A 144,179-nucleotide genomic window follows, 5' to 3' on the forward strand; every position below is an offset into this window, starting at 1 on the left:
CAAAAATGAGGGAAATACCAATTGATAGTCCAAGTTCTTCTTTTTCTTTTATTTTTTCTGTTTTTCATTCTCTTTTTCTTTTTAATGAACTACTTTTACCCTATCTAATTGGTATCCCCTTCTTACAACTTTGAAATTTGTTGACAAATCATAAACAATCATGCTAATCCGAATAATCTAGACTTAATCAATAATTATGACGACATCAATCTACCCCCAATAGAGAATACACCAACCCAACACAATCAAGACAACCCAAACCATCCAACTAGCATAGGCAACTAATGATCAACAAAGGATTTCGACTATCGGTATGGCGAGAATAGGTTACATATTTAAGTGGATTTAAGACAAACGAAAGGTTAAGCTCAACATGTTTTCTAAGTGTATCTTGCACTAAAAATGAATGCAAACAAAGGTTTAACAAGGGAAATTCACTAACCAATGTGATTAGCTACTAAAACACATGCATACAAACATGATTTAACAATGATAAACATAAACAAAGGGTGAATAAACAAAGAACAAGGGTTTAATCCTAAATTTACCTCTTTATCATCTAGCAAACTACGGGACGATCAACTAAGACAAGTTCTAGAATCAATGCAATCACCGGCACACTCATATCAAAGAAAGAAAAGCGAAAATGGAATAAATTATCCTCAAACTTGCACATCATAATTCAAAGCTCTAAAAGAGACTTTTACTTCCGGATAAATCCAAAAGCCTATGAGAGGGACAAATTTACAAGGCAACTTAAACCAAAACCGTAACACCTATCAAATCTCTAAGTGAATCAAGATCTCACATATTTGGTGTTTTGTGGTAGAGTGTGCTAGTTATGTAATCAATCCCGAATGGATTTGCCTCAACGATCATTCAAAACACATTTCACAATTTAAACAGTTTTACCAAAGGGAAATATAGTTTAATTACTAATATTATTAAATCCTATGTGAAAAAATCTATTCAATCTCATCAAAAGAGTCTCAATTTCACCCAGCTTTTTCCTATTTACCTACCCCCCATACTTAAGTTGTACCATGTCCTCATTGTACAATGAACTAAAGACATTCTATGGGAAATAGGTAAAAGCAAAAATAAAAACAAAAGAAAAGAATTACGAAAACTTGCCGGATGTTGGTAAATGTTGGTATGCTTGGTAGAATCGTCACAATGAATGGGCGCTGAACTTACTGCCAGCATATGCATATGAATTACTCCGCTCCAAAAGCATAAAACACAACCAAAACAAACTCAAACATAATAAGCATTAGAAAATTAGTTAAAGGAAATAACCAACCAACCCCCCCCCCCCCCCCCATACTTAGTGTTTACCCAACATACTAAATAAACTAACCTAAATACGGAAAAGTAAAATGTATGAGTGCCAACAAAGGGCATTACAACCAAATTGAAAAATAAAATGTGCAATGTTTCAAATAACCATCAACCAAAGTGAACCAAATATAATCATGATGACTAAATGCCCATGGAATCCGGCACCGCCATCTCATCACCATCTCATCATCAAAATCAAGGATCGGGGAATACAGAGGGAACATTGTCAGCACCATCAGGATTACGCTCAGCAGCAAACCAATCATCACCCGGAGCAACACGAGGAGTACCCATACCTGTATGTCCTCTAGTCTCACCTCCACCCGGTGTGGAATAACTAAAGAAATCTCCTCCATATCGAGGAGCACCGGTGTACATCCCAAAACCTGAAGACTGAGATGTAAGGTCAAATGGAGGAGGTTGAAAACGATACTGCTCCTGCTGATATCCCTGCTGAGGAAAGAAGAAATCAAAATCTCACTCGCTAGGAGGCGTGATCGCTAGAGGAGTATAGCCAACATACTCAGTACGCTCAGACTCGGGAAGAGACTCATTCTGCTGCCGATGATAGTCCTCCATCTGTCTCTCCCATAGTGGACGATAATGCTCTTGCTGGTCCACTACTTGATGTAACATACCCGACATCGAGCGAGTCTGATCAAGTATCAAGTCCATAGATCCCTGCATACCAAAGAGATGGCCCTGCAAAGAAGAGAAGTCAAAAGCAGATGATGAAGAAGATGCACCACCCGTGAACCTAGGCTCACTAGTACCATCCTCCCTACGCCTCCTCCGATCCGGTCTTTGTTCCCCCTGAATACTACCAATGAAAGTATCACGGTTATTAACCGTGACAACCAAACCAGCCCTCCTCAAATCATCCAAGCCAAAGGACAAACAAGGTATCCTATTAAGCCCCTTACTAGGCCTCATCCCATCCACATTCAACTGTCTAAAAATCAAAGCAATATAATTCCCGCAAAAAAGCTTGGGATCTCGATGGGTCGCCATATATCTAGCCAAAAAATATGAAGCACAAGCATACCTAGAATATCCTCCCTCCTTAAACAATCTCATCAACCAAACATCTTGAGGTGTGACCTTATCAGCATGGTCACCCCTCTGCAGAAAATAATGCGTAATCAACTTATGCACAACACGCATCAATGGATCCTCAATCTCTACATGCCGGCTAGAAGATGACTTAACACCTCCCGACCCCCCAATCTCTCTCCAATAACCATTCACATCTTGATCATCATCAAAACCAGAATTTCCTTTATCAAAAACTCCATTAAGCAAAAAATCATAACCATCAATATCACCCAAAGATCTATCTCCTAACATCCCTGTCAAATAAACAAACACGGGCACAGAACAATGCCTCTGTATCCCACTAGCCCTAAAATGGATCACCTTCTTGGTATAAAACTCATCTCCATTCAATCTAGTATCAACTCGAATCGTGCTCAAAAACTCCAAGCACCACTCCCTAACCGGCGAGTAATCACAATCAAAAGCTTCTTCCCACATCCGATATGTTTTGACTTGACCATTCGAGTTCCTAAACTTGGTTTGCATCATCCCCCTCAGCTCAGTAGCAATCCCCAAAGTTTCAAAGTCCCTCCAATTAAGAATCTTGGGTTGCATCACCCCATGATAACGAATTTCTTGGAACTTATTCAGAAAATGGATTCTTTCTCGCCCCTCCGAACTTGGAAATGTCAACCAAATATGAGTATCGGCAGGAAGATTTTCTGCCCTAGAATCCAAAGGCATGTCTCTATAGGTGAACGGGTCGCTAGGTTCCGGGTTAGTGTAATCATTTCCTTCAACAATACCCGGAACAAATGCCGAAGCACTTGATGAAGAAGCTACTGCTTTTCCTCTCTGCAAAACACACAAAACATTCATATAATCACAGTAGAACTTCAAACATACCATAAGCAAACCAAATCAATCACGAAAAATCAAAAATTTCAGCAACAGACAATCTGTGCGGCGCACAGAACCAATTTTAAGCAAGTTCTGGAAGATTTGAACCCCGGTATGCGGCGCACAAGCAGACTATGCGTCGCACAAATCCATCTTCCAGAAAATTTTTGCATTTTTATCCACTTAAATCACTTCCCACCTAAATTCAAACACTATTCAATCATCTTCAAGAACATGACAGGTCAACAAAAGTCAACTCATCCTTTTCAAACCAATTTTTACTTCAAAACAATGATGTTTTTCACAAATTATTGACAAATTAATCATACCCAAACCTTAAACATCATAACACATCAATTTCCCCCAAACTTAATTCCTACTCAAGAACCCTAATTCCAAGTTCGAATCTAAATCATGCAATTAAATCAAATTGAAACTAGATACAATCAATTAAAGCCTATTCAAACCATTCCCAATCAACAACAATCAAAAGCCCCAAACGTTTTCGAATTTCATATGAACCCTCGATCCGAAAATTTCAAATTAAAGACGAATTACTTGTTAAAACCAGTGACATTCATCATTTAAAACATAACCCATAACAAAGAATCAAGCAACTTTGTTTCAATTGAAATTAATTTGAAAAATCTTTGAAAATTTCGGACCTAACTTCTCCCACAATGCAAGAAATAATTAGTTATAGGTAGAGGGAGAGATACATACCCTGGATGTGTGAACCATGATGAATAAACAAGAGAAACAAGAAGAAAATTCGAATTAAAAGGTTGGTGGTCGGTTTTGTTTTTGAGAGAAAACAAAGAACTTAGAAACTAATATTGTGTTTGTTTTTGTGTGTGTTTACTCGTTCCAGGACCCAAACAAAAGCAAGACTAAAGATTTTCGTGGCCCCCATTTATCCAAACACAATCTATCTTCAAACTTTTAAACAAAACAACCGAGTCAATGCTGGTCAACGCCATCTGTGCGGCGCACAGAATGGCTTATGCGGCGCACAAATGAGTTTTCCAGAAATCCTTTGTAAAATTGGCCTGATATGTGGCGCACATCCCATACGTGCGGTGCATAGATACTTTCTCAAAATTTTCTGTGAGTTTTGGGAATAATCTGTGCGGCGCACAACCAAACCATGCGGCACACAAAGTGATTTTTCAGAACTAAAAACTTACCTTGGCTCGTTTTGACTTACCGTAACACTTGTGGACACTTTGGTACCTGCACATCTCAACAAAAAGCTATAAAAATGAAAAACAAACATAACTAAACTAACAAAACAAAAAATCGTTTTTTGGTTTTTTCGATTTTTCAAATGTTTTTGGGTTTTTCAAAAGGAACGAAAAAATGAAATAAACTAAAAATTAAAAATACACGGGTTGCCTCCCGAGAAGCGCTCAATTTATTAAGTAGTCATTAGCTAGACTCACATCCCAAACTACTTATCAATTTCATAAAACGAGAGTTGATCCACCTCAACTCTCTCAACACAAGTTTCTTCATTAAAAATCTTCAACCTATGACCATTGACAATAAATGTTTCCCCATTCTCCTTATACAATTCCACATACCCCGAAGGATAAATATGTTTAATGACATAGGGTCCCATCCATCTTGAAGTCAATTTAGGTTGTTTCAATTTAAACTTTGAAATGAACAATAAGACCTTATCTCCTACCTTAAAATCTTTTTTCCTTAACCTACGATCATGCCAAACCTTTGTCCTTTCTTTATAGAGCTTTGAATTTTCATAAGCATGCAATCTCAACTCATCTAACTCATACAATTGTAACATTCTTAATTCACCACTTTCAATTAAATCCATATTACAATTCCTAAGAGCCCAATAAGCCTTATGCTCTATTTCTAAAGGTAAATGACATGTTTTCCCATACAACAACCTATAAGGTGTAGTCCCAAGTGGAGTCTTGAATGCGGTCCTAAAAGCCCATAATGCATCATCTAGTTTCTTTGACCAATTTTTAGGATTATCACCTATGGTTTTCTCTAAAATTCGTTTTAATGCCCTATTTGTATTTTCTACTTGGCCACTTGTTTGCGGGTGATAAGAAGTAGAGAAACGATGATGAACACCATATCTCTCCAACACCTTAGCAAGTTGGTAATTCGCAAAATGAGTTCCACGATCACTTATTAAGGCTTTAGGACAACCAAAACGACAAAACAATTGTTTCAAGAAATCTATCACTACCCTTGCATCATTTGTTAGCAAGGCCTTAGCCTCGGCCCATTTAGACACATAATCAACCGCCACTAAAATGTAAAGACACTTATTTGAAGACGGAAAGGGTCCCATAAAATCAATACCCCAAACATCAAAAACTTCGCAAACCTAGATAAAGTTTTGAGGCATCTCATCTCTCCTTGTGATGTTCCCTTGACGTTGACACGCATCACAAGCATCCACCAAAGTTTGAGCTTCCTTGAAAATTGTTGGCCAATAAAAACCTGCATCAAACACTTTCTTACTAGCAACGGTTGGTCCATAATGACCACCGGTTGGCCCTCGGTGACATCCATCCAAAATCAAACGAGTTTCTCCACCCACAACACATCTTCTAATCATTCCATCTGCACAAACACAAAACAAATAGGGTTCTTCCCAATAATAATGCTTAACATCGGAAAAGAACTTTTTCCTTTGTTGATTTGTCCATCCTTTTGGAAGTACCCCTGCAACAAGATAGTTAGCAAAATCTGCATACCATGGAACATTAGATTCAATACTCATTAAAGACTCATCCGGGAATGCATCATCAATATCATCCCCCTTAGGTTCCTCACGGTAAGGATCTTCTAAGCTACTCAAATGATCGGTCGCCAAATTTTCAACCCCTTTCTTATCCTTTATCTCAATATCGAACTCTTGCAAAAGCAAGACCCAACGTATGAGACGAGGTTTAGCATCTTGTTTAGCAAACAAGTACTTAAGGGCCGAATGATCGGTAAAAACAATGGTCTTACTAAGCACCAAATACGATTAAGAGTCTTGCTAGCAAAGTAAATAGGACGAAAATGGTTACCTTCTTGTTGCCCTAAAACTGCTCCAACTGCAAAATCACTCGCATCACACATTAGTTCAAAAGGTTGAGACCAATCGGGAGAAACCATAATGGGTGAGTGAGTCAAACAATCTTTCAACAAAACAAATGCCTTTAAACAATCCGAATTAAACTCAAAAGGCACATCTTTCTCAAGCAAACGAGTCATAGGTCGGGTTATCTTAGAAAAATCTTTAATAAACCTACGGTAGAAACCGGCATGACCTAAGAAACTTCTAACGCCCTCTACATTAGTTGGTGGAGATAATTTAGCAATAACATCAATTTTAGCCTTATCTACCTCAATCCCCACACTAGACACCTTATGACCCAACACTATGCCTTCTTTAACCATAAAATGACATTTTTCCCAATTAAGAACAAGGTGTGCCCGCTCACATCGCTCAAGCATCTTATCCAAGTTGGAAAGACACTTGTCAAAAGAGTCACCAAAGACCGAGAAGTCATCCATGAAAACCTCCATAGATGTTTCTAACATGTCTTGGAATATCGCGATCATACACCTTTGGAAGGTGGCGGGAGCATTACACAATCCAAATGGCATCCTATGATAAGCATACGTGCCAAAAGGACATGTAAAGGTCGTCTTTTCTTGATCGTTGGTGTCAATGGGTATTTGAAAGTACCCGGAGAAACCATCAAGAAAGCAAAAATACTCATTTTCGGCTAACCGTTCGTGCATTTGGTCAATGAAGAGTAAAGGAAAATGGTCTTTACGGGTTGCATCATTTAACTTCCTATAATCAATACACACCCGCCACCCGGTAACCGTTCTAGTAGGTACAAGTTCATTATTTTCATTAGTGACAACGGTCACTCCCCCCTTCTTTGGTACACAATGGACCGGACTTACCCATGGACTGTCAAAGATAGGATAAATAATACCAGCATCTAAAAGCTTAATTATCTCTTTCTTAACAACATCTTTCATATTCGGATTTAGCCTCCTTTGTCTTTGAACACTTGGTTTGAAATTTTCATGCAAATTAATTTTAGGTTTACAAAATTCGGGGCTAATTCCGGGTATGTCAGTTGTACGCCAAGCAAAGGCTCTTTTATGAGCCTTCAACACAGTCATTAACTTACCTTTTTCATCATCTGAAAGTGATGATGATATGACAACGGGAAGAAGTATCTTACCTTCAAGGAATGCATATTCCAAGTGCTCGGGAAGTGGCTTGAGCTCCAAATCGGTGGTGGATTGTCCACCGAAGTTACAATCTTCAAACCATTCCTCTCAATTTCCTCAAAAGTCTCATCTTCCGGTGTTGATTCATCCGTGCTTACCTCAATAATCTATCTTACCATGTCCGCAACCATCACTTTCTCCTCTTCACTACAAGAAAGCAAAGCTTCCCCTTCATCCGTGTCCAAGAAACTCATCAATTCCATTTCCAAAGCTTCGTCTTCTTCAATTACATCAATCCTGAAACAAGAATCATCGGTAGAATAAGGATGTTGCAAAGCTTTATCAATTGAAAACGAAATTCTATCATTTCCTATGCCTAATGAAATAATCTTATCCTTAACACGAATGATGGCATCGGCCGTATACAAGAAGGGTCGGCCTAAAATACGAGGAAACTTGGCATCCTCTTCCATCTCAAGAATAAAAAAATCGGCCAAAAAACCAATATGGCCTACTTTAACACACAAATTCTCCGCAATCCCCATGGGATATTGAAATGAATGATCGGCGAGCCTAATGCTCATCCGAGTTGGCTTAAGAGCCGCTAAAGACAATCGCCTATAAACCGAAAAAGGCATCAAATTAATGCTTGCACCAATGTCGGCTAAAGCATCACAATTAAGCTTATCATCTAGAGAACAAGTAATAAGAAAACTCCCTGGATCTTCAAGCTTAGGAGGGATTTGGTTTTGCACAATTGCCGAACACTCCGCATTGAGGACAGTAGCCTTAGCTTCCTCTTATCCGTTACAAGATCCTTGATGAACTTAGCATAATTCGGCATCCCTGAAAGCAAATCAACCAAAGACACATTAATATAAACCGATTTAATCATGTCTACAAACTTACGATATTGTTCCTTGAGCTTCTCCTTCTTCAATCTTTGAGGGAAAGGAATCTTAGGCTTATATGGCTTGACTTGAGGCTCATCAATCGTTGGTTTAGATACCGGTGTAGCTACCGGAGTAGTAGATGTAGATGGAACGGCCGGTGGTTTCACGGCTTGGTTCGGCTCCATTACAATCTCTTCATCAACTTGTTCATCTTCTTCGTCCTCACTATCAAACTGCGTAGGAACATTAGTAGCACTAGAAATAGGAGAAGTAACTACCTTACCCGACCGAGTAGTAATGGCATTTACATGCTCATTCCTAACATTAGGGTGTTGATACTTATTACCTCCATCATTCGAACTGGAAGGCTTAGGATTTTGTTGGGTATTACTTGGCAAAGATCCTTGTTGACGATTAGAATTACCCATTCTATCAAGCCATACTCCTAAATCTTTGATCGCTGCTTGTTGACTTTCGATATTTTGATTCATCTTATCATTCAAAGCGGTAATATCGGTTCGGTAATTCTCATTCTTCTTGTCTTGATCAACCATGAACTTCTTCACAAGGTCCCTAAGCTCGGCATTAGGATCAACAACTTCAACCGGTTGAACCGAAGGACCTCCTTGATTTCTTCCTTGCCATGAAGCTCCCAATGTAGACCTATAATTCCCTGCACCATTAGAATTAAAATTAGGATTAGAATTACCTTGGTACCCGTTTTGATAAGCTCCATTCCTTTGAAATAGTCCTCGATTTGCAAACGGTGGTTGATATTGATTTTGAACATAATCAACTTCCTCATTCCGTGGCGCTTTATCACAATCTTCCGTGTAATGCCTATCACCACAAATATCACAACCCGCAACCGCCGTCTTCAAATCCTTTTCAATCAACCCGAACCTACCATCCATGCTTGCAAATTGCTTATCCATGTGACTTTCCAATGCCTTAATTTCAGCCACAATATCATTACTTCCACCACTATCAACTCGAGCCACACTTCTTCTTCCCGTTTTCACAAGATCCGGTTTAGTCCTACCCGCTTCTCGAATCACACTAGTACGAACCATATCTTCCATAATCTTATAGGCTTCATTATAAGTGACATTATTAATGTTACCTCCACAAGCCCAATCCAATTCCCTTTGAGTGCGGCTATCTAAACCCCAGAAGAAAATAAGAATGTGCTCATTCAATCAAATACCATGCCCCGGACAATTTCTCATCAACTCCTTCAATCTCTTCCAAGCATCAACCAAATCCTCACCACTAAGTTGCTTAAACGCCCGAATCTCCAACTTCATTGTTTCAACCAATTGACCCGGAAAGAACCGCTCAATGATGCCTTCCCTCAACTGTTCCCATGTTTCAAATATGTTGTCATCAAGATTCTTATATCAATTCGCCGCCTCTCCCATGAGAGACAACGGAAACAATTCAAGCTTAACATGTGGCATTTGAGTCTCCCCATACTTGAACAATCGACAAACTTTTTCAAATTTCTCCACATGATCATACGGATCCCACTTAACAACCCCATCAAATTGATTCTCTTCAACCCGAGACAAGTGATTACCTTTGACATTGAAATTTGGAGCAGTAGTTGGAGGACGAAGAGTCGAGCCCCTATTAGGTGCAATGACTCGAGTACTCTCCCTAATAGTCCTATCAAAAGGATGAACCATGTCTTCGGCCATGTTTCTAGGTGTGGAGTTTGGTGTTGAGTTTGGTGAATTTTTAGGTGAAGTCTTTGGTGGAGTTTGTGGTTTATTTTCCGGTGGAGTGAAACTTTCGGCTTCAACGTTTAAGTTTAAGGTATCTATTTTGCTAGATGAAAGGTTAACGGTTATAGAAGGTTTCCTTCCTCGCCTCTTCGTCTTTCCCGGATTAGATTGAGGGCTTACTAGTGGAATACCGGCAGCCCTTGTGTTCATTAACTAAGAAACAATCTTGAAAACACAAACAAAGAAAACCGTAAAACAGAAAATTTAAACCTAAAATCGAAAATTAACCTAAGAAAGCAAGTAACTTTCTTGCACTTGAGTACAAGAGAGGATCAACTACGAAATCTCAAACTAAAACTCTTAAATTAGTCCCCGGCAGCGGCGCCAAAAACTTGATGTGTGAAAATCTAGTTAAATTAAAATCCTTATAAATACTTTGAATCGAATACCACACATAATCGGGCAGTGGACCCGTTCGTATGCAATATAGGTTAAAGTAAGTAAAGGTTAGTTCCACGGAGACTAATAAAAGCTAGCGAGTTTTAAGTAATTAAGAAATAGTTTGGTTTTTAAAGACACCACGTCATCTTGATTTTAAATTGAAAGTTAGTTGATTGAAAGAGTTAGAAATTCCATAGAATTTATCGAAAAGAAAATTGTTTTAAATCAAATAGGATGAGAAGATCATCCACTTCGACTCCATGATACACATTATTTAGGTTGCATATATTTAAAGAACCAATTCAAATATGTTGATTTTATAACCGAGAATTAAACAAAGACTCACCCCGTACCCGTCAAGTTCGTTACTTTATTCAATTCCTTTAATTAACTAGTTCCATTACTAAGACCGGTACCCCAAGACGCCTTTCATAACTTTCCTAGCCAACTAATTGTTCTGGTTATTTAGATAACAATTGTGCCTATTGATTGTACTCAACCATTAACCCGTTAACCCTTATTAACTATTAATTACTTTCTACCGTACCTGTCATAGAAACAATTGCTTCTAACCAAAAAATCAAAATAACTTCTACACAACCTAGTTACCACTGAGATCATGCAAAAACTATCCGCAATTAAGAGTTAAATAACAAAGAATTAATAAGCTAAGATTACGACACAACGTTAAATCAAATCAACTTAAATTCAAAATATTATGCAACCATTATTCAATGTATCACTTCATCTCAGTGGATGACGAATTATTTAGCTACTCATAATCATAAACAAAGCACAAAGAGTAAAAATATAGAAGAACATATTGTACCAATGTGTAGAAAACAAGTAAACGCTAAGAAAATCGACAACCGAATGCCTTGAAGCTCACGAACAACCCATAGACCTTGATGGACGAAAAAGCTGCTGAGAAAGCCCCAAAGAACCCTAAAATCGACTAGAAGTGACTTTGTATTGAATGGGAGGGTTATGGTCTTGTATTTATAGTGAAAAATCAAAAACCCTTCAGCCGACCTCTTTTATGCGCTGCACATATCACCCATGCGCCGCACAAAACCAAGAGTTTCCAAGTTTCAGACTTTCCTTAGCCCGTTATGCACCGCATAGCCCTTTTGTGCGCCGCACAGGCACAATCGCCAAATTCCCTGTCCAATTTCTCACTTTTCTGTGCGTTGCATGCTTCATCTTATGTGCCGCACAAGCCTCCAACTTTCGTAAAACTTGTATTTTCCAACTCGTACTCGTCCAAGAATCATCCTAATGCATCTTTTATCCTTCTAAAAGCTATTTCCAGTCCATGTACCTGTTCTAAGCCTGAAATCACTAACAATACCATCAAAGCATCGAATATACATATAATTTGCACATATTTAAGCTTAAAACGACTTAAAAACAATATGGGAATATACATATAAATGGACATATCAATGTATAAAAAACAAGGAAATTCATAATCATTACCTTGGTCATAACACACAAAATGAATTAATTAGCTTACTAGCAAGTGAAGTTAAAAATAAAATTGTTCAAAAAGTAAAGGAAGCTAGATTTTTTTTATTATACTTGATTGCACTCCAAACGTAAGTCATAAAGAACAAATGTCAATCATTATTCGATTTTTAGATATTTCCTCAACTCCAATTGAAGTAAGAGAATATTTTTTAGGATTTTTAGCAGTAAATGATATAACTGGTAAAGGTCTTTTTGACACTATTATTGCTGAAACTAATATATTAGGACTTGATATAAGTAATATTAGAGGTCAAGGTTATGATAATGGATCTAATATGAAAGGGAAACATCAAGGAGTCCAAAAGTGTTTGTTAGATATTAATCCTAGAGCCTTTTATACTCCTTGTGGATGTCATAGTTTAAATCTAGTTATTTGTGATATGGTTAAGTCGTGTAGAAAAGCAAGTGAATTTTTTGGACATATACAACGTATATATACTATATTGGCTTCTTCAACTCAAAGGTGGGATGTACTACTTGAACATATACCAAAATTGACTCTTAAATCCTTATCACAAACACGTTGGGAAAGTCAGGTAGAAAGTGTTAAGGCAATTATATCTCAAGCACCACAAATAAGAGAAGCAGTGTTGAAAATATGTGATGATTGTGACTCGGAAACTCTAAGTAATGCTAAAGGCTTAGTAGAGAATGAATTTGAAAACTTTGAATTTCTTTAGGATTGGTTATTTGGTATAATGTTTTGTTTGCTATTAATTCAGTTAGCAAATTTTTACAAGCAAAAAACGTGTGTATTGATGATGCTATAGAGAAATTGGTTATGCTTTTACGTTATTTTGAAGATTATACAAAAAATGGATTTGAAAAGGCTATGGTTGAGGCAAAATAATTAGCTTTAGATTTGCATGTAGAACCTAAGTTTTGTGAGAAACGTACCTCTCGTAGAAATAAACGCTTTGATGACAATGTTGCTAACGATACAATAAAAAGTCCTATTGAATTATTCAAAACTGATTATTTTTTGTACATTGTAGATCAAGCTCTTTATTCAATTAGAAGTAGATTTGTTCAATTTAAAGAGTATGCAAATACTTATGGTTTTTTATTTACTATTAAAAAGTTAAATTCTCTTGACGATATAAGTTTAAAAGAGCATTGTATTAATCTTGAAAAAGTTTTAAAATCTGGTGATAGTTTAGATATTGATGGTCTTGATTTATTTCAAGAACTAAATATTTTAAAACATATTATTGATTTAGAAAGTGACACACCTATTAACATTTTAAATTATATTCAAAAGTTAAATACCTTTCCAAATGCGTGTATTGCTTATAGAATTATGTTAACTATTCATGTCACCGTTGCCACTGCCGAAAGAAGATTTTCTAAACTAAAAATTATAAAAAATTACTTAAGGTCTACAATGTCTCAAGAAAGATTAAATTGGTTAGCTATGTTGTCAATTGAAAAGGAACTAACTTATGAACTTGAACTAGAAGATTTGATTAAAGAGTTTGCTTCTAAAAAAGCTAGAAAAGTGAACTTTATATGATTATTTGTTATATTTATTACACTTAAAAGAATAGATAAAAAAAGGTTTTTAACTCCGCCATTTGTAAGCTTTTTAGTTTATATTTGCCAGTTCCAAGCCCGGATAAACGAGGAGGGTTTTTAATTGTCCAAAATGACAGCAGCTTTAACAAAATAGCAGCTTCATCATAACTGAAAGATTGTAGCCTGTAGGATAGCAGCATCAACAGAACAGCAGCCCAGCCCAACAGCTTTCCCAGCCCAGCAGCCCAGCAACCCAGCAGCCTAGCAACTCAACAGAGCAGCAACCCAACAACAACTTAACAGCAGGTACATTTTTTTTTCCATTTACTTCACTTTGTATGCTAAGAAACTAGGCCCCCAAAATTGATCTCGTTTAAGGCCACCAAAATGCTTGAGCCGGCACTGATGGTTAGTAATAAGCATGGATACTAGTTTTATGAAAAGGTCTCATGTCGAAATTTCTAATTTTTATGCGTTGTCTTTTAAAACGAATTTTGGTAAATGTATTAATGAAATTTCTAACTGAGCATATTTTATAAAAAAAAAAAAGAAAAAAATCTTATAAAATGGTATAGTCGAGTTTGGTCCTTCACAAACATTGTTATTAAGTCAAATTTTTGACTTTACAAGTCTAACAATGATATGCAGATAAAGTTACAACACGTTTAATTGAGAATCTTAAAACGTCACTTATATAATAAACAAAAAAAAAAAAATTAGGATTATTAGTTTCGAAAATCGACATGTAGTAGTTAAACTCAACTAGTTTATATTAAATTATATTAGAAGGAACTGTGCAATGCGACGGTGGTGATGATGAGTGATGATGGTGGCGGTGTTGACGGGTGTTGAAAGCAGCGATAGTTATTTGGTTATTAATGTAAAACTAACTGATGTAAAAGAAAGTTGTATAGTTATTTTAAATGTTGAGAGATGTATATTGTAAATAATTTCATTAATATTATAAATATACTATGCGGAAATATTTAAATTAGTAAATGAAAGAATAGAAATATTTTGGGCTCATTGGCTCATTATTTGAGAAGCAAAAAGAATGGTTTATGTTAGGGTTTAGTGCGCCGATATGTAATAAACTATGCCAAAAAAGTTTAGTGAGCACGAGCTAAGTCCGACCTTTATTTTATACACGAACTTGTAAAAAAATGTTTATATAAAACAAAATGCATACGTGGCAAATAATATCAGCTACGTGGCACCCTATATCAGCTGTCACGTGCAAGTTTTTGATTATTGGTTATAAACATTTTTTACTAAGTTCGTGCTTAAGATAAATGTCGGACTTAGTTTATGCATATTATAACTTTTGGTGCATAATTGGTTACACTTCGACGCACTAAATTCAAAAAAGTAAAGATTATTGTTTACATTTTTATATTCGAATGCTCTTTTGTGCTTGGCAATACTCACATTTAAGCCTTATGTTTATTGTCATCGCTAACATCCTTACTTTAATCTAAAAGTTAATAAATATAAACCATGTAAACTAGTATTGATGACCAACTATTCTTTTTATTTTCAACAGTAGATTTAAACTCAATAACACATTTCTTCTTAAACTAGCTTCAATTATAGTGGAAACCTCATTTCAAAAAAATATTATCTCCATTCTTATAAACATTTTACTCACACCAAAATTTAAACTTAAAAATAATATGTTCTCAAATTTCCTCAAATACAAATCATACTATTGATGATTGGTTTTGATCTAATCTAAAATATAAAATAGTTTACAAAGTCAAATGGGTAGACGATGGTAAGGGAGTTTTCTACTTGTGGTTTAGCTACTTTATATCAACTAAAGTGGGGAACAAACCCTTTAAAGTATAACCAGTGTTCGAACATGAGGTGGACGTATAAAAGATAGGGGTATTAGAGGACTAAGAGTGGTTTGGTTGATTTTACCAATCCTCCTAAAATCTTCCAATAACATTTATCCAACTCAATACAACCTTTCAACCTTCTCGACTAGCCTTTTTAATCATTTTCATTGACACTCCATAAATTTTCAAACGTCCTAGTTTTTATATAATCATAAACATTCTCTTTCTTATTCTCAACCTCTTTCTCTTCTTACCCTTCTCTTTCTTGATTTTATGGTGAGCGGGTTCCCAGCTTTTTGCTCATACCGTCAACCCATAAATTCTATGTCGGCGGCGTCACTCAATAATTTCACTAACCCGCCAGCCACTTTGTTCCCCATTATTGAGTTATCTTTCTTTCTTTAAAAAAATAAATAAATTGGGTAAGACGGTGTTTCAATTCTTGGGAGTTGGGACACGTGAGTATTAATCTCGGTATTTAAATTTTGACTATTGGCTTAATTCCAATCCATTAGGGGAGGGAGTGGTTACCATTCTTCCCCCACCACTAACCACTAATATTTTGCCACCTCATTTTACTCCATTCTTCCTCCATCTTCCCCAAATCATTGGCGACACTTTCCCCATCTTCTCCCCATCTCTACCTCATCATTTATTTTTCATTTATTTTAATACTATTTCATTTCTTTTTCATTTATTTTTAATACTATATAAATTTAAAAACTATATAAAATAACAACATTAAACTTTCATTAAAAAGTAAAACAAATAACATTAAAATACTTAAAAAGAAAAACACACATTTCCTACAAATTAAAAAAAAAACCAAAAAAAAAGCTACCGAAAAAAAAAAACCTAAAAGTTACCGAAAAAAACAGCTAAAAGTTACATTTCCATCCGTACTTTTCGGCGATTTCACGTTTCTCTTGAAGAATGAGTTCGAGTTGATACGGATCGGTGATGTGAGCATAAGAGTCAGTAAAAAACTTCAAATTCCTTTGTCGAGAACTTCGACTTCGAGGCATCGATTTGTGTAGCCCAAAAATCATGAGAGGAGGAAGTCGCGGTTTGCTTTTTTCTTGACTTGGAGGAAGAAACAAAGGGAGGAGATGGGTCTTCGTTCATGTCGGGAAGGATGTTCTCATTGCTAGCCGAATCATACTCCGTCGACTTTCTTTTTGAAGAAGAACTAGCCGCCTTATTTGTGATTCCCACGGCCGCCAAAATATCGGCAAAACACTCTTGATCTTTCCATTTGTCGTGAGTATTCACGACCTTCCATGCTTCCATATGACCAAAATCTTTTTTGGTTCGCTTCTTGTACAATCTCATCGCCTCATTTTGAACGTCCAAATCGTTGCACCCACTACCCTTGGCTCGTTTCTACAAAAAGACATATAAAGAGTATTACGTAAGTATATATATATTTTTAAGTATTACGTAAGTATATATAAAAAGTATATACTAAAAACTATTACGTAAGTATATGTGTGTATATATATATATGTATATATATTTTTAAGTATTACGTCAGTATATATAAAAAGTAGTTACCACTTGGATGTGAATACCGTTGTAGAGACCCATAGCAGCATTCATCGTTTTCCACTTTGGCAAAATACCATGGACGGTTCGTGTAGTGCCGCCCATTTGACTAGCATAATGCTCGAGAACCCGCTTCCAAAAACCTTCCGCTTTTTGCTCATTCCTAAATTTTTTACATTCCGAAATTTGGATCCAAGCTTGAGCCAACGCAACCTCTTGTTCGTTATTCCAACTCTCACGTTTTTTCGGGCCTTCCTTTTTCTTTCCACGCGCGTCAACTTCTTGAACCTCCTCATCTTTGGTGGAAAAGTATAAATAAAATGTAAAATATATATATATATATAAGTAAACATATAAATAAAATGTATATTTATATATATAAAAGTTAACATATAAATAAAATGTGTATATATAAATAGAATGTATATATATAAGTAAACATATAAATTTGTGCAAAAAGTATATAAAAAAATGAGGAAAAGTATATGTTTACCATTTGGTTCTTGAGTTTCGGGTATAATGTCCTCGAGAGTGTCGTCTTGGTCGAGCCCCCATGGTGTGAAGTTTCTAGCATCCTTTGGTGGAGGTGGAGCCATATTAAACGCGTAATTAGAAGAAGCGGGTTGTGGGATGTAAGAAGAAGAAAAAGATTGAGAAAATTGTTGAACAATATTGTGAGATTGAGAGTATGGTTGATTTTGAATAGGTTGAGAGTATTGTTGATTTTGAATAGGTTGAGAGTATTGTTGATTTTGTATAGGTTGAGAGTATGGTTGATTTGATGGAGGTTGAGAATATTGTTGATTAAGAATAGGTTGAGAAAAGTGTAGATTTGGAAGGGGTTGATTTTGAATAGGTTGATTTGGGAGAGGTTGAGGGAAATTAAACAAACAATTTCGATTGTTTTTAGGAAAGGGGCTTTTTCTAGTTTTATTTGGATCCATTTTTTATAAAAGTGGTGAAGAAATAAGAAGAAGAAGAGAAATGGTAAAGTGTTGTGTATTTTGTGTTAAAAAAGGTTGTATATATATAATGAAAAAGATAAAGGTTAACAAAAAAAATAATTTTTTTATAAATAAAACTGTCGTTAGACCCGTTAGTGGGGAGTCCCACGTGTTTGACCAGCCAATCACGCGCCTTCTATTTCCTCCCTCTCTCCTCTTTCTTCTTTTCCCCGCTGCGGCTTCTTTCCCTCATTTCCCTTCTCTCCTACGGTTAAACGCCGGCCTGCGGTGTGCCCTCCCGGCCCCGCGACCCCGCATGCCTTTCCACGCTTCCACTCCCTCCCCTCTTAATCTCGTATTGTTTAACCAAAAAGATTGAGCCACGTGTTGTGCAAATTGATGTAGGGACCATATGCATAAAATATCCTTATATATAGTTACAACTCATTGTTTATACTCAAAACATTGAAACTCTAAAGTGGTGCTCTTCATAATGCTTTCCCTTGTGAGCATCTTTGTACTTTTCATAGGTTTGGGCAACTCAAAATCAACCATAAAGAGACTTCCCGGCTATCCAGATGATCTTCCTTTCACTTTAGAAACCGGGTACTTATCTAAACATGCATCTTATTAATCTTTGTTTTAGTTAATTTATTTAAGAAAACATATTAATCTTTGTTTATGTGTTAAACTTCATGCTTAATTAAGATACATTGGAGTAAGAGAACACGAAAATGTTCAATTATTCTACTATTTCATTGAGTCCGAAAATAATCCTTCAGAAGACCCTCTTCTCCTTTATCTCACCGGTGGCCCTGCAGTTTCAGGATTATCCTCCATCCTCTATCAAATCGGTAATTATGTTTCTATTACTAGATACACTTGATTTAATAGTAACACTCAAGTATTGAGTGTATTTTTGTCTAAGTTTTTAAAACGGAGCTTTGCATAACTAATATGATTGCATCATTATAATTAATATGATTGCATCATTATTTTGTTACGTAAATTTACCAGGTAAGAGTAAAATGTTTTGGAGTACAAAGAGGAGAAGTTGTCTTAGTGACATAATTTCAATAGTTATTAAAAAACTATAACATAATAATTAAAGTGTATTAAAAAATAACATGTTATCCAAAATGTTTCCATAGGAAAATCATAGCGAGTATTCAAAAGATGAAATATTACTTTCTCTTATTTCTATATAATACATTTAAAGAAGCCCTAAGCTATAGTAGAATTTGAGTTATTTGGTTTTGGTCATATATATATATATATATATATATATATAAAAGGTTTTTTACCCGTACGATGTGCGGATATTAAATTTATTTTTTTAAATTTTTAATATTGACATTGAAATCAATAATATATATAATGTTCAACATTTAAATACCAAAAAAAAAAATAAACTTAGTTGAACATATTTAGAAACCTAATGGTGTTGTGCTACTTGGATAGTGAAAATTAGTTTAAATGAGATTGACAGTATCTTGTAGCTGCATATTTGCTGTAAATATCGTATTTGATCAGGAATAATTGTAATTACAACCCATGTTTTTATTAAAACAATTGCTACCCATGAAAGAAATGAACCCGCATAACCCGTAACTTCAATGAATCAAATTGTGATATCATTATCTAGTTAAAAATATTTAAATTCCTATAATGAAACGATTTTGATAATATACGATTTGATTAAATGAATCCAAGATCAAAAAAGTTAGATAAAGAATATTGTCTTTACAGGGAAAAAAAGATATATAGAAAATTTAAACTCATATTTAAGTTTATACGGTTTTAGTTTTCTTTTTTGCATATGGGATTTGTTTCTTAAATATAAGGGATTTGGTTTCTTAAGTTTGTGTATAAATATCTTTTTTATTTAATATTTAATGGATAAATATTGTCAAAAAAAATGTGATAATGACACATAGGATAAAAACCTATATGGCAAATTTTAAAAATAGCTTTATATTGAGGAGGGCTTTAAAAAGTTAGGATTCCTATTGTTTTAATAAATAAATAAATATATATATATATACACTTTTAACGGCAAAAATATGATTTTATTAAACAAAAGAGTAAACTAGCAAGGTACTAGTTTCCAAGGATACAAATATACAGTCAAACCTCTATATATTAATACTCGATAAATTAATACCTCGATAAAATTATTAATTTGTGCAGACCCAACTTAAAAAACTAGTGGAAATCAAAACTCGATAAATTAATAACTCGCTAAATTAATAAAAATTTTCAGTCCCAACACTATTAATTTATAGAGGTTTCACTGTAGTTACATTTACAAACCAGAAATAAAACCAACCAACTATCTATAGACTCGTCCCGAAACATTAACTGCGATGATTCCAAAAGGAGTGGAAAAAACTCGTGTCAATTAAGACCCGAGAAAAACTCTCAACCAATGAGGGCCGAGCCACCGGTTTTCACCTCATGGTTTTGGTCATATAGTTTTTGTATTTTGATTTTGGCCCCATATTTCAAGTACCTCTTATATATTTGCCATAAACTTTTTTTTTATTTACATATTGCTCCCTATTCTTTTGGTTTTTTTTTTCGTCTCACATATTTTTTTTAAGTAACACATATCTTGGTCTTTTGTTTTTGTTTTACTATTCAACGGCCTTACGAAATATTAATGCAACAAAATAATTTATACTGACAGCCTTAGGGGCTGTCATTAACAAAACCCGATTTGTTATCCCTGATCAACGTTCAGGTAATTCCCGGCTTACGGCCATAGCTACTTATAAGAAGAATGTCTCTTTAATTTTTAATTTTTACTTTTTTTTTCTTTTTGTGTAATACTTTTCCTCAACGTATACCTTTCATTTGTTCTTTATTCATTTATTAATATATCATTTTATACAGACGTTTTAATGTTTTTATTATATAAGAAAACAGTTATCTTTGCATGGCTAATGACTAGGTAATCACATAACATTATAATGTAGATTTTTTAAAAGTTGTCTTTTGTACCACCTTTTAACACGTTCCAAGTTTTACGTTTTGTTATGTTTCCGGGGCAAAGCCCGAGTTAAAGTAGTAGTTAACCTACATAACACTATAATGTAGATTTTTTAAAAATTATCTTTTGTACCACATTTTAATACGTTCCAAGCTTTACATTTTGTTATGTTTCCGGGACAAAGCCCAAGTTAAAGTAGTAGTTAACCTATATAAATTAAATATGTTTCTATTTTTTTCTCTAAAAATATTTTACATTTTTGTTATTAAATTTTTGTAAATGAACATAGGGTTTGTCAATAATGATAGCCTGTATATATTATTTGGGTAAATTAAATTTTAATTTTATTATGTAAAAACTAAGGGTTGGTTTTTATGTATAAAATATCTATACTTCTATACCATTTTATAAAAATTATCACACTTTCTCTCTAACATTTTTCAACACTCTCTCTCATAAAAATGTCCTCATGCGAAATAACTATTTTACTCTTAATGAATTAAACAATATTTATGTTTTATTTATTAATTTAAACATCTCCATTTAAAATACTTATAATACTGTTAATGAAATAATTTACAACATAAAAACATCAACTCTTAAAATAACTACACTACCCCTTTTACATTAATTATTTCTACAATAATAACTACACTGCCGCCACCTGTCACACCACCACCACTACCAACCGTCGCCGCCATCACCATACCGCCGCTACCACCGCTGCCGCCACATTGCGCGGGATAAAATGTTAGTTAGTTCTTATGCATATAATAAGTTATTAATGACGACTCGGGTTATCATGTCAATTATATATATATATATATATTATTTTATGAACATTAATGAATATATTCTTTATTTATTATTTCAAGTTTTTCAAATCCTATTATTATTTGGGAAAGAATTCTTAGCCAATGGTCCGCCTAGTTTCAGTCATTCATTCCTTTTCAAATTAATGATGCATTTATTATGCCACTTGTATGTTATGTGTATCTGATGTCTTTAATAAATATCTTATGCATTTATTTACCACATAAAGTATATCACTATTTTGAAAAATAAAAATATAATTGAACTTAATTGATTACACTGTCGGCTGTCCTGTCTAGAGTCCAGACCAAAAGCATTAGCCAAATAACAGTAATATTTAGCTCAAATGTATTACGAGTAGTATTATTAAACTACAAATAATAAATAAGTTAAAAGAATAAAATCTCTTATATTAATAAAAAAAAAAAAATTGTGATGATATCATTTTCTTTTAAAAGAATTTTTCATAATATGTTAATATATTATCTTAATATTTTTATGGCATCATCCAAAAAATTAGACAAAACAAAACCATTTCAAACTTACTTCAAGATATAATAACTTTAACATAATTTTAGCATATGAAAATTTTTTATTTTACTTAATTATTTAGGAGGTATAGAAACTAAAAAACCAAAACTTGTATAATTAATTAAATTTTTCATAGTGTCTTTTTAAAATTATATATAACTATTTTTTTTTCTTTCAATGTCATTGTAACTTAAGTGAAATGTTAAGTATTATCAAAAGGGTTGATATTGAAATAGAAAACAAATTTGTAGATTAAAATTTATTATTGTTATACTATTTCGGAGTTAGAAGTATGAGAATTGAATAATCAATTTATCATTAGATTTTTTATATAACAATGTGATTTATATATTATGACTTTTAAACAAAATGAAATTTTAGCACCAAATTCTATTCAGCTACCCGCATAATATGCGGGTTGATTAGCTAGTTTAGAAGAAAACAAAACAGTAAATTTAGTGGGTCCTAAGTTATTGTTGGGTTTTGATTAACGAAGCCCAAAGGGCTTTCGTCAAGATACATCAAATAGTTGTACATTTACCATAAAATTCAGAAATTGAGCTTTTGATATAGAAAAATACAATTTTTTATGCACATTAAATTCAGAAATAAGCTCCAAGGCTTATTTAGCATTTTCCTTATTGTTATTAAGGACGACCTCAGTTGTTATATTAATAAAGCATTTTTTTTAAACGACAAGTTAGTAGTTAGCAGTCAGCATTCGAGACACCACAGTGACATCCAATTGGGCCGTATGCGGTGTCTGAAACACGCATGTCTGGGATGAAACCTAGGACTCTCGAACCCCACCCCCTAATTATCCACTCCTACAAATGTAGAAAGTGAGATTCGAACCCTGGTGGATTTCCCCAAGATCAAAGGCCTCACCAATAAGCCATCAAACCATTTACAATAAAATATTTTTTACTTAAACTTTTACAAAAAATTTGAATATTGACTTAAATTTTAAAATTCTTAAACATTATCATGTTAACTTATTATTTAATGTTTATATTATATATATATATATATATATAGGGGAAAGATAATTTGAGACCAACTAAAAAAAGTTCAAAAAAGGACCATTGATTTTCGTAACTTACACACCACCATCATCATCTACTACAATATACAAGACTTTTTTGTAAAAACACTAAGACTTTCCGGCGACGGGCCCACCAGACTATCATATGTAAGTTAACTTACACATGTGTAAGTTTTACTTACACATGTGTAAGTTAACTTACACATGATTTTCTGGTGGGCCCGTTGCCGAAAAGTCTTAGTGTTTTTACAAAAAAGTCTTGTATATCGTAGTAGATGATGATGGTGTATAAAAATCAATGGTTCTAGTTGGTCCTAAAATAAGAGGTGGTCTCAAAATATCTCACCCCTATATATATATATAGGGTAACATTCCAATGAGAACAGTCTTAAAATAAGAACGGTGAGAACACTTAAAAAACATCATTTTGATGCATTAAAAGTCCATAAAACTAACATAGTGCTTAACTAATTATCATTATTTAAGTGTTTAACAACACATTGATCTGTCAAAATCGAGAAAATCACGTTTTTTGTTTTATGCATCCATCTTGGATGCATATTCATCAAAATGATGCATCCAACAAAAAACGTGATTTTTTCACTTTTGACGGATCAATGTGTTGTTAAACACTTAAATAATGATAATTAATTAAGCACTATGCTAGTTTTATGGATTTTTAATGCATCAAAATGATGTTTTTTAAGTGTTCTCACCGTTCTTATTTTAAAAATGTTCTTATTTGATTGCTCCCATATATATATATATATATATATTGGTTTAAATAATTTTAGTTATAAATATATATTATGTTAACAAACAAATATAATTTTTATGTACATCTCGACAGTTGACGAAGCCGACTGTAGGAAATCATCACTTTTGACTTTGACCATTAACCGTTGAGTAATGTACGGATATTATTTTTGGTACTAACATTAATAAACAAATTGTAAATACTTAGGGTATATTTGACATAAAAACTTTAAGTTAGGGGTGTTATTAGGGGCTTGGAGCTGAAGTTTGGAAATAAGGCTAGGGGTTAGGGCTTCTATTTCAACCCTTCTTACATGAATTTTTATATATTTTAAAAACTTTTTGGAACATTTAAGAGCTTTTTCGAGTTGATGCTTTTAATCTCAAAAACGTATCTAAATAGAGTTATCATTTTAAAATGAACTTATTTTAAAAGTTTGGGCTTTTAAGCTCTTAAAAGTCCCCCAAAACACTTGCCGATCAGACCTAATAGACCATCTTTATTCACAACCCAACCCAATCATATTATTCATTATAAAACTAATTTCTCTCACTTATATTTTCCCAACCCAACTAAACTCAACTTTGACACTCTCATTCACAACCCAACTAAAGTATATTCTTAACAAAGAATAATATTTGATAATTAATGCTTATTTTATTTAAAATTCCTAATAAAAACTGAAAATACTTTTGTTGTTTAAAAAAATATAAGTTATTATTTACCATCATAAATAAAATAACTGTAAATAGATTATAATTTATTCGGGTTTGTTAAATACAGCCCTAAGGGCTGTGTTTAAGGTGCATAAATTGTTTGTACATTTACCATGAAAATCAGATGGTAGGCTTTTAATATGGAAATTACAAGTTTTTTTATGGTAGGCTTTTAATATGGAAATTACAAGTTTTTTTATGCACGTTAAATACAGCCCTTAGGGTTGTATTTAACATTTTCAAATTTATTTCATGTTCACAAAACATACGCGGGTATTTTAAAAACTTGTTATAACAAAATCGTATAGTTGACATAAATGTAAAATATCACGTATGAATTATTAAAGTTTTAAAAAGAAAAAATATTTTTCCCAAACACTATGACATTATATAACGAAATATAAATGAAAGAAGTTTTATAAATATCTAAAAATAATTAAAAAATCAAATGATGGATTTAACTAAATTGACATTATATATGGCCAGTAAAATTATGACATCGTAAATTAATTAAATGAAAAGGAAACAATTTCTAAGAAAAAAATTTAAGTTGTCAAATAAGCAATTTTTATGAAATGATGATTTTATCACGATTCTTTTTTATTTATTACTAGTCCTAGTAACCGTACGACATACGGTGCTATATAGATTATATCATAAAGAAATTCGAATATGTCTTATACATGATTTGTGAGTAAGAAATAAATTGTGGCTAAAGTAAATCGATGAGCGAAGCTAAACTATAATAAAAAACAATGATAAATATAATATATGTTTAGTTAGAGTTTTAGATTTACCTTAAAATTTTAGAACTACATCAAAATCAGAACTTGTAAGTATAGTGGAGGATGACAAATAACCTTGTGATTTTTTGGATCGTAAACTCAAAACTTTGAAGTCTTCATGTTAATAACTTATTATATTTACTATAACTAATAAGAGTTGAAGAAATGAGAAACAAAAAAAAAAAGATACAATTTATTAATGAAAAAACGATTAATCAAATAATGTTATAATATCTTTTGTATTAATAAAACAAAAGTTAGAGTTTAGTTATAAGTCTAATAAGGAAATTGAATTTATATACAACATAAAAGCTAATTTAATAAATTAAAATAACACGTGTCGATGAATGATTATGACACTTGTCGTTTCAAAAACATGTCAATCATGTTTTTGTTTATTGGTAGATAAAGATAAAAATTAATGTATATAAAAACATAATGAAACAAATACTACATTTAATTAGTTTATGATTACAAATTAATAATAACTGCAAAAGAAAATAAAGAAAATAAAGTTCCCTGTTTCAAAAAAAGAAAACAGAGTCCAGCTAATGTGAAAGTGTGTGTTATTCTACGTTCTAGCATAATGCCATAGTGGTATCCTACAAAGTTAAATAGTTTTTTAATCGACAACTGATAGTTGGTGCAGCCAACAAGTCGGTTGCATCAAACTTTTTTTAATATTATTTTTTTTATTTTGAGGCCAACCGACTTAAATTTTTTTACTGAATGAGGATAGTCTTAATGCAGCAAGCCAAATGTCATGGTCCGATATGTGAGGGGGCCGGATCCATTAATTAAAGCGAAAAATAATGAATAAAGTACGTGCTCATAAATAAATGAATATCAGTGGTGGTGGATGGACCAAGTGAGGATGGTGATAAATGTACAGACAAAAAGTTATAATAGCAAAAAAAAAAATAACTATAAAAGGAAGTAATGTTTAACAAGCGGGTTCGGCCCCGGGGCTTTAATTATCGTGTATAAAAAGTTTACAAAGAGTTGTACCAAAATGTTTTACTTATTGTTAATGGACCAAAAAAAAAAAAAAAAAAAAAAAAACCACAAACGTATATAAACTATAAAGACTACAACGAATGCTAACTAAGAAAGAAGAATGCCGATAGGTTTTCTTACGGGAAGTGATATTTGTACCATTATATTTGATGTATCTATTACAATGTATAAGTTGTATAGTTAACTGTACAATTTAGTACTGCACAGTTGTGATTTATCAATCAAAATAAGTGGTACGAATATCACTTTTCTTTTCTTATGTTAGTGTAATTTATTGAACCTACAACTACTTTAATATAATAATTATTGGATTTATATATGTTCGATTTTCTCTCACATTTGTGTGAATGAATTAATTATAGAATTCGAAAGTCTTGGTTCTAGACATTCGTGTAATATAGGAGTGACAGTAAAATAGTTTGTCAGTAAAAAAAAATTATGTGATTGATAGGTTTATTCAAAAGTTTTTCATAACAAATGATTTATTAATTATATGTATATTTATTCACGCAATATCACTATCAAAGTTTATGTATCAAATACATATATTTATTTGTGTAAAAACCCCAAAAATCAAATATGAAAGACGAAAAAAAAGTTGAATAAAAGTTTTCATATATTAGTTAAACGTAAAAAAAGAGAAAACAATGTAAGAAAAAACACATACGTATGCTAGTTGCAAAATCCGAAATGGTATGGTGTGATTTGGACGAATGGCCACATAGGAAAAAAGTTTTGCAATAAACCAAGAAAACCTTGAAAAAAAAAAATCTTAAGCCGAATACAACGTGGTAAAATTCGAACAATGTTACGATGTATAACGCGACTAATAAAACAATGTCGCCTAAGGTGACACTATTCATTACCATGACTCTTAATGTATAACGTGACTAATAAAACAAGGGCTTAGCATACGTACAACGGCAGTACCTATGCTTGAGTACAACATAGCTTAAAATCAGGGAGCATTTTTGAATATGTAAAAAAGTTAAGGTGCCAAAATGTAATTATTTTAATTTTTTTTGCTTTTGTTGTACATATGTTTGGGTACAATTGAAAGTACCCATCATTTTCCTATAAAACAATGCCGCGTAAGGTGGTACTATTTGTTACCATTACTTTTAATGTATAGAATAATAATTATCATGAATCAAAAAAAAGAAACATAAAAAATAAAAATAAAAAAAAATACCCGTCTCTAACCCTCTATACTCTATAGCTCTATTTTTCTAGCACCGGTAGTTGCCAATTTTTCATTTTTTATACATGTGTTTTTTTTACTTTAGTGTTCGTTAATTAATGAATTTTTAATTTGTATCAACGTTTTTCCTAAAGAGTTTTTGGATTATGAATTACGTTATAAAGTGATTATTTGATTATTATATTTGTATGAAAAAAGTATATTTGTCATGAAAACGCAATTTTAAAGAAAGCATGTATATGCATGCATTTTCAAAACACAATTTTAAAAATACATAATCTATTATGAAAACACAAAGTTTGTTTTGTAATCGCACCACCAAACACCCTAAATAACCAAAATATCTATTTTATTCTTCGTATTAATTTTAAAAATGTTACTGTATTAGTTTCATATGTATAAAATAAATTAAAAAGAAATAATAACTATAAAACAGGAATGGTTATTATCAACTTTCATCTTTTATTAACACATTTTCATTTATCCGTAACCTCCCCGACTTTCATTTATCACTCTTCTTCCAGTTCAACCAGTTTTAAATTTGTGTATAAACACTGTTGAGTCGCCGATGATTCTAAGCATTGTCGAATATGCTACTTTATGTATAATGATATATAAAATCGTTATCCATTTGAGCTTGAGGGTATTAGGGCAAAGAGAGGGAGATGTGGATGGAAGGAGGGGGAAGGGGAGGAGATAAAAATGGTTTATAGCGAATTATAGATATAAATAAATTTATCGATATTCGGCTATAGCTAAATGTTATTATCTTTTTTTCTTTTATTATTAGAAGCTGTGTTCTAGTCAATACAAAAGTAACAAATTTAAATTTGATCTTTACTTCCTTTTAAAAATTCTAAGTCATTCTCAATTTATACATAGTTACAAGAAAGTTATACGGAAAATAACTCAATTGCTTTTAATGAGCCACTTTTAATAGAATGAGTTACTAAAAATTACTCAATTTATCTTTAATAAATTAATTTACATTATTAATTTATCGTTTAATCATCCAAACAATGTCGTCTTCAATTGTAGTACTTTAACGAGGATAGAAGTTTTTAAAGATATTGTTTCCTCTTCCTTTTTTTGGATTTATTGTCAAAGTAGCAATGATAGATTAGTTTGGCCCTTATGGAAGATATTTCCTAATTATTTGACGTGATATATTGATGTAACTGTTTGATGTAATAGTTTGGTGTCCTTCGGTCTTTCTCCGAAAGTCACCCTGTAATATAATTAACTTGTTGTTAAAAAATAATAATAGCCGTAATCAACACCCGACGTCCTCACCACCAAAGCGTCGGCATCGTATCACCGCCGTCGATTACGCAAATATCGTGCAATATATACCATATTTTTTTTTGAACATTAATATATACCATATTACTAAATACTAAGTAGTGTAATCTATAATGTCCACGATATTCATGGGGTGTCATAAAGAGTCTGCATTGATGAAAACCAATTCGATCGATACGAGGCTTACAACATTACACGTCCACCTCATTTCATGTACAAGTTTTGTCTTATGAACTGTATTTATAATTCAGAGTGATAATTAGACTATCTTCTTAAACTTCATTAAATTAGACATTATATCTCATTTCATATTCTTATAATTATTGGATTAAAATTAAAAATCGAGATTCAAATTCCAATCCTTTGATTAAAGTTAATATGCGAAAATCATCTTTGAATTTTGATCATTGAGTTTTATACGGCTGAGACTTTCCTATGAAAATTCTTATGTCATCTCTAGGACAAAAGATCATGTAAGTTTATTTAGGTTGACTAGTCAAGTTGGAGCAATTTAAACCTTGAATTAAATTCAGAGATGAAGATTTAAAGATCAAGTTTAAACCTTGATCTTTGATTTTATTCAAAGATTAAAGATTATCCAACTTGACCATAGAAATCAAATCAACGTTTAAAGATTTTTATCCAATTGTCTCCAACCATACACGTATCATTACCCTTGTTAAGTATGTTGCACCTCTTCACCACTAAACACAATACTAAAATAAAAAAAAACTTTTTTGTATTTCGGTTCATAAGAGCACTATCAATGGGTTGTTCTAATACACCTCAATACACTGCTAACTCAACACCACATCAGTGAAACCTCTTACCAATATAATCCCCTCAATTTATACCCAATACATGTAACACCCCGCTAAAGGGGAATACACGGGATGCACAGATAAGCACAATCGCACACAGTACAAGTTCCAACACAGCCATTACATTAAAAGAGAACAGAAGTACGAAAGTTATTACAGAACATATAATGTACTCAGAATAGTCAATAAACAAAAGACTGAACAATTGTCTTTTAGAATCAAGTCTTGAACAGAACTAGCAAGGAAAGTCTTCACAGCTCCTGATCTTGTACGCTCGAACAATCGCCTAATGAGATGAGCTTAAAGAGGAAGACTCCTATGCTAAAGATCTATAAGCCTAGCCTGAAAAGCATGTAAGTTCAAAAGTTCAACTACAAAAGTAGTTTGTGAGATTCACATAAAGTACGTTTAGTTTATATATAAGTATATATGTATAATAAGAACAGGATCATAAGAACAAGATCACAAGTTTTGTACGTTGAACCAATGTACTTTGTAATAGTAAGAACTAGGTCGTAAGATCTGCACGTTGCACATAAGTACTATATAAGAACAGAACAAGAACATGTAATGAACTTTAGATATAAGTTGTCACTGCTAACCCGATTGGCCAGAACTGAACTGTAATGTAAATATATGCTCATAAAGTTCAAGTACGTCATATAAGATCTAGATCAGAACAAGAACAAGTAATATGCATCCTCCAGAACTACGGAGAATGAGGGTGGGCCTATCCTAAACAGCGTTGTCCATAATTACCTACGGTTCATTCCCTGAACTGTGGGATATGAATTGATAGCAGTGAACAAGAACTGAACAAGTACATGTACGAACTAGAACATATTAAAGATCAAGTACAATAGTATAAATGTATTTAAGATCCTGCCCATTCAAGACTTAAATACTCTTTCAAACAGTTTAAGAATCATTTCATAAGTAGTTCAAGATCATAATATAGTACGTAGAATAGTTCAAGAACATATGTACAAGTACAAAATAGTTTTTCATGCTTTTCAATCCCCGATAAAAGAACTTGAACAAAATGTACGAAAGGGGGATTAGTGAACTCACAGTGATCTGGTACAAGCACAGTAGTATAAGCACAGAGAACAAGCACATAGATAGATAAGTTATATCTATCACAATCCAAGCACGTCTTGATGGAAGCCTAAGTACATGTCATTGATCATAAATAAGCACATATATTAGTTCATGTGATTATTTAAGCACTGAAATGTCCTTGATGAACTGATGATTTGGTCCTTTGAAGATCTTTGAACGTTTTGACTCAAAAGAGTTTAAATGAACCTTAAGTACGTGAACTGGACTCGAACGGAACGTCTTTGAACTCACACATAAGTACTTATAATGTTAATGAGTTGAACGTGTCTTTAATAATGAACTTTAGCTTCAAGAACTTAATTTAGTTGTTTATAGAACTCGTACTTTAGTAATTAAGATCGAACATGCCTTTAATGTACACAATTAGGGTTTGCACAATGTACGTTGTTCTGGATTGATTTATAAACTAGCTCTGGTGTCTATAAGTGGTCTTGATTGTACTTAATCGAAGAATATTGAAGCTAAGGACTTGTCTAGGAGTCATGTACAAGATTTGGTTGATTAGTGATCAAGTGTGGTATGTTATAGAACATGTTCATGTTGTTTTCCGATTGCACAAAGTCGTCCTAGGGTTTGGTGTTCAAGACCGTCCCTCTGGACAAGGCTCAAAGTCGTTCTAGGTTTTCAATGTACAAGATCGTTTTAAGGCTGGCTCAGGATCGTCCCAATGTTGTCTCAAGATCGTCCTATTTGATAAGCACAAGATCGTCCTATTTGACAAGCACAAGATCGTCCTAGGTATCATCAAGTCAAGATCATCCTAGGTACACCAAGTCAAGATCGTCCTAGGTACACCAAGTCAAGATTGTCCTAGGTATCATCAAGTCAAGATCGTCCTAGGTACACCAAGTCAAGATCATCTCCTTTTACATAGTTCAAGATCGTCTCATGGTTTTGAGAACACGAACAAGTTCAAGAGTACAAGGTCATTACTAGTTCAAGAACAAGTGTTTGAGCGAAACCGATCCAAAGGATTAGTTACCCAATAAGTGTACTAACACAACATCACAACGCACACGAAATCAAACGAATAAGCACGAGGGAGTACAAGATAGCAGCCGTAGGACGGTCGTGAGATCAAGATCGTCCCATTGCTCCTAGAACAATATTGTCCAAGTCTCAAGAACAGGTACAAACACGACATCAAGATCTAGATCAATTTCCGGACTTGTTTGGACATAGCTCTAGCACATATATGCACCATAACATTAACCAATAACACTTTTAATGATTTCAAGACCATTTATAACATGAACAAGTCATGGCACTCAAGAACAAGTTGTACTTTCATATTCAAAAATGGGTTTTGTAAATTAAAGCACGTTATGACCCAAATTTGTTCACACAAATGTTATTAAACACATTTAGACACAAACCCATTAATTATTAACACGATTTTCATTCAAAATTGGACCAAATCATCAAGAACATGAACTTGAAAAAGTACACTTTTAATTTGATCAAAAACTCATCAAATGTTGTTGTTACCTGCGATTTGATTCAAGAAGTATGTTTTGATTATCACAAGGATGCTAAAAGTACAAACGATTTTGATTTATCAATCCAAAATCAAGAGATGCTTTTGTGTGTGTTTTTAGGTGTTTGGAGTGTGTGTTTTAGTGAGAGAAGTGAAAGATGGAAGAAGATGAATAGTAATTCTTTCTCTTTCTAAGGTTTCCATCTCCTTCTATTTATACATTCCCATAATAAATGAACTCAATAAATGCAAGGACTATTTGCGAACATTTTGAACTAGAACTTTTATGAACACGAACGTTTACGAACCGAACTTTAATATTTTATCGTACTTAATCATGAACTCGTCATATAAATCAGGATTTAAGATCGAATTGACCTTCGTATAAGCACATAATTTAGGTCTAAAGCACGTCAAAAACTTAAATAAATTGAACTGTCTAGCCGTTCTAGTGGCGAAAGTACGTTTCAAAGAACTTATTTAGAACATTTCTAAGACGGTTGTTACAATACATCCAATATACTTCAATACCCACCATTTTTTTTGAACAGTAATTATATCATTAAGAGCAATGACTTTCGGCGAAAAACCGAAAAAACACCAAAATTACATCATATAGTTAGGACAAATTTGCCAAAGTGGTCAAACTAAACTATCTTTTTTACTACGATAATTAATCCAAAAATCTGAGAAAGAAACTATAACATGAAAAATGTCTATGCTAGAGGAGTTGTTTCCTTTAAAGACCACGCTATTCCTTTGCCTCCAGAGAACCCACCACCAAGTCAAACATATTTCTTGGACAATGTTCTTATATTTCTTCGTCACGAGTAATCCGAAATCCAGTCTAAAATGTTGGCAGGTTGCGTGTCCGGAATGTCGAGTTGGAACCATGTTGCTAGCAGTTTTCTCACTTGCGTTGTTATCTTACAATCCTTGAAAAGATGACTTACAGTTTCTGCACCTATATTACAAATAGGGCAAGTTATAGAGTCGATGTCCATACCTCTAGCACTCAAGTTGAATCTTGTGGGTATCCTATTTCTCAACATTCTCCAAATAAATACATTGACTTTTTCAGGCACAAGAGAGTTCCAAATGGTCGGATTATCTTCAATAGGCAAAATAGAGAGATCAAGATCAAGTCTGATGTCACGCACCGAAAAGTAAGTATTACCATTAAGGTTCCATTTTCAAGAATCTGGGTTATCACCCAAGTTCACTGCTTGCAATTCGGCTAATAAATCTGATAAGGCTGTCTCTTCACGCCCTCCCCTCAAATTTCTACGCCATTCCCATTTCCATGTATTTTCAAAGTAACAATCAACAACTAGACAATTAGGACGAGTGTCTAAAACAACTAATCTTGGGTACCTGCTGGCTAAAGTCGATTCACCAATCCAAACATCTTTCAAGAATCTAGTGTTAGTCCCATCACCTACCTTACGAAGAATAACTGATTGAGGTAAGGATAACTGATCATGAGAAGCTGCCATAGCTGTACATATTCTTGACCACACGCCTTTTTGTTTAGCCCGAAATGTAAAAACATTTTCAAGGCCATGAATTGACAAAATAACCTTTGCCCACAGAGCATTAGGACTGTTTAGAATACGCCATCACCACTTGTATAAAAGAGCCAAATTGAGTGCTTTGAGGCTTCCCACACCCAGGCCGCCAACTGATTTCGATGCTAAGACCAATGGCCATTTAATCCAAGCCATTTTTCTAGCCTCTTCATTATCCCCCCCCCCCCAAAAGAAATTTGACCTCATACCTTCCAATCTAGACAAAATTGTTGATGGAACTCGAAATAGTGAGAAGAAGTAATTACCAAGTGCCCTTAAGACCGAAGAAATAAGAGTCAGCCTACCTCCGATTGATAGCAGACCAGCTTTCTACCTTGACATGCGCTTAGAAAACTTGTCAGTGAAACTTTTCCAATCATTCAAGCGTGTCATTGTAGTGCCCACTGGGATCCCCAAGTATTTGAATGGAAAAAATTTCAGTTGACAACCCACCTTGGAGGCCATAAGAGCAACTTCATCTCTACTTGCACCAACTCCAATAATAGAAGACTTATTGATATTTATTTTTAATCCGGATGCTAAAAAGAAGAATTTAAGGGCGATTCTCATAACTTCCAGGTTAGATTCTGACCACTCTCCAATAATGATAACGTCATCTACAAAAAATAAGTGAGATATGGAAATATTGTTAACTTTGGCTGGTATAAAACTTCCAGACGCCACCATGTTATTGATAGCTACTTGGAGGCTTTCCATAGCAATGATAAACAAAAATGGGGCCATTGGGTCCCCTTGCCTTAGTCCCTGACGAATATCAAATTCATTAGATGGCGAGCCATTAATCAGAACCGAAGATCGAGCAGAATTCAAGCAAGCCCGTGTCCATCTCAACCATAAATGGCCGAATCCCATATTCTACATGATATGCAATAAGAAGTCCAATGATACCAAATCATAAGCTTTTGCAAAATCAACCTTGAAGAGTAACAACTTCTTCTTTCTCTTGTTGTACCATTCACTAATCTCATTAATTAATAATGGGCTATCCAAAATGTGTCGATATTTGAGGAATGCTGACTGCTCAGTACTAATCACCTCATCTAGATGATTGGAAAGGCGATTAGCCAATAGCTTAGCAATAATTTTATACTGCAGCCCAATTAAACTAATAGGACGATAATCTGATATTACAAGTGGATTTTCAATCTTAGGGATGAGAGTAATGAAAGATGCATTACAACCTTTAAGAAAGGTTGATGACTGTTGGAATTCTTCAAGAAAAGCTAAGACATATACTTTAAAAATATCCCAGAAGCGTTTAAAAAACGCAAAGGTAAACCCATCTGGACCCGGGGACTTATCTCCTCCACAATTCCATATCTCCCCTCTAACTTCCTCTTCAGAGAACGACGCTTCAAGGGAACTTTTAGCTTCGAGTGATAACTGGTTAAAAAAATGACTTGGGAAAGTAAAATTAGCATATTGAAAGCATTGGAACTTATTCTTGAAAAATCGATGGAAGGAACTTTTAACTTCCTTTACGTCCTCCACCCACTGACCGTCCACCTTTATGCCTTTAATGGACATGTTTCTTCTCTTTTTATTAACGATGGCATGAAAATATTTTGAGTTCTCGTCACCCTCGATACCCCATTTGACCTTGGCTTTTTGAGCCAAATCTTGATTAAAAGAACCGTCCATTTTCTGGATGTTATGAGGAATAGAAGCCCGAGATGCAATTAACTCGTCACGTGAGTTAAGATTCTGGTCAGCAAGTAGCCGGTCAAGGTCGCCTAATTGAGTCACAAGAGTAGACCTAATTGAGTCACAAGAGTAGACCTGCTTGGACATTTGGCTAGTAAATCTGACCTCCACTTTTTTATATCATCTTTCAATCGTTTCAACTTTAGTTTGAAAGCAATCATCAGGTTAAACACTTCAACAGGTAACGCCTTGCACCAACTTGATTTAACACAAGAATCAAGACCCTCCAGTTCCAACCAGGAATTGTAGAATTTGAAAGGGATAGGCCCAAAGTCCCTGCGGTTTAGAGAAAGGAGAATAGGGCGATGGTCCGACACGAGGTCATTGAGAATCGTCCCATTGTAGTCTTCAAGTCGGTCACACAAGTCAAATGACACTAGAAATCCATTTTAATTAGATACTACTACTTGTGAGAGAAATGATTAAAAAAAATACCAATACGGAGTTAAACAAATTATGATCACCACCACATTTCTTCCAATACCAAGTATAATACATACACCCCTAATGGTGTAGTGTTGAATACTATGTTATACAAACCCAATACTCCCCAATGGGAGTGCTCTAAAAGTCATGCTCTTTTGCAAAGACATCATATTAAAATGGGATACAAATAATTGATATTTGGGCAACGCTTTTTCAATCAATCTCCGGCCGCTCCGCTATTGGTGTGATGTAACGCCCCAACATTTAAAACCTTTATATTATATATAGATAAAAAGACACATTATTATACTAAAGAGAGTCTCCATATAAATAGTAATATAAATTAAGCAATTTTAATTATTTATATGTACTACTAATCGTTAGAGCAATTTGAAAGCAATTCCAAATGCTAGTATTTACGGCTAACTACAATTAGTATATAAATATTAGTGTAGGAACTACTGGGACTTAAGTTGCCAGGCATACTTTACGTATTTGTTGACCCATGGAAGCAAGTTAAGAAAAATAACAATTTATGTAGGTTGTGTACTCAAAATTTGACATACTGAATATTCTTGTTGTGTATAGTTGAACACTTATTTTAGTACCAACTCCAACTGTAGCATACATTTTTAACAAATATGACTTACAAAGGCATATGACAACTTTTAAGACTTTACAGGTTTTATGCTTCCATGACATTAACCAACATGGACTCAGTGTCATGGTAGGTTGACCCATTAAAACTTCTAACATACTAGTACCTTAATAATTCACATGCTACCAATTTATACAATGTAACTAGCTATTTAACCATACTAGTCAGATATTCACATACAAAAGACTTTTCTCTTTTTCTTTAACATGAATTTCACTCCATACGAAATTACTAGCAGCAAGACTTAACATAAATTCTACTATAGATATTTATATATGTATATATACTAATGACCCATTCGATAGCAAAAAGGGGCGTACATAACGTATCATGAGCACATGATACAAGAGATAACTAACCCAAGTGACAAAATGCATTCTAAGGTTAGTTGGGTTATATAACTAATTATCACAACAAATCACAAAACACGCAACGGAAGACAAGATCTATGTAGTTTAATTAATTAATCGAAGTATAGAATTTGTACCTTATAATGGAGAGATTGAAGATAAGAACAAGGTTTAAATTAACCTCTCTACGATTGCACACTCAACGTCGGAACGTATGTATGCTAGTACTTGATCACGAACCGAACAACCCTTTGTTTCTTGCTATAATTTTCGACCCAAACAAAAACCAAAAACCCCTTTTTTCTTGTTGTAGTCGAACGAACCAAGAGGGAGAGAGAGAGAAGATATTTTTAGGGTTTTAGAAAACCTAATTAATTGTGTGTGTAAAACAATTAACCAAGCCCTCTATTTATAGGCTTAGGAAACTTATTGGCCAAGTTTTAAGGGTTTTAGAACCCTTAGTTCGACCGTCCCCCCCCCCCCCCTAGAACATTCTAAAGAGGTTTCCTAATTGTTTCCTAATTCCAACTCTTCTCCGATAAGTCCGTTAGTTAAGTACCGTTAACTTTTAACTCTTTTAACGAACCTCCGTTAGTTTTTCGTGATCAAATTAATTAATAAATTACATTTAATATATTAATCAATTTATAGTTACATTCACGTTGAGGTGTGACCCTGTAGGCTTAAATACTTTTCGAACATATGTTCATTTTACGTGATCATATTCCAACAGCTCCCACTTGAGCTCGTAACGAATGAAGGTAATAACATTGGTAAGCGTCTAGCAACACGCCAATGCTCCCAAAAACATTTAAGTATTGTTTAAATGGTTAAGGCATTTATTATCCCTTTGTTCAGATACCTTTGTTAAATATGAATATGGATCGAGATCATTTCATAATTTAACGATTATGTTTCTCATTCTATAACTAATTAATGATTACCAAATATAATCTAGAACGATCTGGATTTATTTGGGCACAGCCATGCAAACATCTTTAATTAGTCCTAATGAGGGCGCCAAACGGTATCATACTTCAATTTCAAATTGAAGGAACAAATCCTATATTGACTACACGTGTCAGTCATCATATTTCACGACGCTTTCTGAAAATAGCCCTTTATGTACCCCCTTATTCAGGTGATTAGAACTATATCAAGTAAGTGCGATTCATATATGCTGACCTACTTGTATCTCAAGTTAAAGGATCAATAAAAGTAACCATTTGCGAATTTCACTTAATGACGATGATCCATAAAGCGATAATTCGTTAGTGGGGTAGTCCGATATGCATCCGCTATGGATATCATGTGAGTTTGGTGGGAACCATCCATTACATATTCCAAGAATATAACCAATCACTCACATTTGTCTTCGTTTAATTATATTTCCACATAATTAATCGACAATGGACAATTTAAAAATATTTAATAATATATAAAATATTAAATGAAATATTCATGGATTAAACATGCAAATATAGGACACAATTTAATATTGAATGAAATCAAACATATCAAGTACTTTATTTCGTTATAGAAAATATAAAATTGTTTAACATCCCTTATCCAAATACCGAAACAACAGATTTACATGAAATAATTAGCTAATTTAAGTCCTATGCCATCAGCATGCCTTTCAAGCTTGGGCCTAGACAAAGCTTTTGTGAAAGAATCAGCTAAGTTAAAATCTGTGTGAACTTTGAGTAAATTGATCTCTCCTAGTTCGATCTGCTCTCGAACATAGTGATATCGTCTAGCATAATGTCTGGCACCTTTCTGAACTCCGGTTTCGTTGGCAATGATTAATGCACCGGTATTATCACAGTACAAATCAGTGGGTAATTCATTTGAGGGTATCACGTCGAGCCCGCTAATGAACTTCCTTATCCAGACTGCTTCCATTGCGGCTTCTGAGGTGGCAATGTACTCAGACTCTGTTGCAGACATGGCAACTGTGATTTATAGCTCAAAGCATTCCACCGTGCCTTCATTTAAACAATGAAGACGTATCCTGACTGATATTTTGAATCACATTTATCAGTCTAAAATCCAACATCACAGTATCTATTCACTTTGAATTCTGGATCAGGATTTCTTCCATACACTAAGAATAATTCTTTAGTAGCACACATGTACTTAAGAATATTCTTTACAGCAATTCAATGATCCTTTACAGGATTTTGCTGATAGTGGCTAACTATATTTTGCGCGAACGCAATATCAGGTCTAATGCATCTTACCGCATACATAACAGATCCCATAGCCAAAGCATAAGGGATCTTTCGCATATGCTCCACCTCATTAGGTGTAGAAGCACTGTTCTTGCTAGATAAGTTAAGTCTTTCTTGCATGGGGAACGAAACCATGCTTAGAATCCTACATCTTGAATCGCTTCAAGACCTTATCAATATAAGCATTTTGACTTAGTCTAAACAACCGCTTTGATCTATCTCGATAGATTTTGATATGCCGCTTCTCCTAAATCTTTCATGGCAAAACACTTTCCAAGATGGGATTTAACATCTTGCAACATTGGAATGTGTTTTCCTATGATTAATATGTCATCGACATACAAGACAAGGAAAGTAACATTACTCCCACTAGCTTTGCGATATACACATGGCTCATCGGGATTTTGAACGAAACCAAACTTTTGATTTCTTCATCAAACCGTTTATTCCAACTTCTTGATGCTTGCTTTAGTCCATAAATGGATCTTTGAAGCTTGCATACTTTGTTGGTATGTTTCGGATCAATAAAACCTTCCGGTTGATCCATATAGACTTCTTCATCCAAGTAACCATTTAAGAAGGCAGTCTTAACATCCATTTGCTATATCTCAAAGTCATAGTACGCGGCTATGGCTAAGAGAATCCTAATAGCTCTAATGTCCGCAACTGGAGAAAAGGTTTCTTCATAATCAACACCGAAACGTTACGTATAACCTTTCACCACGAGACGAGCTTTAGAGGTGTGTACATTTCCATCCATGTCAGTCTTCTTCTTGAAGATCTACTTACACCCAACAGTTTGAGCATTTTGTGGAAGATCAACCAAGCTCCAGACTTGATTGTCTTTCATGGATTTCATTTCCACCTTCGTAGCTTCAAGCCATTTGTCAGATTCAGGATCTGATAATGCAACTTCGAAATTCGGAGGCTCATCGAGATCTCCAACAACATCTTCTTCTACCATCAAACATAGTCTTTCGGTAGGACGTCTTGTCCTTTCGGACCTACGAAGTGGAATCGCTTCATTATCATCGACTTGAGGTTCATCACTTTGAACATTTTCACCCCCAAGTTGATGATTGCTAGTATCTTCAGAAGGTGACACATCTTTCTCTTGAATCTCATCAAGTTCTACAATCCTCCCACTGTTCTCTTGAACTAACTTCTTTTCAAAGAACTCAGCATATCGAGCAACACGAACAGTGTTTTTGGCGGGATCATAGAAGTCGTAACCCATCGTTTCCTTAGGGTATCCGACAAAGATGCACTTAGAAGTCTTGGTTTCAAGTTTGTCAGGCGTATCGCGCTTCACAAGTGCCTCACATCCCAGACTCTTAAGTAAGACAAATTAGAGACATCAATATGCCATAATTCGTACGGTGTCTTGTCAACCTTCTTGGTTGGAACCATATTGAGAATGCGTACAACAGTCTCTAGAGCATAATCCCAAAACAAAAATGGGAGAGTTGTACGGGTCATCATTGATCTCACCATGTCTTGTAAGGTTCGATTTCTCCTTTCAGACACTCCATTATGCTGAGGAGTGTATGGAGGAGTAAGCTGTTGGACAATTCCACATGCTTTAAGATCCTTAAATTCTTGGCTTAAGTATTCACCACCTCGATCCGAACGAAGAATGGTTTTACCGAGTTGATTTTCTACTTCATTTTTAAACTCTTTGAATGTTTCAAAGAATTCATGTTTATGTTTAAGCAAGTAAACATAACCATAACGACTGAAATCATCCGTAGAATAATGAAGTAGCTAGCATTTTTCCTTGACATGTGTCTAAAAGGGCTACATACATCGATATGTATTAGTCCAAGTAATTCCTTAGCCCTTTCCGGTTTTATGCGGAAAGGGTATTCTTGTTATATTGCCAAGAATACAAGATATGCATTTGTCAAATGATTCATCATTTGATTGTAAGATCCCTTCACGTTGAAGTTTTCAATGCTTTTCTTGCTAACGGTAATTCAAAAGACACACATTTATCAAACGATTCATCATTTGATTTGTAAGATCTCTTCACATTGAAGACTTTTAATGCGTTTCTTGCTAATGATAATGTCGAAGACACGCATTTATCAAATGATTCATCATTTGATTTGTAAGATATCTTCACATTGAAGTCTTTAAATGCGTTTCTTGACAAAAATTAAACAAGATGACCATGTCAAAGATAGAGTCCAATTTAATTTGACTCTTTTGCTATTGAATTATCATTTGAATCTCATCAACACTTATAATTCAGTTAAGAAGATACTTGAAGAACTGGTTAAACCAACTTGCTTCTTCTTCTTGTTCAACTCAGCTAGATACTTTAGGACAATTCCTCTTCCAGTGTCTCACTATAGCATAGTGATGACAAGACTGGTCTTTAGCCGTATGCTCCTTTTTCTAAAGGGTCTTTTAAGGTTTTGAGACTAAACACTTTGTTTTCTCTTACCTAAGTTCTTGCCTTTAGCTCTACGGTTGTTTTGCTTTCTAAACCATTCCCCCCTTGATCATAAGAACTTTGGGTATCTCAGATTTCTTGGAAGGTTTTCTTCATACTCAATCAACTTGATATGAAGTCCAACTATGCAAATCTGCAATTCTCTCTTATACCAATAAGAATTGACAGAAGATACGCGTAGTTTAATCCTTTCCATAATGCTCAAAGTGACTCTTCATCTTGAGTACATGAGCATTTACCGGTTTCCCATACTCGTGTTCAAGTTATGGAGTGACTCAATTAGCTAAAGTAATTCAACTCCAACTTGTTTTCCGTACATAGACTTGAGTTATTTGATCATATCACACGGATTTTGCAATCCGAATTGCCTTTTGAAGCTTAGGAGACATGCTTCCAGCATCAATTAAGCAACCTCAATATGTCTATTGTACCGAGTAGTTTATGCTTCCAATTGCAAAGCAGTGGCATTCTCATTAGGAATAGCGGTATCTGAGTTTCAATGACATCGGTTTTCTTTTCAACTCTTAGAACAATTCTCCATTGACAAAACAGTCATTGAAATTGGTTTCAGAAAGTTTTCTCTTTCTAGCATCGACCTGAAAGCCGATTGGTGTATCTTTTGTGAAGGATTTGTTGCCATTTACAAAATAGATTTAAGTTCAATTATTGGTATTTTAGATAATAAATCCTTAAGAAATTAATTACCCAATGTTTATGGAATAAACAATTAATTTCATCAAGGCTAGGATCCAATTGACATGCAACCATTTCATCAGTTGATCTGCTAGAAATAATTGCACTCAAAAGGTAAGTGACGATTAGTAATTGCATTTACAAGTGCAATTCTTAGAAAGTATGGGACCTACGTAAGACACTCGATTCATCAAGCGATCTTTTGTAGTCATGTTTTGTCTCATCTTTTGCCACGGGTCAAGGTCTCACCGCTTAACTCGCTTTAAGTTGTCCAACTAAGAACGTGCAAAATTGACCACCACTGTGTACCAGTGAATGGGTTTTGCCATGCAATCGTCATTTCATCACTGTGTACCAGTGAGTAAAACAACGACCCCATGTGTCCTTGACAAATTGGATGGCAATAACTTAAGTTTATTGGGTCATACAATTTGATATGTGATCAAAAAGTTATGTTTAGAAGATTCATGCATATCTTCTAAACATAATATTTAATAAAATCATTTGTATAGTCTTAACAACACAACAGAGCTCGGTAGCTAATCATTTGTATAGTCTTAACAACACAAGAGAGCTCGGTAGCTCCATTTGAACGCACAAAGAAGCGCAAGGGCAAAGGTATGCGATGAACGCGATTTAAAAACCCGCCCTTTTAGAAGGCTAGCGCACTCCGGCTTATACCTCTCTTAGAGCTTGTTCAAATGGGTGAGCTGGTGTATCTCAAGGTTGTAGGACTCTAATTTTATTAAAAAATCTCTTATTTCGATATTGCTTAGTCAAGTTTATATTTTCTCAAAACAATTTTACATCACAATTTATATCTCAATAAATATGCAAAATTATAAACTATAACTATTAAGCATGCAACGAGTTATGGTAGGCCACCTAAACATGTCACTATGGTTTATTTATATCTCATCCGGCTCCCCCTTCAAAGAAGAGGACCACATACATCAAGTTGTCTTGATTGCGTAAGCCTTAAACATGTACATCACAAACAATTATCATATAATCACATAGTTAGCTTTCTGGAAATTTCAGTAGCTTCACGACCTGTTTAGACCTGTTTCTGGTCTGATTCAGATTTCGACCAGAAGTTTTAGCCCTATGTGTTGAGAATCTACAGTTCAAAGCACGACCTCTAACTCATTACGGATTAAAAGATATGAATTTTTTAGTAAACTGTCGCAAAACAGAAAGTTTATACGAAAAATTCACATTGTCATACAATTAATTATACAATTATCTAGCATAATTAACCCTAATGATCAAGATTTCATATCAATATATTTAAGTAAGAATCATGAATGATTTGCATGAAAAATTCATGATTTTCACTTCTTTTTAACAATTAAAATTAAAGGTACAACACATAATTACATACAATTTATCACATAAACATGTAATTAAATCAAAACTTGGATTAGGAACCCTAAAAAAACTTTTTTTTTTATTTTCTGGAAAATGATGATCCATATATTATATATATATATATTTAAAACTTTTTTCATATTTAAATAATGTAATTAAATTACAAAATCAATTTAACAATATATATATATATATAATCGAAAATTTTATAAATCAAGAACCCTAACCCCCCTTCAAGTTTTGATCTTTTGGTAATCAAAAAACATACATAGTAGGCTCGTGATACCACTGTTGGGTTATATAACTAATTATCACAACAAATCACAAAGCACGCAATGGAAGACAAGATCTATGTAGTTTAATTAATTAACCAAGGTATAGAATTTGTACCTTATAATGGAGAGATTGAAGATAAGAACAAGGTTTAAATTAACCTCTCTACGATTGCACACTCAACGTTGGAACGTATGTATGCTAGTACTTGATCACGAACCGAACAACCCTTTGTTTCTTGCTATAATTTTCGACCCAAACAAAAACCAAAAACCCTTTTTTTCTTGTTTTAGTCGAACGAACCAAGAGAGAGAGAGAGAGAAGAGATTTTAGGGTTTTAGAAAACCTAATTAATTGTGTGTGTAAAACAATTAACCAAGCCCTCTATTTATAGGCTTAGGAAACTTAATGGCCAAGTTTTAAGGGTTTTAGAACCCTTAGTTCGACCGTCCCCCCCCCCTAGAACATTCTAGAGGGGTTTCCTAATTGTTTCCTAATTCCAACTCTTCTCCGTTAAGTCCGTTAGTTAAGTACCGTTAACTTTTAACTCTTTTAACGAACCTCCGTTAGTTTTTCGTGATCAAATTAATTAATAAATTACATTTAATATATTAATCAATTTATAGTTACATTCACGTTGAGGTGTGACCCCGTAGGCTTAAATACTTTTCGGACATACGTTCATTTTACGTGATCATATTCCAACAAAGGTTACTACTACCATAAAAGGGGTCTTCTACGCAAGTCTTCTAATCTTGATTTCTTCTTTTCCCGATCTTGCTAGTGTCGCCTATCAAATAGAAAACAAACTAAAAGGTAAGTGAAATGCTTAGTGAGTACATCCACATATATACACATACATGTCATGGCCCAACATAATTAATAAAGTTAGAGACGTTAAAGCTGACCAGGTCTTACATAACGCTCCAACAACTTAAAATGTAAAATATGGATCCATATCTACCACAAACTCATGAGTCGTCACCCAAAGACTATGGCCTTAAATTTAAAATAAAATGAATATAAGAGTTTAACATGACTTGTTACCAAATCATGTCAACCCGTCAATAAAGAGTTTAAACATGATTTGTCTTTGTCTCCAAATCATGTCAACCCACAATAAAGAGCTAACATGATTTGTTTCCAAATCGTGCTAACTCGACCATAGTATAATATATATGTGAATATACTCACTTTCGGAATATACTCACTTTCGCCATGATAAAGAAAATTACAAAATATCAAATCTACTCACAAGCACCTATCACATACATTTATAATTCTGTTAGACTACTAATCTATTTTCCGCCTTTTTCTAATATTCTTTTACAATTTAACCCAAGAATGAAGGTATTGGCTGGATTTATATCATTCTCAGTTAAGTAAAATGAAGTAAAATATAAATGTAAGTAGCGAAAACCATAACATGATAATAAATGACTGATTGGTAAAAATATTTATCCCCATGACATCGTTATTATACTTTTATATAGGGTTTCTTTTCTATGTTTATCACCATCAAAATTCTCAATTCAATAATAATATGAACCTTAATTTATAAGTAATTCATTAAAATATTACCTCAAATTAAACATAGAGTTTCTAAGTCTTTACCTCCTCTTTTCTTGTTGTCAATCGATACTCACACACATAACATCTTCTTGTAGCTATTTTTTTTTATATATAGTTTTGTTCTTATTGTTTAAGTGTTGGATTTATGCTTTAATAGTTTAATTAAAAGGATTAAAATATTGACAGAAGAGGATTTGGATGAAATTAAAGGAATGAGTTGATGATGATCTGAAAATGGTTGGTGTGTCCATCTAATTGACACGTATGAAGTTAAGTTAGCAATATTTATCCTTTAATTATTACTAGATTTTAGATCCATAGTACAATACTGTACACGGGGTTTACGATATTTTTAATATTAGATCTTCATACATTTAAGTCATTAAAGCTTATTGAAGATATACATTCTAATTGTTATATTTTACAAGTTGTAGTACAATAATATAGGTTCGTCACGGTCATTATTAGCTGAGACATATTGATGGAATTGTTTGCCGTAGTCATTCCACAAGACACATGCTATAATAATTTCTCTATTATAAAATATTTTGAAACAGTTGTCCTCATAATTTGATATTATTATGAAAGATAATTAAGAATTAAAATATAAATATACATGTGATCATATACTTGACATTCAAGTATATGTATTTGATCATGATACAGACCCAAAACACGTATAGGTTTATTATCAATCACTTATCCTATGATAATTAGATAACAATTAAGATTGTTTTTATATTCTTTGATAACAATAATTAGGACTGTGTTAATTTGAGTGACAACTGTAACTTTAAATATTAATACACAAACTAATATATATAAAAAAGGAAAAAATTATGTACCTTTTTTTCTTGAGAGATAGAATGAATCTTGAAAGAAGTTCATATTGATTTGGATTTAGTATTTAAGTAACCCCTTTTTGTAAATCGTGTTTTGTTCTATGATCGTCCCATGTTTTGTGATTGTTTAGGATAATTTTGTTGTATATCATCATCAATTATTATGTTTGGGATATGTATCTAGAGTTTAAATTGTGTTTATACTAAATATGAAACTAAATATTAATATTTATAATTTATAAAAATCTAATCTAACATTTGTTAATAAGTCATTAGATTATCAAATAAATTTTTGTAGACAATATTTCGTCTGTTGAAATTTTTTTAATTAGTTAAATTATTGTAAATTTTAAAAAGTTCTCTTAAGTAGATGGCTAAAATAAATATAAATTAAGTATTCAGGGCTAAAAAGTGTAAATCATTGATGAAAAACAAAAAAATGTAAATTAATAAAACTTTTTCTACAAATTAATATAAATACTAATATAATAATATATTTGGATAATGATTATTAGTATTTTTAATTTGTAATTAATCTAAATGATGACCTAATTAAGCGAGAATCAATTTGATGAAATTGAGCGATTTGATTGCTTAATAAGTAATTAATTCAACTGGCTATACTATATATTAAGATAAGATACTAACGATGCATAATAGTTAATAATTATAACTTTTATTATTAAACTTGTAACTTAATATATTTTTTTATACATATATAAAATGGTATTTTAAATTATATTTATGAAAACGGGTGTTACATGCGAGCTCCGGCCGTTTTGGCTTACAACTCTTGAAAAGTGTTACAAATAATTGATCTTTTGATAGTAACTAGCAAGGGCAGGTAAGAACGTCTAAATGCTGCTCTCCTATTACACATTGTAGATAATCATACTTCTTTCTCCGATACATCTTTGCTATCAGACATACGTATGTGATTATAATAATAACTGGGAATTTAAACCTCTCGATATTACGGGTATTTGTAGGGCTATAAATGAACCGAACGAACACGAACGAGACCTTGTTTATGTTTGTTCTTACGAACAGATAAACAGACATAATGTTGTGTTCACGAACGGATAAACGGACATAATGACTTGTTCATGTTCATTCACGAACACAAACTAACGAAGATCAATGAACGAACACAAATGAACGATATATTTATGAAAAGAAGTATTTATATTTAATTTTTTCCAAAAAATATAGATCACTAGGTAGGGTTAAAGGAAGGGACCCTGCCCTGGTGTCCTATATCTTGGATACCCACATATACCACCCCCTAAAGCTTTGGGTGCCAGTGAAACACCTCCACTTAATTTCTAAAGGATATGGGCATCCCCAAGGATCGAACCCTCGTCACTTAAGACTTATCCACGGGCCCTAAGCATCATGGGTAACGGGTACCACTAGACTATTACCACATTGATATTAATAATATATACATATATTATATATACCATTCTCAACAAAAGTTGTGTTCAAAGTTGAGATAAAGTACAAAATCTTCATGGTCTTAGATCTTTCAAATGATATAAAAATCCTTTAAATACACATATCTAAATCTTATTATGTAAATGTTGTAAATAGCCCGTTTGATATGAGTTAAAAATCTAGTTATATATGATAAAAAAAACTATTTATATTTAAATTATTTTTTAAAGTATAGTTGATTCGGTTTTAATATATGTAAACGAACATAAACGAACAAATGTTTATGAACATAAACGAACAAATGTTCACGAATATAAACAAACTATTGTTCACGAATAGATTATCGAACTTTCATGAACTTAAATGAACGAACGAGAGCTTTGTTCATTTTCGTTCATTTAATTAAATGAACAGATTTTTGTGTCCATGTTCGTTCATTTAACTACATGAAACGAACATCTCGCCGAATGGTTCATAAACTGTTCATGAACTGCTCAGTTCGTTTACAACCCTATGTATTTGTTGTTCCTAACCATACGAAATGCTTAACCAGTAGTATATTATTATTATATTAATAGGTATTTATCAATATAAATAAGAAGCAAAAACAAAAGTTATGGTAGTTTTTTTCAAATGTCAAAATTAATTAGTTGACCAATAACAGAATGGTTATATTGTACAAAAAGAAAAATCAGAAGCAAAACTAAACTATTTAGTAATATAAATACATTTACATAAAATGTTTTAAACCAATTAATAATAAAAAAAAAGAAATAACATAATATGAAGTAATAATAAAAACAACTTATAAGAATAATAAGAACAGATAAAAATATCAAATAAAACATTAACTATCGTAATGCAAATGACACACTGTGTTTATGCTAAAAACTTAATCAAAGATACAACCAACGTAGCAATAATAAAAATAACATATATATTAAAACAGGGAAAATAATAGAAACCAATGGGCCAGAAATGTAAATTTGTAATTCTGTTTGAAAACGAAAAACAAAAAATTTAAAGAAAAATACTAAGAAGGTAAGGTGTAAAAGTAGTGTGGCGGAAACATAAAAATCCTAAAATTTGGTGTCACATATAAGAAGAAAAAAAAAAACTTTGTTAAAATACCATTAAATTCCAAAGATATAACAAATTATATCTACACTAACATAATTTATTTATAGAGGAAGTGGGAAGAGAGGAGGGGTGGGGAATGAATACAACTTAATAAAGTTTTTAATTCAAAATATTTTTAGCAATAAACAAAAGACTTCAACATTGATAAATAATTTATCTAAGTAACTCTTTATTAAAAAAGAGTACAAAGCATTATAGGATAATTGTGGAACAAGAAATGACTATTAGGATGGAAACCCGAGATTACACCTAGACCTGATCGAACCCGACTTGACCCGACCATCATACGGGTTTGTTTTTTATTCACATTAATTATAAATTTGGGTTTCGGTCCAGGTCAGAATAAAACCGAACAAAAACTGCTTAGAACCAAAACCTTAATTGTGTACTTTGTTTTGGGATTTTTAAACTAGCAGGTATTAGGGGAATGTATGTAATGTGTCAAAAAAATAAAAGAATAAAAGATTGATGAGATGTGTAAAAAAAATAAAATTGATAGAGAATGTGAAATTGAAACAAAAACCAAACAGAGAGAAAGGGGTAGTGGTTTAAGTTTGCGTGTATATCTACAATAAGCCAAGTATAAAGCCAAGTATAAGAAATTAGTTATATATGTTGAGAGAGTTATCATACATAAACCTAAAAATTTATTTTTATAATGAGATATTATATTCCAAAGATAATAAAGATAAATGTGATATTTCTTTTGAAAGTTTTATAATAAAAGTTACACGAGCCTATTCTTTAAAATATGGAAAACATAATTTATTTATTTTTAATTTTAAATCTTTGCCATTTATTTTACTAGCAAAACCTTTAGGCTTATGTTTTAGGCATAGTAAAGATTTTCCATGTTGAAACTCTAAAAATATTTCATCGAAAGTATCATATATATGATCCAAAAAGGATCGCACGCGAAGAAAATTGATCAAGCACTAAAGCACCATGGTCCAATATATTTGACCATGAGCCAAACGAGGTTAACCCAAACGGAAGCTTAGGGTGGCATACGAACAAGGAAAGGGAGAGAGAAACAATTTTTGAAAGTTTCTTTCCATTCCACATTGGAAAAGAGATAAAACCTAAAAGTTCTCATCCTTATAAATAGCGGTCTCAATCTCTTTTCCTAACATCCATCTTTTCTTTCCTTCCTAGAATGTCGAAATCCACCTTTATTGGTAGAGGACTCCGACTTTAGCCATCTAGTTATACTTTCACTTGTGAATATTCGTATTCAATATAAGTTGTCGCTAGCACCTTGCTAGCATTGGTAGTTTGCTCGTGTTTTGAGTCTCTTGATGCATCCAAAGTTTGGATTCTTGTTCGAGGAAAGAAGATATTGGATTAGGGTTTTCTTTGCGAGAATAATTTAAATTGGTATTCTACTAAGGTTGTTAGTATTCTTTCTCTTATTTTATTTAATTTAGTTTATATATTTGCATGTATGTGATATTGGTGTTAGGAATTAAAGTTAGTTTAATTATTTTTTTAATCATATTTTGTGCTAATAATTAATTAGATTAGTCATTAATAATTAATTAGATTAATTATCACTTTAACAAATTATGTAGATTAACTTGCTTAGACCAGTAAAAATCAATTAAAATGTTCATAAATTTAATTAATAGTAAGTTGAATTAAAAGTTTTTATATAATTAAATTTTTTAGTTATTTACACTTCAAAACCTTTGTGTTTTAGGAAACGTTTTTGATATTTTTATAAACAATAATGAACATTCAGTTTTATCTACGAAGTTAATAAAATATCTACAGTATATTATATTGGTAGATTCAATATTCTTCACATAATATCTTTATATATAATAAAATTATATATAAAGATAACCACTTATTGACCAATCACAGTTCTTTAATTTTTAAAAGTGAACATCTTTATCTTTATATCTTTATCTTTATATATAATAAAGAAAAATTGTTTTCTAAAACTATTTTTAGAAAAAGTATTATGTGACAAGTCTATATTTTTCTTCAAAAAGATTTTATTTTATTTATGATGTCATATTTAATATTGTAATATATTTAAAGATAAATAGCTAGCTTACTAAATGTTTATTTTAAATTCTTACTTTGTGATTGTGAATTTCTTTTTTATGTTTTGTTAATACAATAAATACTCATACATATATATTATGTTAGTCACTTAATATCTCCGAACCAAGTTATGATATATCAATTACAAAAACTACATATATTCTTTTAACTTTTTTCATTTTATAATTTTAGTTAGTGTCCGGGTTAAACCCGGAATTATTAGCTAGTTAATGATATAATCATTAATCTAATTATAATAAAATTCATAATAATCGTTGTCTAAATATATTGGTCTATTAGTATTTAGAGAAAAATCTCACTAATTTTCACTTTTTTTTTGTTTCCAACAATAATTTACATTTATTATCCATATTATATATATTTAACTTATAATTATTACATTTGTAGTCATTAACTTGAGAATTGTTCTTAACGAGGGTTTAAAACCGTGCATTACACGACATGATTAAATTTTAGTTGATTGCATGTATAAATATTTCACTTTAAAATTCGTTTGGAAAACTCAACGCATTATACATACATATAATAAATGTAAGAAAGAGCACAGGTTCTTACCACGACATATACAAAATGACTTAAGTGAGATTGTGAATGACGAAAAAAAGATAAAAACTTGTTTTACCAACCTTTACGAAATGTTCAATGATCATGGCAGATCCGTGTGAATTTAGCGTGTTGATTGGAGCAGCTCGCATTTTTTCATATATGTACTGTAAACTTGTAGTATAGAATTAAAGAAAAGTTCCAACAACCATCTCTAATAATATCATCACAATTAGAATACTTAAAACTTGTAAGAATAGAAAATGAAATTAGATTATACCTTTCCTTGCCTTGATGAAGGAACTGCGAAAACTAAAGCATACAACAAATAATAAAAATGCTGAAAGTAAACCGAAATTGAAATCAACATTTGTTAGTAAAAAAATTGTATGCTACTTCTAATTCCATACAACTTTACAAATTTCAAATCATTTATTTGTTTCAATTGAAACTACGAATTGAAAGTGGTGATTCAATATTACCATTCATTATCATTTATTTGTTTCAATGAAGAAAAAGGAATATGAAAGAACTTTATTAATGGATGTTCATAATAATCAAAGTTTAACATTTATCAAACCATCTCTATAAACAAGTTTTAACATTTATCATGATCATTAAGAAGAGAGAGGTTGAAGATTTAGAGTTGATTTAAAAACTTAACTTTTATATTGTATATAGATATATATAGATATATAGATTTTTTCATCATTACTATCTAATTATATTATATTATATGGAGTACTATATTAAGGTAAATGGTTGTTAATAGTAACTCGCTTCATCCATGTCGACCCGTATTGTTATTTGGATTTTGTCAAATCGCAACCCGTTCGGGTTTTCTACTACGGGTTATTTCTTAATTTTTTGCATTTTTTTTCCTTTCGGGTTTCCAAATATATATATATATATAATATACTATATTAAGGGAAATGGTTGTGAATAGTAACTCGCTTGCGTGACGAGTTCCTATTCGTTCATGCCATACCCGTATTGTTTGCTTAATAGTATACTTTTTAACTTTTTCATATTCTTTCACTAAATTCTTCATTTTCTTAATTTATCACTAAAGTTTTGTATCTTTATTTTGGCTTTTTCATTTTTTATATTATCACTTTGGGATGAGAAAAATACCCGGAAACTCGCGTCTGACTCGGAACCGACCCGAACTGATCCGCCCGAAGCCCTAACGGGCCAATTCACGAGTCACGTTTTTAGTGCATTTGCGGGTCACGGTTGGCCGGGTTGGGCATGTTGGAATAAACATGATTCGATTCGAGTGATAAAACATCCCCAATCATCCTGTGGAACCTGTAAGAACATTAAAGCATAATTGCTATTGATTTCGGGTTCCCATAACAAGGTGATTGAGTAAGGATGAGATGGGTAATTCGGCTGTGATGTTATGCACGAATTTGAGAGGAGTAAACACACGAATTTGTGTGGGATTATGTGTGTGTGATTAACCTTAACTTAGGGTTAATTACCCTCTATTTATAATGAGAGTAATTACACTTACCACCCTTTAGTAATTACACATTCAACCCCTGTGGTGTTTAATGTGTATACCATTAGTCCTCTTATTTACAATCACCTAATGGGAAACCCTATTCTACGTCTCTAAGAGTAGATACGCTCATCATATATTTACCTAGACATAGGGATTTCATTATCGTCAATTATCATATCAGGAATGATACATGATCAGTGACGGTCACACTAACGTGGTTCCAACATTCTCCCACTTGACCAAGCAATCATTTATCTATGAGTATTCAAATAAGTTCCGGAATAATACTCATTTTGTTTTAAACCGAAATCATAGCCAATAAATACAGTCGTAGAGAAGAACATCAACTCAGAACCCCCACTAGTCAAACTATGACTCAAATTTAAAACTAATAAGCAATGATCAATTGACTAAGACAAATTTTGTTACATAATGTCTTTACACTGTTATGAGCTCGATCTGTAACTAATAGACAAACAAAATCTGAATAAGGAGGAAAATTTTAATTAACATAATAATAATGACCAATAAGTACAATATGCTATCATAATATGTCTTTAAGTAAGCCTCATCTTCGATACGTATCCTACGAAGATTTTAGGAGGAAGACCTTCGGTCATTGGATCCATTAGCATATTTATGTGTAGTTATGTACTCAATACAAAGAACATTTTCCTCAATCCGTTCACATAAAACAAATACTTTGTATCAAGATACATCTCAGCACCAGTTGAACTGTTACTGTTCAAGCAAGTTACGGTAGCTGAGTTATCACAGTAAAACTTCAATGGCCTAATAATAAAGTTGACGACTTTCGATTCCACTGACCAGGTTCTTTAACAACATCTCATGACATGAAATTATGAACGTTCAGACATCATGGTAGACGTTGCAGTCAGTTTCTACTTATGACTCCGTCAAAAGATAGGTTTGCCAGCTAATCACAAATATACATTCAGAATTAGATTTCTTATTGGAATTAGAACATCCCACTACTTCTAAGTTGTCACCACTCCTATAAGTTAATATGTAGTCTTTAGTCCTTTGCAGATATCGTAGAACCTTTTTAGCCATTTTCCAATATGCTAATCCGGGATTATATACTTAACTCCCAAGCATACCGACAATATGAGAGATATCTAGACGAGTACAGACCTGAGCGTACATAATGCTCTCAACTACTTATGAGTAAGGTATCATCCTCATTTGCCCTTTCTTTAATCTCAATTTTCAGACTTTGGAAACAATCACATACATTTCCTTTTTACTAATAGATCTATAGTGGGTGTGTAGTGTGGCATGTTATGGCGTTCTAAGATATGTTCAATATAAGCCTTTTGAGAAAGAACTAGAACATCATTACGCCTATCCCGATATATTTCGATACCTGTGACATTAAAGGCATCACCGAGATCTTTTACGTCGACATTCTGCGAAAAGTAAACGCTTCAACTCATGCAACATATCCAAGTTGTTATTTGCAAGTATATCATCCACGTGCAAAACAAGGATTGTAAATTTACTCCCACTGATCTGGAGATAGGTGCATTAATCCACTTGATTTTTCTTAGGAAGTCTTGTCCTCTTATGACTTCATTAAACTTAACGTACCATTTTAGTGATGCTTGCTTCAACCTGTATATGGACTTATTCAACTTGCAGATCATGTACTATTTACTTTATGGAACTTCAGGTTCACATGTATCCTTCTTAATGCAAGTTTGCATTTAGGAAAGTGGTCTTGACATCCATCTAATGTAACTCTAAATCATAATGAGATACGAATGCCATGATGATCCTTAAGGAATCTTTATGAGACAGGAGATAAGGTCTCTTGATAATCGATTCCTTCCTTTTAAGTAAAGTCCTTTGCAAATGGTTATGGCCTTATAGCGTTTGACGTTTCCATTTGGGTCTAATTTGGTTTTGAAGATCCATTTACAACTTATAAATTTGGATTCTTCAAGAAATTCAACAAAGTCCCAAACGACATTATGCTATATGGAATTAAGCTCTCAAATTTTGGATTCATTCCACTAAGCAGCAAGATCGCTATTAATGGCTTCTTAATAAGAGGTAGGATCAATAAGCTTTCAAATGTCCTCAACTTCAGTTAAATAATGAAATCATCAAAGTTATGGTCTTCCGTGACCTAGATGATCTCCTGAGTTGATTTTCAGGTTTAGTACAGAAGATGCTTTAGCATTAGTAGTAAGATGCTTTGCTTTAGCATTATTAATAAGATGCTTTATCATTAGTAGTATTCTAATTAGGAGGTTTAGAATTCTGATAAAGAAGGTGGATCAGTGACATTTTAGGAGCAGCGTTGGGTACAAGAGGAGTTATCGGAGGAGTAATAATAACCGACGAGTGGTTCCCCCCGCTTCTTGTACTTCTTGCAAATCTTAAGTTATGATTTGTCGTGCTCCCACTGATCTCTTAGTTTTCATGAAATGTGACATACTGCGTGTCAATAATGCTAGTAGAGTAGGAAAGACAGTAAGATTAATAACCGATAAAGAAACAGGTAAGGGATTTAGGATCCAGTTTCTTTAAGTTAGGGTTATAGAGTTATGCTTTGGCAGTACAACCTCATACGTTCATATAACTCAGACTCAGTTTCCTTTCTGTCCATGAGTCTTAAGGACAGATTCTAATGGAACACTTATTGAGTATATGAACAGCTGTGCGTAAGGCCTCAGTCCAAAGGAAAGTAGGTAAGTTAGTGTTGACAAACATACTTTTCACCATGTCCATTAAGGTTCTATTTCTCCTTTTAGCAACATAAAATTTTGTTGAGGAGAACCAAACATGGTATATTGGTTACTTATGTTTTGTTCCTTTCAAAAGTTATGGAAAGGATTAAGAGCTTAACCAATATCAATATGTCAACCATAATACTCACCTCCTCTATCTGATCTCACAAATTTTATTTTATGATCAAGTTGATTTAAAACCAAAATTACAAGATCAATAAAAGTCTCTAAGGGTTCATATCAAATATAGGTGCATATAATGTGAATAATCGTTAATGATTCTAATAAATGATGCATGGATGGGGGATAGGGGCCACTAACATCAGAGTGAATTATTTCCAACAAGTTGGAACTTCTAGTGGCTCCTTTCTTAATCCCTTAAGCCATTGAATACGTGTTTCAAAATCACAAAAGTCAAGAGAATGTAATATTCCATCCTTTATGAGTCGTATCATGCAAACTCGTGAGATGTGACTAAGGTATTTATGCCACTACATGGAGTAATTCTCTTACTAGTAAAACCTCTATAAATTAATAATGTCGGGACCGAGGTTTTTATAAATTTATCGAGATATTACTATATCAATAAATTAATAAATTATTAATTTAAAGATGTCCATGTATGACCTTCAAAAATTCCCTTTTAAATTTTCATTTTCAATTTATGTTCACACATTAAATTAAATGAACTTGTCAAGTGCATTGTTTTAAGTTAAAGATAGATAGTTCAATGTACATGATTCTAGAATTTTCATTATAATATGCCAAACGATAAATTTTAAAATCACATAAACTATGGCTTCTAAACTAAAAGGTGTAAAGAAATCAACCATGACCAATCAACAAAGAAAATTGTTATGCAAGCATAAGAGAAATCATCAAGGGTGTACTTAACAAGATTTGGTGTAGTGGGGTGACAAAACTTTCGATCAGAAAGTTAGTCAAACTACAATATCAAAAACTCTCAAGAGATTATCGGCTACAATACTTCACAACTTTTTGTTACAATACAAGAAGATAATGTCTCAAGTCTTAAATGCAATGAGAAAATTTAAAGATGAACTCAATCTAGATTCCAAGTTCAAAAAAAAAAAAAAACAATCTATAGATTCATTTTTGCGAGAAAATTTAAAGATGAACTCAATATAGATTCCAAGTTCAAAAAAAAAAAAACAATCTATAGATTCATTTTTGCTAGACAATGTTAGAATTTTAAAATATTTAAGTAATTATTAATTTATAGTTTTATTGGGACTAATATATATACATTGGGGTTTCAAAAAAATCATTATCTTATTATTTTATTGATTGAGGTCCAATTTTGTACTGGTCCCAAGTTGGGACCGGACAAATTATTAGTTTTATCGAGTATTAAATTATAGAGGTTCTACTGTAATTAGTTAGGTGATTTTGTCTTTGTTTTAGTTATGTCATCAATATTAGGAGACAACAAAGACTATAAGAAATTATGATCTAGTTCTAAGTTACACAACAATTCATCAAAGAAACTATGACCAAGAAATTCATTATTATGAGTAATGGCAATCTCGTCGTAACCATGAATAATTACACAACTTTCAAGGTCTTAAACTAGAGAAATAGATACAAGGTTCCGAGAAATTCTCGGTACGCATAAGGTATCCACTAGTCTAATACACTTTCAAGTGTTTATATGTAAATCATAAGTCTCCATGGTTTCGACATATAAGAGATCAACCCTTCCAACTCTAAGCTTTCTTTGGTCATTTGATAGCTTCTGAATTGTATGGAATCCTTATGTTGAGTTAATCAAATGAACCATAGAACTATAATCACTCACACATGTATTAGAAGATACATTAAACATAAATAAATAAAATATTACATGAAATAAGTTACCTTTATTAGCTAGCAGTTCCTTGAAATTAAGGCAATCTGGGCACAATGAGAATTTGCAGTTAGGATTGCTAGTCAAGGACTTAAAGCTAAAGGCAATAGCACCATGATTATCCTTTTGAACTTTATTTGCAGTCTTATTATTGTCATATCTTTCCTGTTAATGGAATTAGCAGTGGTAGTAAGGTGAACAAATTTAGGTTGGCCCAACTTAAGGCGACCATTTTTCTTGCACACACATTGCTATTCGTTCACTCATCAACCATTTATCCTTCATAGCATTATATCTAATTTTGAAGGTGTCGGAATGAGCAAGCAATGAGGTCATCATAAAATGCATAAGAAAATTGTCAGAGACTTCCATTTTAGGACTCTTAAACTTATGAGTCATGTCAGTCATATTCATTATGTGTTCACAAATACTGCTATTTCCTTTGTATTTAAGCTACTTGCATACGCCTTATACATTCCCTCAGATACTATGATTGATGAAGTTCCTGACCATCATTAGTAACAAGTGATTTGCCCTTTCCCTCTTTCTTAAAAATTTGCTTTATGAGCTGCGGAAAAGTTAGCAGTAATAGCAGTGGGTTCATTATGGCGAATGACATAGTCAAGGTCTAGCATCTCCAGAGTTAGAGGTAATTAATCTTTTCATGAAGCAAAGTTTGCATCAATAAGTGGCTTAATGCCTAAGTTAGGTACTATAGTGGAAATAAGGAGGATACAGATTTAGGATACAAGTAATAGAAGATTAATAAAGTAATGCCTAAAACTAAGGGCAATTAGATTATAGTGACATAATTAGCTATCTAAGGCAGACTAAGCAATATCTATAAAACTAATGGAACTAAAGTAATGTCTAAACTTAACTAAGGGCTAATAATAATGTTCCTTATAATAACATAATTAGATATTCAAGGCTTATTAAGTAATGTCTCTAAAAGTAATGGAACTAACGTAATGCCTAAATACGTAAGAGGCTAAAGTAATGTTCCTAAAAGTAATGAGACTAAGACCATTATACTAATGAAGCCAATGATAGGTAACCTATTGTAAACACCAAAACAATAAGTTGACATAAGGCTCTACTTAGATTTACATCACCTTTAGGCAGAAGTAACTAATATCTAAGTACACATGAGCATTAGGGTCATGCGGCACAACGCTTATCTTTTGACCATTGGGCACAAAATTAAGAATCGTGTATCTTATGCATGAAAAATATTCCTTTTAGCACACAAAGTGTATTAAATCACCTTTGGGCAGAATCAATATACTTAGTGTTCATTATCCAAAAGGAAAAAAAAACACACCATGAGAATCATATTTGACCTTTGGGCACAAATGATGAAACCATGTACATTAGTGCGAAGCCCCCACACATTACGGGGGTCCGGGGGCAGCGCCCCTGGGAGCAGGGTCCAAAGGGCAGAGCCCCTGGCGGGGATCGAAGTCATCATAAGCTATATTTTTGAAAAATTAGAGACAAATTCAGCCACAAAATTATAGGGTAAAATAGTAAGCACGAACACATTCATCAGCTAAGATCATCTTCAGTATACATAAACTTAAGTAATAACTTGCGATCAAGTAAGCACAAAGTTAGGTAATAGTTCGTGATAACATAAGCACGAAGTCATCATAAGTCGTGTTGACATTGGAACGAAAATATCACTAAGTCGTGAGGACATAAGCACGAAGATATCATAAAGTCGTGACGATGTCAGCACGAAGATGTCATACACTCGTGATGACGTAAGCACGAGCTTGTAGTTAATTCGTGTATAGAGATAAGCTAAAGTTCGTGTGATCACATAAGCGTGAAGGTGACGTAAGCACGAAGATTACGTAAGCGCGAAGATCAGCAGAAACCACGATGACGTCAGCGCGAAGATGACATCAGCGCGCGAAGATGACGTCAGCGTGAAGTGGTCTTTAGTCCATGATGACGTCAGCGCGAGGATGACGTCAGCACGAAGTAGGCTTTAGTTCTTGATGACGTCAGCACGAACTCGTGATGACATCAGCACAAAGTTCTTATTCTGCAGATTTTTAGTTAGCGAAATTCATCAAATTTGAACCGAATCACGACTTATTGTTCGTAACGAGGCTCTGATACCACATGTTAGAATAAACATGATTCGATTCGAGTGATAAAACATCCCCAATCATCCTGTGGAACCTGTAAGAACATTAAAGCATAATTGCTATTGATTTCGGGTTCCCATAACAAGGTGATTGAGTAAGGATGAGATGGGTAATTCGGCTGTGATGTTATGCACGAATTTGAGAGGAGTAAACACACGAATTTGTGTGGGATTATGTGTGTGTGATTAACCTTAACTTAGGGTTAATTACCCTCTATTTATAATGAGGGTAGTTACACTTACCACCCTTTAGTAATTACACATTCAACCCCTGTGGTGTTTAATGTGTATACCATTAGTCCTCTTATTTAGAATCACCTAATGGGAAACCCTATTCTACGTCTCTAAGAGTAAATACGCTCATCATATATTTACCTAGACATAGGGATTTCATTATCGTCAATTATCATATCAGGAATGATAGATGATCAGTGACGGTCACACTAACGTGGTTCCAAGAGGGCCGGGCCGGGTGAAGCCATAAACTGAAAAATTGTGAAGGAAACCCGCGACCCGCCTGAACCGACCCGACCCGACCTGAGCCTTCACGGGTCGGGACCTGTGCACATTCCTATTATCACTAAACCTATTTTCATTTTATATTTTATCCCCTAAGTTTTAGTATTTTTCGTAGCTTTTCCATTTTTATCACTGAACCTTTAAAAAAAATAATTTCTCTAACGTTTTGGTTTTTTATAATTTGCCACTAAAGTTTTGGTTTCTTATAATTTAGCTATCAACCTATTTTTCATTTATATTTTAACCACTAAACTTTTATAATGCTTTTATCTCTAACCTCATTTTTAGTCTTTTATACATTGGTTACCAACTTTTTACCATTTTATATTTTTATTTTGAGCTTTTTATTTCCCTTTTGGTTAGAATTATTGTCCTTTTTCTATCACATTCAGACTCACAATTGTACAACGAAACGTTTGATTTAGTTTTCTTTCTAACCTATTATTCTTAAAAAAAGGTTAATAGAGGTGGGGTGGGGGATTCTAGCTCGGGTACCACGATTAGATAGCCATTGACTCACCCCGTATGAGCAATATGATGTCGGTACAATACCTTCATCACAATCCCCACATGATCTGGGCACTCCGAAGGATCTAGGCAGCGTCTTTTGAACTTTACATGTGAGTTTAGGCTTCATTGGTAACGGGTACCTTCGAAGAATTGACATGTGCTCATGCCTAGTGCCTATTAAATCTAAACTAACTAGTTAAATAATAAATAACAAGCCAATGATGGCCAGCTCAGCTGGTCAGAGACACTCCCGGTTTAACTTAACGTCTTGAGTTCGATCATCATGGATGGTAAACCTTGGGGTTTTTAATCTCTGAATACTTGTAACGACCCATAGTCAACATATCGTTGTCTAGGGTACGTGCAAAGCTTCACCATTATTCGGTGTGGTTTTCCATGATATATCGCATTCCGACTTAATGTTCGAAAAAAAATAATAAATTACAATTTATATTCTAATCCTTTACAATATGACTGCATCCTCATGGATGGCAAACCTTGGGGCTTTTAATCTCTAAATACTTATAATAGTCCATAATCAACATATCGTTGTCTAGGGTACGTGCAAGACTTGATCATTATTCGGTGAGGTTTTTTTGATATCACATCTCGACTGAATGTTTGAAAAAAATAATAAATTACAATTTATATTCTAATCCTTTACAATATAACTGCCTAAGCCGGTATAATGAAAAAAAGAACAAGTCTAATAGCAAGTTAGCAACGTGTGAAGTTATTATCTCTAAGTTGTCCACATTTTTTTTAAGGTGAATTTCGCTTGAGAACTTCGTGTCGCGATTCGACAGCGGAAGGTCTAGCATACGTTGTTTTAATCGGGTCCGCGCTAGAGAGTTCTCTCGAAGTAGAAATGCCTATTTTTCAAATACCCGATGGGGGAAAAACCCCCTACTAATCCGCCCGAAGGCATGACGATCAATAGGGGCAAACCCTGCCCCCTCAGACTTGAATCTGGGTATATCCAAGCCAAGCCTTCATAGAAGGACTTCCTATGTACTTCCCAAGACTTGAACCCAAGACCTCCTGCTTGTAAGACAAATACTCAACCACTTGATCTAATTAGATATGCTCTATACTAAGTGTACTGAGTGTGGTATATAAAGGCAGATACCATGGCAGTTAACACAGTTTATAATCTAGCTAGCTAGTATATAATTTAATGAACTATTTTCGTAGGTCCATTGAGTTTTAATTTGGAAAATTCATGGAAGAAGAACATTACATTCGACTTGAATCCAAATTCATGGACAAAGGTTTATATCGTGTCTCTTTAATTTCTTCGATTTGCTGAAACATTAGTTATAACTTGTTGATCATATAAATTAATATGGTTATATTTGACATATAATTTCAAACATCCACAGATGGCTAATATGATATTCTTAGATGCACCTGCTGGAACTGGATTTTCATATGCTAAAACATGGGAAGCATTGAAGAGTAGCGATTCCATTTTAGCTTTAGACATTTACGAGTTTTTGAAGAAGGTTAGATGCTCGTATATAGATGTTATGGGTTGGTATCAAGTATAAAAAAATGAAAAAAGTTATTTAATCAGTCGCATGCAATAATAATATGAATAAAGTTATCTATACTCCTATATAAAGATTATGCACCCCTCTCAAAATAAAAATAGTTACTTATATGCAACATACCAAAATTACTAAATTGCCCCTTAATAAAAATCCACTATGGAAAGAGTTTTATAAATTACCAATTTTACCTTTAATGAATTAATTTACACTATAAACCCTTATTTTAATATTTAACACTTTAAACCCTTATCTTCTAAAACTTTTCACTATCACAATTACATCAACCTACACCACTTGACACCGCCACCACTACCAACAGTACCATCACCGCCACCACTAGACCGTCTTCTACACCACCGCCGCCGCATTGCGCGGGTACCATGCTCGTATCTATATAATCTTATAGTCAATTACAATAAATGTACATATTATACTACACAATATAATTAACCTAACTGGTATGCCTCTAAATCAATCTAATCATAGGATGATGACATGTGAAAAAATTAGGGGGCAAGATTAAGAAAGAGAATTAGTGGAATACTCATGTCAAATTCTTAAAGTTTTAGATTGATTTTTAGGCATATGAATTTGATTGATTAATTATTTTCCTATACAGTGGCTGTTGGAACATCCTAAGTTTCAAAGAAATCCGCTATACGTGTCTGGAATTTCTTACATGGGCCTTCTCATACCGATTGTCGTTTCAGAGATATACAATGGTAAGTTCTTTTAAGGGTAGAAATGTTGTTCATTATGCTCTCTCTAAACACCGAACAATCAATTGATCACTACCATACTACTAATTAATGGATTTCAAATATAGAGCACATATATACATGTAAGTTTTAATTAATTCAGTTAGTTTAGTGAGTAAGTTTGATTTAATTATCGAAAATGAATAATAATCATAAATTATATACCTAAAAATCAGATGCATATATAACACGAAAACATGTTAAATGATGAAGTGTTTAACGTGTATTTAGGTTTAGGGCAATGATATATGTTAGTTTTGATTTTTTTTTTTTACCAACACTATATATGCATATGTACCAATTAGGGTATATTTTTATAGATTTATCATAAATAATAGTATGAATATCGTTACTTTTTAGCTTTAAGTTTATAGGTCTTTTCATCATTACTCATTAGTTAATACAATAAAAATTAAACAAAAAAATGAAGAAAATCAGAAATTTATGAAAGAAATGAGAATGATCAAAAGCTAGAGAGTTAAAGAGGTAAAAAACCAAACCCAAGTGGTCACGCCATAATCATATAGGTCTACAGACGAAAGTTATAGGTCACGGACTCAAACCTAATGGAGATTCTATATCTTGTGATCCATTTATAAAAATGGTGCTTTAACAAGCGTAAATTCTTTGCTTGTGTTATGGATATCAAGAAAATACAGAAGGCATAAAATAATTGACTTTATGTCTACATGACTCCTCTAAACCCTCAAAGTGAGTTGTGACTCATGGTATGCCTCCTATAGAAAGTAAGTAAACGCTTGTTGTCGTCTTTACGGGTTTTGAGTCCTGATACCTCAACGATGTATAAATAAAGTTAAGATGTAGACAACCTTATCCCTATCACGATGGTGTAGATAGGTTGTTTTCAGGTTCTATATAAGATTGAAAAGGACATCCAGCATTGCAAGATATGAGGATAGTGTTGGAGTGTGATCATGTTAATTATAAAACGTATGTCTGGAAATAATTTAAGCCTACGAGGTCACACGAAATGACAGTGTAACTCTATATTATTAATTAGTATATTAAAGTAACATATTAATTAAAATATAATCACAAATTATTAATTAAACTAATTAAAGGGTTAATTATATTTAATTAATTAAAGAGGAGTTGTTGGATTGAAATTAGGAATTAGAGTTGTTTCCTAATTCCATCCATAGGGGGCCAAAATTTTAAGGGTTCTAGAACCCTTAGGATTGCTTGTTCACCAAGGTAAAAACCCTTACATATTAGCCTATATATAGAGAGCTAATTCCAAGGGTTTTTCACACATAATTTGCAAAGCAAATTTCTCTCCCCTCTCTTGCGACTGAAACCCACTCCCAAAGGGTTTTGGTTTTTCGGTTTTTAGCTAGGAAAAAAAGTTTTCGGTTTTAGCTAGGGTTTTGATTTAGAGGGTTTAAACAAAAGGTTGTTTGGTTTGTGATTTGGGTACTAGCATACAATATACGGGGTGCCTAGTGTGCGATCGTAGAGGGATTTTACTTTAAACCCTAATTCATCATAATAATAATACTTATTATTTATTGGAACTTTGCATAAGGTACACATCTCAATATTCTTTGTTAATTAATTTGATTGCATATATGTTTCAATTCTTCTGTTGCGTATACTTGTGATTATATGTGTTTATATATGTCATATTCTAACAGATAGAACCTTTGACCTCTGTCAGGGAAAGGGTCTTAAGCACTTATCATTTTAAAAAGTAAGAACCTAATGTTGTCTTCCATGGGTTTTGGCACCCAATACCTCTACGGTGTATGAGAGAGATTAAGAAGTAGACAGCCTTAAACCTATCACAATGGTGTAAATAGGCTGTTTTCAGGTTATATCTAAGATTAATAGAGGACCTTCAATTTTACAAAGTATGATGATAGATACCTAAACCTCTGTTTTCGAAGGTAGAGGTATTTATCCAACCATCCTATGATTTTTTTAAAACTGATACTATTTGTGAATGTTGATTAACTCTTTATTAGTGTACCGCCCATATTTTTTTCTAATTTTAACTTTTAAACATTATTTTGACATCTAACATAGATAAATAGTTTAATATTCGATTGATGACCGGGAATGCTTATTTGTTTACGAAATATGTATTACTCGTGAAAAATTTATAAATAACCAACTCATAAAGTCATATGACCAGCTAACCCGTCAACACTTTTGACCCCAAAAAGTAACTCAATTGATTCAAAACTAACTCATTTGGAAGATTTGAAATTAAACTCACTTGACCCAAAACCAATGTATATGACTTGTTAATCTGCCGACCCATGTATTAATCAGGCCGACAACCCGGGTTGACCCAGATTGTGTACGGATTGAAATTTATAACCTAAAACTTCTATTGGATCAAATAAGAATATTTCCAACTTGTCAACACGATCCAGGTGAGGTATAAACATTTGGGGTTCAAAGGTCTACGCCTCACATAGGCATAATTTTTTTTTCCATTTTTATATTTTTAAACATTTATTTTGACATCATAACATAGATAGTATGACTTGGTGACATCATAACTTAACTTCTTGAGAACAGTTCACACATTCCATTGAATACCATAACTGGTCGGTTGGAATAAAACCGATTGTTGCAACAACAACCACTTTATCAAACTGTCAAAATAAAAATGTTTATACATTAGAATGTTAAAAAGCTAGTTATAAATTCGAAAGAAAGTTATGTTAAAAAGTAATCTAATCAAAAAAAAAAATCACAAACAATGAATACTTACATGTTCGTCCATCAGGATCATCTTAATACTACCTATGTTATTAACATCTCCATATAGAGGTTGCTTCCATAGCCGCAAAATTCTTACCGTTATCGTACATGGCTTATTATTTGGACGCAAAAATCTAATTGAAACATGGTTTAGTGAAGCCATGCTAAAATTGATATGTTATGTGTTTACGTTTTGAAATACCTTAAAACTAAATAGAAGTGGCCTTATATAAGCACAGACATGCAAGGAAGTAACCGCCACACGCAATACACAAACAGTTACACATTCAAATTTTCAAAAATTTGAACTTCTTGAAAGCATAACTAATCCATTTTTGAAAATTTGAACTTCTTATAAAAGTAACTAATCCATAGACCTTCCAAGAAGCAATATTGTAATGATTTTTGGACTTTCTTGCAATTTTAAGAATGCCACATAGGCAATAACTAACAAATTTTGAAGTGAGATTTATATAATGTAGGGATTTGATGCAACATATAGAAATAGATTAAATCTTAAATGTATATATTTTTATCAGTATACTTTTCATTAAATATTATTAGATGTATATTTGCACGTTATGGTGACAATGGTGGTAGTGTCAGCGATGTAGTTGTGTCGACGACGGGTAGTGGGAGTTGCGGCCACGGCGCCGGGTGATCAAGGTGGCAACAATAGTGGTGTAGTTATTAGTGGTAAAAGTAATTGGTGTAAAATGTGGAATTGATGGTAGTGGCGCCGACGTGGTAGTGGGTGTGATGGTGGAGACGACAAGTGGTATCACTGACAATGGTGGTGGCGACAACAGTGACGACGGTGGTGGCGCCAACAACGACGACGGCAGTAGCCCCTTCCAACCGTCTATGCTTTCCATTGCAAGACTCATACCGATTAGTATAAAGGTCTTTTTGAACCGAGTCACCCCCAAACTATAAATATTTAATTTCTAGCTCTGACAATGCAAGTAAAACCTTTACATTTGGTGTATAAAAGTAAACCATCATCATAAAATTCTATTTAACTAACATATATTTTTATATCATTTCACATGTGAATGAACAAAAAAAATAGGTGAACAAATATATAATTTAAGAGTTCTCATGGTTCTTACAAAAAAAATGGTTCTCAAAATAAGGAAAAGTTATTTTAAGAACCTTTTTTTTTTGCGAGAACCTTTGAGAACTTTTCAAATCAAGCTCAACCGATGATTATTCTTTACATGAAAACTGTTTTTTGATCGTTTACTGAATAACTTATGTGTAATTATGAAGTTTATATTTGTGTGAAGGCATGGATTATCATCCGTTATACAATTATGTGGAGATTTGGATTATTGATCATATGTGCATGAATATTGCTATGATCTCGATCACATGTAATCATAGCAATATTCGTGCACATGTGATCAAAAATACAAATCTCCACATAATTGTATAACGGATGATAATCCATGCTCCACATAATTATAAACTTCAAAATTACACATAAGTTATTCAGTAAACAATCAAAAAACAATTTTCTAGTAAAGAACAATCATCGGTTGGACTTGATTTGAAAAGTTCTCAGAGGTTCTTGCAAAAAAAAAAAAGTTCTCAAAATAACTTTACCCTATATATATATATATATATATATATATTGATACACGACGATTTTCATGAGAATGGTGATTTTCAATAAAAAAACCTATTGTCTTATTTGTTTTATTTTAATAATTATTTTATTTTAACTGAAACTTATATATTTATTTACTTTATATTTTTTTTTCATTTGCAGGTAATGAATGTGGTCATGAGCCAATTATGAATTTTAAAGTGAGTCCTTAATTTGAATAACCTATATAACATATATACGTTGTTAACAGATCCATCTGCTTAGGATTGTAAAGAGGATTCATCGTTTTAATTACTTTGATGGGTTCGATTCTTACACTGCATTCTTTAGTTATTTTTACAATAGAAAGGGAAGGTTTTAAAGTGTTTAAAGATTAAGGGTATATTTGGCAAAATTAGTTGCAACCTCAAGGTTTTAAAGATTAAGGGTATATTTGGCAAAATTAGTTGCAATTTCAAGGTTTTAAAGATTAAGGGTATGTTTGGCAAAATTAGTTGTAGCTTGTAGCTATAAGTTGTAGCTTTTTGTTGGAGTTGTAAGTTGTAGCTTTTTTTTAATGTGTTTGGTTTGGTAGTTGTAGCTGCTAACTTCAAGAGATATTTGTGTAGCTTTTAAAGATTAAAAACTTCATTGAAAAGCTAAAGCTCCTGAAATGCTACTTTCAAGTAGCGTTTCATTTTGGAGCTTTTTCTTTCAAATAAGAGCTAAAGCTAGTTGCATCCAAACTATGTTTGGCACAAGCTTTTCGTGAGCTTTTCAGGAGATTTAGATTTTTATTTTAAACTAAAAGCTCCTAAAATATTAAAAGCTTTATCGAAAAAGCTAAAGCTCATGAAACGCTACTTCAAGTAGCGTTTCATTTTCGAGCTGTTTCTTTCAAATAAAAGTTAAAACTAGTTGTATCCAAACAAAACTTTTAACATTTTAAAAACTTTTAGTTTAAAATTAAAAGCTAAAGCTCTTGAAAAGCTTGTACCAAACATAGTCGTAGTCATTCATACACACACAATTTTATGTCAATATCTCTCTATTTCTTTCATTTGCATTAGGTATCCCCGCTGCAACATGCGGGTACCATGCTAGTATTTACTAAAATGACATTCAAATGAATTTTTTAGCATGTTACCAATCAAAACTCTAGTTCACATAAGTAACGTATTCATCTTGTTACTAGGTGTTCTCTTTAACAGCAAATGTTATTATATTCGTAGTTTTGCTTTACAAAACTTGATGTGATATTATTAAGGGCAAGGGTGTAGAGCTAAACCATTTGTCAATGGCAAGTTTTCATCCAATAAGAGATTGCCACGTGAACTTGCCAATATGTTGCCAATTCTTGCCAATTGCTTGCGAAAATGAATGGTGTAGTGTCATTTCTTACCAATACTTGCCACACAAAAAAACAAATCAGATAAAAACAAAAATTTGGGAATCCTCTACACTTGCCAATGCTTACCACAATCGGCCAATACTAGCCGATCCAACTTGCCAAAAGAGCCAATATAATTTGCCAATGCATATGCTATAGTGTTTTCAAATTGCGAAAACTTGCCCAAACAACTTGCCGATGAAAATTGCCGACTACACCCTTGCCCCTACCATCTTGATATTTTCTCTAAAAGTCCAAACTTCAAAGTATCTATGATCTATCAAACTAGTAAAATTAATCACTTGATAATTTCAAATTTTGTGATGACCAAATTACTGAATTAGTATAGACGTACCGGCCATTCGTATGAAACTAATATTCGATACGTGAATCAATATTATAGGGATACATAATGGTGAGCCCTTTCACCGATAAGGTTGCTGATTATAATTCGAGAATCGAATACGCTCATCGGCTTGCACTTATATCAGACGATATATACAAAGTAAGTATGTTTCTAATATGTATCAAACTGTTACTCTACATGTTTTTAGACTTGGAGTTCCAAGTTTTTTCATACAATTTGCATATATGACAGTCAACAGTGATAAACTGTAAAGGTGATTATGAAAACACAAACCAAGAGAACCAATTATGTGCACAAAACCTTCAACGTGTGGATGAGGTATTTTTTTTATTTTTTAGAACAACAAATATACAATTATATATATACCTCAAATAATCCTAAACTACACCATTACCAAAGATTGAACTTTGGTCTTTTGCAGCAAGAGGCAAGGCCTCTAGTGAATACAGAATCGATCATTTACGTTGTTAAAGATTTTGTATAATCTTTTCAATTTTTGACTGCAGTGCACAACTGGAATTAACTTAGAGAATATTTTGATGCCTAAATGTTCGTTGGTGAATCCAGAGCCATATTGTCCAGTAATCTATATCTCTCAACTTTTGTATACATATAAATTAAGCGTTTTGCACGCTAATAAACAAGAATTAATTGGCGCATCGATAAATAATCATTAACCTCTCTTTTAAAAGTTAGCACACATTTTACATATAATGACCTCAAGCGATGAGGCATCCACGTATTAACTAGTAAGACATTTAGATTTTACCCAAAAGGTAAGAGTTCGATCCTCACTAACCTCATACAATAAAGGGTATGTGGGGTTTTCCTTGGACATAACTTAATGTTGGATGCGAATTTCGGTTAATACAATCGATTATCCAGGTCGGAATTTAATGACCCTGCCTCACCTCTAATGGGGAGGTCTTGATGACAATTGCCGTTTAAAGAAACGTGTTAAAGGCAATGTACGTTACATCAAGAAAAGGAACTTTGAGAAAAATTAATTCACCAATTTCTTTATATTGCTAAATTACATAACATCGAATATTCAAAGTAACATATTTCCATAAAAGTTGTTATCCCCATCTTTTGTGTTGTTTAGGATGCTACACATGTATTTTTGGTTGAATGGGCCAATAATAAAGATGTCCAAAACGCTCTCGGTATTCGCGAGGTACTATTTACAACTTAACTTTTTACTGTATTATTATATACGGCTCTTGTGGGGCTAGTACATTTGGACATGTGTTTGAGGTTTAGACAAGGTTAAATTTTTGGCATTGGGTATGATAATAATCTTTTAAATGCTTTTTAGTTTTTAGCATTAAAAAACTTTTCATCAACTTCACATTGTATTTCTTAATTCTTATTATTTTCGAGCTCAACTCACTGTATACAGAGAACTACCAATTGATTGTATTTCTTAATTCTTATTATTTTCTTTAGCAAGGCATAATTAATTGCATTTCATTTTGTATGGATATAGGGAACAATAGAAACTTGGGAGTACTCGAACATAGCCAATCGTTACGATCATGGAAAAAATGACACAATCATGTACTCATATGATGTCTTGAGTAGTTTTGAATACCAACAACAACTCACTACCAAGAACTGTCAAGTTTTGATCATAAGGTAACCAACATTTCTCATTGAGCGTCTCCTAATGATATAAACTTTCACAATTTAATTTTTAATTTTTTTTAATGTATTTCAAAGTGCATTATCTCCTTTTTGATGAAGACTAACTTGTTTTTTCCTTGTAAAATCTCCATTAATTGTTAGCGGAGATCATGACATGGTGGTTCCATATGTGGGTGTTGAGAAATGGATAGAAGCTCTCAATATTCCAACTGAAATCCCATGGAAACCATGGCTCCTTCTTAAACAAATTGCCGGGTAATTTCTCGTGATTTTAACTTGATTAAGTTGTGGTACTTTTTCTCATGTATTTCGCTGTCTATATATATAGTATGTAAAAAAAAAAAATCATTTTGATCGAGTTAGCAATTTGTTTTTGTAGATATCAAATGACATATGTACACAAAGGATATTCACTGAAATACGCAACTATAAAGGTATTATTTCCAATATTTTATTCTATCAACATTCTCACAACATATTAAACTTGTGAAAGAGATTTATTAAAAGATGTAAGGTGTATAAAAGATGGCAATAGGTGAAAAAGTGATTTTTACTCTTTTGTGACAACGTTTGCTTCTAGTTAACTTAGCGTCATAACTAGTCCAACTGGTCAGATGTATCTCAGTTTTTACTCAAGGTATTGAGTTCGATCCTTAGGAATGGTAAGTTTTGGGGTTTTTTCCTTCGAATACTTGTAACGGCCTATGGTCAACATCTCGTTATCTTGGGTACGTGCAAGGCTTTAACATTATACGGTAAAGTTTCCCTGATGTCGCATACGGACTGAATGTTAAAAAAAAAACTTAGCGTCACTAAAGGTAAGAATTACTTTATTTATTTATTTTGTTTAAAAAATGTCATTAAAAATTCAGAGTTAACGTACATGGTACATCACTAAAACCGTTATGACTTATCCCTAACTGATATTTTTCATGAAGCGAGCCCAAAATTGATAGTATGTATCCAATTTTTAATGGGCCTATATTTAGCTTTCAGATATTGCCGTTGTGTGTATGAGACCAACTATAAACTTTTAAACTTGTATGTATGGCGTTAACAAGATTGACACCCAAAATTCCTATATCTTTCTTGGTTGGACCGGCGAAATCTAAAATAAAAACAATAGCATAAACTAAATGTTAGATACATAACACTTATTTAATATCTGATAAAATATACTCGTACTTTTTACAATTTTAAATAATTTTAAAAACTTAAATCGTCACAGTATCCTTTAGAATTTTGATCCTAACTTTCAAAATCCCTTTTAATTTCACGAGTCTAGAGAAAAACCCATACATAAATACTCGTACTTAATAAACTTGAACATTTGTAATTTACAATTATTCTACCTTGCATTCAAATAAATTGATAACCATGACCGTGGTACAAAATATTTATATTTTCATCCATAGTGTCTATAGATACTTTGCTAATATATAGGTTCTTTGGAATATCAAAGATTTATGATGCTTATGATTATTTCCACTCAAACAAGAATTGTAAAAGACTTAGGATAGACCTAATTAATACATATGTGAATTAATGATATGGAAGCAAACAATTTTTTGTTTTGTAGGGTTCGGGTCATGTGGTGGCATTGGCAAAGCCCAAAGAACTTCTTAGCATGGTGAGTGGATGGCTTGCTTCTCAAACTTATTCAAGTATCTCTTTCTAATAATTTATTATCTTATTAAGTTATTGTAAAGTTATATTCTTTATGCATATTCAAATTTATTATTCATATTCATAATTCTATTATATGGTGAATAATATGATGTTCGATCATTTGTGTGAAACAATAGTACTGTAACTAAATGATTGAATATAGTTAAATGAATGGTACGTGTTATCACATTCCATAGTAATTAATTAATCCTTATTTGTGTAAATTACACGAAAATTAACGAATTATTACCTTATTTAGTTGGGTTTTTTTTTATTTATATTTTTATTCCATACTCATATTCATATATCTATGGAAAAAATTGGTGAATGATATGATGTTCTATACTTTGTGTGGAAAAATGGTAAATAATGATTGGATATATATATATATATATCATATCTAAATGAATGGTACGTGTTATCACATTTGAGAGAAATTATTTAACTCGTATTGTCTAGGTTAAGTTACACGAACATTCAATAATGTTCTACATTTAGGCACAAATCAACACCATGGTTGTTAGAGTTTTGTGCCATCTCATGACTCGAATTATATTTGTTCGATCTATTGATAAAAGCACCTAAAAATTTATGACGGAGGATATTGAATTACGAACCCAATAATGTGTTCCATAACTTAAGCAGTGGCGACTAGACTTAAGACATGAGCCATTAAACAAGGTATGCAATCATGGGTCATAATGGTGTAAATGAGTCAATCCTGCTCACGAATTATTCGAATTCGATTCGAAAAAAACTCATTTCGAGCCGAGCCTAAACGAGCTTGAGTCGAACTCGAGCTTAACTATTTACTCGTTTACTAATCAAGCTCGAGCTCAAACTTTGAATACATAACTCGAATAAGCTCGCAAGCTTAAACGAGCTTTCATAAATAATATAATAATATAATAATGTAATAATATATACGCATATTAATTAATATATTATAGATTAACGAGCTTTTTTCACGAACTTTTGATAAACGAGCTTAGTTAAATTACCGAGCTCGAACTTATAGAGTTTTTTTGACAAACGAGTAGAGCTCGAGTCGAGCTCGAGCTTTTTTTAAATATCGCGAGCCGAGCTCGAGCATAAACATAAGGTTCAATCGAGCTCGGGCCCAAGCTTTCAAAACGAATTCGAGCTCGAGATCGAGCTTGACAGTATTCGAGCCCGGCTCGGCTCGTTTACACCCCTTCACATTAGCACGCTCGGTTAGATTGCGCCTTTTCCATACTCGAGCCACAATCGATTAAAATGCCCTTTTTTTTTAATTTGCCTTGCTATTACTGCCCCTAATAGAAATGAAGTCGTTTCAATTGCATATGAGTCGTCCTAATTGCATCCCGGAGTCGTCTCAATTGATGGATGTCTCACCTGGTGTCGCTCCAATTGATGGGGGATCAATAAGAGCCCCTTTCAATAACATAATTTTAGATGATGTTCTAATGCTCATATGCATTCATTATACATGGTTGCACTTACTTAGAGATTGATATGGAATCTTACTTTTATAAATGGGACTAAGGGAGTTATTTTGTTAAAGACTGGTCAAGAGATAGGATTTTAGTAAACATGATGCTTTATATGTTTCATCACTATATGTATAGTGATTGGAATATTCTCCCATTTAAGTTAATTATTATACTTATGTTTACTACAATAGCGCTATTGAGCACATTTTTGAGCCCATTATTATGATCCTAAGGCAAACATATAGTTATGATGAATGTAACTGTGTAAGCTTAATTCATGGTTATCCCGAACAAGTAATCTTGAATTTAAGTTAATTTATACTTTTCTCAACGTTTGATGAAAGATAATAAGATGAAAGATATCAGATACTCTAGGTGATCATATACAAATGAACCAAGCTACTCGCGAGCTACCCGAGCTAAAGCAATTGATATATAACTAGGACTACAAACGAACCAAGCTACTCATTTGAAGTTGGCTCGAAATGAATTCAAGCCAATTAAGTTCAAGCCAATTAAGTTCAAGCCTAATTTGGAAATCAGTTTAACAAATGAGCTTTCAGACACTAAACTCAAAAGCCTAATGAGCTTAAATGATTATTTTCATGTACATGCATACAAAATAATATAAGTGGATATATTTATGACTGATATAACTCAAAATCTGATATTTCTACATACTTTTATAACTGAACTTATCTAAAAACATAACACATACTTTTATGACTGAACTTATTTACAACCCTGTTTTAAAACTACTCATCTATATGAAAGCCTAGTTTATTTAAGTTTCAAAAGAGAGAAAAAAATATAGAAAAGTATGGACCTTCATTCTCTTCCCCCAATATTCTCACATATCATTTGGAAGGACATCACATATTCACCCTTGACTCAGTTATCATCTTTCTATTTTCATTTCATCATGGCCCTAACGTCCCTGCCTATTCTCTATGCATACATTTTTCTCATCCAATTTTATCCATCAAATCCAATCTTCCCATGTTATTCTCAAACCTTGTTCATTTTGTTTCAAGAATCTATTGACTAAATTTATGAAAATTTCTCTACATGTTGTGAGATCAGTTAGATGGATTCAAGAAAAAGGTTATCATATAACATAATTTGAGCCTGAACAAATCAAAAGATTAGGGAGATATGGATAGAGACAATAATACAGAAAAAGACCCGCGATGCACACAATTCACAGTGATGAAGGTCGCGAATATCGCGGTGAATATGTTGGTTTTCATCATCATATTAGCGTTGTGCAATGTTTTGCACATGATATTACGCCCTTACTCCCAACCTCGCATCATTTCTGAAGCCATTGTAACGTCTATGTCCCTCTTTTCGTGCATTAATCATTTTTGCATCTTAACATTCTCAACTTTTGGTCATTAGGAGCCATATGGTTTTCTTATATGCATGCTAAATTTTGTTTTTCTTATGTTCTCTGCACACTTGATGGATGCAGGTAGGATTCGTTTTGAGCAACCTACCATTTCTACGTAACAATTTCGACGAAGATGCCAATATGGCGCTTGGCTATGTAGCCGAGTTTGGGATAATCTTACACATGTTTGTTATGGGTCTTGAAATAGATCCTAAGATATTTACTCGGTTACCAATTCGTGAACTGAAAGTGGCATGTAGCGGGTTAGTATTGACTTTTCTGCTAGCGGTTTTTGTGACCCCAATGTTAAATCTAAGTTATGAGTCAAATATTGAGTCTGATGTCTTCATCTCACTCATGGTAGCGGGTACAGCCTCCCCTCTCCTCACACGTATCGTTAACGACTTCAAGATTGCGAAATCTGACATTGGTCGCTTCTTGATTTCTACTGCTGTCCTATCTGATCTCATTTGCATTCTTGTATTGACTATAGCATATATAGTTTTTGATCCTGTCGAAGGTTTTGCACTCCGGTCAACAAAAGAGATCCTTCTTATGGTTGGAGTTCTAGTAGTTCAGCAGATTTTGGCGGCTAAATTCATCCCGTTACTTATGAGGTGGGTGGATAGTCAAAATCCGCCTGGCAAGTTAATGAAAGGTTCACACTTGATCGTCTCAATAGCAAGCCTAGTTCTCGTTTGTAGTCTTTCACCACTGATTGCACGTTTCAACATGATGTTAAGTTCTTTTTTGGCTGGAATTGTCATGCCTCGAGATGGGAGGTTATCAAAGTTGTTAAGCGGCAAAGTCAAGTACTTCTTCGGACTTCTCTTCTTTCCGGCGTTCATGTTTTGGGTTGGTTTTGAAGTTGACTTCTCTGAATTCGATGCTGGCGACCCACTCACATGGGCTAGCATATTTTTCCTCTTTGCAGTAATACTTGTGGGAAAAATTTTAGGGAGTGTTATCTGTGGGGTTATTTTAGGGTTTCATTGGCAGGATTCGGTTGCTACAGGTTTGCTTCTTGGCATCAAGGGCCACTTCCATATCTTCGTCGCCATCTTGGCCAAGCAAGTAAGCTTCTACCTTTTCTTTGCTTAAAAAGGATCTACATATGCAGCATATGTTGATTGTAAGAATTTCTCTTTTTGGCCTAACATGAATCATGTCCTCCCATGTTACTACAGAGAAGCATAATTAGTCCTTCCAGCAGCATTATTATGATATTGGTTTGCTTCCTCACATTCATCTATGCCCCGATGGTCGTTAAGAACATCATAGAGCGTGCAAGAAAACGATCACCAACACAATTAATGGCACTACAATGGCTTAATCCATCAAATGAGTTGCGAATAGTACTATGCATCCATGGTCCTGAAAACGTCCAATCAGCCATTAACTTCATGGAAATCTCACATGGACAAATGGAACCCAGAATGATGGTCTATGTGAACGATATGATTGAGTTGACAGAAACCACAGCCTCCACAGTGGCACGTGGAGAAGGGGTGGATGCAATGACCATAACGGATCAAGGTGTTGTAGAAATGAGAGAAAACATCACCAACACGATTGATACTTATGTTAAGGACCAATGTGAAGGGATTGATGTACGAAGGATGCTTACACTTTGTCCTCTCGCAACTATGCATCATGACATTTGTACACTCGCAGAGGATTTGTTGGTTTCGTTGATCATCCTCCCGTTTCACAAGAATCAGCAACCAGATGGGAAGTTAAACACCAACTATTTAGGGTTCCGAAGTGTCAACAGAAAGGTAATTATATCTTTACACTTTAGTCAAATATGTATAAATTAAAAAGGAAATTAATGCTGAAGTATAAGTATAAAATGTATATCATATATAAAAATGGTTGAGCAAACTGAATGGAATGAACTTCAAAAGTATAATCAAAATGCATAAATTCAACACAGGTCCTAAGGCACGCACCGTGTTCAGTTGGGATTTTGGTGGACAGGGGTCTCGGATCTACCCAATTATCGAGAGCAACAAAATGCATCACTGCAGCCATCATTTTCATAGCAGGCAAAGATGACCGTGAAGCACTTGCCTATGCTGGTCGAGTGGCCCGACACCCTGGGGTGAAACTCACAGTCATAAGATTCCTACTAGACACTAATGGAAACAACGTATCATCAAGGATTACACGGGCCCGGGCCAACACAACAGAATTTGAGGAAGAAATGAAGCAAGATGACGAGTACTTTGCAGATTTTTATGATAGACATGTAGCCACAGGACATGTTGCATACATGGAAAAGTACCTTTCACATTCAGGTGAAACATATTCAACAATCAAGTCATTGGAAGGAGAATATAGTTTATTTATCGTGGGACGAGGGTCAAGAGTTAACACAACTTTAACAGCTGGTATGAATGACTGGGAAGCCTGCCCTGAGTTAGGTCCGATTGGAGATATTCTAACGTCTTCCGATTTCTCAACTACAGCTTCTGTGTTAATTATCCAGCAGCATAAACTCAGGGGAAAACTTCAGGGCCTACATGAAGAGTTCTCTATAATGTAATTTGTTAGGAAAAGAACTTTTGGGCATTTCAATTGGTATAAATGTAAAATGGCAAGAATGAAACACACTAATGGAGATGTTCCACTACAATAGTTGTTTCTAGGACAATACAGTTGAGTAGGCAATTCTCACCCATTTACTGAACAGTGAGCTGATTCGGATTATGTCCTCATCTCTGGCCAGTCAAATAACAAGAAACATGTTACAAGTCACCTAAAGCATATGCTTAATCCATAAAACCACCTAACCCATCCTATTCTACAATAGATCATCGTTGAGAATATAGCTTTTTGTAATCAAAGTAACTTCCAACACAACAAAAAGTGTTTCTAGTCGGCGCTTTTTTATTATTCTTAGCTTAGAGTAGGCAATTCTCACCCATTTACCAAAATGGATAAGGCAGAAGGAAATTACCATATAAAGCTACAATACAAGTCCTTAAAAAAAACTAGAAGATCACAAGATGCTTAAAATTCCTAGCTTATAGCACATGTAACTGTCGATAGATCACAATTACACCAGACATGTTACCGGATTTAATCTTGGAGCATATGATAATGAAAAAGAGTTGCGAGTATCCAACTTAGAGAAAATATAAGCATTGAATAATCAAAACAATAAAAATTCACCAAAATCCTAAAGCACATATAGCATTCACTGTTCAAACCATGAAGGCTACTAGTTTCTAGACTTACAACCCACATATGTTCACAACTTCAAAGCAACATGCTAAGCTAAGTTTATTTGCAAGTGAAGCTTTTACGATAACACCTGTGACCTCTCTATGATCATTATCAGTACTCCCCCGAAACCCTTGCGACCTCAGCCTGCAATACAGAAATGCATCGGATATAAGAGATGGAAAAGAAATGTGATAAGAAATATAATTGATAGAGAATCAGCATTTCTGATATTGGTTTTGCTTCTGATGGAAGAAAGAAGCAGAAAGTTGTCTATGATGGGTAGATGAAGACAGCCATCACAACCAATGCCTAGCCCCAAATTCACCCAGATGCAAATGGTAGATGAAAAAAGACATGTGTTTCTATCAATTCAGATGATAAAAAATATATAGAGGGGAAACCACACCTCAAATGCAGCCTTAAGATGATCAAGTTCTTTGTCAAGATCATTGATAGCCAGATTATAGGCTTGCATTGGAGAAGATTGGCTAGTTGTATGAACCTGTCAAATGCCAATCAGATACAATTATTTTCCAAACACCGGTAACGAAAACAGTCCATTTGATATCATGTGTATCTTAACTTCCCTATAACTAGGAGAACAATATAAAAAAAATTAGGAAAACATTAATCAGATACCATTATACTCCAAACATAGATAACTATAAGAGCATATGATTTCATACTACGTACTGATTTCCCATTTTCCCACCAAAAATTAATGAAAAACAATAAGAAAAGTGTTAATCAATCAGTGGTGCATACATGCTGCATCCCATGGATCTAATTCAGGTTTAAAAAATGGTTATCCAAGTCAACCACCTGAGGCCAAGGTGACTTTCTTTAAAGCTAAAAATAGAAGAGGATGGAGAAAGATTTCACTTGATTCCAACCAAGAAAAACTAGATTAAACATATAATCAATGATAGAAACTTGTTTAGTCAATTTCCTAATTCCTATAGATTATATCCTTTAAAATGAACTTTGAACCAATTTTTTGCCTGAAATTTTCTCATTATCCTTTAAAACGAACTTTGAACCAATTTCCTGTAGTTGATAATAATCATCTCATCTTCCCAAAGGTAATCCAATCGACTTAAAGGCTCTTCGACCCAAGAAAACATCTCACGTACTCTTCTTCAATACAGAATCAATTATCCACACTTCCGTCTGAATCCCTTCGATTCATTTAATTCACAACTTAACATGAGTTCTTTGGAAGAATATATATCATATACGTCTGGGTTCATATGTTCAGCATGAAACTTTAGGTAAGTTTCTCGATAATTATTTGCTCATTAAAGGTCCACCCATGGACCTGGTCAAAGGAGATACTTGTCCTTATGACCTATTATTAGCATAAAACATAGACTAAAGAATCTTAGCTGGATCTAGTGGTTAGGCGTCCCAATGTACTCACAAGAAGTCTCAGGTCTGAAGCTCCCAAGTAAACATAATGGGGCTGATCAGGAAAAGAATTCAGAAACGGTCAAGGGGAAACCCGGTTAGAATGCATATATTTAAGTTAAAACTAGTCATCCTGTGTAACCTCAGGGAAGACCTCCTCCATTGACATGTTTAGTGAAGGGTCTTACACGCTTAATTCTAACATAATGGTCCCCATTTTTGTTTGATAAAAAAACATCTACAAACAATGCAGCAGGTGAAGTTTGTGACAAGAACCAACATTGAATTAAAGTATTAAACTCGACTTGTGTATCAATTACCAAGGATCATAAACTTCCTTTTTCTTGTGTCTAGATAGAATAAACCTTTAGATGCTTGATATTTTGGAAGCCTATTTCTCACTGAAACTAAATTGTGTTATAAACCACATGCTCTAGGATATAGTGCAACTTTGAGCATCTAAACCAGTATTACAAGTGATTCTGGAATATCAGGTAATTGACAGTAACACGTCATATAATTATCAAACAGATGTACTGCTTCAGATGGTATAGGTTTCAATAACTATTTGCAAAACGGCCTCAATTTTACCCAAAACCGGAGAGGGAAAGGTGTGAAGATGTAATGTTCCAAATAGTATAACTTTCTCCGACCAAGAAAAAATGTAGCCCATGGATTTCATACATCTTATAACAACTTTCAATAGCTTTAATAAAAGAAACTCTGATAATCAGCAGATATGTCAGTGTGACCAAATCGTGCCTCACTTCTAGAACAAATGCATGGTCGTAATGAAACTGCGTAACAAATTGGTAAACTACAATTTCTTTAAACAATACTGGATATCAGTAGAAAACAAATATGAAGTTTGGCAATCTAACAACGGGTTAGAGACTGCGCTTCACACCGTCTTAACCACGATACGATTTCAAAATTTCTGAAAAGTACTAACCCGGACTATAATCTTGTACTGAAGAGGATGAGGAAGCTTGTAACCGGCAAACAGAACATTCCCATCCCTATGCAACTGCCTGTACAAAATAATTGTATTTATATATCAGAAACGTTGAATTGCTGTTCACATACATCAACCGACTGACATATATGAAACCTTATATTCGAATGATATTTCCAATGGTGTGGTCTTCTCTTTCAATAGTAAACGAAGCCGCATTTATAATCTTTGTGTCCCTTTCATACGCAACCCTAAAAATTCGCTCATTTTTAACAAAAACACAGTAAGCATAACCATCATGGCATTACATTTATATATATATATATGCACCAATATAATGGCAGCAAAAAGTGATAAAGTTTACTTCTTTATGCCCTCGGGAACCACGAATCGCTCATAACGATCAGGGGCATTCATAGCTCAATCCTATGTAAAGAAACAACATTTAGACAATAATCAAAATATCAAAATTATAACTTTTTATGTATATGTAAGAATGGGCAAATCTACAACAAAATCCAACACTTAAATCATGCAAACTAGGGCTATAGAATATTCGAGCAAATAGCTTTAAGCTGTTTGAGCTCAATCCAACACCATACGGGTTCATTAAGCCCTATCGAGCTCGAGTACGGCGATTTTATGAGCCCTAACTTAAACCAGAACTTGTATTCGAAATTTTAATTAGTTTCTGATATAAAGTGCCGAAATAGGCATGAATAGATTTCTAAAAAATCTAACACCAGCATTATTTATTATTGTATTGTATGTATCGCCTATACGTATATATTTGTTTCCAATAGTTTAGCTTCAAACTGTCAATTAAAATAAAATAAAAAAATTTTGAAAGAGAGAGAGATAACTCACACTGGTTTAGAAGAGCGACAGAAAAAGAGAGGTGCTTGGGGGGGGGGAGTGAAAATTGTGAGCAAACGACTTAACGGGTGTTTTTAAACGGAGCCTCAAGTTGTAAATAACTTTCTTCTTTTTTGAAGTTGAATTCGCTTCATAAAATTCGTGTCACCATTCAATAACGAAAGGTCAAATATATTATATCTTATCTTAACCCGGATCTATTTAAAAGAGAAACAAAAATAGAAATGTCTATTTTCCAATGATGAACGTTTAATAGAGTAAACTCTGACGCCTCAGACTTGAACATAGATATTCTCAAGTCAAGCCCTAATAAATGACTTCCTAGCTCTTCTTGAATAAGGGATAACCCTTTCAACCAATCTCTTATATTAATATAACAAGATTGTGATTATGTCATTTTATATTAAAGAAGACTTCTAAATATATAATCTTGATTTTTTTTATGACATCATCCAATAATAATTAAAAGTAGACAAAAAATAAAATAATGGAAATTTCTTCTAAGGTATAATGATTTTAAAATATTTTTAGTAGATAATCATGGAAAGTTTCTATTGAAATGAGAAACAAATATGTAAATCGAAATTGATTACTCGTATTATAATATCAACTTACTTAAAATATACAATATAATAGTGTTCAACGTAATAAAAAGTTAAACACGTTCATTGTGATGTATCATTATCAAATCAAATTCTATTCAAATGCCCGCATAATATGCGGATTGATTCGATAGTAAGCTAAATGTTTAAGGATTGTAAATAACTAAGAGACAGATTAAACACTTTCTAAAATTTAGATTGAAATCAAAGTTAAAATTAAAAAAAAAAAACATATTTATTTTTGATTTTTTAATCTAAATTCAAGATTTTTTTTATCTTAATTTAAGGGTTAAGAAAAATGATATTATAGTATTCTATTGAATTACAATTTTCAATTTTTTTTAATTAATTTATTAAATATGTGACTAAATTGTGTTATTTCAAAAAAATTTAATAACTAATCATATTAACAATTATATTTTTTTATTTTTTTATCAATAATTTATAATTTTTAACATTCTTTTTTTGAAAAAACCTTACTAAATACCTAACTTAAATATATTAGCACTTTTAGCTTTTAATGATTATTAATCATTAAATTACTAAACATATATATGTCCACCAAGAATATCTAAAACTTATAAATATTTCAACTAATGTTAATCCAATACATATAATAATTTATATCTACATCTCAAGAAAAAAAATTTATAATAGTTGGTATATCAATAATATATCAAAAAGAAAATCGTAATCATCTATATAAATACAAACTCTCATATATATATAGATATATATACATTAGTTAATATTAATAATCAACCAACTGCATAAAAGTTTAAATTGTCATATAAAGGACTTAAAGTACCATACATGAGATTTATATTATTCGAACATATTTGTTTTTTGGTAAATATCAAAAATCTTAACATATAATATATTAGTTTTTCCTTAAGCATTTTGGTTCACTCGCATCTTTGTCTTACAAGGTAAAATACAGTTGGAAAAATCACCGTGTGACATTTGTCATATAATTCAGCAACATTCGTCATATCATTCAGCAACCCTTTGAATCGGGTATAAGTGCTGTCAAGACGTTGATCCAGAAGAGAAAAGAATTTTTCATAAGCACTTTTGAGGTCAATCTTTTTGGTAACGATTGTATCAACAGATCTTTCATACATGTTGCACAATATATCCCAAACTTGTTTAGAGGTGGGATATTTGATGACGAGTTTCCTGATGTCAGTAGGGAGAATGGTGACAATCATGTTTTTGAGCCTGGAATCAAAATTTACCAGGCTCCGTTCATCATCAGTGCATTGTACATCGGGTTTGACTAATTTAGTCACAATCTCATGAGCATCAGCAGTTGCTCCTAGTGTTCTTTGTACCAGAGTGGGTACATATGGACAAATAACCAAAGTCACGTGTATTAACAAGTGTGGGTACTGCAGTCATTTTTTTGTTTTAAAAAAAAATAAAAAGATTTTGTTAAAGAAGAAAATAGAAAAGAATTAAGAAAAATATAAGTAAGCAAACAGACCTTGTTTCAACGATTTAGAAACAGTGTATCTTATATCACTTGACAGTTCACGATTTGCAATACTTATTTAATTAACAAGAAAAGAGAGTAAATAAGAAAAAATAAAGAACAAGAAAAAAAAGTAATATTCAAGTACACAAGTATATACAAGTCTAATCATATGTATCATTGAATAGAAATGAATAGATTTCTAAAAGATCTAACAACGGCAATACTTATACATATATATTTATATATTTGTCAACATAGTTTAGCTTCAAACTGTCCACTAAAATAAAATAAATAAATTTTGAAAGAGAGAACTCATTGTGGTTTAGAAGAGCGAGAGAAAGAGAGAGGTGCTTGGGACTTTGGGAGGGTTTTGCTGGAGTGAAATGGGGAGCAAACGACTTAAACGTATTTTTAAATGGGAGCCTCAAGTTGTAAATAACTTGTTAAACGCATTTTAATATTTCGATTAAAATCACATCGGGTTTTGTTAAACGAAGCCTTAAGGGCTTTAGTTAAGGTGTATTAATTAGTTGCACATTTACCATAAACTTTAGGGGATAAACTTTTAAATGTATAAATTTTTTATGTACGTTAAGTGAAGCCCTAAAGGCTTTGTTTAACAATTTCCAAAACAAAATTAAAGATTTAAAACATATTTAATTTTGTTCTTTGATCAGGTCAAGATTTTTCAACTTGACTAGTTGAAAACCTTGATAGAAAATCTTCGTCGTGTTTTTAAAAGGACTATAAGCCTATAACTTGTATTTGTTTTTAGGTTTTAGAATATTTATATATGACAAATTGAGGATTTAATTTTTTTTTTTAACAACCATCTCTAAATATATATAAAAGAAAACTTTAACTTCAATATGAAAAGGTTTAAATCTTTAGAGAAACTCAATTTTTAATTAGAGTCATTAGATCAAAATGTTGATGTTGCATGAGTTTTTTTAAAAAAAATTTAGATTTAAATATGGTTATTGATTATAGAAAATGATTCCTATATTTTATAATTAAAATCTGTTAATAATTGTTAATTTTTTTTAGAACGACGTATTAGTTTGTTATTGGTTCGAACACTAAAAGTGATATCCAAGTGGGCATGATGGGGGTTGGAACCCGGAAGCACCTCTGGAGACTAAAAGTGCGATAACACGGTCCGCATGCGTTCGAAGAGGCAAATATCTGAGTCCATGGAGAATTGAAATTCGATCCATGATCTCCCAGCTAACATCCTCTGTCCCAGGACCCCCAAAGAGGGTTCAGATAGCTACTTGATCTAGGATTTATTTTTTGTTTTATTGAAACTCTTAAATACAAACAAAGCAATTAATACACAAATAAATATGATTATGAGTTTTAAAAACTTTTGATCGCTTAGTACATTCCCCATCTTCATAAAATGCATCAAATTTGAAGCCTGTATGTATGTTACATATGAATATTAGATATGTAAATAATTCATTACTAAAATCTCTCTTTTATTTTTTAAATTTATATTTACATAATATCAATTCTTTTTTTACATATATTTAAACTCATTTAACTATACGTAAACAAATATATCATTATTATTTTTCAACACCTTTTATTACATTTGTCATGAAACATTAGTATTTTATTAGTTATATATGTCTATCCACGTATTATGCGGATATAATCTAGTTTATTAAAACTAAAAGATGTTAAACAGTAAAAAAAAAGATTAAATTAGCTACAAGGGTAAATTTGTTAACAATTGATATAGAAAAATATGAGATTAACATAAGAATGTAAAGTTCATACACCTTTTGGTAGCAGCAGGGAATCAAAAGACTACATTGTGAATGTTTGTTATTTTATTACAGTTTTTCTTATCCTCTATTTATACATGATTTGAATTAGCTAATTAAAGAAGGAAATAATATAAAAGCCTTGATTCTCGGCTTTCACTCCAAGACGTAATCTTCTATTCTGGGAAGGGATGATAATTTCAGATCCCGCAAATCTTTTCTTTCCATCACTCCCCTCAAGTTGAATTGTGGGATTATCAATATTCAACTTGAATTTGTTTTATTTTTGATTTTGGTTTTGAGTTTGACTTGAGGATTTTGGTTTGAGCTACCGTCTTCTTCAGACACTGTAGTTTTGGTTTGATCTACCGCTTTCTTCAGACATGGAAGATTTTGGTTTGGACTACCGCCTTTTTCAGACATGGTAGTTTTGGTTTGAACTACCGCCTTCTTCAGACATGGTAGATTTTGGCTTGGACTACCGCCTTTTTCAGACATAGTAGTTTTGGTTTGATCTACCGCCTTCTTCAGACATGGTAGATTTTGGTTTGGACTACCGCCTTTTTTAGACATGGTAGATTTTATTATTTATTTCAGCTTTTCTTATCTTCTATTTATACATGATTTGAATTTGAATTAGCTAAAGAAGTAAATAATATAAATGCCTTGATTCTCGCCTTGCTCTTTAAGACGTAATCTTCTATTTTGGGAAGTGATGATAATTTCTAATCCGCAAATCTTTTCTTTCCAACAAAATTTACATCACGATTAGTGGATTCTTAAACCAATCAATCCAAGAAATATTAATCTTTTTACGTTTATTAGAAAACCATAAATACGAGTATGAAACAATAGATTCAAAGAGTATGTCTTGTTTGAACTTTCTAAAGGGAAAAACTTCTTTATTTTTAAACTTCCAGATCGTCCACCAACCACGACATACTATGAGCTGAATGACTTTCTTCTTTAGTAGAGTAGTTTTCAAGTCTTCAATCCATTGAAGTACAAACAGAGAAAGAAAGTTGAGGATGAGGATGAGGATGAGGATGACAAAAGTTGAGGGGTTTATGAAAGAAGTTCTAATATTTCATTATATAACTCCAAATAGAGAAAGAAAACGAACATAAGGCAAAGACGTAAGTAGATTACTCTGACTTCTCCATTACATAAAGGACAAAGAATTGACTTGTGATGTCTATTTCTTTATTCGACATACTCTTACTAGCTAGTATGGATTACATCAATCAATACTTACCAAGCATGTATGTTACTTTTCGGGGTGTAAAATTATTAAGTTGTACTTGTGTTTTTTAGAGAATATATTTATCAACAAACCTCCTAATACTCGATTACCCCTTTCAAATTTCATACCCACTAGTCATTATTTTCACAAAAAGGAACACTATTTATTACTTTAACATAGACGCATACTCTACGAATTCAGTCTTTTCAGCACCACTCCCAACTACTACACTCTAATTTGCTTTGAATCAATAGACTGATAGAAGTTAATAAGTTTTGTGTCTTTGTGAGTATAAATATCAATATGCTAGATGTGTTCCCGCGAGATGTAGCGGCGTAACCACGTGTGTAAGAAAATGATGCTATAGTACTTCAACTGACTAATCATTGTTTTCAATTTTCTTATTTAGTTATTTAACATGTGACTAAATTATATTTTTTTTTTATCAATAATTTACACTTTTTAACATTTTTTAAAAATAAATTTTTTCTCAATACTTAATTTAAATATAATAACACGTTTTTGCTTTTAATGATTTTTAATAATTAAATTACTAAACACATATATCTACCAACAATATTCCAATACTTTTAAATATTTCAACTAATAATGCTAATCCAAGCCATATAATAATTTATATCCACATCTTAAAAAATTATAATAGTTGGTATATCAATAATAATATATCAAAAAGAAAATCTCTATCGTTTATGTAAGTCCCAACTATTATTAGATAGGTGCTGAAGACACCTTTATGTCAATGGTGAGTGTACTTTGCAACACTATCACTTAATCTGGATGTGACCAGTTTAGAGTGAGTAGTGTACCAGGTTAACTGGAATGTTACTTAATAAGGTGACAAGTTTGAATAAGTAAATACAATGCAATAAGGTAAATGACAAGTAAGTAAATATGGTGAGACAATATGTATTTTTCAAGTGTATTTTATTTATTAGTGTATTTTATTTATTGATTGTTAAATAAAATACAAGGTTGTTGCGGAACCAAGATATACAAAGATGTAAATATCCTAACAACCTATGAAATACAATTGATCTATACTTGGAAATTCTCCTAACAATCGAAACACTTAAAGTTGTGAAATGTTCCTTTTTACGATTGAGAGAATATTGCACAAGTTCACCAATATGGCAGAATGTATGTATTTGCAAAGTTGCTGAAATGCTTGGGCAAGGACCTCTATTTATAGTCGAAGTATGAGCATTGGGATCTCAACTTCGATGTACAAATATGGTTGACAGCACACAAAAGTATTAGTAAATAATCCTTTGTGTGTGCTAAATTAAGTAAGACAAAATGTTACTTTATTCAACCACTCTACATCTTTGCACTTTTATCCACAGACAAGATTATTGTCCGGGTAAAAGGATGTAGTGTAAAAGGTCCTCCTCGTAATCAGTGTAAAGCTTTGTAAAGGCATTTACACTGGAGGATTCTCTAGTTGATTGATCTGGTAGAATGTCAACTGGGCTTCGCTACCATTGCAATTCTCTTACTTCCACTTGTTGTCTTCGAGTTCAATTGGAATGTCTTCAGGTATATGTCTTTAGATCTCAACTGGAGGAAGTCATCAGTTGCATAAACTGTACATTGCAACTGGACTTCAAATATTTCGGACAATTCTTCATGCTCTCCAGATGTAACTGGAGAGATCCAGTTTTCAGCAAAACTGGACCTAACAAATTCCCCATAATTGTCCTGAAATATTACCAAGTATTTTCAAACTTGTTTCTATACAGGTGTAAGTTTGAAATACTTGAGTTTGATAAAACCTATTAATTTTCCAAGGCATTTTTATAGATCATCAAATGCCTTGGGTTTAGTTTTACTTATTTGTAGATCTTATCAGTTATCTAACTTGTGAATTACAATCTGACAACTTGTATATACACAATTTTACAATGAAGTTACAAGTAAGTAAATAAAATTACAAGCAGATAGATAGAAGGAAAACTTAAACAGATGGCCCTTCGCCAGTTTTTCTTCTCTTGGCAACAGATGAAATTGGCTATTTGTCTTCAAGATCAAGGCCCAATCTTTCTTCAGTATTATCCTTGAACTTGATCAGGTTTTGCAATACATACTCCCAGCCTTTTTCAACCTTGTTCTTATGCTGCCTATTCTCCAACAAGTTCGGCATCTCCACATGCTCTGAATGACCATACTGATAGACATCAAGGTTCTCAGTTGTTCTTTTGGGTCCACCAAAGTATTGAACCTCAACCACAAAATGTTTGGCACCAGGTTTGATCGACACCTTCACATTGGTGATCTTACCTTTATTGTGCCTTCGACGCTGTACATCAGATAAGTATGTGCGAGCCTCTGATTCATTTGTCAGTTTTATCTTGCTCGTGCTCAGTTTGTGAGTAGCAGCTCGAATATCATCAGTTGTGGGTTCAAATGGTTCTACCCAAGTCCTCAGGTTTGCATCTCTTGATAATGCTTTTTGTTTTCTTCCCTTGGACTTAGGTGGAGTTAATACTTTGTTGACCACCTTCTTTACTTGTTCAATTCGTTTGAGAATCCCTTCTGACCTTATCTCTTTAGCCTTTTCCACTGATACATTCAAACACTTGGCATCAAGACCAGCTTCATCGTCTTGGTAGTGTTTGTCCAGTTCTACTTCAAGCATTTCCTTCAGGGCATTGACAATCCTTGGATCTTCTTTTATTTTCTTATATTCCAACAGTTGCAAGCCAAGGAGTTGTGCGTCAGTTACATCAACAAGAGGGGTTGGAAGATTTTTTCTTGATTCAAACTGATTGGCCTTCATTTGTTTCTTCCTTTCCTTGACTAGATACCCAACCCTTGCTAATTTCTGACTTTCGCTTTCAGTAACTGGGGGCAATTGGTCAACATTGCCAGTTTCCAACCTAGGTGCATCAGTGGCAGGTTTCTCAGAGTCACCAGTTGCAATGGCCTTTCCTTTATTCACATTCCCCCTATCAACCACTTCATTAAATGTTTCAATAACCTGCTCACCAGCATCAATACTGGCAGCAACAACCATGTCCTTTCCTGAACCTGAAGCTTCAACAAGAGTGCGAGGGATACGAACAGACCTTTCCCCCTTGGCAGCATCTAGTCCTTGCCTTATTGCTTCAAAATCGGCATGACTGGTGGGCAAGCGATCTAGAGGCTGCCATGATTGCATGTTCTTGCACTCATTGAAGACTCCACATAACATGCGAACTGTCCTCCATAGATGGTTAATTTCTTGAGATTGAGTCATGACATTTCCACAAGTGGTGTCTTGACTCTTTTGAATTGCTTGAAGTACATTTAAATCATCTGGAGAGAGACCAGTTGCCGACACTTCCTTTACAACTTCTCTTTCCTTTTCTTTGCCAGCTTCAGTGGTCAGTTTTTCAATAGCGGTTGTGTGATCAGATACCTTGCTGGCCAATGTTTCCAGACTACACCTCAACTGATTGATCTCAGATGTAATGGGGGTGAGATCAACCTGGGGCGCTTCAGTCTTGGTGATCTCAGATATCACCCTTTCTATCAGATTATTTTCCCTTTCAACCAAGGTATTTTCAATTTTCTGACCAACTGAAGTGGCCAACTGGTTGCCAAGCTCAACAACATCCAGACCAGGTTTATCAACAAGCAATTTGACCTGTCTTTCCAACTCTTTCAACTCGACCTCTGATGATCTGATAGTGTTATTCAACAGGTTGGTGATAGATGTGTGTACCTTTGATTGAGTTAAGTCAAAAGCTTCCTTTAAAGAAGTAGCCAGTGAATTGCAGCTGATGACTAACTCGTTGAGCTTCCTGAATACCAAGTCCTCATTGCCAGAGAACTTGTTAATCCCCAAATCAACCACCGTTACATTTGTTATATGATCCTTGTGGTATTTGGAGAGGGACTTGGTATTCTTGTCTAGTGTCTTCTGAATATCCTCCACCCTTGTTAAAAGGTTTGAGATATCGATCTGGAAAGATACGAACTGGCTGTCCAGTGACGGAGGGGAAGGTGCCACTGGACCTGCTCGGAATGCAACAGACACAACTGGAGGAGGTACATTAAGTGAAGGTTCTTCAGTTATTGTTGCACCAGCTGAAGAAATAGGAGTTGTTGAAGAAGGAAGGGGAAGAGATTCAATGTGACGTTCATGCTGAAAATGCTCAGGTGTGAACGTCGACGATGGTGGTGTAAGAATGTGTCTATTTCTAGGCACATTCGTGGATGAAAGTAATTGTAGAGAGGCGAATAGTGGAATTTCTTGTAAGGTGGAGAAGTCAAGAGGTGAAATTGAAACTAGTGGTTCTTGGGGCTGACCAAGGAGAGAAGGGAGCTGATCAAGTACAGCTGCATCAGCCATCTCCTGGTTAGATTCAGTCTCAGATGAATCCGAAGATTCAAGCTGAAACTTACCCTCATTTATGCCAAGATCCATAAATGTTGGGGGTGGCTGAACAAGTTGTTCAGACTCCTGATGACCAGTTTGAGTTTCCTCAATGGTTTCATCAGTTATAGGATTCGTTGGCAAAGCATCTTCTCCCTGGATAGAGGTAACTGGAGCCTCAACTACAACTGCTCTTTCCTCAGTTGCAATATCATGGGCTTGTGATTCTGAAACCAAGATCACAGGCTGTGACTAGCCAGATGTAGCAAGTTCTGATCTAGATCTTCTTCGACTTTTGGTAGATCTTCTTGCCTTTGGAACAGCCTGGATACCTGTGGGGAGATCTCCAGGTTCTGCAACAGTCACAACACCTGCAGACGAACTGGTAGGTCCCTCATTATTTTGAGGCCCGCCCAGTTGTCTTTCTGACTCACCTGGTGGTGGTGCATCATTTTTAGAGAATGCCAGCAACATTCTCGGAGAAATCTGGACCTCATCAGTTGTGACACAAGGTTGTCCAGATTTCTTAATAATTCTGGCACAGAGTATAAGGATTGTGTGTTGTTGTATTTTTCTCTGCCCAGAATTAATTTGAAACAAAGAGATAGAAATCGCTAAAATGGGATACAGGGACCCCTGTTACCTTTTAATTTAAACACGAAGCTTCTGAACAAGATGTTTGCGAAGTCTACCCTTAGTCCATTCCACAGGCAGTATGCCATTTCTACCTGGAAGGAGTTTATCTGGTCCAAACCACCAGAACTCCCACCTAAACTTTCTACCAAATGGACCATGAAGTACTTCCAGGATGGTGAAAGCCCTCTCATTGTAATTGATCCCTTGGTCTTCAGTACACTACCGTCCAGGACTTCTTTATTGCCCATGTCAAGGAAGACCTAACGAAAGTTGATATTAGGGGAAATCACCACTGGACGCTCATCTTGTCTCCAGTAATTGAAGTTAAGGGCATCCCTCAATGTCTCAGTGGTGATGGTGCACGCGATTGACCCATCCTTTAAAGTGAAGGAGATGGATGAGCAGTCATCAGAATTTGATGTCGTGTACCAGAACTCGTACAAGTAGTCATGAAATAACTTGTTTGGGTTCAAAGAAAAGGTATTGTTGAGGGGAGAATCCCGAAAGAAAGATTGGATTTTCTCAATGAGAGAATCAGCGGCCTGATGCCCTTGAAGAGATGCCATTGGATTGTTTGGATTTAATTTTATTAATTTGGAATTTATTGGGGCACCAACGGCATTAGAAAAATTCTCGGATGGAACATACTCGACAGTGAGTAGATTCACATCACGAGAACGAGATGAAGAAGATGAAGATTTAGGAGCCATTTGAGATTTTGGATTTAAAGAAGAAAGAGAGAAAGAGATCTCGAATTGTGAATGATTGGAAGAGCAAATGAAAGGAATTTTGTGCGAAATAAATGAGAAAATGATTTAGTAGGGGTATATATAGGTAATAAAATATTACCAATATATATACGAAAAAATATTTTAATCCCCAAATTTTTGAAACCGTTTATAAATTTGATTTTTAGAAACTTTGAGAATTCAAAAACATTTAATACCCCTCATCAAGCATTTAATGCTATGGCGACTGGTATTCCCACTCGCCCATTAACTTCAACAATTCTCATAAAAAGTGCATTATTTTTCAGCAAAAAGTCTTGATACGTAAGACATGTCATGTGACGGTTGTGAGTGCGTTACAAATACTCGAGTACCATCACGTGTCACAAGTATTGACCAAGTAAAACATAATGTTATGAAATCTGGTTGACCACCAGTTTAAGACAAGACCAAACTAGCGTACTGGAGAGATATTCCAGATGCTAGTTTCAACTGAGAAGTCCTCCAGTTGCATTTTTCAAACTAAAACGAATTTTAATTGGAAAAATATTTTGAGTCTTTCCCCTTAAAAGTGTGATCCATTTGATCAAGGACTGGTCTTTGAGATCATCAAGACGTTCAATCTCCAACCAATCAAGGATCACCTGGACCATCTTCAACTGGAGGGCCTCTCCAGTTTAATAAGGATTTAACATACCCAGTTCACTAATGAGATGTTTAAAAGTTTTCTCATCAAGAGGCTTTGTAAAAACATCAGCTAACTGTTTATCAGTGGGGATGAAATGTATTTCAATGTCTCCTTTCATAACATGATCACGAATGAAGTGATACCTGATGTCGACATGCTTTGTCTTTGAGTGCATCACTGGGTTGTGAGATATAGCAATTGCACTGGTGTTGTCACAAAAGATTGGGGTTCTTGAGTTTTTCATACCATAATCAAGTAACTGGTTTTTGATCCAAAGAATCTAGGCACAACAACTGGCCGCAGAAATGTATTCTGCCTCAGCAGTGGACATTGAGACCGAAGTCTGCTTCTTACTAGTCCAACTCACCAGTTTTCCCCCAGGAAGTGACAACCACCAGTTGTGGATTTCCTATCAATCTTACAACCTGCATGATCTGAATCTGAATAACCCACTAGATCTAACCCTGAGCCTTTGGGATACCAAAGACCAAGGCTAGGGCACCCTTTCAGGTACCTGAAAATGCGCTTAACAGCATGCAAATGTGATTCTTTAGGGTTAGCCTGAAATCTGGCACATAGACATGTTGCAAACATTATATCTGGACGACTGGCAGTTAAATACATCAGTGAACCAACCATTCCAAGATACTCCTTTTGGTCCACTGGTTTTCCATTTGGGTCAGAATCCAAATTTAAAGGAGCTGCAATGGGTGTGGTTTTTGATGGGACTGAATCAAACTTATATTTTCTTAACAAATCTCTGACATATTTTTCTTGATTAATAAAAATACCATCCATGGTTTGTTTAATCTGTAAACCTATGAAAAATGTTAATTCACCCATTAAACTCATTTCATACTCAGTTGACATGATTTTAGAAAACTTTTCACACATTGCATCATCAGTTGATCCAAATATAATATCATCAACATAAATTTGTACCAGCAAGATATTACCTTTTTCCTTCAAGATAAACAAGGTATTATCTATTGCACCTCTTTGAAAACCATTGTTAAGAAGATGTTTAGTTAGAGTTTCATACCAGGCTCTTGGGGCTTGACGAAGACCATACAAAGCTTTGTTCAATCTATATACCCAGTGAGGATGCTTCTCGTTCAAGAAACCTGGAGTCTGCTTAACATACACTTCTTCTTCTAATGTTCCATTTAGGGGTGTTGATGGGTCGGATTAATTGGGTTTCGGGTTATTCGGGTTTCAAAGAATTATAAGTTAACCCGTAACCCAAACCAAATAATATTTGGATTATTTGGGTTTGGGTTGTTTGGGTTCGGGTTTTTTGGATCGGGTTTTGGTTAACCCAGATAAAATGTCATTGAATTTACGTGCATTAGTTACGCAATATTGCAACAATATAATTTCAATTTCAAAAACTTGAATAATAGTGATACTTATATAGACTAAGTTCTTTATTTTCAAATGTGTTGAAACACTTTTGATTATGCGTTTTTTGAATTCTTGAATGAAAAAATGATAATATTATTAGAATAAAAGTCATAGACAAAACAAATAAATTACAAACTATATAAAAATATAGAAACTACTGATATTAAATAAACAAATTTTGACAATATATAACTCTTTTTATATTCATATTTTTATCATCTTTTATTAGTGTATTTTTTAGCATCCATTATTATTTAACTTTGCACATTTCTGATTTTGTTTATAAATGAAAATTTAATATTCAAATAATATATACTTTAAACAAATTTAATGTGTTATATTAGTGTATATATATATAAACGCATCTTATTTGGGTTGACCCAAACTATAACATTTTCACCCACAACCCAAACCGATTAAGCTTTGGGTTATTTGGGTTAACCCAAATGACGACCCACAAACCAAATAACCCAACCCGTATCACCCAAACCGATTAGAATTTTCTTGGCTTATGTTGCTCATTTGCAATTCAAAGTCTTCCAGATGGATGTCAAAAGTGCGTTCCAGATGGATTTCTCTTTTTCTTGTTTGATTTTCTTTGAAAAAGGTTTTGGGTTTTGTTAAGAAAATTCTAATGGCTTCAAGTCTTGCAACTGGAGCAAAAGTTTCATCGAAATCAACACCTTCTGCTTGACAATAACCCTTGGCAACCAATCTAGCTTTGTTCCTGACAACATTGCCATCTTTATCCATCTTGTTTCGGTAGACCCACCTTGTACCAATGGGTTCTTTCTTTAACCCTGGAGGACAAGGAACAAGTTCCCAAACGTTGTTCCTTTCGAACTGGTTCAACTCTTCTTGCATAGCCTCAACCCAGCTTGGATCTGCCATAGCCTCTTCAATCTTCTTCGGTTCAATCAGTGATCAGAAGGTGACGTTCAAGCATTGTTCACTTGTGGCTCTTCTAGTCTGAACCCCACTATCTGGATTTCCAATAATTTGCTCAATGGGATGAGCAGTTGTCCATTTAGTGTATTGACTAGGTTGATATAGCACAACATCAGTGCAAGACACCTGACGATCTTCAACGGTTATGGAAACTGGAAAAGGATCAGCCCAAGCTACTTCAACTTCATCATCAATGTCAACTGGCGTGTTGACATGATTATCTTCAAATAAAGTCATATTTTAAAGAACTGGAGAAGTCTGAACTAGTTCTGATGTTGTCGTGACACGAACATCTGATCCAATCACGAGTTTCTGTGGTAAATTGAAACTGATGGAGGGATAAAATGGAAAGTCACTGGAGATTTTCTTCTGTGCAACTGGCTCCAAGTCTTGATGACTAGAAACATTTTCTGGTGTAGAAACTGATTGATGAACTTGATCAGATACACCAAAATCAACTGGGACAATTGGAGATAAATCAAGGCTTGGTCTTTTATTGATTGCCTCATTTGATTCATCGAATGTGACATGAATTGTCTCATGTACCTTTTGGAGTCTATAATTATAAACTCTATAGGCCTTTCTTATGTCTGAATACCCCACGAAAACACCTTCGTCAGCTTTTGCATCAAATTTTCCCAACTGACTAGAATCGTTTAAAATATAAACTGGACAACCAAATACATGAAAATATCCAATATTTGGTTTACGATTTCTGAGGACTTTGTAGGAAGTCTTCCTATGTCTCTTGACATAAACTGACCGATTTTGGGTATGACAAGCTGTAGACACTGCTTCTACCCAAAAACAGGTGGGAAGGCCTAATTCAGATAACATACTTCTTGCAGCTTCAATTAATGTGCGATTTTTCCTTTCAACCACACCATTTTGCTCTGGAGAACGAGCTGAAGAGAAGTCTGAGAAATGCCAGTGTCAGTGCAAAATGACTCTAATTCTTTATTGATGAATTCAGTGCCATTATCACTTCGCAACTGACACACTTTCTTGGTATACTTGAGTTCAATTCTTTTGATGAGTGAGATGATTTCACCAGGTGCATCACTTTTTGATCTGATGAATACCACCCAACAATATCTTGTGTATTCATCAACAACAACCAAACTGTATCGTTTATCAGCTTTAGTTTGAACATTCACTAGACCAAAGAGATCCATATGAAGCATGTGAAGAGGTTCAGTGATACTGAAGTTTTGCCTGGTCTTGAAACTTGCCCTTTTTTTTGCCCATCTCACACCCCGGACATGGCTTTTCCTTTTAAAAGGAAATTAAAGGAATCCCTTCCACCAGTTGTTTTCTTGACAACTTATTAATATTCTTGAAATTAAGATGGGATAACCTTTTATGCCACAACCAGTTGGTGTCCTCATCATCCTTGGCATAGAAACAATGCTCTTTTGGAGCAGGTTCCATGTCCATTATGTACACATTCCCTTTCCTTAGTGCAATCATCACCACCTTCCAATCCTTGTTAAATATGGTACCTTGAGCAATATCGAACAACACCTTATATCCATCATCACAAAGTTGACTGACACTTATCAGGTTATATTTCAAACCATTAACAAATGCAACTTTTGTGAACTGGACCTGTCCATTGTCAATGACACCATATCCTTCAGTTTTCCCACTTCCATCATTACCAAATGTCACTGCCGGTCCATCTTGGACAGTGAACTCTTCCAACAGGGGCTTACATGCGGTCATTGTCCGTCCAGCAGCGCTGTCCAGATACCAGATATTCTTCTTTCGATCGCCCTGCACCTAAGTAGATGATTAGTTATTTTTGTGAACCCATCTTTTCTTGATGGGTCCACCAGACTTCTCTTGAGAAGTCTCAGCAGATTTACTTAGGTTGGAACTGGATGCTGAAACTGGAGGATTATTTCCAGCTTCAGGAGCAAAAACAATTGGTTTGATGGGAACAACAACATCCTCCTTTTTCATTCCAGATTTCGCTCCTTTTTGAGCAAATTGATTTTGTTTTTGCTTTTGTTTCAAAGGAGGAGTTTTAACAATTTGTTTTTCAACTGAAGAAGACGAAGCTCCTTCCAGATTTTTTATTCTGGCAGTACAACTTTGTACCTGCCTTGACAAATTTTGGAGTTGACTCTCCAGTTTCAACAAAAAATTGTTTTCTTCAGGCTGCTGAACAGACTTGGGTTCAGCGTAATTCTTAGTCTTAGGAGTCTTAGGCTCTTTGGACTTTTGAGGTAAAGGATTATCACCAGCTTCCTTTTTAACTGGAGCTTTAGCCTTTTTGGCTCCAGTTTTAACCTCAATAGGGGTGGTCTCAACAGATTCTAATTTAACAGGGGTAGAAGAGTCATATGAAGTCTTAATTCTAACCGAGTCAGGCATCTGGGGGATAGAGGGTAAAACAGCTGCCATCTGGAGATCACCAAATTTCCAGGAAGTTTTTTGAGCATCAATTATTTTTGAAAAAACGTCATAATTTTTACCAGATGCTTGTACCCAAGATTTGATAACCATGTGTTCTTTTTCAAGATCAAATTTCAATTTTTGGTTATCTCTTTCCAGTGCCTCATTTTTCAAATCAGATTCTTTGAGAGCCAACTGGACACTTTGCAAATCATTAAATTGACTTTTCATGTTATTAAACTCGATTAAAACCGTTTCCAAGTATCTTTCACAGTCAGTTCTCATAGTTTCAACAAATAACAAGTCATCATTTAATGATTCAGCAATGTCCAGTTTCAGTTCTGTATCCAACTCAACATCATAATCTCTTGCCTTCTTTAAAATGATGTCCACCCATCTTCCATAAAAAATATCATCTTTTAACACTGGTTGTTGATTTTCTAATGCCATGAAACACACATCTCTAATCTCTTCATCATCATCAGATGAGTCATCAGAGAGTTCCCATTTCCCTTCAGTTTGAGCCATCATGCACTTGTTCTTTTCTTTCTCTTTATCTTGTTCAAGAGACATGAGAGCAATTTGGGCCTTAAGTTTCTTGTATTTGGCCTTATAATCATCAGTTTTGACAAAATTTGGGACAACGGGACCAGTTTGGTTGTTCATCTGACTAGATCTGTATTCCTTCATGAAATGACCTTTCTTACCATACTTATAGCAGATAAGATTGGCCTTATCCAGAGAATTTGAACTGGAAGCATTATTGGACCCATTAAATCGATTAGATTTATGCTTAAACCTGTTAAAGGTTTTAGCAATCATGGCTACCAGATCATCATCGTCAGTTTCCTCACAACCATTACTTAGATTAGTGGTAAGGCCAGAGTTCAGTAAGTTGTTTAACATCTCCTTCATAGAATGTAACTGGACATTCTCAGCAGACATTAAAGCAGCACAAGGTTGCCCAGTTAGGCTGGCGACCTTGGAACTCTGAGCATGGTTTAAGGCATCTTGCTCAGCCAATAACCTTGCAGCATCATTATCTTCAGTGAATCTGAAGGCTCCATATAGGGAAGCAAGAGTATGGCTGTGCAAGGTCTTACCTTGTCTTAAGACAAGAACCATGTGTGCCCATTTGGATGGCAATATATCACAAAATTTCTCAAGAAGAATATCCTTATCCTTCTCCACTCCCAAGCCTCTAAGTTGATTAATTAGGCCAGTAAATCTGGTGTAAGTACCAGTTAAACTTTCATTGGGAAGAGCAAAGAAGGATTCATACTTCTTGTTTAATGCAATCTTTCTGGTGACAATGGTGTCATTTCCTCCTTCAAACCGGAGAACTAATTCATCGCACATGGATTTAGCACTGGGAAACAACACAAGTGTTGGAATTAGTTCCTCAGGAACAGCAGCCAGGATTATGTTTTTCAGTCTGGTATCAAGATCAACCAGCCTGCGATCCTCGTCTGACCAATGTTCCTCAGACTTTTCCCAGGTACCTCTTCTCCCAGTTGGGTCTAGAAGAGGACTAACACCACTGGACATGGGTATATATGGTCCATCCTTGAGGATTTTCAACATATACCTCTTTATCCCACCAAAACGCAAGAGCATTCTAGCTTTCCATGTACCAAAGGTCTCACCATTCCCATCGAATTTGGGAACTGGAGTATTGGAATAATGTACATGAACGTGGCTGGCTCCAGGTGTAGGAGGAGGATGAGGATTGGTATTCAAAGGAGTGGTAACATTAACATTAGGATTAGTTTCATTTTGGGGACCAGAACCATTCTCACCTTCAGCAACCATCAAGCCGACCTAGGTTATAGAATTGAAACAATTCAACCTGCCTGCTCTGATACCACTTGTAAGTCCCAACTATTACTAGATGGGTGCTGAAGACACCTCTATGTCAATGGTGAGTGTACTTTGCAACACTATCACTTAATCTGGATGTGACCAGTTTAGAGTGAGTAGTGTACCAGGTTAACTGGAATGTTACTTAATAAGGTAACAAGTTTGAATAAGTAAATACAATGCAATAAGGTAAATGACAAGTAAGTAAATATGGTGAGACAATATGTATTTTTCAATTGTATTTTATTTATTGATTGTTAAATAAAATACAATGTTGTTGCGGAACCAAGATAATACAAAGATGTAAATATCCTAACAACCTATGAAATACAATTGATCTATACTTGGAAATTCTCCTAACAATCGAAACACTTAAAGTTGTGAAATGTTCCTTTTTACGATTGAGAGAGTATTGCACAAGTTCACCAATATTGCAGAATGTATGTATTTGCAAAGTTGTTGAAATGCTTGGGCAAGGACCTCTATTTATAGTTGAAGTATGAGCATTGGGATCTCAACTTTGATGTACAAATATGGTTGACAGCACACAAAAGTATTAGTAAATAATCTTTTGTGTGTGCTAAATAAAGTAAGACAAAAGGTTACTTTATTCAACCACTCTACATCTTTGCACTTTTATCCACAGACAAGATTATTGTCCGGGTAAAAGGATGTAGTGTAAAAGGTCCTCCTCGTAATCAGTGTAAAGCTTTGTAAAGGCATTTACACTGGAGGATTCTCTAGTTGATTGATCTGGTAGAATGTCAACTGGGCTTCGCTACCATTGTCATTCTCTTACTTCCACTTGTTGTCTTCGACTTTAATTGGAATGTGTTCAGGTATATGTCTTCAGATCTCAACTGGAGGAAGTCATCAGTTGCATAAACTGTATATTGCAGCTGGACTTCAAATATTTCGGACAATTCTTCATGCTCTCCAGATATAACTGGAGAGATCCAGTTTTCAGCAAAACTGGACCTAACAAATTCCCCATAATTGTCCTGAAATATTACCAAGTATTTTCAAACTTGTTTCTATACAGGTGTAAGTTTGAAATACTTGAGTTTGATAAAACCTATTAATTTTCCAAGGCATTTTTATAGATCATCAAATGCCTTGGGTTTATTTTTAATTGTTTGTAGATCTTATCAGTTATCTAACTTGTGAATTACAATCTGGTAACTTGTATATACACAATTTTACAATGAAGTTACAAGAAAGTAAATAAAATTACAAGCAGATAGATAGAAGGAAAACTTAAACAGATGGCCCTTCGCCAGTTTTCCTTCTCTTGGCAACAGATAAAATTGGCTGTTTGTCTTCAAGATCAAGACCCAATCTTTTTCCAAAAACAAACACAAAATTACTAAAACAAACATCATGTACAACAAAAGATGAAATAAAATATATTTTGTTTCAAAATTACATTATTTTATTTTGATTTTGTTTTTTATATATTTTAATATAAATTCATATGTGTTTTTTTATTTTTATTTTTATATAAGAATTCATTTTATTTTAAAAATATTGTTGACTTCTTATGATTTGATTTGAGACTAAATCAATATCTATAATACAACTTAGAAAAGGAGGTTAAGGGTACACTTGACATTCCTTAAAAGCTTTTTTTTATATTTAAAACTCTCTTCTAATTACTCTAGAGACCTTTTTTTTCTAGATTTTTTTTATAATTTTTATTTGATTATTAAATAAATTATTATATTTAAAACTCTATCATAATTTTTTAAAAATAATTTTAAAGATATATAATATCCTTAAAACTCTCCCAATAAACTATTATATAAACAACCTAAATTTTTATTAATCATTTCCATTCATATTATCCTCTATTTCCTATCTTTAATAAATAAATCAAGATAAGTAAATTTCTCAACAAAAAAAAACATATGTTTTTTTTATATCACTTTAATTTTATCTTTAGTATTTTGTTTGTGTTTTTTATTACTTTGATATTGAATTGTTGTGATATTGTTATTTTTTATCTCTTTTATTTTAGTTTGCTGTCAATTATAGTTTAATTATGACTTCTTTTTCTACTACAAAAATGTTTTTTCTTTTAAATTTGTTTTGTTATTTTTCACTTGTTTGTTATATATTATCTTGAATTGATATTTAACTCTGATATATATATATATATATATATTTTGAAACTATCCGTTTATTGGCTTGAAAACTAGATAATTTTATATTTCTCCAATCAGTTGTTTTTTAAAAGCATTAATAAATAAAACTACGTTTATTTTTCCATAAAGTCCATAAAACCCATAATAAAATCAAGAAGATACTATAGAGGGGTGAGGTAAGCCGAGCCATTATTAAGGTGCGAATTTGTTTGTATCCAAAATAAAAACCTTAATAAAAAAATAAAAATAAAAATAATAAAGAGCCCCAAAAATTAGATTTGCTTATGAGATGGCCTTTCACGTCGCCTGCCCAATTACATGGTAAAAATTTTCTCTTATAATTATAAAAAATCTATACATACACAACATCTATATCTATATATCTACATACTCTATACAAATTTCGCGCTCTCTAACGGTTTTTCTCTCTTTCTCAGTCGGCGAATTTGCTATTGCTCATTAGGGTTTCTGCACAATGAAAAGGGGGAAACTGATTTTTTGAATGAAATCACGAATTTGAAATCTTTTTTGGATGATCCATGGCGGATTAAAGATGATAAGAGAACCGTTCAGGTTCTTGTTCCTAAAGTAGTTGTTGCCCCACCGCCGCCGGTGCCGGTTCAGGCGGCGCCGGCGGTTCCGAATTCGGTGGCTGTTGTAGATGGAGATGATGCGGCGGAGATGTTGTCGGCGCAGAATAAACGCGCTGCTATGCAGAAACAGGCTGCTGCTGCTTCTTTGGTTGCTGAGGATTTTGCTCGCCGGTTTGAATCTGGCGAGACTGAGGTATATAATAATTATATATATATATATATATTGTATTTGAATTTTGTTATTTGAGATTGAGATGTGTAGTGTATGTGGATATTGACAAAATGTAATTATCTTATATTAATCATATATAGTTAATGAACCCGAAAGGCGTTTACTGATAGAAAATGAACCTGAAAGGCATTCACTGATTTGTAATTGTTTAGATTTTAAAAGAAGAAGTTTGTGTCTAGCTAATTGATTTGGGTTTGTACTAATTGGGTTGCTGGGTGGGAATTATAGCTTTTTATGCAAAAATGGTTCAGTCAATCTTTTACCATAATGCTCCACGGACTTATATCATTGACCAATGTGTGTCTAAACTCTAAAGTAAGCGATCTGTAATTGTAGGTACTGTTTTAGTCTTTTCTCTGTCTTTTTTAGTATTGAAATGCTTCCAAGTCGGATGCCTATAGTATATAAAGGAGTAAACTTTGAAACTTATGAAGATCTATCAGTAAAGATAATAGATTCTTAACTTCATCTGGATCCAAAAAGGTGAAAACTTTATGTTTTGAGTTTCACCACTTCGTTCATATGCTTTTTGCAGGGTATCACTAAAGATGTTGCCGGAGGAGAGCAAGTTGTCTCTAATGGGAAGGTAATGTGCCGCCTTTGCTTTTCTGGAGAGAATGAAAGAAGTGAGAGAGCAAGAAAGATGCTATCTTGCAAAAGTTGCAACAAGAAGTATCACAGGAGCTGTGTAAAATCTTGGTCTCATGATAGAGGTACAATTTGTTCTCGCTGATGCATGTCATATTACTTAGAATCTTAGATCTTGTTTTTGATATTTGAAATCTTGTTGCAGATTTATTTCACTGGAGTTCTTGGTCCTGTCCTTCATGTCGTGTATGTGAGGTAAGTTGATGCGTTAGTGTATTTAGTTTTACATTAAACGATCGTCATCATGTATTAAGGAGTTTTTTTTTTATAATCAGAAATTCTGATAGTCAAATATCTATTTGATAACAAATTTGTGTATATGAAGTAATTATGGTAATTATGTGAAATTTTAATCTGGAATCAGTGTTATCCCAGTTAATTAGTATCGTTAACGGCTCTCATCAGTTTACCTGAAATTCAAATACATGGACACGTTAATCCAAAAACAGTCTTAACTATGTATATCCATCATCCATCGATTTTGTAATTTGACTTGAGTTGAAGGCCCAGGAGTTTTAAAATGTAGAAGTTAACAATTATGAGTATGTTGTGACTCTGAGAAGGTAGTTTTATGAGCTAGTGAAAAATGGTAACCTTTTAGTTATGTGATGTATTCTCTTTATTTTTCATATATATTGCAACCTAGGTCTGCCGAAGAACCGGTGATCCAAACAAGCTCATGTTTTGCAAAAGGTGTGATGGTGCATATCACTGTTATTGTCAGCACCCTCCACACAAGGTAAAGTGTGGACCTTTCTGTTCCGTACTTCTAGTATTTCATTCTTGATTTAGGTACTATGATGTTTCTGATCTTTTTGAAATTTTGCAGAATGTCAGCAGAGGACCTTATTTGTGTCCCAAGCATACAAAGTGTCACAGCTGTGCATCTACAGTTCCAGGGAATGGTTCAAGTCTCAGGTATTGCTCATTTACTTATAATTAGAGGTGAAAATTTTGACCTGTTTACATATGAAATGGCTGATTTGGGGCAGGTTTATCTCAGTCCGGTCAAATCAAAGATTTGTTAAAAGGAGAATGGGATGAATTGATCAAATGGGTTTAAAACTGTCTGTTTTGAATGAATACAACCTTCTAATCCATTTTTATTCAAAGATTAAGGAAAATCCTGTAATGACATTGTTTTGTATGATTTTTAGCATTCATTTTTTAAATTTTATTTCCTAAAAATTGTTTCGTTTTGACCCATCAGGAATGTCATGTTTCAGTCAAAACCTGTATGACCCATTACATAACTTGTTCGTTAACCAATCTTGCCACCTCTACTCATAACAAAGCTAATTGTTTATTAAACGTGTTTACTAAAATTGACCTTCCGATTGTTTTTTTTTTTACACCTATTGTTGTGACTTGTGTCTAAATTCTAGTGACTTTTCATTCCATGGAAACAAAAAATTTAACAAATTTTTTACTCAGCACTTGATAGTTGATATACCTATATGGAAATAGTCTTTCTCATACTTTTTTAATCTAACTGACAGCTATGATCTTGTTAGTTTTGTTTATTTTGTACACTGAATATGGATTTTTTTGTGTTGATCATGATTCTTGCTGATTTCCATTACAACATTTTGTAGGTGGTTTCTAGGGTATACTTGTTGTGATGCTTGTGGAAGATTGTTTGTCAAGGGAAATTATTGCCCTGTTTGTTTAAAGGTAACTTTTATTTCACCAGATTCTGGACATGTCCAATTTCGTGTTTATCTTGTCAGCGTTCACAATGTGGTTTCATCTTCTACTATAATCAGAGCAAGGGTGATTATTGGGTTATTTTTACTTACAAATTTAGTGGAAGTTTTAACGTGGTTGTTATCTATTCTAACTGCAGGTGTATAGAGATTCTGAAGCAACACCGATGGTTTGTTGTGATATCTGTCAGCGCTGGGTGCATTGTCATTGTGATGGAATTAGGTTTGCTTTCAACATTATTGTGATCTTCTAGACTTGTTGCATATTCAGTAGGACAACTTCTTATAATGTCAAACATCTTGCAGTGACGATAAGTACTTACAGTATCAAGTAAATAATCACCTGGAATACAGATGTGCTACATGCCGTGGAGAATGCTACCAGGTAAAACAAACGATATTGGTGTGGAAATTGAGTAAATCTAGAGATTCAAGTTTTGAATTGTTAACGTATGAATGGGTCAATATGGGTTTCTTTTATCATAGAAGTGCTAATTGGGCCAAATAGAAGATATAGCTAAAAAGGGAATGCTTCAGACGGGTTGAAAGTAGCGTAAAGCTTTTTTAACTCACCCAACCTCCTAAATTGTTTAAATTATTGTACCAGGGGAGGCCCTCTGAGAACCACTTAAAATATGAGAACTAGAAACCCACTTTTAGCCATTCAATAAAAATAATGAAGGTTCAAAAATTTTTATTGCCGAACGGCTTATAGTAAGTTCTTTGTGGTTTCAAATGACCCACCCTATTGTACTAATATTGTTTTCATAATCATATTTAAGACATACTTATAACCTATACTTTTTGTTCAAGAAATGAACAAAACGTGTATGGTGTATGCTGGTGAACCAAAGTTAATCCTTTTTAACTGGTATGAAAAGTAACCTGTTTCAAGCTGAATGTTACCCAACGCCTGACCCACCTGTTCTGGCTCCACTGGGCTTTTATTTATTGTTGTTTTGTCCCATATTTTTTGGACTTCTCAGGTTAGGGATCATGAGGACGCTGTTCAGGAGCTTTGGAGGAGGAGAGACATAGCCGAGCAGGATCTAATTGCTAGTCTAAGGGCTGCTGCTGGACTGCCAACCCAAGAAGAAATATTCGCTATTTCTCCGTATTCTGATGATGAGGATGATGGACCTCCCTTAAAGAAAGAATATGGCCATTCGTTGAAGTTTTCTTTAAAAGGGGTAGTTGATAAATCTCCCAAAAAGAATAAGGATTCTCCAAAGAAAGCTGCAAGCAAGAAATATGGGAAAGAAAGAGGATTTCCTGCACCTCTATTTGGCAGGATGGCACAAAGCGATGCCCAATCTGTTGGATCATTTACTGGTGATTATAAAGACGAAGATGGGCAGTTTGATAGATTTGGGGAACCTAATACTGCAAGTTTGACTGAGGGAGTGTGGCCAGTCAATCGAGAGGGCCTAAAACGAAAGCTTGTAGAGGTTCCAGTGAAAGCAGACGGTAGATTGTTGAGAGACAAAACAAAAAGTCACAAGCCACATCAAGTGGGGGCGATGGATGATGCTGGAAAAGAGGCTGTCATATCCAAGAACACTAAGGGACCCAAGTTAGTTATACACTTGGGTGGTAGAAATAAAAATGTAGCAAATTCTACAAGGTCTGACGCATCAAACTCTCCGCAGGAGCAAATTATAACCACCGCCATTGGTACGTCTTAATTATAGTTAACTTTAAATTATTGTTGACTGGGTACAGAATGATTCTGTGCTGGCTTTATTATCTTGAGTAGTGGTGGGAATCGACCCATTTACTATTGAATGGGTCGATTTTGGTTATGGTTATTGGTCAAACGGGTGAATGAAAAAGGAACCGGCTAAAGAAGGATGGGTCAAAAGGGGGTGTATATTTAATTCTTAAAACCTCCTAGATCATTTGTTCACATTTTTAATTTGACTACTAATTATTTCTGGGATAATACTTAATCTTTTGGACACATCTTCAGGCGGAGCCAATTCGATCTCCCATGTGATACAAAATACCCGCTTTAACTAGCCCATTTTGCCACCTATTAAATTTTAGCACTTTCTAAGCACCCTTTAGATCTAATCATTTACATCTCTTGAGCTATGAATACTGTTAAGAAAGCTGGACCGGCCGGTTGAACAGGTCGGACTGCGAACCGGTACGGCATCCGGTTTATTTTGACCGGTTCGTTCGTAAGTTGGTAAAATATATTAAAAACTTATGTTGAGGACGAGATTCAAACAGCCGACGTGGGGCTTGAAGGACATGGAGTTTACCAACTTACCTGGTGGCAACTTCTTGTGTTTATTTCATATTTATCAAATATATACCATGTGAACGTGTTATTCATTTGAACAATTCATAAATCAAAACGGAAAAACTAGATTCGTACTCTTGTCTAGCGTGAATAAGACTTATGCGCCTGCCATCTCTTCCAACATGGCTTTTGTTAAATATATATGTTTACAAATCCGGTATACAGACAAATATATAATAATAGTGACTGGATTTTTTGGCCGGTTGGACCGGTTTAACTATGAGCCGCCCACTTCACCGGTTTGATGTCCGGTCCGGTTTTGAAAACATTGGCTATAATTGATATTTGCACATCCTTCTTTCTCTTTATTGGATTCAAAATCCATAATTTTGGATTGTTCATTCCAGTATATCATCATTTTACTTTAAACCTAACATGACAGATCAAAAGACATCCTTTGGTGATCTAAATGATGATGATGTTGGTCCACCTTTGGTTTCACATTCTTCACAAAAGGAACGCAAGTCTGTATTGAGACTCAAATTTAAGAATCCGTATTCTGATGATCAGAGTTCTTGGGCTTCTCCTTTGGAGGAAGATAAGAGTTCTGTTAAGGGTCAGAGATCTAAGAGAAAGAGATCATTTTCTTCTATGGACAGATCTTTTGTGAAGGAAGATAAAGGGGCCGGACACTCGTATGAAGAGAATGATATGATGAGTGAGATCATTGATGCAAAGTGGATAATTCAAAAGTTGGGAAAACATGCAATTGGAAAGATGGTGGAAGTTCATCAGCCATCCAACAATTTCTGGTGAGTCTTTTTTATAACTTTCAGACTTTCAGTATATCACCGAAAGTTAAAAAGTGATACAGTTGTAATGAAGGTGGCAAGATGGGCAGGGGGTGGATCAAGTGAGCTTGGGTCAAAATGTGTCATTTTAGTCTGGATTTTTTTTTGTTGGGGTGTAGAGATAAAATACAACCACCGAATTGAAATAATTTGTGGAAGTTAACGAGTCTTGGATAGTTCGGGCAATTTGTTTACTAATTTTATTTTAGTTGGAAAGTATACATGTCTTAATTTGTCATAAGTGGTGATAAACCTTAAAAACGCACTATTCGAGTTCAAAAAAGTGCCACTTGCTATCTATTGCTAGTGATCTGATTCATCAGGTTGTATATTTGCAGGTATAAGGGAACAGTAATCCAAGTCTCTGAAGATACATCGACTGTATCGGTTACTTTAGATGATGGAAAGGCCATGAATGTTGATCTCGGCAAACAGAGAATTCGTTTCGTTTCACAAAAGCAGAGACAGTGACTAGCCTACATGATAGGCATTAGCCCCTGTCAATTAGCTATTGTTGGTAACAAGTCAACATATATGTATTTGGAACCCAAAAGAAGAAAGAATTCAATAGACTGCACAGCTTGCTAGCTTCTTTGTACTGTATGATTGTGTTCAGTTTCCTAGTGTAGTTGAGAGTTATGATAGAATAATTTATTATCTATATTTGGTTGTTTTTGACTATTGTCAGATTGGTTACAAGTATGCTTAGTATGAGATTGGTATTGTTAATTTCGCTATTTAAGATCATAAACAGCTAGCATCCATCATGGGTAATTTTGCCGTAAGTGATTTGATTACAGGGGATACAAGCTTGATATTTTTTGTATTCCACCACCATCCGTCATTACTAGATGCTGCAAGGTTGATTATTTCAAAAGACACCAAGTCAGATAAAGCATGACATCGAGGCTCTCACAACGCAATGTCCAATCACCACTCCAATGTCAGATACAGGGGGTTCACTAACCTTCATCAGTTGCTGGCTAAGCATTCTTTCTCAGTTTAAAGAGCATATAGCCTTGGAAAGCAGTTCATCAGCCATTCTCCATGTTTCTACATAATTCTGTTCAAAAATGTGTGGTTTCCACTTGAGTTCGTACATGCCATAACAGAGATTTTACAAGGAATTCACACATCTTCTACTGCATCATGGTCGCTCAAAATACCATTCGAAACTCCTCGGCATAACCCGTTTGAAATAATAAGAGTTGAATCCCTAATATTCACCAGAGTTTCTTGATTAATTTACACCAAAAGTGCCTCTTTCTTGTTATGACACCGCCATTTATATAACTCATCTGTGCTAAGTTACTTGAGATGTCTCACTAAAGTCATATAATCAATTTATGTACTAACTTAATGGGCATAAAAAAACTAATTGTGTACTATATCAAATATGATATTATGTCCATCTTTATCTTGGCATGATGATATTCGAGTGTAACCAACTATACGAAAATAGTTATGTAATGTAATGATATATCCTTTCAATCAATGTAAGTCCCCGTGAATTTTATGCAAGCAATCTAAGGACTTTTTTATTTGGGTCAATCAATGTAGATCTATCCATTTATTTTGTTCAAACAATGTAAGGTCCTTACGTCATGGATTGAACATAATTCATAGGTACTTATATTGATTCAACGTTCGAATAGGTTACTACAGTACATAATCATTTTGACATAGGTGATTACACTCTGAAGTCCGGTGCCAACCCTTATCTTTCATGCTAACTGTGTTTAAACATTGTTGAAGAATCAACAAACTCGGAGCTAGTACAAGAAGCAACTAAATAACTTATGCGACCACAAAGATAAAATCTCAACACAGTAAACACACGCAAAAAGATACCTTCAAAGTTCAAACGATTACATCTATTATTAACCAAATACAGAAAGAGTACAAACAATAATGCAACAATTAGCGTCCCCTCTCGCCTACTTTTACTGAGATGACGGAGTCAAATCACTATGAAATGCATTACATATAACATTTGTTGAGTGTTTTGCTTGGCTTGGGTTAAAATGTAATGTTAATATGTCAATCTTGTATAGTTGTATGTTAGTTACATGTTAACAAGGTCAAAGACCTTTGGCCATGTATATATAATATTGTTTTAATAATGTAACACCCATCATTTATAAATAAGGATTTTTAAAAATTTTCACCTAACGATGTCAAAGAAAGCGGAACAAACATTTAAAAGTTCAAACCAATAAATTCAGTTTGGGTTATTCATTAAATGATGTTACTTGCCATATCATTGAAACAAGTCTAAATGGAAATCCATCGGTTGCCTAACATAAAACAACCGATCACAAGTCTTAACAAACCATAAAAATCTTAACATAAATCAAAGGTCTAAAGGAGCGGCCACTATGGGTAAACTATGATCATCTTCAAGCAATCTACCCATGCCTCGCCCTTTATTCATCATCGCTCAAAGCTGGCTAAACCTGAGGAACAACACATTTAAAGAAACAAGTGTTAGCTAACAAATTAGCTAAATAAGATAACACGTCTTTTATAAAACATTTGTCCAATTAAAACATTATATGAAAACCGTATTACATCATTAAAGCACATATTGTTGGAGTGTGATCATGTTAAATAATAAACGCATGTCCGGAAATAATTTAAGCCTACGGGGTTACACGAAATGACACGGTAACTCTATACTATTAGTTATTATATTAATGTAATATAATAATTAATTGATCACGAAACAATTAATTTAAATAAATTAAAGAGTTAATTGTATTTAATTAATTAAAAAGAGTTAAATGTGAAATAAAGAAATATATTAGAGTTGGGCTCTAATTCCTAAATGGAGGGGCCGAATTTTAAAGGCTTGGAAAGCCTTGAAATTGCTTGCCTATCAAGTTTAAAACCCTAAGAATTAACCCTATAAATAGAAGGCTTAATCAAAGGATTCCAGACATCTATTCACACAAAAAAACCTTCTTCTTTTTTTTTTCTCTCCTCTAGTCGACCGAAACCCTCTAAGGTATTCGGTTTTGTATCTTTCGAATATACATGAACTTGCATATAATTAATGCTCCTTGCATTAGTTATGGATGATTTGTTTTTAGGCAACAAGTTTGTTATGGTTTATGGGTTTCGAAGTTCATGGGGTTTCGAATGAAGGGAGATATACAAAGGGGTTTGTTATTCGTGATCGGAATACTAGCATACGGTATAGGGGTGTCTAGTGTGCGATCGTAGAGGGGTTTTCCTTTAAACCCTAATTCATCATCATAATAATATTATCTTATATTATTGGAGCTTTGCATAAGGTACGCGTTTCGATTCTCTCTTTGTTAATTAATAGTATTGCATATAGTTTTCCATTGTGCTGCGTACTCGTGAATTGTTATATGTTTATGTGCTTATATTCTAACAGTGGTATCACGAGCCACGTATGTGATCTATTAATTACAAAGATCAAAACTTGAAGGGGGTTTAAGAGTTGGTTTATATTTAATTAATTGTTAAATAATTAAAAAAGTTTTCTTATTTTTTTAATTAAATCGATTTTAATTAAATAAAATCTAGGGTTTTGTTTAATTAATTTAACCTAATTCAATGGAATATTGAAACCCTCATTGCAAGTTTTGAGTTTGTGAATTGACATGATTTATGTGTTATAAATTGCATGTTATGTGTTTCTTAATTATTTAAAGTTGTTAAATAATAGTAAAATCACAAAAAATTCATGCAAAATTAATTGTGATTTTACTAAATATATAGAGATATGTATATATTGCAAAGCATGATGATCAAATAATTAAGGTTAATTATTAGATAATTGTATGACTATGTGAATTTTTCGTGTGATTTTCCTGATTTGTGATAGTTCACTAAAAAATTCATATCTTTTAATTGGTAATGAGTTAGAAGTTGTACTTTTGACAGTAGATTCTCAACACATAGGGCTACAACTTTGTAGTTCTGGTCGAAATCTGGATCGGACCAGAAACAGTTCTAAACTGGTCGTCAAGCTGCTGGAAATTTCCAGTCAGCATGTTTATGTGTTTATGTGTTATTACTTGTTAATTAAAATTGTTTAAAGGCTTACGCAATCAAGGTAACTTGATGTATGTGGTCCTTTTCTTCTGAAGGAGGATCCGGAATGTAAACATATGCATGAACCATAGTGACCATGTTTAAATGGCCTACCTTAACTTGTTACATGATTAAGTAGTTCGGAATTAGTAAGCTTATTAATTTTTGCTTGTTTATAAGTTGTATAAAGGTGATACAAAATTTATTTTCTTGGAAAAATATAAACTTGACTAAGAACTATCGAAATAGAGATTTCATTAATAAAATTGGAGTCTTACAACCTTGAGATACACTGCTCCCCAATTTGAACAAACTCTAAGAGAGGTATAAGCCGGAGTGCGTTAGCCTTCTAAAATGGCGGTTTTTAATTGCGTCCATCGCAAACCTTTTCCCTTGCGCTTCTTTGTGCGTTCAAATGGAGCTACCGAGCTCTTTTGTGTTGTTATGACTATACAAATGATTTTATTAAATATTATGTTATGAAGATTATGCATGAGTCATCAAACATAAACTTTTGATTCACATCAAATGCTTTACCCATTTAAAGTTAAGTCATTGCCACCCACTTTGATTAGAACACTTGCCACTGCTTTTCGCTCTGCGTGAGACCATAGGCGATTTGTATCTCTTCAAGGTAGATTACCACTCGTTGTGAGACAGCGCTGGACTATCTACATGTTCTTAATTGGGCGACTTAAAACGAGTTAAGAGGTGAGATCCTTAACCCGTGGCATAAGATGGGACAAAACATGTTTACAAAGCACTTAATACCCCTTTAAAGTGTTGTTGTAAGTCCCATAATTCTAGGAGTTGCATGAATGCAATTATCGATTACCTTTTGAATACCGTCGTTTCTAGCTGATCAACAGATGAAATGATTGTATGTCAAGTTGGATCCTAGCCTTAGTGAAAGTAATTTGTTGGATGAATTTAACAAGGGTTTAAGGATTAATTATCGAAAATACCGATAATTGAACTTTTGTTTGTTTTGAAGATGGCAACAACAAATCCTTCTCAAAACATACACCAATCGGCTTTCAGGTCGATGCTAGAAAGGGAAAGACTTTCTGGAACCAAACTTCAATGACTTGTTTCAAGTCATTGATGAGCAGACATCGTTGTTCCGGGAGAGAATGCAACAACTGAAGAGTTGGATGCATACAATGCTCGGTACTATAAGACACAATGAGGTTGCTTGTTTGATGTTGGGAAGCATGAATGCTAACCTTTAAAAGCAATTTGAGCTTTCATTTCCATGTGATATGCTCAAGGAACTCGAGTCTTTGTACATAAGCAATCCGGAGTGGAGTTGTTTGACCTAGGTTATCAACTTCATGACTTGCGACACGAGCAAGGAACGTCGGTTAGTCCTCGTGTACTCAAGTAAAGGAGGTACTTTGGGCATTTGGAAAGATTGCACTATGCTTATCATCTGCCTATTACTATTGGCATGAACCTAAAAAGGGGATTTTTTAGGAGTTTGTGCGCAATTAGAATATGCATAGCATGAATGAAACTATAGCTAAACTTCATGCCATATTAATTGAGTATGAAAAGGAGCTTCCAAAAGGAATCTGCTACACCCCGAGTTCTTATGATCAAGGGGGGAAGGGTTCATAAAGCAAAACAACCATAAGCTAAGGGAAAGATTTTTGGTAAGAGAAAACAAGTTGTGTTAGTCTCAAAAACCTTAAAAGACCCTTTCGGTAAAAAGGGCATACGACTAAAGTATCTAGCTGAATTGAATGCAAAGAAGAAGCAAACTGGTTTGGCCAGTGCTTCAAGTATCTTCAAAATTGAATTATGTGTGTTGTTAGACAAATAATAATTCAATAGCAAAAGAGTCAAGTTTGATTTGGACTCAACTATCTTTGACATAGTCATCTTGTTTAATTTTGTCAAGAATGGCATTTAAAGACTTCAAAGGGACGGTATCTTACAATAAAATGATGAATCTTTTGATGAATGCATGTTTTTGACATTATCATTAGTAAGAAACGCATTGGAAATCTTCGGTATGAATGATAAGAATACCTTTTCTGCATAAAACCGGAGATGGCTAAAGAACTACTTGGACTAATACATACGGATGTATGTGGCCCATTTAGACATGTGTCAAGGAGAGGTGCTAGCTACTTCGTCACTTTTACGGATGATTTCAATCATTATGGTTATGTTTATTTGATTAAGCATAAACATGAAGTCTTTTAAACATTCAAGGAATTTAAAAGTGAAGTATCAACTCAGTAAAACCATCAAGATTCTTTGTTCAGATTAAGATGGGAAATACTTAAGCAAAAGTTTAAGGATCATCTAAAAGCTAGTGGATTTATCCAAGAGTTTACTCCTATATAAGGGTATATGTGAAAGGAGAAATTGAACCTTGTTCAACATAATGATGAATCTTAAGACTCTCCCATTTCGTTTTGGGATTATGCTCTAGAGATTGCTGCATGCATTCTCAATATGATTCCAACCAAGAAGGTTGATAAGACACCGCATGAATTGTGGTGTTAAGTGCATCTTAGTAGGACACCTAACGGAAACAATGGGTTACTACTTCTACTTTCCTACCGGAAACATTGTCTAAGTATTTTTTTTGATTTGCTGAGTTTTTTGAACAGAAACTCGTATTTCAAGAAGACAGTGGGAGGATTGTTGAACTTGATGAGGCTCAAGAAGATGTGTCACCTTCTGAAAGCACTAGGAATCTTCAACATGGGGGGGAAAATGTTTAAAGAGACGAATCTCTAGATGAATATCAAGTTGAAGATGAAGCAATTCTACTTTGTAGGTCCTCAAGGACAATACGTGCTCGTGAATAATTAAATCTTATTGTTGAATATGAAGAACACGTATTAGAGGATTTGAATGAACCTCCTGATTTCAAAGCTGCATTATCGGATCCGAAATCTGACAAATGGCTTGAAGCTAGGAATGTGGAAATGAAATCCATGAAAGATAATCAAGTCTGGAGCTTGGTTGATCTTCCACCAAATGGTAGAACCGTTGGGTGTAAATGGATCTTCAAGAAGAAGACCGACATGGATGGAAATGTACACACCTATAAAGCTCGTCTTTTGGCGAAAGGTTATACTTAACTTTTTGGAGTTGATTATGAGGAAACCTTTTCTCCTGTTGTGGACATTAGAGCTATTAGGATCATCTTAGCCATAGCAGTGTACTATGACTTTAAGATATGGCAAATGGATGTTAAAACCGCTTTCTTGAATGGTTTTCTAGATGAGGAAGTCTATATGGTACAACCAGAAGGTTTTGTCGATCTAAAACATCCCAACAAAGTGTGAAAACTTCAAAGGTCCATTTATGGATTGAAGCAAGCATCAAGGAGTTGGAATAAAAGGTTTGATGAGGAAATCAAGATGTTTGGTTTTGCTCAAAATCCTGATGAGCCATGTGTATATCGCGAAGCTAGTGGGAGTAATGTTACTTTCCTTGTCTTGTATGTCAATGACATATTAATAATAGGAAATCACATTCCAATGTTGAAAGACGTTAAATCTTATATTGGAAAGTGTTTCACTATGAAAGACTTGGGTGAAGTGGCATTCATACATGGAATCAAGATCTATAGAGATAGAAGTAAACGATTGATTGGATTAAGTCAAAATGCGTATATAGATAAGATCTTGAAGAGATTCAAGATGGAAAATTCCAAGCGCGGGAATTTGCCGATGCAAGGACTTAATTTATCTAGCAAGAATGGTGCTTCTACGCCATAAGAGGTGGAGCATATGAAAAGAATTCCTTATGCTTCAGCGGTGGGATCTATCATGTATACGGTAAGATGCACTAGACCTGAAGTTTTGTCCGTTCAAAATTTTGTTAGCCGATATTAGCAAAATTCCGAAGTGGATCAGTGAACTGCTGTGAAGAATATTCTTAAGTACATGCAGGCTACTAAAGAATTATTCTTGGTGTATGGTTGAAATCCCGATCAAAATTCAAATCGTAATAAAATTTGTGATGTTGGATTTAATGACTGATGAAGATGATTCAAAATATCAGTCGAGATGCGTCTTCATTTTAAATGAAGACACGATGGAATGCTTTAAGCTAAAAGCAAACCACAGTTGCTAAGTATGTGACAGAGTCTGAGTATATTGTCGTCCCAGAGAAGACGACATGAAGGTTGTCTGGATTAGAAAGTTTATTTTTGGATTTTAACATGATAATCCTCAAATAACACACCTATGGAACTGTACTGTGATAATTCGGAAGCAATTATGATTGCCAATGAACCTGGGGTTCAAAAAGGTGTCAGACATTACCTAAGAAGATATCACTACTTTTGTGAGCAAAGCGAATCACGTGAAATCAAATTACTCAAAGTTCACACAGATTATAACTTAGCGGATCCTTTTACAAAGGCATTGTCAAAAGGAAAGTTTAATAAGTATGCCGTGAGCATAGGTTATAGCTAGTTATATTATGTAAATCTGTGATTGGTATTTGGATAATGGGATGTTAAACAATTATTATTTTAATAAATGGATTTTTATACGCGGTATAAGTAATTTCATTTTATAATAAATGGATTAATTATATGGGAATATGATTAATATTTAAGGGAATATTTTGAAGATGGTTGATTTCGTACCAAACTCACATGATAATCAAAAGGAATATTGGACTTACCCCACATAACAAATTATCATTTTATGGATCGGCGTCATTAAATGAAATTCGTGAAATGGTTACTTTATTTATCCTTTGACTTGAGATACAAGTGAGTTATGCATGTGTGGATTGCATTTTTAGATATAGTTCCTAACTGTCATGAACAAGGTAGTAATAAAGGGCTATTTTCAAAAATGTTAATAAACGACATGGCTAGACACTTGTAGTTAATATAGGATTTGTTCCTTCAATTTGCAACTGAAGTATGATACCATTTGGGCCCCTCATTAATTAATTAATTAAGATGTTTGTATGGCCATACCCAAATGAACTCAAGAGGATATCTTGACTAATTTGGTAATCTTGATTAATTGTAGAAATGAGAAACATAATCGTTAATTTATGAAATAACATTGATCCATATTCATAATTAACAAGGGTATCTGAACAAAGAGATATTAAAGACTAAATCATTTTAAGAAACGCATGTCCGGAAATAATTTAAGCCTACGGTGTTACACAAAATGACACGGTAACTCTATACTATTAGTTATTATATTAATGTAATATAATAAATAATTGATCACGAAACAATTTATTTAAATAAATTTAAGAGTTAATTGTATTTAATTAATTAAAAAGAGGTTAATCGTGAAATAAGGAAATTAGAGTTGGGCTCTAATTCCTAAATGGAGGGGCCGAATTTTAAAGGCTTGGTGTAATAACACGATTTCTGCTAATGATTCGATCTCAACAATGGCGGTTCAATTGTGTGTGTTCTTGGTGTGTTTAGTATGTGTGATTTCTAGAGAGAGAGAGAGAGAGACGATCTGTTTTTGTTGTATGTGTAAAAATGGATAAAAATGCTTATTGGTTGTTATGATTTCTAATGTATTGAGGGTATTTATACTCTAATATTACAGATATCCTTATTGTCATATCTAACCCCTCAACATTAGAAATCATTTCACCATGTCTTAACAACAATTAAGTCCACTAACTTAAATTACAATTTATCACTATTTTTGGATTTCTAACATTCTCCCCCTTAGTGATATATTGTAATGAATGAATGAAGTACGTGTTATTTTGTCTTGTAGGAATTAAGTTGATGAGCCCGATGGTGAAGACAATTGGTGTGATGAAACAAGTCTTCAAAGCTTTCTCATTGTCATTGGAGAACTTGAATCAATCTTGGTCTTGGACTTCTTGTAGTTAAAACATGATGAAATTCTCAATGTTCTGTTTGAACAGAGAATAAAATGAATGAGTCTAGAATCTTTGAAAATTGTAGAACCGTGAATCAGAGTTGTCTTTTGAAGTGCGGAAGGTATAAATTTGGCTTTGGTTCTTCAATCTTCGATTCTTGAATGAAAATTTGTTTTCTTGGAATGAAGTATCAAAAACTCAAACTCTCCCCCTTGATATATGCATTGAAGCTTCTTGATTGAAGATCTTGAATGAAATGTGTTGATGAAGACTCTTTCGAAGTTTTACTTCTTTGTCTTGAATCTTCCAATCAATCTTTAAACTTTTGTAGCTTTGATCTTTGTCATTTCTATGTTAAACACTTTGGAGAGAGTAAACTTTTGAACAAAAACTTTGAATTAATCATGCTCCCCCTCAATTCATGAGTGTAAGCATTTTGGAGCATCTTTGAACAATATCACTTCTTTTTCAATCACAATTACATTTCATTTCATTCCACCTTTAATCTTTTTCTTTCTCAATCAATCATAATCTTCCCCCCCCCCCCCCTTCATAATGACAAAGTTGGGAACCAATGTCATTATGCAAACATTGATTGATAAAAGCGAAAATAAACCTTTTGCATGGTGGTTTTTGTGTTTGTGAGATAAGAAATGAAAGACCGGATAAGGATGATCCGTTAACATGTTCAAAAATCAAAAGGATTAATGAAATGACTGACAGAAATGTATGACATTTTCCGGATTTCCTATGTATCATTGAAGTATGCACAAAGCAATTTTCTAACATAGTTCGGTCTTGTAGCTTTTCAACTACGAGATTGCTTCAAAGAATATAAATCATGGTCAGTGTCACCTAAGGCGTTCGATAACCACAATCTATTATACTTAAAGACTTTTAGGTAAGAACCGAGGTCACTGTTAGACTTCTCGTTTACTCAAAAATTACAGAAATGCAATTATGAGACCTACGTTCAATGTTGGAAAATATGTTAGCATTGGTAGGATTTCCATTTGATCATTGTGGAATATCAATTAAGATATCACTACAAATGTTCCGGCTATATCACATAGATATGCAATAATATCACAAAGATATGACTCAAATGTGTCTTAAGAAAAATGATTAAGGATCAAAATAATGATCAAGCAAGATAGCTCTAGACACAAAGTGATCAAATGAAGTCGAGGACCGGAACAGAATGTCGCCCTTATTCAATATCAACATCTTCCAAATGAACAGTCAATAGAAATGTGAAAATCTCCGTGAGAAATAAAACAAGTATTTGTTAAGAAACACTTGAGTGATTAGGTAAAGATGTGCATCGCTTCATTGGGTCCATGAAGGCTTAATCAAGATATCAACAAATGACATCCGATATAAATGTGTTTTACCCGGCGATTTAAGAAAGTTTAGGGAAGGGTGTCAATTGTTTTAACCCTTTTCTCACAACATATCACCATAACCTCTCACTTTTCGACTTTACTCCCTCCATCCTAGTTGCACGATACCATCATCACTCAAGATACCCTTACAAAGAAGTAGAAACTCCGGGGTTAGAACTCATCGGCGATGATATTCATGGAGTGAACGAATCGCTCAAGTGCAAACTAAACACCGAACTTCAAATGATGAAAAGACATTTGAAAATCATCAAATGTGTGTATGAAAATGATTTGTAAACACATTTGAAGTTTTGAATGTTTTGAAATCACAAACTCCCCCTTAATCTATGAAAAGGTATATCAAAAGTGTTTTCATAGAAAGGTAGAGCAAAAATTGTTTTATGTGAAATCAAAAGAGTAAAATCTTTGTTTGTGATATGTACAGAAAAATTTTGAGAGTCTAAAAGTGAACAAGAAATATAAAGTTTTTGCTTCAACAACTATGTTTATAGTAAGAATACTAGGGAGTACACAAAGGCGTTCGATCCTTCGCATCTTACATCAACAAGTTGGATGCAAAATAAAACATTTAAGCACAAATTTGACTCAATCAATTGTTCAAGATGAGACAACTTAGGAGTACACAAAGCCGTTCAATCCTTTGCTTCTCATATCAACAATTGAGAGTTTTTTGAAACATGAAATTCATTTGAAAATTTTGAAGTTGTTTGCAACAAAATCAAGACTCTTGAAGAGAATTGTTTGTAATTTCAATCAAATGAAAAATAGCTATTACACATACATATTCATATAAGACTACTTGAAAGTACACAAAGGCGTTCAATTCCGCGTTATCTTATATCAATCTATATGTATAATAACATATTTTATACCAACTTTGAATAAATAGCTCAATGAAGAACGGGTTGCATACAGAATATATGCAAGCCATTATGAAATAAATAAAACTTTAAGACCGGGTTACATACATAGTATATATAAACCACCTTGAAAAAGAAAAAAATTAAGAAAATCTTTTTGTTATTTTCCAAAACTTTATATTTTTGTATTTGATTTTTGTTTTTTCAACTTTTGTATTTTGTTTTTCAAGAATGTATTAAGAACAAAATAAGTTAAGGTTCAAGATTTAACATGCCAAGCTTAGTGATCAGAAAGTTAAACCTTTTCTCATCCAGTGGTTTAGTGAACAAATCTGCAAGTTGATAGTCAGTTCCCATAAAGTAGAGCTCTATGTCACCTTTCTCAATATGATCTTTGAGAAAATGATATCTCACATCAATATTCTTTGATCGAGAATGGTTTACTGAGTTGACTGCAATAGCAATGGCACTTTGAGAGTCACAATATATGGGAATATGATCATATTTCAGACCATAATCAGTAAGTTGAGTCTTCATCCATAACACTTGAGCACAACAACTAGTCGCAGCCACATATTCAGCTTCAGCTGTTGATAGTGACACACAATTTTGTTTCTTGGAAGACCAACTCACAATTCTATCACCCAGAAATTGTAAAGTACCAGAAGTGCTCTTGCGATCAAGCTTACAACCTGCATGATCTGCATCTGAATAGGCAGTTAAATTGAATCCAGTATCCCTTGGATACCAGAGACCTAAATTGGGTGTACCCTTCAGATAACGAAATATTCATTTCACAGCTTGAAAATGTAAATCAGTTGGAGCAGCTTGATAACTAGCACACATACATGTTGCAAACATTATATCTGGGCGAGATGCTGTAAGATACAACAATGAACCAATCATACTTCTATATCTCTTTTGGTCAAATGGTTTCCCATTTTTATCAGCATTAATACTTGTACGAGCAGCCATTGGAGTTGAAATTGAAGAACAAGTAGTCATATCAAACTTTTTCAACATGTCATGAATATACTTGCCTTGTGATATGAAAATACCATTTGGTAGTTGTTTGATTTGAAGACCCAAAAAGTAGTTCATTTCCCCAATCATGCTCATTTCAAAATGATTAACCATTAGAGATGAAAAGTTTCGACAAAATGTTTGACTGGTTGACCTAAAGATAATGTCATCAACATATATTTGGACAAGAAGAACATGCTTACCTTGTTTGCGAATGAATAGGGTAGGGTCATTTGTGCCTTTGGTAAAGCCACCTCTAATCAAGAAAGTAGATAAGGAATCATACCATGCTCGAGGTGCTTGCTTAAGACCGTAGAGAGCCTTGTCTAATTTGTAGACATGGTTTGGTCTTTTGGGGTCAACAAATCCTTCTGGTTGTTCAACGTAAACTTCTTCTTTGAGATCACCATTCAAGAAAGCTGTCTTCACATCCATTTGAAACACAGTGAAGTTTCTGAATGCAGCATAAGCTAAGAAAATCTGAATGGCTTCCATTCTTGCAACTGGAGCAAAAGTTTCGTCGAAATCAACACCAGGTTGTTGGCAATAACCCTTTTGCAACTAATCTTGCTTTGTTCCTTACTACCACTCCATTTTCATCTTTCTTGTTCTTGAAAATCCACTTTATGCCAATAGGTTCATCTTTCCTTGGGTTAGGAACTAATCTCCATACTTTCAGTCTTTCAAACTGAGCGAGTTCGTCTTGCATAGCTTTGACCCATTCTGGATCTCGAAGAGCTTCAGAAACAGTTTTGGGTTCAATGTTGCTAAGAGAAAGTGCAACAAGACACTCATTCACTGAAGTACGAGTAGTTACTCCGGCTTGTGGATCTCCAATAATGTTATCAACAGGATGATCTTTTCGCATACATGACCATTTGCGATCATGAGGAAGAGGATCTTGGTGATTGACATCAACATCATCATCATTAAAACCAGAGTTTTGCTGAGAGATGGAATCAATCCCTGATTTACTTGAGTACTTGAAAAGTATACTAAAACGTGTCAACACAAAGGTTGGTGAGTCGTAGGTTTTATGTCAAAAGTTTAGTCAAAGGAATAAGTCTTTTGTCGAATCTTTTAAGTCAAAGTACGTATTTGTTCAATATATAATGAGCAGAGTTACGCCATATAAGTCAAAGTACTCAAGTCTCAAGTCCGAGTCTCAAAGTCACAAGTCTCAAGTCTCAATGTCCAAAGTACTCAATGTACCCAAAGTACTCAATGTTTCAAAGTCTGGCCTTACGGTACCTGCCTTAGTCCATAGTCTCAAAGTCTCAAGTTTCCAATACACACAAAAGGCACGTCAAATAAGCACGTCATAAAGCACAACAACAAACACATAATCACACACATACAACAAGACAGAAGCACGTCAAATGGCATAAGTAACTCTATACGCACAGGCTCAATATTGAACATAAAACAGAAAATCGACAAAACTGTTTAAAAATAAAATAAGTGTACTTTCCACCCCAAAACTTGTAAAAAGAGGGGCTACGAAACTCGCCTGAAAGCACCACAAGTATAAGTACCATAGATCAACAAACAAGAACACGAACAGTCAGATACACCTGAAATAAGCTCACTATCTGTCCAAAAGTCCTACATTGTTCACAAGTCACTCCGTAAGTACCTACTTAATTGCACAAGTCCATGTGTTATATTAGTGCCTTATGAAATGCCATTATGTTTTGTCAAATGTCATAATATTTTTAATAGTCTTATTGCTCTTGAAAATTGTTCGAAAGAAATATTTAATTTAATAATTAATGTCAAATTTAGTGTTTATATCACGTCAAGTCCTCGTATGGAAAGTCTTTATGGAATTTGTTAAGTCCGATAAGTCATTGTCATACAAATACATAATTCATCATTTACAAAGTCCATTAGTTCTTGTATTTATATAATATTTAATGTCCTTATTAAGTCATATGTTTAGGTCCATTTTAAATTAATTCTTGTATATATAAATACATATCTCCATATCACTTTGATATTACGACAATTTTGGATTCAATTATAAGCACGACCCTAAATAACCAACCCAAAGTTAACTTTGACCAAAAATTCTAATTTTTACTTTACTTGTCCTAATTTTGACTTTCTAAAATCCTGAACCCATTTTGACCATCAAAAGTCCAAATAAACACAAATATGACCAAAATCTAATTTTAATAAATCAAATCTTAATACAATTTTGACGAATAGTCCAACTAATATCCAAACCCTTAATTTTGAACAATCAAAAATCCAAATGATACCAAAAACCAAATTTTGAACCAAAAGATAAATTCTGGTCGGTTGACCGGCGTTGACCGACAGTTGACCGGCGTTGACCGACAGTTGACCGGCGTTGACCGAACTAAAACTCAAGAACAAGTCTAGATTCAAACACAATACGTAATTCCAATCACTGATACAACCCGCATCTAAGCTAGATCTACCCAAAAACAACCAAAAACACTTGAAATCTCATAATATTCACGAATCTATACATTTTTCGGTTTATAACAACATGAACAAGAATCATACCAACAATATGAAGCTTTTCAGATCAAAAGATTTCGGATATGACAAGATTTCGGGTTTATATTTTCGGATCTTGAAGGATTTCGGCTCATAGATTTCGGATTTTGAATGATTTTGGGTATAAGATTTCGGATCTCCATATATTTATACAAAAACATCACCGAAATAAACATATATAAGTGATTACTTTTCGGATCTAACAAGATTTCGGATATATGTACACACATTCATACCCAAAACCGAAAAGTATATAAAATTTTGTCATGGAAATCGGATCTATAGATATATACACATATATAACTGAAAATATATATATAATATAGAAAAACTTCGGATTTAAGAGGAAGAAGAAAAAGATATATATATATATATAGCCGAAAAATATATATATATGTATACATAAAAATTTCGTGTATATATATACATATATGTGTAAAAACGGGTTTTTGATGAAGAACACACATGGATCCGACCAAACTTACCATGATCTTGAAGATTAGTGAAGAATTGATAAAGATTGATAGTGTTTTGGTAGTGGTTAGTGGCAGTTCGGTGGTGGACAGTGGTGGTCGGTCAGAGTTTTCGCGGGGGAGAGGGGAGGGGGCGGCTGGAGAGGAGAGGGAGAAGAGAGAAGGAGTGTGTGTGAAATGAGAGGAGGAAGGTTAGGGTTAGGAGTCTTTAGGGTTTTTGTTCTTCCATTTTGTTAACAAGACTAGCTTTTAACTTTCCTTTAAATTAATTTGATCCGACAATTCAAGAAGACCCGAGACCCGTTAAAACATTCCGTTGACACATTAAAATTTAACTTTTTACTAGCTTTCAAATGGATATATACATGACTATATTTGTTTATTAAATCTTTAATTGATTAAATTTTAAGTATTTCACTTAATTTGGCATTTCCACAAGACAACTAGTATTCTTCTTGTTCTCGAGTCCACGCACAATTTTCTAAATTCTAAATGCTCAAAAAGCCCGAATAGAACATAAGTCCACTTATTCTGTCGATAAAGGCTTAAAGTCTAATGACGTACATAAACGAAACAAACTAAAACGACCGAAAAAGTACTTCAGAAATACGCTCAGATGACGGTTGTCACATATACCCCCACCAAAATCATTTACCATTTACTTTGCACAAAAATTCCTTCATTTACTCTTCAATCATCAAAATCGTTTCCTCTCTCTCTCTTCTCAATAAATCAAGAACCCTAATTCTCATTTTCAGTTTCCAATCTAAATCAAATGGCTCCTAATCTTCATCTTCTTCTCATTCTCATGATATTAACTTGCTCACAGTTGAGTATGTTCCATCTGGGTACATTCATCCAGCCGTGGGTTGCCCAAATCCTAAATTGATCAAATTAAATCCTAACAACCCATTGGCTTCCTTGAAAGGGAAACAATCCGCCGATTCACTCATTGGGAGAATCCAATCTTTTCTTCGTGATTCTACCCTTGGCGTTTGTTTTTCTTTGAACCCACATAAGTTATATCATGACTACTTATGTGAGTTCTGGTACACGGCCACCATTTCTGATGACTGCTCATCCATTTCCTTCACTTTAAAGCATGGGTCAGTCTCGTGTACCATCTTTACTGATACGTTGAGGGATGCCCTGAACCTCAACTACTGGACACAAGTTGAATCTCCAGTTGTAATCTCCCAGAACATCAATTTTCGCCAAGTGCTTCTTGATATGGGCAACGAGGAAGTACCGGAGAAAGGAGTGTTATGAACCAAGGAACCCATGACTATGAAAGGTCTCTCTCCATCCTGGAAGTACCTTATGGTCCACTTGGTTGAAAGTTTGGGTGGGAGTTCTGGTGGTTTGGACCAGATCAACTCCTTTCAAGCAGAGATGGCATACTGCTTGTGGAATGGTTTAAGCGTAGATTTCGCGAACATATTGTTCAGAAGCCTTGTTTTCAAGTTGAAAAGGCACTGGATAAGAATACCAAGTCCATTTCCAAGTATCACAAGGACCAGATGACAAATGTAAAGGTGGTTGACATGGGAATTAATAAGGTCTTAGCAAATGAGGACTTGGTATTTGGAAAGCTCAATGAGTTGGTAAATTCCTCAAATCAACTGGCAACATCTTTAAGGGAGGCGTTTGCACTTATTCAAACTGGTGTCACATCTTCAATCACTAATCTGCTGAATACAAGTGTAACACCCGTCATTTAAAAACCTGGATTTTCAAAAAACTTTCGCCTAACGGCGTTTAATAATAGCGGAAAAGTATCACATATAAATCTGCCCATCCGTAACTGGATGAAACTTTTGAAAACATTTGGTGTTACTAAATGAATCATCGAAATAATAAAAGAAAATCCAAGTGTTGACACCAACATATATGCCAAACATTATTACATAGTCTTTAATCATAATATCGTAAATAAAGTAGCCAAACAAAAGGCTAAGGGTAGCTTAAGCATCAAGAACATAAATGCTATTGTCTTTAATGTCTCTACCCATGCTCATCAAGCTATCCTTTCTTTAGCTCCAAACTCATCTAATCTGATGGCACAACATTTTCAAAAGAGTAAGTGTTAGCTAATAAATTAGCTAAGTAAAGATAACATATTTGAAAACATTTGCCGATTAGATATATTAACAAACTCATATCATCGTTATATGTTAATATCACATGAGCATCACAAACATCATAAACATAAGAAACATCATGAACATCATAAGCATCATATAGCATAACACATTAGGAACATTGTAATCCTAAGTGTGCCTATCATCATAAAGCTTTACTTTTCATCTTTCTTTACTTTCTTTATTTCTTTACTTTTCTTTTGCCTAGATGTAGGCTATGTGACATAAGCCACACATGCTTAGGGATGTGGGGTTGTGTGTAGGCGGTCATAGACCATACATGGAGTCCTCACACCCGACATGATGGGTAAACCATAAGGTGGTCCATCGGCGTCGTTAAGGAAAGACAAAGTCGTTTCCAACTAAATAAACGGTTTATGCCTTTACGCATTGGTGGTTAGTTACTCCACCCGGAATAAACAAACATAACTATGCCACAAGGAGCAACTCAAGTGACCACGTACGCACTAGCTTTACAACTAGCACGGGTTAAGCTTAACACAACTTTACATATGCTCGAGACTTCTTTATTACATTAGTTTAGGCTACACTTTCACCTAAACTAATCACTTTTATCTTTACTTTATATTAACGTAGGCTACACTTTCACCTAAGTTAATCACATATCATCTTTACTTTTAAATCTTATCATACACATATCATCACTTCATGATCATATAACATAATCATAACATCATTTCATAATCACCTATCATAATCATGTCATCATTACATATTCACTTTACATAAGCATATCATTACATTATGATCATTTATCTTAAGCATAACATCGTATCATGATCACATAACATAAACATGGCATCATATCTTATTCACATTTCATAAGCATATCATCATTCCATGATATGTGAACTTACCTTATGCCTTTGCAACCTGCATATACATGTCATTCATCATAGAAAGGTAAGCGTCATATCCCATATCAACCTCCCATAATCCCCTTTACTTTACTTTCAATCATACATAAATGTTTGGAAGGTTCTACTTATGAAAACGTATTTTGTTGTACCACCAGGTGACAAAAGATGTTATCTTACCTCGTAGAAGCGTACAAAATGATAACGTAACACTACTAGAAACAGGGCTATTCTTGACGCGCAATGCCCGTCATAAAAGGGTCAGATGACACGCAAAAGCGCGTCAAGGAAGGACCAGTCATAAATTTTCATGACACGCATTTGGGCGTCATCCTTTTATGACGCTCGGTTTATGACCCTCGGTTTATCTCTTTTCTGACGTGCGTTTTTGCGTGTCATAACATAAATTTTTTTTTTTAAAAAAAATAATTTTTTTTAGTTCCTAATTTTCTATTAAACGAGAATTAAAAACCTGATAATACAAAATTAAAAACACAAATATTAAAATAACGCATTTATACCATCAAAATTTAAATGTCGAAACAGCGTCTAAAGGCTGAAGTTGAATACTAAACGCATACTAGATAAAACATACACATATTTTTCTAAAATCTCCTTCGTCCCCTGCTGGATCCAGTGCCACGATCCCGACCACGAAAGCCAACTCCTCTTGGAGCGCCTCTACCACGAAAGAAGGTGCCACGTCCAGTTCCTCGTCCACGTCCAGTTCCACGCCCACCAGCGCGTGCACCAGCAGCCCCCTGTTTAAATGAGAGTTAAAAAAAAACACCAAAGTAGACACCACATATACAAATAACTTGATAAAATCCAATAAACTCTTCAACCTAGACTCTTCATGATCCTATGTCAAAAACTAGAAAACAAAACCAAACCAAGTTCTCACAACTTTGCAATAAAAACTAGTAGCTACAATGATTAAAAATAGTTAAATTCAGCATATAAGTATACATATAAAACCAGGGAGCAGCACATATTATATCAACTATATTCACATACTATCAATAAAATACCATTACTATTCACTTAAAATAATCCAGTTATTTAACAATGCAATGCACCATAAATTTTCACTCCATAACTTGGTAAACTACCACTAACCTAAACATACCTATACAATTAGAAACAAAATAATGCAGATACCTTTCTTAACCCTAACAAACTTTCCAGAATGTGAACGGCGCACATGCTTCACTGCAATCCCAGCATTCCCTGCCCTTTCACCAGCCGGAACTTTCCAGAATGTGAACGGCTCACATGCCTCACTGTTTATAAATGATCAATATGTCAAAAACTATAACAATATTCAAGACAAAAATGACTAACTTTAACAATGGACAAAGGGGCTACAGTTTAGACTAGTCCCATTTCATTCATCCAATTTCCTTTTTAACTAATACCTTAAGTTAACCGACTTCAGCTAAAAGATCCGGATAAGTTATATTCATATTTTCTTACCTTGAAACTAATTTTTAAAATACGAAAAAAGGGAAACTTTCTTCATACCTACAGCAGACTTGTGGCTTTATGTAATATCCAGTCCACAATACGCCTAAAATATTCAGCAGGATCTGAAATCATAGTCTTGGCAGCTTTGACTGAATTACCAAGCACCTTCCAATTTTATTGTCGTCAAGACACTGCAAAGAAAGACGGCCATCATTACATTTTGTTTCAGCTATAAATTAAAAAGAAAAACCACATTTGCATAACTTTCCTTTGTGCCTAGTATTTTCCAAATGCATACTCAATTTACAAGCTTCATGTCATCATATATGACATAACGAGATTCATAGAAATAAACCTTTTCATGTCATCATATACTCGGTCTCACTATAGAAGCTTACATTTCTATAAGCCTATACTGTTGTGGATGCCCTAACTGGCATTTGATATAAGGTTGGATTAAAACATATGACATAAAAAGAATGTTAAAACAGCACGCATTTCACATATAATCCTACCATACTTCCATGATCATTACTAACAGATAAAAAACTATTACAAGTACTCGTCATGAGCCAATCTGATTCGTATTATTCGATGAAAAAAGCTATGAAAAAAGCTTATTACTTTCTCTAATAAACGATCAACAAACAGTAACAAGTACTTGATCTTTGACTGAGTATACAGAAGACATTTGTCTGTAAATGAAGAAAAAACGAGTAAAATGTCTAACAAACTTCTCTTCGGAATGGAGTCACCTAAAGTATTAACATACTTGGAAATACACAGAGTTGTTAGTGCATCTAAGTGCTAGAAACTGACTTCCTTGAGTCACACAATCCTACCAACAGAACGAAACAAGATTGTGGATGGACACAAGACTATACCTTATATTATATGTATGCATTTAAATTATCGATCTTTTATAATGAATAGCATTTGTTAATTCTTTTCTTCCCAAAAAAAAGTATATTAATATTGGGACAATTGTATTGAGCCATAATAATATAAATAATATAAATAATAGTAAAATATGAAATAATCAAAAATTATTAATAAATAAAAAACTCAATTAGGGATAGATATAAACTTCAGATCTGGTATTGATATACGTCAGCAGCAACATCAGGAGTACCATCGATATCGTAGAGAGACAAATGAGATACAAGTAGATTCAATTTCATCAAAAGTGAAAGCGGTTGTCCAATACCGCCGGCGGCACCTAAGATAATCGATTAGATAGAAATTGAAATATTTTCTAGATCAGATTGAAATGGAAAGATTTTGAGTATAAAATGAACGATTTCGGGGCTTTGATTTTGTGTAGACTTTCGATTTTGGAGCTCCTCTTCGATAGATTTTGGGTTTTGGGGTTCGTTCGTTCTAGATCAGATTGAAAAAAAGGATAGGTTTTTTTGGGTTTTTTTTTAGCCTTATATATGGGGAACAAGGGTTTTTGTACAATAAACACTGTAGCCCCGTGTTTACTGTCATAAATAAAGTAGCCAAACAAAAGGCTAAGGGTAGCTTAAGCATCAAGAACATAAATGCTATTGTCTTTAATGTCTCTACCCATGCTCATCAAGCTATCCTTTCTTTAGCTCCAAACTCATCTAATCTGATGGCACAACATTTTCAAAAGAGCAAGTGTTAGCTAATAAATTAGCTAAGTAAGGATAACATATTTGAAAACATTTGCCGATTAGATATATTAACAAAATCATATCATCGTTATATGTTAATATCACATGAGCATCATAAACATAAGAAACATCATGAACATCATAAGCATCATATAGCATAACACATTAGGAACATCATAATCCTAAGTGTGTCTATCATCATAAAGCTTTACTTTTCATCTTTCTTTACTTTCTTTATTTCTTTACTTTTCTTTTGCCTAGATGTAGGCTATGTGACATAAGCCACACATGCTTAGGGATGTGGGGTTGTGTGTAGGCGGTCATAGACCATACATGGAGTCCTCACACCCGACATGATGGGTAAACCATAAGGTGGTCCATCGGCGTCGTTAAGGAAAGACAAAGTCGTTTCCAACTGAATAAACCGTTTATGCCTTTACGCATTGGTGGTTAGTTACTCCACCCGGAATAAACAAACATAACTATGCCACAAGGAGCAACTCAAGTGACCACGTACGCACTAGCTTTACAACTAGCACGGGTTAAGCTTAACACAACTTTACATATGCTCGAGACTTCTTTATTACATTAGTTTAGGCTACACTTTCACCTAAACTAATCACTTTTATCTTTACTTTATATTAACGTAGGCTACATTTTCACCTAAGTTAATCACATATCATCTTTACTTTAGGGCCCTTAACGTGCACGTGAACATGGAAATCCTAATCAAAGGACTAGTGACTAGGTGATCAAGCCACACATTAAATCTTATCATAAACATATCATCACTTCATGATCATATAACATAATCATAACATCATTTCATAATCACCTATCATAATCATGACATCATTACATATTCACTTTACATAAGCATATCATTACATTATGATCATTTATCTTAAGCATAACATCGTATCATGATCACATAACATAAACATGGCATCATATCTTATTCACATTTCATAAGCATATCATCATTCCATGATATGAGAACTTACCTTATGCCTTTGCAACCTGCATATACATGTCATTCATCATAGAAAGGTAAGCGTCATATCCCATATCAACCTCCCATAATCCCCTTTACTTTACTTTCAATCATACATAAATGTTTGGAAGGTTCTACTTATGAAAACGTATTTTGTTGTACCACCAGGTGACAAAAGATGTTATCTTACCTCGTAGAAGCGTACAAAATGATAACGTAAGTTACCGAACTTTGCAAGTATTCCCGGCTACCTATAAGCATTAAACGACATAATGAGCTAAACAAGTACCTACTTACTTATGATCAGGAACAAGCCTAAATATCTATAAACATGACCCATGACAAGGCTTGATGTATCGGAAGTTTGTTTAATACTTTAGAGCTTACATAACTCGATAGAACTCAACATTCACTCACTAATTTAACCTTTCAGGAAACTTTACATCATAATAATCTTTTAGAAACATTACCATTAGAAAGTAGACTCTCACGATTCCGTGGATAGCTTATTTGTCAAAAACGGAGTTACTGTTCAAAAGTTATGATCGTTTAAAAATGTTAACAAAATCAGTCCCTAACGGGAGTTACGAAAACTTTAACGGGAGTTACAAAAATTTGTAACGGGAATTACAGTGGGGGTTTTATCACAAGTTACCACCTAACGGGAGTTACACAACCGTAACGGGAGTTACGATGACCAGACATGAAAAACAACTCCAAAACCTAACCAAACATATCTCCAACGACTTTAACACAACTCCAGGTCTTATGAACATAAAATACACTTAAAATAAGACCAAAATCACTCATTGAAAACATCAATTAATCCTTGAATCATATACCAACATTATACAATCGATTCAATACTCGTAATGACCTAAAATCGATTATAAACGTAATTGAATCCAACCCAAACCCTAAAACAAAAATCAATGGGTTGAAAGGACTTATTATGCATAAAATCAATGAGGCTAATCATCAATTACCTGGAGATAGCAAAAGGGGATGCAAAACTTGATCAAACGCCCTCATATCACCCAAACGACGATGAAATCGAATAGGGAATTGATTATGGCAATGGGGAATGGTTAGGGCTCAAAGAGAAAAGGATAATATGAGTAATTAGAGTCTAATGACCTGCTTCAAGACCCTAATCCCGTTTTTTAGTTTCCAGCTATATCAAAACTAGTCCCTAGACTTCCTTATAGCTCATATTTAGCTCAAAACACTTATGGGGAATACTTACAACACATCAAACACATCAAAAGGCATATAAAACATATCTTAAACACTTTAGCACATTAATCATTAAGGCACTAAAGCCTTACACATTTAGCACATTAAATACATATAAGCATCAAATCATCAAAAAACTTAACGGACACGTAAGGTTGACTTAACGACTCAAGTCAACCGTTAATTAAAAAGTTCGGGATGTTACAACAAGTGTTAGATCTTCAGAGGTGGATTTGAAGGAATTGGAAAGACAGGTTAAGTTGATGTTTGAAAAACCTGGTCTAGATGTGACAGAGCTTGGTAACCAGTTGGCCTCTTCAGTTGGTCACAAGATAGAAGAAACATTGGCTACTAGAGAACAAGTATTTCTTGAAAAGGTGATATCTGAGATCACCAAGACTGCAGCGCCCCAGGTTGATCTCACTCCCATCACATCTGAGATCGATCGGTTGAGGTGCAGTCTAGATACTCTAGCTAGCAAGGTATCTGAACACTCAACTGCAATAAACAATCTGACAACTGAAGCTGGCAAAGACAAGAATGAGGCTTTGAAGACTATTTTGAAGGAAGTAGTTCACGAGATGGTTCCCTCAGGTCTCTCCACTCTCTTAACTGAAATCCAGACTAGTCAGGTGAAAACTTTTGAAAATGTAGTGACTCAGTCTAGGGAAGTGAATCATCTTTGGAGGACCTTGAGGTTGGTTTGTGGGACTTTCAAGCAGTGTAAAGATATGCAGTCGTGGCAGCCTCTCGCTAATTTACCTTCAAGTCATCAAGACTTTGAAAATGTTCGTTTGGGTCTCGATGCTGCCAAGGGGGAAAGGTCAGTGCATACCTCTACTACTGCTGTTGAAATCCCCAAGTCCACTGGAAAAGAGTTAGTTGCTGTTAGGACTAGTACTGAAGCTAGTCAGGTTGTTGTTGCCGCCAATACTGAAGCTGGTGGCCAGGTGATTGAAAAGTTTGATGATGTTGATGTAAGGGGGAATGTGGATAAGGGAAAGGCCACTGCAACTGATGATTCTGAGAAGTTGGCCACTGATGCACCTACGTTGGAAACTGGCAATGTTGACCAATTGCCTCAAGTTACTAAAAGCGATAGTCAGAAATTAGCAAGGGTTGGGTATCTGGTCAAGGAGAGGAAGAAACAAATGAAGGTCAATCAGTTTGAATCAAGGAAAACTCTTCCACCCACTCTTGTTGATGTAATTGACGCACAACTCATTGGCTTGCAACTGTTAGAGTACAAGAAAATAAAAGAAGATCCAAGGATTGTCAATGCCCTGAAGGAAATGCTGGAAGTAGAACTGGACAAACACTATCAAGACGATGAAGCTGGTCTTGATGCCAAGTGTTTGAATGTATCAGTGGAGAAGGCAAAAGAGATAAGGTCAGAAGGGATTCTCAAACGTATTGAACAAGTGAAGAAAGTGGTCAACCAAGTATTAACTCCACCCAAGTCTAAGGGAAGAAAACAAAAAGCTTTGTCAAGGGATGCAAATCTGAGGACTTGGGTAGAACCATCTGAACCCACAACTAATGACATTCGAGCTACTACTCACAAACTAAGCACGAGCAAGATCAAACTGACCAATGAATCAGAGGCTCACACATACTTATCTGATGTACAGCGTCGAAGGCACAATAAAGGTAAGATCACTGATGTGAAGGTTTCGATCAAACCTGGTGCCAAACATTTTGTGGTTGAGATTCAATACTTTGGTGGACCCAAAAGAACAACTGAGAACCCTAATGTCTATCAGTATGGTCATTCAAAGCATATGGAGATGCTGAATTTGTTGGAGAATAGGCAACACAAGAACAAGGTAGAAAAAGGCTGGGAGTATGTATAGCAAAACCTGATCAAGTTCAAAGAAAATATTGTAGAAAGATTGGGCTTCGATCTGGAAGACAAACAACCAATTTCATCTGTTGCCAAGAGAAGGAAAACTGGCGAAGGGCCATCTGTATAAGTTTTCCTTCTATCTATCTGCTTGTAAACTTATTTACTTTCTTGTAACTTCATTGTAAAATTATGTATATACAAGTTGCCAGATTGTAATCCACAAGTTAGATAACTGATAAGATCTACAAACAATTAAAATTGAACCCAAGGCATTTGATGATCTATAAAAATGCCTTGGAAAATTAATAGGTTTTATCAAACACAAGTATTTCAAACTTACACTTGTATAGAAACAAGTTTGAAAATACTTGGCAATATTTCAGGACAATTAGGGGGAAATTGTTAGGTCCAGTTTTGCTGAAAACTGGATCTCTCCAGTTGCATCTGGAGAGCATGAAGAATTGTCTGAAATATTTGAAGTCCAGTTGCATCTGGAGAGCATGAAGAATTGTCCGAAATATTTGAAGTCCAGTTGCAATGTACAGTTTATGCAACTGATGACTTCCTCCAGTTGAGATCTGAAGACATATACCTGAAGACATTCCAGTTGAAATCAAAGACAACAAGTGGAAGAAAGAGAAAGGCAATGGCAGCGAAGCCTAGTTGACTTTCTACCAGATTAATCAACTGAAGATCCTCCAGTGTAAATGCCTTTACAAAGCTTTACACCGATTACGAGGAGGACCTTTTACACTACATCCTTTTACCCGGATAATAATCTTGTCTGTGGATAAAAGTGCAAAGATGTAGAGTGTTTGAATAAACTAAACCTTTTGTCTTATTTTATTTAGCACACACACAAAGAATTATTTACTAATACTTTTGTGTGCTAACAACCATATTTGTACGTCGAAGTTGAGATCCCAATTATCAACCTTCGACTATAAATAGAGGTCCTTGCCCAAGCATTTCAATAACTTTGCAAACACATACATTCTGCAATATTGTAGGTGAACTTGTGCAATATTCTCTCAATCGCAAAAAGGAACATTTCACAACTCTAAGTGTTTCGATTGTTAAGAGAATTTCCAAGTTTAGATCAATTGTATTTCATAGGTTGTTAGGATATTTACATTCATGTATTATCTTGGTTCCGCAACAACCTTGTATTTTATTTAATAATTAATAAATAAAATACACTTGAAAAATTACATATTGTCTCACCAATTTACTTTACTTGTACTTTACATTATTGCATTGTATTTAATTATTCGACTTGTCACCTAAATAAGTATAACTCTAGTTAACCTGGTACACTATTCACTCTATACTGGTCACGTCCAGATTAAGTGAAAGTGTTGCAAAGTACACTCACCATTGACATAGAGATGTCTTCAGCACTCATCTATTCATAGTTGGGACTTACAGATTAGAAACTAATGACCTGCTCCGAGACCCTAATCCCGTTTTTTAGTTTTCACCCATATCAAAACTAGTCCCTAGACTTTCTTATGGCTCATACTTAGCTCAAAATACCTATGGGGAATACTTACAACACATTAAACACTTCAAGCACATCAAAAGGCACATAAAACATATCTTAAACACTTTAGCACATCAATCATTAAGGCACTAAAGCCTTGCATATATAACACATTAAACACATATAGTCATTAAATCATTTAAAGGGTTAACAAACACGCATTGTTGACTTAACGACTCAAGTCAACCGTTAAATAAAAAGTTTGGGATGTTACAAATAAAATGGATGACAAGTGACAACTCTAAAGGGTGGGGATTCCCTTCTAGCTTGACTAGTCAAGTTGGTGAATTCTTGATCGTTCAACTAAAATCTAATGTGAGAATTTAAAGAGAGTTTACTTTTAATTTTCATCCTAAAGCAAAGATAGAGTTGAGGCGCTTACAAAAGTTGTTCTACGTAAGCAAGAGAGAAAGGTATTTAAAGGAATTATATTCCTTACTTGTTGGTGCTTATGGAAGATCCGGAATGAAAAGATTTTTGAGCAACGAACGTTCGTCATTGACTAAGTGTTCCAAGAATTTTAGGCTTTAAGCTTCTTATGATACAAACAACGGGTTAGAAAATGTAATTTTAGTTGGGAGAACTGGAACAATTTCAATATAATGTAACTCTTGTATCACTGTTGCTACTTCGTAATTGCGGAGTAGTTTATATATATACAATATATACTTGTCAAAAAAAAAAAAGTTCAGGGAAACAAACACCTACTTTCTCATTTTGTGTGTGAATATTAAATACTCCCAACTACTAACATTTACTTTAGGGATTAGTTCTCTCGAATGTAGGAAACTTTGAACGAATGTATATAACAGGAAATAACTAAAGTTGTGTGTATTGTATGTAAACAACTTTGAAATAATGTTTATTATATGTAAGAATTTCGTTTCAACCAATTACAATTTGACAAGTGGCACCTGTATATGGTTGCCACGTATGTTTTCTTACATACAATAAACATTTTTTCAAGTTGCTTACATACAATACACATAACTTTAGTTTTTTCCTACTATAGACATTCGGTCAAAGATAGTTACATTCCAAGAAACTAATCCCTTTACTTTATTATACATAAATATCTCTCTGATTATAATGATATGACAACAATATGAATTACCATTAACATTTCACCACATAAGAACTCAGTCATATTGCACTTATTTTAGTTTCTGTGAAACACATTTATCTCACTCTGTGACAATTATCACCGTCTTAGATTCGCAAAAAGCTTGTTAGGTTCACACCGTGTATTCAAGAATTGCGATAATAGTCGCGGTTAGACCTGTATTGCCACTTAGCTCGTCATTTGATGTTCAAACATCCATGAGACTTCAACGAAAAGATCTTCGTGTCTCACCAAACGATGAACAAGCAAGCTAGATCTACAAATCCATGAGACATATCTAGACACATCTACATATCTACAAGTGTATATAAGCTAGATCATCACATCTGCAGATCTATAAGTTTTTACCCCTTTTCTTACTAAATCTCCCGAAACGCTTTTTATATATGATCATCACACACATCCAAACAATTTATATCATGATTATCATCATTGCACACATGTAGTCTTTCACGCAAAACTCCTAAACAATATATATATATATATATATATATATATTTTAAGTTTATGTGAGAACACATATGAACACAGTTGATAATAAGTGTAACTTGATCTGTTCGTGATCCAATTTGTTAATATATACTATTCATATATATTAATATATATATATATATGGGGATGAGATTGTTTTTTTAATCCATAAAATTCATGGGGCCCAAACATTTATTCATTAATCAATAAAAATATTAAAAATTTTGTATGTGAGGGGTTCCACACCTAAGCTTAGGTGTCGGACAACCTTATAGTCAATATATATATATATTGAAAATCATTATAAGTTTATGCTAGAAGCATGGATCTTCCATGCTTCCCCTTCACAAACTCCCCCTATGAAAATCACATGTGTAAATACAAAATCATCCCCCTCATAAACTCCTGGAAGTAGGCTGCTGCTAGAAGTATAGTTGTTAACCCCATGATATATTGGTTGGGGGCGGTCAAACAATGGAATCACCAAAATCAAAAGCTTTGGGACAAATAAAGATAGGAAAATTACCCGTTTGTTGCTTTCGATTAAATGTGGCATTCCATCATCAAAGGAAGCATCATGATTTTCTTCCTCTATTAAGTGATTTCAAATCCACCAAATCTAGATCTACATGATATGCATCAATTTTTATCAAAGTAGTCTAGTGTATTTTTGTTAAAGGCATATATTTATTAATTATTCATTATGTTTAATTCTTTTTATAATTATTCATTATTTTTAATGAATCTATGATGATACAGATTTTTAAAGGAAAAGTAATTGGCTGGTTGAAGATGGCTTGAAGTGGGAATCCATTTGGAAGTGATTAAAGTAAGATTGATATTGATTACAGATGATGAAAACTCTTCTCGAATGCATTTGAAAACCTAAAGATATTGATGATACTATATGGACATATACACATACGTTTATGTGCACATATATACATCTTTTTTATAATTTTGTTCTTTTTTTTAGATATTGTGTTCGTACACATGTGTACGCATGTACAATTATTATTATATATGAATGTAAACGGTTGAGCATATGTATGCACATTGTTTTTCTAAGATATTGTGTTGTGCACATATGTACACTTATGATAATCTCTCTATATTAAAGGAACCTACCCTTCATTTCAATTGATTACGTGGCAAACCTACATTGAAATTCAATCAGTATAATTTTCTTTTATTTTCATAATTAGTCCTTCCCAAAATTTAGTGTCAGACCCCTTTCACTCAAAAATCTCAGCCCCCTTTCTATCCCAAACATCAAAAAAATCGACCTAATCCCATCTGCTTCAATCAATCGTCCAACATATACTTCAATCAATCCCTCTTTTTATTATATCTCTTAAAATATAACATATATTAATCTTATTAAAATAATAATACTAGAACATATATTAATCTTATTAAAATAATAATATTAGTTTTAGATTTGTTTCTTAATCAAACTATATGCAACATCATCATCAACTGTTACTCATGGAGATTAATAATTCACTACATGTGGCTGCAATGAGGTTTTTCCCTCATTAAGATGCAATGTCAAATACAAAAAAAATATTTTGGGCTATAAAGAACCCAAATGCATAAGTAAAAATTGTTTTTATTATATATATATATATATATATAGTTCTTATTAGCAGTTATTTTTATTTCGGATTGAACCTCTTAGTGGATAAAGTATATACTGTCACACCCCGACTAGGGCGAAAAACTCGGGGTGCAAGATAAAGCACACGCGCACATGGATGTTACATAGGAATAGTTAAATGAGTGCATAAATTAAGCATAAATAGTCGAATACATGGTTCGAATAAGCAAAACATAGTTCACAAACATAAATTTTGTAGTACTCAAATAAAATGTAAGATAAGTTCCCACGCAGGGGAAACGGTTAGGCCTAATGCCAACTAGCACATAAAAGAAAAGCATGCAAAACTCCAAATCCTAAGCCTGCAGTCTGCTACGAGTCCCATGCTACCATTCCTAGCCACGATTAGCTTGAATACCTGAAAGGAATATTTAAAAGAGTCAACACAAAGGTTGGTGAGTTCGTAGTTTTGAAATCATGTTTGTATACTAGAAACTTCATTTGAAATCGCAATTCGTTTACTTGAGTAATTACTTGAAAATGTCTATCATTTGAATAAGTATGTTTATGTCGTTAAATATGAACACTCAATTGACGTAGTATGAATGTGGTTTTAGACCTACTCATGATACATATAGTGTGAATGCAGATATAAGTGTGCCCTTACAGTCGACATGGCTAGAGTGAATACAAGTATGAAGCATCTTACGGTTCTTGACCTGGCTAAATGAATCTCAATATGAAGCCGCTTACGGTCATAGACCTGGCTGAAGTGAATAACAATATGAAGCCGCTTACGGTCATAGACCTGGCTAGAATGTACCAATATCATACAGTAGTCTAAAAGCCATATAATAGAAATGAAAACAAGTACGGCATAAATGAAAACACATTTTGTATTCCTTTTACCCTAAAACGTAAGTAAAAAGGGGCTATGAAGACTCACCTGACAGCTAACAAAAAGTTTAAGTTAAGCAAGATATCAAAAAGCAAGAAATCGGCAAGCAATCAATCTGTTACAAGATATCACAATTAAGTATGTATTCATTATAGGAAAGTGTGCTCATAACGTGCCACCAAGTGTTAACTAAGTTGTCCAAAAGCGCCCGACTTTGACCAAAATTTACAAGTTTGACTAACGTTGACGGAAATACGAGTTTGACTAAGTTGACCAAATCGACAAAAGTTGACCAAGGTTGACCAAATTGACCAAAGTTGACCAAGGTTGACCAAATCGAGTTAGTAATCGAAATCCGAGGTCTCAATTGAAAGTTGGGGTCTTAAATTGAATTCGAGGTCTTATTTGGGATTTGGGGTCTTATTTCACTAAAAGACAAAAATGAAATTGAGAGGCTAAAATAAGAGGCTAGTAATCTGGGGTAGTATTTTGGGGTAGTATTTCGGGGTAGTATTTCGGGGTAGTATTTTGGGGTAGTATTTCGGGGTCGTATTTTCGGGTAGTATTCTTGGGGTCATATTTTGGGGTAGTATTCTTGGGGTCGTATTTTGGGGTAGTATTCTTGGGGTCGTATTTTGGGGTCGTAATTTGGATGGCGGGGTCGCAAATGGGAGCTGTTCTTCCCCAAATTTGTTCTAAAAAACCCTAATTGTTTCTTTTGATCGGAAAGGTGTTTTTAACATCAAGTTGTACTTTTAGACTCCCTAAAATGATGAGAAAACAATACTAAAGTCGGAAACTCAAAAACGGACTTAAATCTTAAAGACCCACTTGTACAAGGTTTATAAAAAATGTACAAAAATTCTTATAACTCAAGATTTTGTTAACGAAATCACACGAAACTTTGACAAAAGTTGTTGTATATGATTCTAAACGTTTTGGACGTAAAAAGTTGTGGTGTGTGTGTGTAGTGTGTATTCAAAGAAAAACCAAAAAATACCAAAAGAAGAGCATAAAAAGGGGTTTTGATTTTATACCTTAAATCCATAAAATAGATGTTTGTAATGATGTTTAGGACGTGAAAACACTGTTATTGAAGCTTATTCTAAACATAACAAGGTTGATTTTTCATAAAACTTGTTGTAAAATGGGTAGTAATGGTGAGGTAGTAATAATGGGTTAGTAAAGGAGAATGGGGTAGCAAAAGGGGTTTGTGTGTGTTTTTGCTAGGAGGATAAGGTGGTGAAAAATGAGAGTTTGAGGAGAATGAGAGTATTTATATGTAGGGTTAGATAGGAAGGTTCCAAGCTAACCCACGAATATGATGCTAGACTTGAAATACGAGGCCACGCAAATACGATGTTACATTAAAATTACGAGGTCGTTTTTGTAATACGAGGTCAATAACTAGATACGAGGTCGTTTCTATAATACGAGGTCGTTTCTTAAATGCGAGGTCGCATTCTGAAGTTTAAAAATTTTATTTTGACTCAAAAGTTTTCGTGAAACTCACGGGTGTTACATATACTGTCGCCAATATCATAAAACATATGTTTTATATTACATCAAAATTTTTGATAAGCATCAGCATGGAAATATATGAGCTATGCATTCCGAATATAAATGGTACTTAGTAGGCACATGAAAAACGACCAGCTTAAGCATCAGAATTGAATTACTTTGGTTTCGTAATTAGCTTTGTTTAATAAATAACACTATTTTGTCATACATAGTCATATATATATAATATTTAATATTTAATTTAATAATAGTCATTTATATATAATATTTAATATTTAATTTAATAATAATAATAACATGTGTGAATTATCATCTACCGTAACTAATCTCCCTATATTACAGCCACAAACAAATGAAAAACATCTATATACTATCAATTATAGGACCATATTTTTACCAGGTAAACATTTTCATTTGAATGTCTTTTACAGTCGAACTCCATGTCGACAAGATTAAACAACTTCCAAAATCCAGACTCGTTTTTTAAATTTCATAATGTTTGTTCAAATCCATCTTCTTCTACCCCACGTACCTCTGGGAACTATAAAGATCAAAACAAAGAAAACAATAATAATTATGCGCCATCGGCTGCTATTCAACATAACAATCCGAATGCTGCACTTGCAAGACAGAAGCGTAAATAAATTCTTGAAAACAAAAACAATAGATGTCGTCCTATGCGATCGAAATCGATTGGTCGAGCACCTTTAGCTGATTTGTCCAATGGTAAACTCCTAATTGTAAATTTTATGTATGATTCATTTTAAATTTTATGTATGATTCTAACTTCATATCGGCTTTCAAACATGAGGAGCATATCATGATGAAGAAGATACAAATTTACATGACGTTCAAATAGGAATTTCATACGCATATCTGTCTGCAAAGAACGTTCAAACATGCTTTGTCATATATTGAAGACTTAATGGTACGCGGTGGTTCAAGTCTTAAAAGGATACCAAACATGCCTTATCCAAATTATGAACGAGCAAATGAATCAACCAACATGCTTATTCATGACGAGCTCAATTATGAAAGGAAATCTTTGAAAGAAGAACATGACCACCTATTCAGATTATTGACGGATGAACAAAGAAAAGTTTATGAAACCATAATGAGCGCCGTGGATAATGAAGCTGGTGGGGTTTTCTTTGTTTACGGTTATAGGGGAACATGTAAGACGTTTATATGGAAGACATTAGCAGCTTCATTGCGATCGGAAGGTGAGATAGTTATAAACGTTGCATCCAGCGGTATTGCATCATTGATACTTATTGGTGGAAGAACTGCACATTCACGGATTGGCATTCCTATCAATTTGACTGAGGATTCCTTTTGTAACATCAGTCCTGACAGTGACATGGCTGCATTATTAAGGAAAGCGAAATTGATTATTTGGGATGAGGCGCCAATGATGCACCGACACTGTTTTGAAGCTTTGGATAGGACCATGAGAGACATTATCCCTTCAAGACACTCAAAATCTGCTGACAAACCATTTGGAGGGAAAGTTATCGTTTTCGGTGGTGATTTTCGTCAAGTTCTCCCCGTCATCCCTGGAGCAAGTAGGAATCAGGTTGTTAGTGCTTCTTTAAATTCATCTTACATATGGGATATATAGTTGTCAAGTTTTAAGGCTAACTGCTAACATGAGATTGAAAGTTGGATCAAACGTAGCCGACAAAAAAGAGATTAAAGCATTTGGAAAATGGATTTTGGATATTGGTGAGGGCAAATTGGGTGGACGTAATGACGGAGAAACAATGATTGAAATTCCACAAGACATTCTACTCGGTGACGAAGGTGATGCTATTG

General features: G+C 33.9%; 7 protein-coding genes across 7 annotated transcripts in view; 4 read left to right on the top strand and 3 right to left on the bottom strand.

Annotated features, from left to right (window-relative positions):
* Positions 1-5,641: 5,641 nt before the first annotated feature.
* Positions 5,642-8,045, bottom strand: LOC122583353. Its single transcript, XM_043755770.1, has 4 exons — positions 7,877-8,045; positions 7,677-7,780; positions 6,037-6,154; positions 5,642-5,880 (listed from the first exon to the last, which is right to left on the bottom strand). The coding sequence occupies exons 1-4, from the start codon at positions 8,043-8,045 to the stop codon at positions 5,642-5,644; spliced, it is 630 nt and encodes a 209-aa protein (XP_043611705.1).
* Positions 8,046-16,422: 8,377 nt separating this feature from the next.
* On the bottom strand, positions 16,423-17,588 carry LOC122583354. Its single transcript, XM_043755771.1, has 3 exons — positions 17,486-17,588; positions 17,002-17,288; positions 16,423-16,830 (listed from the first exon to the last, which is right to left on the bottom strand). The coding sequence occupies exons 1-3, from the start codon at positions 17,586-17,588 to the stop codon at positions 16,423-16,425; spliced, it is 798 nt and encodes a 265-aa protein (XP_043611706.1).
* Positions 17,589-18,413: 825 nt separating this feature from the next.
* LOC122583833 (serine carboxypeptidase-like 13) lies at positions 18,414-73,077 on the top strand. The gene is made up of 14 exons (XM_043756214.1): positions 18,414-18,542; positions 18,645-18,790; positions 62,393-62,469; positions 62,581-62,703; positions 63,371-63,473; positions 68,017-68,054; positions 69,627-69,728; positions 69,822-69,908; positions 70,097-70,171; positions 70,696-70,767; positions 71,080-71,228; positions 71,379-71,492; positions 71,617-71,671; positions 72,817-73,077. The coding sequence occupies exons 1-14, from the start codon at positions 18,430-18,432 to the stop codon at positions 72,913-72,915; spliced, it is 1,353 nt and encodes a 450-aa protein (XP_043612149.1). The 5' UTR covers positions 18,414-18,429; the 3' UTR covers positions 72,916-73,077.
* A 2,285-nt stretch (positions 73,078-75,362) lies between these two features.
* Positions 75,363-78,564, top strand: LOC122583037 (cation/H(+) antiporter 28). The gene is made up of 4 exons (XM_043755479.1): positions 75,363-75,709; positions 75,855-76,847; positions 76,961-77,551; positions 77,710-78,564. Exons 1-4 carry the CDS (start codon positions 75,536-75,538, stop codon positions 78,319-78,321), a joined length of 2,370 nt encoding a protein of 789 aa, XP_043611414.1. The 5' UTR covers positions 75,363-75,535; the 3' UTR covers positions 78,322-78,564.
* A 340-nt stretch (positions 78,565-78,904) lies between these two features.
* LOC122583794 (DNA-directed RNA polymerases II, IV and V subunit 11-like) lies at positions 78,905-82,315 on the bottom strand. Its single transcript, XM_043756169.1, has 6 exons — positions 82,234-82,315; positions 81,731-81,792; positions 81,528-81,617; positions 81,364-81,442; positions 79,411-79,506; positions 78,905-79,148 (listed from the first exon to the last, which is right to left on the bottom strand). The coding sequence occupies exons 2-6, from the start codon at positions 81,781-81,783 to the stop codon at positions 79,116-79,118; spliced, it is 351 nt and encodes a 116-aa protein (XP_043612104.1). The 5' UTR covers positions 81,784-81,792; positions 82,234-82,315; the 3' UTR covers positions 78,905-79,115.
* A 20,438-nt stretch (positions 82,316-102,753) lies between these two features.
* Positions 102,754-109,529, top strand: LOC122581665. The gene is made up of 12 exons (XM_043753911.1): positions 102,754-102,843; positions 102,960-103,308; positions 103,883-104,060; positions 104,141-104,190; positions 104,642-104,734; positions 104,825-104,913; positions 105,591-105,669; positions 105,842-105,924; positions 106,008-106,086; positions 106,688-107,375; positions 108,392-108,761; positions 109,139-109,529. Exons 1-12 carry the CDS (start codon positions 102,812-102,814, stop codon positions 109,269-109,271), a joined length of 2,223 nt encoding a protein of 740 aa, XP_043609846.1. The 5' UTR covers positions 102,754-102,811; the 3' UTR covers positions 109,272-109,529.
* A 34,484-nt stretch (positions 109,530-144,013) lies between these two features.
* The window catches only part of LOC122583355, a 747-nt gene continuing 581 nt past the window's right edge, over positions 144,014-144,179 (top strand). The window contains exon 1 of the mRNA XM_043755772.1: positions 144,014-144,179. This exon is cut by the window's right edge and continues 581 nt beyond it. Within this exon, the coding sequence (XP_043611707.1) occupies positions 144,014-144,179 (166 nt within the window).

This window comes from Erigeron canadensis, chromosome 9 (genome assembly GCF_010389155.1).
Source record: "Erigeron canadensis isolate Cc75 chromosome 9, C_canadensis_v1, whole genome shotgun sequence".
Classification (NCBI taxonomy): Eukaryota; Viridiplantae; Streptophyta; class Magnoliopsida; order Asterales; family Asteraceae; genus Erigeron; species Erigeron canadensis.

Excerpts from the sequence above, each read along its gene's own strand:
- LOC122583353 (XM_043755770.1), bottom strand. The coding sequence starts at position 8,045 with ATGGGGATTGCGGAGAATTTGTGTGTTAAAGTAGGCCATATTGGTTTT. Across the intron at positions 7,781-7,876 it reads GGATAAGATTATTTCATTAG|AAGACGAAGCTTTGGAAATG; the intron begins GCATAGGAAATG and ends ATGTAATTGAAG. Across the intron at positions 5,881-6,036 it reads CCCGGATGAGTCTTTAATGA|ATGGAATGATTAGAAGATGT; the intron begins GTATTGAATCTA and ends GTGTTTGTGCAG.
- LOC122583354 (XM_043755771.1), bottom strand. The coding sequence starts at position 17,588 with ATGGCTCCACCTCCACCAAAGGATGCTAGAAACTTCACACCATGGGGG. Across the intron at positions 17,289-17,485 it reads CGAAACTCAAGAACCAAATG|ATGAGGAGGTTCAAGAAGTT; the intron begins GTAAACATATAC and ends TTTCCACCAAAG. Across the intron at positions 16,831-17,001 it reads ACGGTATTCACATCCAAGTG|AAACGAGCCAAGGGTAGTGG; the intron begins GTAACTACTTTT and ends GTCTTTTTGTAG.
- LOC122583833 (XM_043756214.1), top strand. The coding sequence starts at position 18,430 with ATGCTTTCCCTTGTGAGCATCTTTGTACTTTTCATAGGTTTGGGCAAC. Across the intron at positions 18,791-62,392 it reads CTCCATCCTCTATCAAATCG|GTCCATTGAGTTTTAATTTG; the intron begins GTAATTATGTTT and ends CTATTTTCGTAG. Across the intron at positions 71,229-71,378 it reads TGTCAAGTTTTGATCATAAG|CGGAGATCATGACATGGTGG; the intron begins GTAACCAACATT and ends ATTAATTGTTAG.
- LOC122583037 (XM_043755479.1), top strand. The coding sequence starts at position 75,536 with ATGGATAGAGACAATAATACAGAAAAAGACCCGCGATGCACACAATTC. Across the intron at positions 76,848-76,960 it reads TCGCCATCTTGGCCAAGCAA|AGAAGCATAATTAGTCCTTC; the intron begins GTAAGCTTCTAC and ends ATGTTACTACAG. Across the intron at positions 77,552-77,709 it reads TCCGAAGTGTCAACAGAAAG|GTCCTAAGGCACGCACCGTG; the intron begins GTAATTATATCT and ends AATTCAACACAG.
- LOC122583794 (XM_043756169.1), bottom strand. The coding sequence starts at position 81,783 with ATGAATGCCCCTGATCGTTATGAGCGATTCGTGGTTCCCGAGGGCATA. Across the intron at positions 81,443-81,527 it reads ATTGGAAATATCATTCGAAT|GCAGTTGCATAGGGATGGGA; the intron begins ATAAGGTTTCAT and ends TATTTTGTACAG. Across the intron at positions 79,507-81,363 it reads AGTACAAGATTATAGTCCGG|GTTCATACAACTAGCCAATC; the intron begins GTTAGTACTTTT and ends GGCATTTGACAG.
- LOC122581665 (XM_043753911.1), top strand. The coding sequence starts at position 102,812 with ATGGCCTTTCACGTCGCCTGCCCAATTACATG. Across the intron at positions 104,061-104,140 it reads ATCTTGGTCTCATGATAGAG|ATTTATTTCACTGGAGTTCT; the intron begins GTACAATTTGTT and ends ATCTTGTTGCAG. Across the intron at positions 104,191-104,641 it reads CTTCATGTCGTGTATGTGAG|GTCTGCCGAAGAACCGGTGA; the intron begins GTAAGTTGATGC and ends ATTGCAACCTAG.